General features: G+C 42.8%; 4 protein-coding genes and 1 long non-coding RNA gene across 11 annotated transcripts; 2 read left to right on the forward strand and 3 right to left on the reverse strand.

Annotated features, from left to right (window-relative positions):
* The first annotated feature begins 26,426 nt into the window (after positions 1 to 26,426).
* On the forward strand, positions 26,427 to 34,804 carry LOC132896192 (uncharacterized). 4 transcript variants are annotated; one of them, XR_009655961.1, is made up of 9 exons: positions 26,427 to 26,482; positions 26,675 to 26,960; positions 27,686 to 27,768; positions 28,216 to 28,302; positions 28,765 to 28,921; positions 29,060 to 29,212; positions 31,530 to 31,772; positions 31,871 to 31,972; positions 33,117 to 34,804. It is a non-coding gene; the product is annotated as an uncharacterized LOC132896192 (long non-coding RNA). The 4 variants fall into 4 exon arrangements; XR_009655959.1 differs by having other exon boundaries at positions 27,690 to 27,768; XR_009655960.1 differs by lacking the exon at positions 31,530 to 31,772 and having other exon boundaries at positions 27,690 to 27,768.
* Positions 34,805 to 41,567: 6,763 nt separating this feature from the next.
* Positions 41,568 to 62,412, reverse strand: trpc4apb (transient receptor potential cation channel, subfamily C, member 4 associated protein b). Its single transcript, XM_060938115.1, has 19 exons — positions 62,157 to 62,412; positions 61,305 to 61,433; positions 61,078 to 61,194; positions 58,740 to 58,797; positions 56,846 to 56,901; positions 56,606 to 56,734; positions 56,326 to 56,527; positions 55,870 to 56,058; positions 52,536 to 52,678; positions 52,263 to 52,391; positions 49,620 to 49,678; positions 48,194 to 48,295; positions 48,015 to 48,098; positions 47,804 to 47,894; positions 45,951 to 46,091; positions 44,427 to 44,538; positions 44,230 to 44,342; positions 43,760 to 43,966; positions 41,568 to 42,344 (listed from the first exon to the last, which is right to left on the reverse strand). The coding sequence occupies exons 1-19, from the start codon at positions 62,277 to 62,279 to the stop codon at positions 42,207 to 42,209; spliced, it is 2,322 nt and encodes a 773-aa protein (XP_060794098.1). The 5' UTR covers positions 62,280 to 62,412; the 3' UTR covers positions 41,568 to 42,206.
* An 8,103-nt stretch (positions 62,413 to 70,515) lies between these two features.
* On the forward strand, positions 70,516 to 79,756 carry emp3b (epithelial membrane protein 3b). 4 transcript variants are annotated; one of them, XM_060938119.1, is made up of 6 exons: positions 70,516 to 70,685; positions 71,189 to 71,269; positions 72,238 to 72,326; positions 72,478 to 72,580; positions 72,709 to 72,849; positions 79,394 to 79,756. In XM_060938119.1, exons 3-6 carry the CDS (start codon positions 72,249 to 72,251, stop codon positions 79,567 to 79,569), a joined length of 498 nt encoding a protein of 165 aa, XP_060794102.1. In that variant the 5' UTR covers positions 70,516 to 70,685; positions 71,189 to 71,269; positions 72,238 to 72,248; the 3' UTR covers positions 79,570 to 79,756. The 4 variants fall into 4 exon arrangements, with proteins under 4 accessions (XP_060794102.1, XP_060794103.1, XP_060794101.1 ...); XM_060938120.1 differs by having other exon boundaries at positions 70,516 to 70,681; XM_060938118.1 differs by lacking the exon at positions 71,189 to 71,269.
* On the reverse strand, positions 74,321 to 79,265 carry LOC132896938 (uncharacterized). The gene is made up of 2 exons (XM_060938117.1): positions 77,868 to 79,265; positions 74,321 to 74,530 (listed from the first exon to the last, which is right to left on the reverse strand). Exons 1-2 carry the CDS (start codon positions 78,918 to 78,920, stop codon positions 74,528 to 74,530), a joined length of 1,056 nt encoding a protein of 351 aa, XP_060794100.1. The 5' UTR covers positions 78,921 to 79,265; the 3' UTR covers positions 74,321 to 74,527.
* A 289-nt stretch (positions 79,757 to 80,045) lies between the features above and the next one.
* Positions 80,046 to 98,107, reverse strand: nsfl1c (NSFL1 (p97) cofactor (p47)). The gene is made up of 9 exons (XM_060938116.1): positions 97,966 to 98,107; positions 97,355 to 97,452; positions 97,089 to 97,160; positions 91,396 to 91,561; positions 86,219 to 86,314; positions 86,013 to 86,122; positions 85,752 to 85,889; positions 83,086 to 83,247; positions 80,046 to 80,976 (listed from the first exon to the last, which is right to left on the reverse strand). The coding sequence occupies exons 1-9, from the start codon at positions 98,065 to 98,067 to the stop codon at positions 80,814 to 80,816; spliced, it is 1,107 nt and encodes a 368-aa protein (XP_060794099.1). The 5' UTR covers positions 98,068 to 98,107; the 3' UTR covers positions 80,046 to 80,813.
* Positions 98,108 to 141,858: the final 43,751 nt, after the last annotated feature.

Raw genomic sequence — 141,858 nt, forward strand, 5'->3', positions numbered from 1 at the left:
GACCATAGGTGTGAATGTGAGTGTGAATGGTTGTCTGTGTCTATGTGTCAGCCAACCATTAAGGCGGCTAGAGATGAGATATCATCCATCCTTTATCTGTAGCCGCTTATCCTGTCCTACAGGGTCGCAGGCAAGCTGGAGCCTATCCCAGCTGACTATGGGTGGGCGAGAGGTGGGGTACACCCTGGACAAGTTGCCAGGTCATCGCAGGGCTGACACAGAGACAAACAACCATTCACACTCATGGTCAATTTAGAGCCACCAATTAGCCTAACCTGCATGCCTTTGGACTGTGGGGGAAACAGGAGCACCCGGAGAAAACCCACGGGGAGAACATGCAAACTCCACACAGAAAGGCCCTCATCGACCGCTGGGCTCGAACCCGGACCTTCTTGCTGTGAGGTGACAGTGCTAACCACTACACCACCGTGCCACCCTAATGAGAGATCAATTACTCATAATTTAAAATTATATTTTTATATTATATATACTACCATAGGTTTTGAATAGGCGGCACGGTGGTGCAGTGGTTAGCACTGTCGCCTCACAGCAAGAAGGTCCTGGGTTCAAGCCCAGCAGCCGGCAAGGGCCTTTCTGTGTGGAGTTTGCATCTTCTGCGTGGGTTTCCTCCACAGTCCAAAGACATGCAGGTTAGGTTAATTGGTGGCTCTAAATTAATCATGAGTGTGAATGGTTGTTTGACTGTCAACCCTGCAATAACCTGGTAACTTGTCCAGGGTGTACCCTGCTTCTCACCCATAGTCAGCTGAGATAGGCTCTTGCTTGCCTGCGACCCTGTAGAACAGGATAAGTGGCTACAGAGAACGGATGGATAGATACTGAATTTAGTAAATGCATGAAGTGTGTGTAAATCAACAATAAACATCAAAGTGCAGCCAAAAGAAGAAGAAATGATACAGTAAGAGTGATGGACAGCAGAGTTATGGGATTGTATGACTGTAGGTTTTATTTTATGACTCCAAAACTGCAGAACATGTATGAAATGTGCAATCTATACACATCATCTCACAATTCATGCCACGTACTGTGGCTGTTAAGGTTTTGCTGGGATTCGAACCTGGTTTGTGATAATCCAGCAACCCCCCACTAGGCCACCAGGAGGATGACTCAAATGTAGAGGCGTGAGGCAGAAGTAGAAAAAGTATCAAAAGGTTTATTTACAATATTTACAAAAAATCCAAAAAGTATAATCCAAAACGCTCAGAAGATCTTAAGGGAAAAAATAAAAAATCCAAAAAGTTCAAATACAAAAGCCAAAAAAACTAGAAAAGAAATACCAAACGCTCAGAAGATTCACAAAGTCAAAAAACAAAATCCACAAAGTCCAAAAGAAAGCAAAAATACAAAGAACACCAGGACATGGCCGAGGAAATCAGAACAGAGGTAACTGGAGCTTAAACATAACAGCACAAAAACTCCGTGACAAGAGGACTGAACTCAGGGGGTATAAATACACAAAATAAATTGGAAACAGGTGACACTAATGAAAACAGGCAATCAACACCAACCCAAAACACGACACAGTGGCGACCTCTAGAGGCCAAAACAAACATAGACAAAAAACAGGAAATAACAGCGGCCAAAACAGTTCCAGTCCTAACAGTGGCGAGTTGTTAACTAATCTCAGCTAGACTTACTTATGTGTTTTCTAGCACTGTATGAAATCCCAGCAACACTAGGCACAAGGTCCGAATACACGCTGGATGGGACACCAGTCCATCGCAGGACACCATGCACACACAGTCACACACTCATACCTAGGGGCAATTCACAGTAGCTGTATTTTTCATGGAAGGAAATTGGATAACCTGGACAAAGCCCACAGAGACACTCCACATGCACAGTAATGTAGAGCTCAGGGCTGAACCAGGGACCCTGCTGCACCACTATGAAAACCACTGTATGATACACTGTTATCTAAAGGTTGTGACAATTTGATTTGCAGATTTTGTTTACTATTACATATTACTGCATAATATGGTAGGTAATTATTTTATTCAGCTGTTTTTGTATAATGGAGCTACTTAACCAGTGTGTTGAGGCCAGTGTATCATTATTTACAGCAAGCCTGAGCTGGAAGCTACAAAGTTCTCCATTAGCTTTGCAACATCAGTTTAAGACTAAAGAAGCAAACTTGGGAATACCAAACCTGTCCTGCCTGACTAGCTGCAGCTATGCTTTGGGGAATATTGTATTTAAAAAAAAAAAAAAAAGGTTGGGGAGGATGCAGAAAAGCAATTTATGCATTATTTCTGATCATGTTTGTCATGTTTATTTTCTTATATTTATTCATGTATATTTTTTATTCTATTTAGCTCTTGCAGATGTATTTTGTTGCTTTTTTCTGTCATGGAGTTTGCAAAGTGACATGCATTATATCAAGAAAGGCATTATATAAATAAAACAATAGTAGTAGCAGTATTGCTGGGTTTCACGTGACATCACATTCACCTCATTAGTTATTCAAAATTTTAGCTGGTGGTCTACCAAAGCTCAGTTGATGGAGTATGAGGCCAAAAAGGGCAAGGGATTTGGGTGGAGGGTGAGGGAATGGGTACAGGAAGCGGGATTGAAAGAGGGAATGGTTGGCCCGACAATAGCTATATCACCAGTGCCACCTTGGTTATTCCCCCTACCTTTAGTGGACATGAATATATTGGAGTATGCAAAGGAAGAACAAGAGAAGCAATATGTGGTTGGTTTTGTATTAGACCATATTTTGGGTGCATATGCAAGTCATGTCCAGGTTTACACAGATGGATCGAAGGATCCTGAATCTGGGAAAACTGCAGCTGCCATGGTTGTGAAAGGGATGGGTGTTAGTGCCTCCTGGAGGCTGACAGATGAGGTGTCTGTGTACGCCACTGAGATCATTGCCATCATTAAAGCACTAGAGTGGGTTGAAGAGACTGGGCAAATGAAGATGTTAATATGCTCTGACTCTGCAGCAGTGTTGGGTAGCATACAGTCACATAGATCCTATAGACTGGATTTACTATATGAAGTGTATTTATGCCTGTATAGGCTGGAGCAGAGAGGTGCCTCTGTATGTTTCTTATGGATCCCAGCTCATGTGGGGATATGGGGCAATGAAAAAGCAGATGGCCTTGCAAAAAAAGCCCTAGAGAGACCAGATCCACAGGTCGATATTAAGCTTGGGAAGGGGGAGGTAAAAGTTTTTATTAGGAAGGCCCTGACAAGGCAATGGCAGACCCAGTGGAACATAAGTTCCAAAGGCAGGCACCTGTATAATATCCACAGAGAGGTTGGGAGAGAAGCCATAGTAGGAGGGTGCAGGAGGGATGAAGTCGTCATTGCCAGGCTTAGAATTGGTCATACACTGCTGAACAGCACCCAGTGCAGGGTTGGTAGGGCAGAGACAAGAAATTGCATGTGGTGCCCAGATCAAGAGGAGACAGTGCAACATGTATTGTTTTTATGTCCTAGGTACCAGTGGCACAGGAAGAAATGGAAAGATAAATTGCAAAGAGCTGGATGCTCAGACTTTAGTCTAACTTCAATTCTGGGATATGGAATAAGGCCAGGGGAACTGATCAGGTTCCTTAAGAGTGCAGGGCTATACGTGAGAATTTAAATGCACCTAAATGTAGGGAACTGTAGGTGGTGGTATGCGCCTGAAGGTGTAACCCGCCATTAACCGAAAGAAGAAGAAGGAGCTCAATTGACAAAGTGTTTGTACGGAGAAGGTGCACTGCTCGCCTTATGCTTGCATTGTTTTAGGTTGTTCGAATCGATGAAACCATGAAACTTAAAATTTTCTTCAGGGTTCCCCATGAACTAATTAAAAGGATGAACAAACACAGGATTTCACAAAAAGATGTCAAGAAAAATGGCTTTTGAACCTCCCACTGAAATCGAAGGGAGCTGAGTCGAAGCACGCTCGAGTTTGCAGTGATCACTTCGTGAAAGGTTTGTATATCCCTCTCAGCTATGTCCTTAGTGTTTTCCAAGTACTTTTCTTGCTATGTGTCGTTATTTTATGGTACTTTTTTTAGTCACAAAGCACTAAAGTCCCCAGCTGTTTCCTTGTTTACTCCTCACAAAGTCCAGATGCATGAAGGTCGCGACAAAATTCTTACCCAGCCATACAGTTACAATGCACCATGATCACTTCTCCATCTTGTTTAACTAAGATCCAGGTCTTTAAAGGGGTTTCTGATGATCTTTGTGAATGACTTGCCTGAGAGATAAGAGCCAACACAAGTAAGAATCAAACGAACTGTTGTTTGTTTACACTTCAAATTGCAGCGGTTCATTGTAAAGACGCGAATAAAAAGCTTTTTTTTTTTTTAAAAAAACATACTTACACGGGCAAAAACAATACAGCATTCATTCGGTAGTGACTTGATACGAGGTCTTTTACCCAGCCACATACAAAAAAGTTGTAAGCCTCCATACTCTTCCACACTTTCATCTGTTTTGCGGTGTAGAAGGACGTCTGCAACACCAGATAGTTCGAGATGTCGGGGAACTCGACTGAAGGGTAGTTTTTGAGATCGTATGACAAATCCTTCTTTCCCAGACTGTAGGGGTCGATTCCGTTGCACATAGCAATCTTCTGAATATATCTAACGTGAGCAGTGGCTTCTAGATTACGAGTGTACTCTGATAAGTTATCACTAGTTGTTTGCACTACAGCAGCCTTTAGACCACCAGCTATTTCACTTCCAGTAAAACCGCTAAGAAAAGTCACGTGACTGAAACCCAGCAATATTAGTAGTAGCAGTAGTAGTAGTAGTAGTAGTAGTAATAGTAGTAGTAGAATCCTGTTCAATTGCTTTAAATGTGTGTAAAAGAAGGTAAGCTATGTCTTTTATTTAGTATGGCCTCCTTTTGCTTTCAAAACAGACTAAATTCTTCATGGCGTGGATTCCATAAGATGTTGGAAACATTCCTTTGAGATTCTGGTTCATGTTGAAATGACTGCATCACACAATTCCAGCAGCTTTTTCAGGTGCACGTTCATGCTGTGAATCTCCTGTTCTACTCATCCCAATAATGTTCTATTGGATTCAGATCCAGTGACTGAGAAGGCCACTGAAGAACACTGAACTCATTGTCATGTTCAAGAAACCAGTTGCATTACCGGTGCATTATTATACTGGAAGAAGCCATTAAAAAAATGGTAAACTGTGGCCATGAACAGATGCACATGATCAGCAACAATCATGGGTGCAGATCCCGGGGGGGACGGGGGAAAAACATGACCCCCCTCAATTTCTGAAAAACATGAATTGTCCCCCCCCAATAAAAATCCCCTAAATTATTCAAAATTGTACAAACAAATGTATTTTCAGACAAATGATTCCCTGTGCAGTACTTTTTGAATGATGTGGCGAGCCTCTACGAAGTTGTGATTTATGGTTGCATACGGGCAAAAAAAAAAAAAATCACTTTTGTGTCGTCCCCCCAATCCTGACATCGGATCTGCACCCCTGGCAACAATACACAAATGGGTTCTGGCATTCAAGTAATAATTGATTGGTATTAACAGACCCAAAGTGTGCCAGGAAAACATTCCCCACAACATTACACCACCTCCACCAACCTGGACTGTTGACAAAGGCAAGTTGGGTCCATGGATTCATGCTGTTGGTGCCAAATTCTGGCCCTACCATCTGTGTGCCTCAGCAGAAATTGAGATTCATCAGACCAGGCTGTATTTTTTTCAGTCTTCAGCACAGTTTTGGTGAGCCTGTGCCCACTGCAGCCTCAGCATCTTGTTCTTGGCTGATAGAAGTGGAACTCAATGTGGTCTTCTGCTGTTGTAGCCCATCCGCCTCAAGGTTCGATGTGTTGTGCAATTTGAGATGCTTTTCTGTTCACCACCATTGTACAGAGTTGTTATCTGAGTTACTGTAGCCTTTCTGTCAGCTCAAACCAGTCTGGTCATTCTTTGTTGAACTCTCTCTTCAAAAAGGTGTTTCCGTCCACAGAACTGGTGCTCAATGGATGTTTTTTTTTCTTTATTGGACCATGCTGAGTAAACTCTAGAGACTGTTGTGTGTGGAAATCTCAGGAGATCAGCAGTTACAGAAATACTCAAACCAGTCCATCTGGCACCAGCAATCATGCCACAATCAAAATCACTCAGATCACATTTTTTTTTCCCTATTAGGAAAAATGTGATGTGAACAGTACCCAAATTTACTGACATTACATTACCCAAAGTTACTTTTATAATGTATAAAATCTACATGATTTTATGCATTGCCCCACTGCTACGTACATGATTGACTGATTAGATAACTGCATGATTGAATGGGTAATATTTTAAAGCAAAAAATAACATCACCTCTTCATAAGCTGTTGGGTCACAACAAGCCACCAGAACAGATGTACCGCATACAGTATGTACAATTATACATTTCCATATTTCCCCAAGAAAACGATGTCTAAGGTGTACTGGTTGCTTAAGACTGACTTACACTATATTGCAAAAAGTTTGTGGAAACCTAACCATCACAGCCATATGTGAGCTTTCCCCCAAACTGTTGCCACAAAGTTTGCAAAATCTAGTGGAAAGCCTTGCCAAACTTTGGAGGTTATTGTAACTGGAATGGGGAGACTAAATGAATGGGATGTTCAGAAATCACATACGGTAAGGGTGTGATTTTCAGGTGTCCACAAACTTTTGGCCGTATAACAGAAGTATTAGAGCAGTCGTTGTAGCATTTAAACATTTATGTGAAACATGTATCTTTTTGGAGAAGGCTTTCATGGGTTCTTTAGTCCAGGGGTTTTCAAAGTGTGGGAGAGTCAGCCCCCCCTCAGAGAGCAAATAAACAACAGCGCCCCCCCCCCCCCCCCCCCCACACACACACACACACAATTTTTGCTGTTGCTATACTTAATGTTCCATTCGTATTTTAACATTAAACATCTGTGCTTTTTAAAACATCTTTTTTGTACACATTTTAAACATCTGTGCTTTTTTTTATAAAACATCTTGTTTTACACATTTTAAACATCTCATAGCATCGTTAGCTAGCACCTCTTGGCAGACAACACACTGTGGCAGTGGAGCATCTTCAGATCCAGTCCATGAAAATCCAAACTTTAAATAATCGTGGTCATACTTCCTTCTTTTTTTGCTTGGCCCAGACTCTGTCTCCTCACTCACTGTAGTTTTAGGTACTAAAAATCGATCCATTGTTTTTTGTCTCTGGCAAAGGCTAGCTGAAGTTCGCTAAATGTCTGCAATAGGAACTTATTCTGGTTTATTTTTCCTCACGTTGCGCCCCCCCGAAGAACTCTGGCGCCCCCTAGGGGAGGCGCGCCCCACACTTTGAAAAGCCCTGCTTTAGTCAAAGATATTTATAAATGTATTTAAGTTCCACATCTGTATAATTTTAATTTCAAAGATGACTGTTGTACTTATGACACTACTCCAGTGAAAGAGGAACCACAGTTAATGACACAATGATAAATTAAGTTCTCAGTGACTGTCATGGTGAACATTTATTTATTTATTTATTTATTAGCTCATCTTGCTAACAGGCGATGAGCTTCTGCCATCACGTGTTGTCTGTCGTCTGTCGTCCAGCCGGCATCGTCCACATTTCACGAAAATCGCTTCTTCTTTCTCAATTCTTCACTGATTTTTAGTCCTTTTGGCAGGAAGGTAGGTCTGCCTGGGGTGCATATAGCTTCTATCCAAATTTGCATAATTGCAATTAATAATAAAGATATGGAGTAATTAAGCCCTAATGAGCAGTTTCCACACAAATCGCTTCTTCTCCCTCAATTCTTCACTGATTTTGATTCTTTCTGGCATGAAGGTAGGGGTACATAGGGTGCATATAACTTCTACCCAGATTTGCTTAATTACAATTATTAATGAAGTTACAGACTAATTAAGCCTTAATGAGCAGTTCAACAAAAATCACTTCTTCTCGGTCAATTCCTCACCATTTTTGATTCTTTCTGGCAAACAGGTCAGTATTCCTAGGGTGTATATAGCTTCTATATATAGCTTGTATATAGTGTATATAGCTTCTATATGTAGCTTGTATATAGTGTATATAGACCCCTTCGCATGTTTGTAAACAAACCGACCGTTGCCAGGATGCGCGCGCAGCCTGGACCCAGAAACAATGGCGTTGCCCATAGACCGGCATTATGAGCTGTCAGATTATGCCAAACAATTGTCGTTACAAGATCGAGAATGCTACATAAATAAGTTAACTCTAACAAGTGGACATCGCCTACCAGATCCGTATTTAATTAAAGAGTGGACGGACGATGTTAGTAAGTTCCCTGGTATACAATGGCCAGAAATATACTCGTACCTTATTGACAAGACTTCAGTGTACACCCACGAAAAACTTCGTGCCTACAAGTCTTTAGACGCATATGATTATGTTATGTGCGGGCATGTACAACTTGATTAACAATGGGACATTCATATTCATTTTGTTTTAATCAAATTATGCCAGTGATATGATGGCAATGTGGCTTTCGCTACAACAGCAAATCCCAACACTAAACAGCAATTTGCAGGAGGTGATGGCATGAAAGGAATGATAGTGTAAAGAGTGCAGCTAAGAGAAATCAGAGCTGCGTAAAAAGCGAGAGGCAGAGAGCAGAAATGAAACTGAACGGGGCGGGAGCTCGGTTAGAGCAGTCAACGTAAGTTGGCATTTAGAGTGAGGGCACACAATTTTACCTTTCCATCCTTGCTTTAAAATTGTGATTTTCGGCATACACAAATAATGATGGCACAAAATCTGGACTGCTCGAGTCAAGCGAGACCTCTCCTACAAACAAAATTGCATGCAAAGCTAAGTTAACATGCTAACAATATTCATTACATTGTGTAACTATGACCCAGCTAATCAGACAAACGTTACCAAAGTATTTTGCTACATCAATAAACGAAGACTAGAAAGAATAAAAAAGAAATAGCCTGATCTTACCTGTGATGAAGTGGGCACTGCAAACCTGCGCATTTTTGATAGTGCTTTCATCCCAGTCTACACATTTGATGGCTTGTAGCCATAGACATCGGCGATTTTTTTTGAATGGGTGAGCTCCTGCTGGAATTCTGAACATTTTAACCCCATCACTGCTACGATTCTGACACCTGAAAACACAACAACTAGGCATTTCTGAGTCTTTTTTGGGTCCAGGCTGCGCGCGCAATTTCCGCTTACGTATGAATGACGTTTACTGCGAAGGGGTCTATAGCTTGCAACATTTATTGTGTAAGGTGGCCCACTTTAGATTGTTCCTTCTGGACTAGACAGGGCCGGAGTGAGCTATGACATCACTGACAGTCTCGTTTGTTTGTTTGTTTGTTTGTTTGTTTGTTTGTTTGTTTGTTTGTTTGTCATATATAAAGATTTCCTCTTTCAGGAGAAAAAAATGTGTTTATGTGTTACTAGTGTAATTTTGTGGGTCTGATCATGTATGACTACAAGGAAAGGATGCAGGGGATAAATAATTGAGTTTAGAAAAGCTAAAGTATTGTTTTATGTTTTGTTACTTCATAATCACAATTAGCAATGCTACTATAACAGATCATATTGTATATGAGAGGAACCTGTTGCACAAGTTTACACTGATTATCATTACTGACATCTGTATGTCTATCTATATATCATTGTTTTACTGTAGTATTAATAAATAATCTATTTGTTTGCCTACTTGCGGTTTGACAAAATAATCTTCACGGTGTAGCCGCAAATACTTGCCTGCAGTTTTCTTATTCCCAAAACAAGCTGCTAAGTGTCAGGCCATGCAGAGTGCTGTTGAGTGGTATGTGGGCCTGCCTGGAGTGTGTGTTGTCCATCTAAGGGGTGTAGGGATACAGCAGAGAGACAGCAAGGCAGGAAACAGATGGCTGCTCAAGTGTCTGGCCTCGTGCCCCCAAGCACTTGTCAGAATTCTTGAGCAGCCTTTCAGCAGGATTGGAGGCTTGCAACATCACTATGCTATGGGCCCAGAAGAGGAAGGAGCACGTTTCACAGCCACACCCTGCTCGAAGTGAAAAATCATTTGTCTTCACGGTTCCTGTGCCAGCTGGACGTAGCTACAAGGGAAAGTCATATGCTAAGGATCAGGAAGACATTAACTGCTGAGCCTTACAGTCTGAAGCATAGCCAGCATGAGTGGGTTTTACTATGAGGACATTTCGCTTAGATATTTATGTGTCAGGATCACACACATAAAAGGGTTGATTTATTGATTTATTTTAAATGTTATTGAAGAGTGTACAATTTTATCTGGAAAGAGGATATCTAAAATATTTTGTACTGTATTTATTTGTGTGTGTGTGTGTGTGTGTGTGTGTGTGTGTGTGTGTGTGTGTGTGTGTGTGTGTTTATATCTTGACAGGGATAGGAATAACTGACTGTTTTAACAATGGTGTTTATATATATATATATATATATATATATATATATATATATATATATATATATATATATATATATATATATTTATTTATTTATTTATTATTATTATTATTATGGAGCCAAATAGTTTCCTTTTGTTTACTAAGGCAAAGGTTAAGTAGCATTAATTAGCTATGGTGATAATTATGCAAATAGAAGTTCCTCATAAGAATAGTATGACGTGTGTGTGTGTGTGTGTGTGTGTGTGTGTGTGTGTGTGGCAGCAGTTGTTGCAATAGACAGGTGTGGACCTTGTCTCTTGAGGCTTTCTGAGTGAGCCGCTTGGAGGCCTCCCCTCACTGCCAGCATTCTCTACTTCTTTGAAGCTTTGCCTTCTCTTTGAGCGGCTCTTTATGAACAGACATAATGTTTGTGCGGCCGCATGCTGACCTCTCCTCACATGTCCTCCCAACCACAATCAAGGTTCCTGCAGTGTCACACCATGTCTGTACATTTGTGTATAAAAAGTTATCTTTGTGTGTATGTACAGTTTCTACTAGTATGCTTGGGTAAATGAGTAGGTGTGGTTTATATTTATTTGCATGAAAAACAGAGAAAGAAACTCAGTGTTTATCATGACAAGTTGATCATTGAGAACTTCATTACTCAAAGAAGAAAGGAGGAAGTAAGAATGTCATTAGTCATGAGTCCTCATCCAAACAGAATAAGTACAACACACAACTTAGGGGTTTTAAACAGAATGGAAACCTGTTTGACTTTAAGGTCAAAATTAGTTCTATGATAATATATCAAAATGAGATCACAATGCTGTTGAATTCTCCGGTCTGATTGATCATAAGGCATTGATTAATTTTCTACAACAGCATGGCTTTGACAATAGTTGCAGCCGCAAGGTAAATCGTGTATATTAATGCATTTGTTAATTAATTTGTGCTGGCAGTGCTGATGCAAACTGTTACTCTTACTCAGGATCTTTCTACTTTATTCCTATTATTATTATTATTATTATTATTATTATTATTATCCCCCGTTCATAATAATTGTATCTAGATCTAAGTAACAGAACAAATATTAAAGTTTGCTTGAAGGGCAAGGCATTCTTTATATAGACCAAGGGAGGGATTGGCTGCATATATTATGTCAAGTTGACCAATTTTCTGCATCAGCCTCGACAATTCTGCCTCCCTTGTCTTCCTTTCAAATGCAGTGTATGAGATAATGCTCCCTCTGAGACACGCTTTCAATGCCTCCCATAGAGTTGATGCAGATATATCAGGAGTTTTATTAATCTCTATAAAGGTGTTGATCTGATTGGAGATGGATTGGACAAAGTCATCACTAGATAGCAGGTGAGTATTGAAGCGCCAAGGTGGGCACGTTGAATTGAGTCCATGTCATTCTCTATCTCTTATCCTTCCGGATCTATAGAGTATGGTGACCAGACATCCCGGTTTGTGACAGCTAGCACAAATTACTATGACTTTAGTCACAGTCTCTATCTAGTTCATTGTTATCATTTTTATAGTAACAACTTATGCAAGCATTTCTATGGGCAACACTCTACAAAAACAGATTTAATAAACGAGTGTAACTATTTTATCTGAGAAGACATTAATTTAGCAGTTTGGAAGGAGCATTCATTATCACTACTTTCTACCAGACATTTTGTTCTTATAAAATTGTAAAATTATAATGAATAAAATTGTTACCGTTGACAAATTGTCATGGTGTAAAAGGAATAAAACACTTCGGGACATGCTGTTACAGGAAAATAATCCACATCTGGGTAGGGTTACCAGCCCAAAGTTGATTATTTTCCGATAATAGCATACCTCATAGTGTTTTGTTTTGTACTTAAACCTCTTATAAATGTGACATTTTATTATTTAAATGAGAATCCATTACAGTGGAAGATCTCATCTCATCTCATTATCTCTAGCCGCTTTATCCTTCTACAGGGTCGCAGGCAAGCTGGAGCCTATCCCAGCTGACTACGGGCGAAAGGCGGGGTACACCCTGGACAAGTCGCCAGGTCATCACAGGGCTGACACATAGACACAGACAACCATTCACACCTACGGTCAATTTAGAGTCACCGGATAACATAACCTGCATGTCTTTGGACTGTGGGGGAAACCGGAGCACCCGGAGGAAACCCACGCGGACACGGGGAGAACATGCAAACTCCACACAGAAAGGCCCTCGCTGGCCCCGGGGCTCGAACCCAGGACCTTCTTGCTGTGAGGCGACAGCGCTAACCACTATACCACCGTGCCGCCACAGTGGAAGATAATTATTTAATTGATTATCAGACAATTAAAGAAATTTAGGGAGCAGTAATTTAGTCCATTCCATTTAACTTACTTGGTAATGCAGCAGTATGTTAAAGCAGTTGAATAGTGAGTATTTTAAAGTAGTAGTAGTAATAATAATAATAATAATAATAATAACTTCAATTTCTATAGCACCTTTCACAAGCCCAAGGTCGCTTTACAGAAGTGATGGGGGGAGGGGGACTAAGCAGGAAGAAAGGAGGAGAAATGATCATGGAAAAGATAAGGCTTCAACTGAGATTTGAAAGTAGAGAAAGAAGAGCAGTGACAGAGAGAAGAGAATTCCAGAATTTGGGGCCAACGGCACTGAAGGACCTGCCCCCTGTGGTGGAAAGTCTGGTGTGTGGGACAGCAAGTAAATTGTTACTAGAAGACCCAAGCATACACCGAGGTTACAGACATTCAAACTTTTTTGACAAATCCACACAAAGGTTCACATACACTTTGTCAGTTTTGGTGGCATTGCCTTTTAACTGCTTTTAAAATGCTTGATGTAGCCTTCCACACACTTCTCACAATAGTTTGCTGGAAATTTTGCCCATTCCTCCTGACAGAATTGATGTAACTCAATCACGTTTGGGGGCACCCATGCTCACACATGCTTTTCAGTTCAGTCCATAGATTTTCTATGGGAATCAGGTCAGGGTTTTTGCAATGATCATTCCAATTCTTTCATGTTAAGCCTTTATATATATATATATATATATATATATATATATATATATATATATATATATATATATATATATATATATATATATATGTGTCAGTCCACCAGATTCTTATACCAGATTATGGATTTTGAGTTATACCTCATTAAACTACCAAGCCTCCATATGCAGTAAATACAAACCAAAGTGAAATTGGACCAAGAGAAGTTACTGTAAATCTGACATAAAAACATGTGCACACAACCTAAAATGGTCCATTTTCCAGACACTGACTACAGATGATACAGAACCTTGTGAATCCATCAGGAGACAATCTAGACTGTAGATGATTGGCAAATTTCCCAGATTTGTGGAGCAATAGACTACAAAATGCTGCTCGGAAGGTCAAGAAAACATGTGGTGAACTATTAGCGCTGCCAATCGAATGTTGCGTGAAAACTGCGCTCACATGATCAGCGTATTTTCACTACAAATCAAAATGTCATTTGCCAATTTTTATGGCAGAAGGAAGATATTTACTTGTCTCAGTTGTGGATTATGTTAAAAGTGGTAATTGTATCCCATAGGGGGGCTATTGAGCTGATTATTCGTTGATAGTTACTGGATCAGGCAGCGAAAATGGTGCAAAATATTGCACGTTTTTCAGCACCATTTCTACTCATTCTGGAAACAGAGCATCTGGTACAAAATTCCCGTGGTGTCATACACACACACCACACACACATTTAATATATATATATATATATATATATATATATATATATATATATATATATATATATATATATATAAACTTTGGAGGTATACTTGGTATCATTGTCCTGCTGGAAGACCCAACTCCAAAAAAGTTTTAACTTTCTAACTGCTGTCATGAGGTGTTGCATCAGTATTTCAAGATTATCCTCCTATTTTCTGAAATACACCAGTCCCTTTTACAGTGAAACACTCCCACAACATGATGTTGCCACCCTTGTGCTTCATAGTTGGCATGTTTCTTCCTCTGTACAAAGCACTGACCATTATAGCCCAACTGATTAGTGGCAACTGCCCCCAAATGCTCAGTCTTCATCATAGTGATCACCAGCAAACTTTATTCTGCTTTCTTCCATGCATGACGGCCTTTCAGGCCAGGGCTGTGTCGTACCCTTTTAATAGTAGATGTACATACTTGGCACCAGAAGTCTCCTTCACCAGTTCCTTTGTTGTTGTCTTGGGGTTCACTTGAACCTTTCACACCAAAGTTCCTTCATCTCTGGGAGTTCATTTATGCCTCCTTCCTGAATGATGCCATGTCTATGTGGTCCCTACTCTTTATATTTGCATACAGTTGTACATGCAGATGCTCATGGTGCCTTCAGTTGTTTGGAAATTGATTCTTAGGAGGAACTGGGTTTGTGGAGGTCCACACTGTGGTCTTGGCTGAGTTGCTTGGCTGTAAATGTAGGCTCTTAAATACAGCCATAGAAACACTCCCATTTAACTCCTAGTTATGAAAATTGGCCAACCTGAAAGTTTTAAAAGTCATTACATCAATTTCTGGAATTTTCTAGACTGTTTTAAGAGACAGTCAACTTGGTGTATGTAAACTTTTCACCCACTGGAATTCTGATAGTGAATTAAAGCTGATATACAGTAAATCTGTCTTTAATCAATTGTTGTAAAATTACCTGATGTGAACAAAGTATCAGATCAGATATACTTTATTTGTCCTAGTGAGGGAAATTTGCTTTGAGCATTCATGTACAGTTGTGTAACAAGACAAACACATAACACTGATAACATTTATACAGTCATGTCAGTCATATTAGAGTAAAACAGTAAAGTGTATTGCCAAAAAAATTTATAGTAACACGAAATGTGTGGAGTTGTAAAAATCTGAGACTGAATATCTTTAGCTGAGGTGTATCCAAACTTTTCCTAAACTAATTCTTTGTCAAAGACAGTAAATAATTATGTACATACATTTGTTTTCTATAAATTGCAATGATCAAAATATTAGTGACTGGTTCATCTGTATGGTACTGGTAGATCATGCAGTTTATAGAAATGTGACATTACAGGTCAAACATTATAGGTATGAACCTAGCAGTCAAGGATTTGATCCTAGCTGACCCCAATGGCACAGTACCCTGAAGCAAGGCACTTGTTACTTCAGGAGCGTAAACCAATAAAGCTGTAGTTGGTTAACACAAAGCCCTGCGATGACCTGGCGACTTGTCCAGGGTGTACCCCACCTCTCGCCCATAGTCAGCTGGGATAGGCTCCAGCTTGCCTGCGACCCTGTAGGACAGGATAACCGGCTACAGATAATGGATGGATGGATGGTTAATACAAGTCACTCTGAACAAATGCATCATCTAAATACCTAACTGCAACTATCTATAGGATGGATGGATGGATGGATGGATGGACAGACTGTATGCCCCAAAGTGAAAAATTGACCACTATAGTAGCTGAAGAACATAAGACATTAAATACACCTACTGGTCTTGAATCAAAGCCTTGTTAGTGTTGTCCATCTTATTTAAGCTTACTGTATGGCAGCAGAGGGATTGTTCTGGCATGGCCATGCTATTCTGGATCCTGACTACTTACTAAGTTTTATGAGTGCTAGTGGCTATTGTCCTGGTTTAGGCATCAGACTCTGAGAGGGAGGGTGGACATGTCACTGTCAAAACAATGACTAAAATAGACAAACAGCTGCAGGTGCTCCTATCTAGGTTACATGCTAGAGTGTGTGGGTGTGAATGTGTAGTGGTAGAAGATGTTGGAGGACAGGGAGATCAGCTCTATCACAGTGGAGTTGAGCCTGGACCTGGAGCCATGAGGTGGTGGTGATGACGCATGTCCATTCTGCAAGACACTCGCTAAAAGACTGATTAGCTCACATTATTGTTAATACAGCAGGAGGGCTGGAGATTAGAGGTCCTAGATATAGTTAAAGTTAAACAGACTCAGTCTCTATATCTCTTTCACTCTCTCAGTCTCTCTCTTTCTCACACACACACACACACACACACACACACACACACACACACACACACACACACACACAGTGTGTTAATTGACTGTGGTGCGTGGACTGTCAGGGTTTTTAACCTGAGATTAATAAGAGATATTAAATGAAAACTTTAATTTGGATTTTAAAAATCAAGGAACGGAATCAAAAGCAGCCCCAGTGAACTCAAATCATGTACAGGATCAAGGGAAGAACTGCAATAAACAATTTCAATTTTGAGAAAATGACAAGTAGAGAATTGTTGTGTGTATTTCTGTGTGGGGGGTTTTTTTTCGTATAAAATAATATGTCATATAGGGCCCTCTGCCAACAATTCAGTCTTTTAAGCCCAGTTGAAATAACTGTGTATGTGATAATCTAAAACAACTGCTGAGCTCCATGTGCAGCACTCTAAACCTAGGTTCCAGGAAGTCTTTTTGAGATGAGATGAGGTTTTGATTACTTTTTTCCAGGTTTGCATAGAATGATATGAGGGCGATTGCAAATATATTTACTCTTGTTAAACATACTTGATGAATGATGCTAAATAAAATGTACATTAACTATAAGCACACCCTGTAACAAAGTCCAGTGTGCTACAGACCACAATTATATTATTTATGTTTAATAATTATTTCTTAAAAAGCTATTTTACACTATTTAATAATATAGGAAATGTATAGTCAGGTTTTCTTTAAAAAAAAAAAAGCTAATAAAAATGAACTTTGCCTCTATATTATTATGTAATATAACTTTTATTGAATTGATTGAATGAACCAAGCTAATGCCTTTATAAATAGAATGATGTATTTCAATGTGCATAACAGAACACTGTTTACCGATAATAACCAAAAAGAAGTGGCGTCTGCCTCTTTAACCACAGAGCCATGCCAGACAGCATGTCTATCTCTAAACATGTCTATCTCCGTATGGAATGGCTGCCATCAGGAATGGCAGTATTCTCTTCTATTTTCAGCCTCCACAGTGGGCTCTGCACTCTGCTAAAGGACTCTTATCTCAATTCTGGCTCTCAAGGTCGAGAGACTCTGGACCCCAACAATCAAAAAAGGAGGTTCATGTTTTATTGGTGATTAAATGTAAACACCAATCATTATATCCTGCTTTAATGGAGAATTACTATAGCATTACAGTGGCATGTAGTGAGAAATAAGTAATGCACTATTTGTCCACATTACAATTCAAGTACTAATTCAGTACTACCTCAGATCCAAAAGACTTAAAAAATAACCGGTTTAAATTAAATAGCGTGTGTGTGTGTGTGATATGTAACTACTACAAGACATAATACATAGAGAGCAACTTATACATGTAACATATACGGTACATATAAGTTCCTGAGCCAGCACGAACTAACAGAATATCATATAAATGAATAATAAATAGATAATTTCTGAAACTCTCCTGGAGGCATGAATGCCATTCTTCCAAAACATATTCTCTTCATTGGTGTTTTGATGATCGGAGTGGAAAACCCTGTCTAACACATCAGTACAAAACCTTCCTTACATATTCAGCTGGCTTGATATCTGCATGTGAGGTACAATATTTACACTCATCAACCCATTCAGTGAGCCCTTGTGTCCTGTGGATGGGAGCACCATCATCCTAGAAGAGACCACTCCCATTATGACAGATATGTTTTATTATGAGATAAAGCTGAGCAATAAAAAAAAAGACCACACCTTTGTATTGATTTGTAGTGAGCTTCCAAGTAGATATAAACAAGAACAAGTAAATACAAGGGGACAAGTAGATATAAAAGCATGCCGGCAAAATGCCTGAATAATATAGCAGCCAGTATTTATTTCCTTTAATTTGTCACCTATCTAGAAATGACCATATATATTATACTATTGAACTCCTTCTAATATGCATGATCCTGCTCAAACCATCCCAGTACTGTTTTACTGATATTTTGAAATTTGATATTAAATCTACTGTATATAAATTATAATATGCATTCAGTATGGTACAATATGGTATATAAATTACAATATGCATTCAGGGAGATAGTTAGACCCTTTTAGATTATATTAGGCTGTTACTCTATACATATCTAATGCATTTTTTAATATTGCAATTATTAATAGTACTGTTGTAGGCTACAGTTACATAAATAAATGATAACTTGTAATACACACACATACCTACATATAGGTATATATATATATATATATATATATATATCATCTCATCTCATTATCTGTAGCCGCTTTATCCTGTTCTACAGGGTCGCAGGCAAGCTGGAGCCTATCCCAGCTGACTACGGGCGAAAGGCGGGGTACACCCTGGACAAGTCACCAGGTCATCACAGGGCTGACACATAGACACAGACAACCATTCACACTCACATTCACACCTACAGTCAATTTAGAGTCACCAGTTAACGTAACCTGCATGTCTTTGTACTGTGGGGGAAACCGGAGCACCCGGAGGAAACCCACACAGACACGGGGAGAACATGCAAACTCCGCACAGAAAGGCCCTCGCCGGCCACGGGGCTCGAACCCGGACCTTCTTGCTGTGAGGCAACAGCGCTAACCACTACACCACTGTGCCGCCCCGTGTGTATATATATATATACACACACACACATTATTTGTGTTTGAGACAAGTCATGAAGTTGTGAGTCAAGAAATGCAGTTTGTTTAGAAACTTAATGATGAATGAATGCTATAATTATTGCAACTAACCAAATTTAATTGCATGACTGAATTTCTAAAATACATCCATCCATCCATTATCTGTAGCCGCTTATCCTGTTCGACAGGGTCGCAGGCAAGCTGGAGCCTATCCCAGCTGACTATGAGCGAGAGGTGGGGTACACCCTGGACAAGTCACCAGGTTATCGCAGGGCTGACACAGAGACACAAACAACCATTCACATTCACACTCACGGTCAATTTAGAGCCACCAATTAACTTAACCTGCATGTCTTTGGACTGTGGGGGAAACAGGAGCACCCGAGGAAACCCACGTGGACACGGGGAGAACATGCAAACTCCACACAGAAAGGCCCTCGCCGGCTGCTGGGCTTGAACCCAGGACCTTCTTGCTGTGAGGCGATAGCGCTAACCACTACACCACCGTGCTGCCGTTTCTAAACTACAGATTAGAAAAAAATTAAGATTTAAAAAAATTATTATAAACTCGAACATATCTTTAACATTTACCATTTTATTAGTCAAGTCAAGTCAAGTTTGTGTGTATAGCGCTTTTAACAATAGACATTGTCCCAAAGCAGCTTTACAGAATTTAAATGAGCCAGTTTTATCCCTAATCTATCCCCAATGAGCAAGCCTGTGACGACAGTGGCAAGGAAAAACTCTCCTAGACGACACGAGGAAGAAACCCCAAGAGGAACCAGACCCAAAAGGGAACCCATCCTCACCTGGACAACAACAAACAACATGACTATAACAGTTTTAACATGAAGTAAGTTTCACTGATGTTATAACTCTTCATTAATGGAAACTTGAGTGTAAAACTGTTCATGACAACCACAGTCCCAAAGTTAGCAAGCTAACTGTAGTCCTCAGCCACAAAAGCATTACTGTAAGTGTCTTCCAAGTGTGACTTTCAACTGTCCATATGGGACCGTCCTCCACAGGAGTGATGTGATGAGACTCCAACCAGACATAGGGCATCAGGATGGATCAGGCAGGTCCGAGGAGCAGAAGAGGTCAGCATCTCGATCCCAGGATTGACATGTAACTCAGAGGGACAGACTGGGGGGGGGGGGGAGAAGAGAGCGAAAACACAGGTTGTTAGGTATGCCCAGTGTCACCTGAATAAGTAGGTACAGTATACATTTTGCGCTGAGTACAAGCAGGGACTCCGGCAAAACTAACTATGACAGCATAACTAAAAGGAGAGAGCCAGAAGGTGACACAGGCATGAGAGAGCCCTGGGATATAAAGCAGCAGCCACCTGCAAAATATACAGTTAATCATTTCTCCTGCATGCACAGGATGAAGCAGTGCATTTGGGACGCAATAGATATTTAGTTGAGTAAATCTGTTCCAGTTTAGTCTTTGCCAAGTCAAGTCAAGTTTATTTGTATAGCGCTTTTAACAATAAACATTGTCACAAAGCAGTTTTACAGAATTTGAACGACTTAAAATATGAGCTAATTTTATCCCTAATCTATCCCTAATGAGCAAGCCTGTGGCGACGGTGGCAAGGAAAAACTCCCTCAGACAACACGAGGAAGAAACCTCGAGAGGAACCAGACTCAAAAGGGAACCCATCCCCATCCGGGCAACAACAGACAACATGACTATAACATTAACAGTCCTAACATAAAGTCAGCTTCGTTGATGCTATAAACCCCCCACCGACGGAAACCCGAGTGCAAAACCATTCACGATAACTGCAGTCCCAAAGTCAGCAAGTCAACTGCAGTCCCCAGCCACAAAAGCACCACTGCAAGAGTCCAGAGCGTCCTCCAGGAGCGACCCCCAACTGTCCACATGGGGCCGCCCTCCACAGGAGCGATGCGATGAGACTCCAATAAGACACAGGGCACCAGGATGGATCAGGCAGGTCCGATAAGCAGAAGCGGTCAGCATCTTGATCCCAGGACCGACATGTAACTCAGAGGGACAGATTTGGGGGGGAGAGAAAACACAGTCATTCTTTGCTATTGAAATGCTTATTTTTCTATGCAGGAAAGAAAGAAGAAAGCACAACTTTATTCATCACACACTTGTGAAATTTCCTCTCTGCATTTAGCCCATCTAAAGCAGTGAACACACACATGCACACACATGTGAGCAATGAGCACACACACATACCCAGAGCAGTGGGCAGCCATGCTAACAGCACCCGGGGAGCAGTTGGGAGTTAGGTGTCTCGCTCAAGGGCACCTCAGCCCAAGGCCGTCCCATATTAACCTAACCTGCATGTCTTTGAACTGTGGGGGAAACCGGAGGAAACCCACGCAGACACGGGGAGAACATGCAAACTCCACACAGAAAGGCCCTCGGGTTTGAACCCAGAACCTTCTTGCTGTGAGGCGACAGTGCTAACCACTTACACCACTATGCCACCTGTAAGACGCAGGTCCCTGATGTGGACATGTCAATGTGGAGAAGTAGTTGGAAACAAGTATAGTATTTTTAAGTCTGAACATTGTACAATAACAGTAGCCCAGATTACCCATCTCATTATCTCTAGCCGCTTTATCCTGTTCTACAGGGTCGCAGGCAAGCTGGAGCCTATCCCAGCTGACTACGGGCGAAAGGCGGGGTACACCCTGGACAAGTCGCCAGATCATCGCAGGGCTGACACAGAGACACAGACAACCATTCACACTCACATTCACACCTATGGTCAATTTAGAGTCACCAGTTAACCTAACCTGCATGTCTTTGGACTGTGGGGGAAACCAGAGCACCCGGAGGAAACCCACGCGGACACGGGGAGAACATGCAAACTCCGCACAGAAAGGCCCTCGCCGGCCACGGGGCTCGAACCCGGACCTTCTTGCTGTGAGGCGACAGCGCTAACCACTACACCACCATGGCGCCCTTTCTAAAATACAGATTAGAAATAAATTAAGATTTTAAAAAATTATTATAAACTCGAATGTATCTTTAACATTTACCATTTTATTAGTCAAGTCAAGTCAAGTTTGTGTGTATAGCGCTTTTAACAATAGACATTGTCCCAAAGCAGCTTTGCAGAATCTGAATGAGCCAATTTTATCCCTAATCTATCCCCAATGAGCAAGCCTATGACGATGGTGGCAAGGAAAAACTCTCCCAGACGACACAAGGAAGAAACCCAGAGAGGAACCAGACTCAAAAGGGACACCACCGTGCCACCTAGCCCAGATTACATTACTTATATTTGATAAGGGGCGGCACGGTGGTGTAGTGGTTAGCGCTGTCGCCTCACAGCAAGAAGGTCCAGGTTCAAGCCCAATGGCCAACGGGAGCCTTTCTCGCTACGTTCACACTGCAAGGCTTAATGCTCAATTCCGATTTTTTTGTGAAATCCGATTTTTTTGTGAGGTCGTTCACATTAACAAATATATGCGACTTGTATGTGATCCTCAGTATGAATGAAAAGCGACCTAAAAGTGTTCCGCATGCGTACTGCAGGATACGACGACGTGAGCATGGCCAGTGTTTACGGAAGTAAAACCGCCCGGTTGCGGTATGACTCATCCAATCTAGCTTGAATAGCTGCATCCCCCCAAATGGAAATCAGCTCCCTAACCTCTGCGTCCTTCCATTGAGAAGATTCAGAACCTTCACAGCCCGAAGCGTCCCTCGCATTGATGTCATGCGCAGGGGCGCAGATACGTTTTTTGAACTGGGGGGGGACAAAAAACTGGGGGGGACAAAGCTGCCAGCAAACCAACCCCAACATGCCTGTCAAACTTGTTGTTAGTAACCATAGCAACCAAGCTCGAGCTCGCAACCTGTGCAGTCTGCGCAGCTCAACCAACCGAATATCAGTCTTTGTTTTGTTTTATGTGAGTTGTTGCAACTATGTATACACTGCTGTGCACCTCAATAAACCGAATGGTAATTAGTCTTTTGATTTTTCCGTGAGGTTTGCCTTATGCAAAGAAAGACAGCATAGACGTTTTTTCCTCCCTATAAGTAGGGGGGACCGAACGAGGTGAATTTAAATATGACTCGTCCCACCCTCTATCTGCGCCCGTGATTATGCGCCATGTTGTTGTAACTTTTTTGAGAGACCCGCCGCCTACTTCAGCGCAGAATAGTGACGTTTGTGGCTTGTTGATGACGTGTAAGTCGGATGAATGCGACCTGGCGGTTCAGACTGAAGTCGCATATGAAAAGATCGGATAGGAATCGGAATTAGCACCACATATCCAAACGGCCTGGGTCGGATTTGAAAAAATCGGATCTGTGTCGTTCATATTGTCAATAAAAGATCGGATACAGGTCACATATGGGCGAAAAGATCGGATTTGAGTCACTTCAGCCTGCAGTGTGAACGTAGCCTCTGTGTGGAGTTTGCATGTTCTCCCCGTGTCCGCGTGGGTTTCCTCCGGGTGCTCCGGTTTCCCCAAAGACATGCAGGTTAGGTTAACTGGTGGCTCTAAATTGACCGTAGGTGTGAATGTGAGTGTGAATGGTTGTCTGTGTCTATGTGTCAGCCCTGTGATGACCTGGCGACTTGTCCAGGGTGTACCCCGCCTTTCGCCCATAGTGAGCTGGGATAGGCTCCAGCTTGCCTGCGACCCTGTAGAACAGGATAAAGCGGCTAGAGATAATGAGATGAGATGAGATCTTTCTCGTATATGATCGACCGAACGGTTCCTATACATGAAGGGACATGTGAAAACCTAAATGTGAATAAGTGAATAAATTGCTGCCATGCAGCAGGAATTGCTAACATTGTGCAAAGGGCGTCATGCCAAGGACGCAGATAGCACGGGGGACGGGGGGGACATGTCCCCCCCAGATTTATAGTGACCCCCATCTGTCCCCCCCCCACCGTCCCTACGTAAGGCGCCACACATAGGTAGAAAAAGTGAGGATTAATGTTCCGTTAGTTAGACTAACTTACACTGCAGCACAAAGTTGAAATGGCAGCAGCAGCCTTGTCAGTGATCAGTCCACATTTTCCCCTTCTTGAATCGGTGTAGGCTGGAGCAGATCCTTGCAGGGTTGGGAAAGCAAGGTGTTCATTTTCCACATAATTCTCGGTTAATAACACTGCACAGCTCATCCATTTGATAGCAGCGGTGTTTCTGCTGCGACTAATGGTGCGTTCAGTTGTACTCGTAAGTTGGAAGTTTGAAGTCGGAAAAGCATTGAAATCCAGCATCTCCCAGCATAAACGTTGGGGTTTTCGTTTCATTTCATTAACTGGCCATTTTTTTCGATTTCCATGTTCCATGATGTCCCAGTTTTTAAACTGGGAAGCGCTCAGTTCTGAGGTTATGTTGCTCGGAGCTCCAAGTTCCGACTTCCAATGTAAATGTAACGCACCATCTCGACCCCGGGGTCCTAAGGGGAGCTGGGGACTTTGCCTGTCGCGGTAACCATAGTGATCATAAACAACTGTCTAATGACCGAGCTGGTGACCTTTCTGCCACATTAAGCCAGAGAAGAGGGGGAAAAAAATCACAGCGTTTGTTTCAAGAACCAAAAGATGTAAATATCCTATGCCTGTTGCCTTTCCCAGATGTGACAAATACTTGTTTTGTAATGTTGAGTAGCTAGTCTGATAATAATAAGAAGGAATTTGGACTTACCTGAAGTAGGCTAAATGTAAAATAACAGCATTCTAGGCTGTAGGTGAATATCTTTTAATGTTGTTATTTTTATGTATAATGTTATTTTAGTAAGCAGCAACTGTTAACTGAAATTATGAGATTCAAGATGTTAATATTGTCCTCCTGGCCTGCAGGCAATCCCTGGTGGGGTCAACAATGAAAAAACAAAAAACAATTAGCTACAGCGTTTTTTCAAAAACCGAGCAATGTTGACCAGGTAGGCCTTTGTCTACCAATGTTCATTCAGTTAGAAAACTCACAATTCGAATGTATATTGAAGCTTCAGTACACACACACATTATATATATATATATATATATATATATATATATATATATATATATATATTAGGGCTGTAACAATATGCGTATCGAAATCGAAATCGCGATACGCAGAGCCACGATCCGTATCGCGATACAAGAAGGCAGAATCGCGGTACACCCTTTCAAACTTCTCCTCAGCCCAAAAACAGAGGCGCTTCCAAACTTCAATTTATGAATACTTTTTATTTAAATTACATTTTAAACTTACTTAAATTACTTTTTTTTATATATCTATTAGTAAGTCGTTTTTTCGCCGATCTGCGACAATCTTCTGCGAGTCACGCAACGTCCACACTCGCCACTGGCAGAGCATTCATTTCTTTTAAGCGGTCGCCATTCTGGTTGCGACGCGGGGAGCGAATCCGTAAACAAGCAGCTCATTGGCTGGCTAGGTGTGCCACAAGCCAATCACAATCACTTGACCGGAAAGGCATGCAGTGTTGCCAGATTGGGCAGGTTTAGGTGCTTTTTGGCTGGTTTTGAACATATTTTGGGGTGGAAAACGTTAGCAATATCTGGCAACACTGAAGGCATGTCCTGCTTGGGCGGAAGCCTTCTGCGGCAGTTACATTTTGACACGCGAGCAATGTTTCACTATAAAAATTCCGTAATTTCCATCTGTTTTCCGCGATCACAGAAAATCATTGGCCCTATGAGAGTGAGACAGTGAGAGAGCCACCCCCCAAAAAAAAAATCTTAACGGATTTACACGATTTGGAAAAATGACTTTTTCAGAACCGAAAAAAACAGAGCTTCCGGCTCAACAGTATTATTTTGAGAAATAAAACAATCTTTGGATATACATTTGTTCATTTTTGCATACATATTACTCATTCTCTGCAGTGGTCTGAATTATTTGTTATTAAATAGTTAATGTAAGTAAGTAAATGTTAATAAGTCAAATTTACTACTTTAAAAAAACATTTTAAAAAAAATCGTGGGCGTATCGAATCGGTGGGTCAAAAATCGCGATACGAATCGAATCGTGAGTTGGGTGTATCGTTACAGCCCTAATATATATATATATATATATATATATATATATATATATATATATATATATATATATATATGCATTTACACAAAATGGAATCATTTGCTGACAGCTCAGTCCCCCCCCCAGTTCAAAAATCCTATCTGCGCCCCTGCGTTGTGCTAATTGATGGCTGCTTTCATGTTAGCGTGTTTTGTCAGGGTCTCGGTTTAACCTTGATTGCAATGTGTAGAAATGCGCACCACACGGCGAACATCAGTCGGCTTTTAAAAATAGTCGGCGGTACAGTAGAGAGCGGAGCGCAGATAAAAATGCCGCTGGCCTTTTGTGCGCGCGCACAGCCAATGAGCGCGGAGCTGGCGGGTCAGAGCGCGCGCGCGCGTCTCCCCTTTCTGCCCCGCTCTGACCTTGAGGGAGACAATAAAAGAGGGTCAGAGCGCGCGCCTGGGGCAAGCCGAGCCACCGGGAGCCTAACGCAGGTCAGTACCCACGTGCACTCCACTGCGCAATTAGCTACCCTCACACACACACACACACACACAGGGGATGTGGTTTTGAGACTCGAACGTTCATATCAATTACAATATCTTTATTTTAAGGCTGTTCCTGCAGGAGATGCGACATTCTTTCCGAAGTGTTATATTTGCTCTCTGACTTGGACATGTGTGCAGGTGTGTCTGAGGACATCAGGAGTGTTTACTGTGTCCCGCTTTGTGGAGCAGAGTGAGAAGGAGTGCGGCGCGGCCTGGAGCTGTGCACACTGCAGGGTTTGGACGGTACTGTCTCATCAACCTGAGACTCAGGCAGCGTTTGGAAGCACAGAGATCTTCGACCTTTTAGAATGAACAATAAAATGACGTGCGGCTTGCACGTTTGCGTTTTTCAAATAAAGATAAAAATTAAATGTTTTCTTCAATACTATATAGGCCAATCATGGAGCCCGACAGCCCTGAAAAGGTTTGTTTTGTTTTAATATTGTGTGCACATGTTATTATTTTGTTATTACATGATAATAACACGTACACGAGGTTTTTTTTGGGGGGGTTAACCACCTTCTGGGACTTTAGGGGCTCTGTAGCCTATAGACCTACCACAATAGGTTACTGCTTTATACTTTTCCGATAGCAATACCGATTTTGTGCGTCATCCGATATCGATCCATGACACACGGAACTGCAGCTTTTTAAATTTAATTTCACACAAAAATCACGTAGATTGCACATATGAAAAAAAATAAAATTATTAAATATAAATATAATTTACTTCTTTTTTTTTTTTACATAAGCTACGTTAACATTGGTCAGTGTGTCGTTATCATGTGACCTACTTTAACCTGCTTTAGTTTCTCTGATATTTCAGGATAGATTTGTAGGATCAGATCAGCTTAGTTCTTTTCTCCCCTCCAGTATCCGATCTGCCGTTTCGCTGATATTGACCCGGTCATGTTCAATGGATCGGCACCGTCTCTAATTGAATTTAAATTTAATATTAACCATTTTGTTAGTTTTCTGTGCAAAATATAAAAATGTGTTTTTATCATTTACCATTTTGATATACATGCGCAGGATGTAACAGTATAGCCTATTTGTTATATCGTGTTATCTAATGATGTAAAACCATAAATAATGGAAATCTTTCTCAGTGTTGTTTTAGCTACTGACATTTTGCTCTCTGTTTGCAAGAAAGGTACAAGTCTGGACCCCTGATCAGATGGAGGCCTCATTGTGGAGATTAAAACAAAGGAAACGGATGGAAAGATGGAAGGGTTAGTAGGCTAAATTATATCATTTTAAGATTGAACACATAATACGACAAAGTAAACATAAACATGGTAAAAGTATACCACATAACTGCCAAATGTCAATGAACTGGAATTGGGAACTGATAAGTAAAAATATGCTATGATATAAATACTGTAGTATGACACTATTGGTGTAGCAATTTTTTAAAGCCCTATTACTGTAATAGGTTTGCATGGATGATTTGTGTGAGTTAGATTCACACTGGCTTAAGACAGAAATGAAATACTGAAATAAGTTTAATTGTTAAACAGCTCTTGAAGCCTAATAAAATGGAGATCATCTGACACATCAGAATATATACAAATACCAACTAGTGCTTTTTCATATCACTGTTCATTTATTAGCTTTTCTTCTCTGAACAATTTCGTCTTCATGTCTATGTGGTCCCCTTCTTCGTGCATCCTCCCTAGGGACCTCCTCACGGCTGTTCTGTGTGACAGAGAACCCTAACAAATGGTGACCAGTCTACACTACTGATGTCATCTCTGATTATAAGAGTGAGCTCAGATGCTTGACCTTATATCTATTCCATAGCTGACAGTGCACAAAATGACATGCTAAAACGTAAACCAATGTCCACTTTTTTATTTCACGCTAATCCCGGTGTATAATTAACAAGAACTGGTGAGGGGGTTGGGGGGGGGGGGGTGAATGTATTGGAAGAACTGGTGTGTGTGTGTTGTTTTTTTTGTAGTGTGTAAATGTGTTTTTGATTGTATGTCTATGTATGGGTGAGGGTTTTTTTGTAGTGTGTAAATGTGTTTTTTGATTTTATGTGTATTCATGTCAGACTCTCATTTGCCCAAGATGAATGGAGACAAAGGCTTATCTTATAATTACGTGTGAGGTTAATAATAAATTGCATCATGACTGTAGGTCTCTCCTTTTCTTCTCACCTTTTATCTCTCTGTGCAGGGCAAGTTCATAAAATATATTTTTTTTAAATTCTGTATTTACAGGTTACCTACACTGATGACACACTGAACAAAGCTACTGATGAACGCATGTTTCAATAGTTTGTACGCAGAACCAGTAAGTCACTCCACACATCCCTCCTTCACCAATTCATAGACCACCATCGGACTTCTCAACATTGCCGGATTTGAGCTCCTTGAGGTGAGTGCTTTCTTTTGTTATTGTTTAGGAAAATCCTATAGGGAGTTCACCAACACATTCTGTAGGATCTAATAAAAGGAATACACTATTTGTGCATGATGTACTGTATATTATTTTTTAGCTTGTTTCTCTTTACAGTTTTGAGCAGTTGTGCATCAATTTCACAACTGACAAACTCCAGCCATTTTTAAACCAGCACATATTCATCTTAGAAAAGGAGGAATATAACAGATGGGATTGAATGGACTTTTATTGACTTTGGCTTTGGACTACATTGACTTCATTGAGTAGGTGAGCTCATTCTGTATACACTACCGTTCAAAAGTTTGGGGTCACTTTGAAATTTCCTTATTTTTGAAAGAAAAGCACTGTTCTTTTCAATGAAGATCACTTTAAACTAATCAGAAATACACTCTATACATTGCTAGTGTGGTAAATGACTATTCTAGCTGCAAATGTCTGGTTTTTGGTGCAATATCTCCATAGGTGTATAGAGGCCCATTTCCAGCAACTCTCACTCCAGTGTTCTAATGGTACAATGTGTTTGCTCATTGCCTCAGAAGGCTAATGGATGATTAGAAAACCCTTGTACAATCATGTTAGCACAGCTGAAAACAGTTTAGCTCTTTAGAGAAGCTATAAAACTGACCTTCCTTTGAGCAGATTGAGTTTCTGGAGCATCACATTTGTGGGGTCGATTAAATGCTCAAAATGGCCAGAAAAATGTCTTGACTATATTTTCTATTTATTTTACAACTTATGGTGGTAAATAAAAGTGTGACTTTTTTCATGGAAAACACAAAATTGTCTGGGTGACCCCAAACTTTTGAACGGTAGTGTAAGTGAGATTAAATCATGATAACTGCTAAAGATTTTGATCTCCAGGGATGTATTTTTATTGTGCTGATGGAAGCCTCTGGGAATAATATCTATAACAGAGGAGGTGTGCATATTCTCAAAGGCCACAAAACAACAAAACTATCAACTGCCAACTCTACAGGTACCTGAGCAAAGTGTACCAGTTTTAGACCAAAATGTGAAAAGAAATGCAATTACAAGACCTAGCTTGAGCTGGTTTACTATGCTGAGACGAAGACCTCTAAATGAGACTATTGTGGAAATCTTCCAAACATCGTCTTGCAAGTTAATAAGACTGTTCAAGAATGGAGCTGATGTATTAATTTCACAATAAGTTCAATATACATCTAAATAATTATGTCCTATTGTATCTAAAGAAACAGTAAACTTTCTGTTAAAGACATTTGATACAAGGTTCATAGTATATTTAATACATATCCTATAGCTGGAGTGGAGCTTAGAGGGAAGCAAAAGAAGAAGAAAGGGGCTTCATCCTGAATAAGCAATTCATCACAGTTGGGTTCGAATACAAAAATTGGAAAGACAAAATTGATTTGCGGATTAAATCAGATGCAAAATGGCAAAGCAACATTAAAGTGTAGCTGTATGTTGAATAGGTGTATTACATTGGTATGTATATATGAATATAAATTCATATTTAATTGAGAACATTTTCATGGATCCATAATGCCCACATTATTGTTGGAGAGCGAGGCAGTTAAGACTTGCAGTGATGTTTAGGTAACGTCACCCATGAACATCACTTTAAGTCTGTGCTGGCTCCACTCTCATCAGCAGCACCAAAGTTCAGCAAGGTAAGAGTCTATAGACCATCACTTTGGTTCAGCAGAACTATAACGCGAGTGCTTCTTCTTGTGGTCCTAACAGTGTTGGTTGATCACCTCTTTGCTGATTGGATAATGATGAACTTTTCACACATTTTCCCAGGAGAATCTTAGGAGCAGTCAGTCTCACTTTGAATGCTGCAGCATTTCTGTAATGCAGACCTACAAGAAACACTTGGAACTACTGCTAGTGCCAACAAAACATCACATCTGTATTTAGACATTTAAGTGGGTACCTTGTAACCTACTGCTCCTTAGGTATGATGGACGTGTCTCCGGTCCTTCACCAGTGGCGTTCTGGAGGACCTTTGCATCTACAGGATGGGATTTTATACCCAAATTATGTGTACCAAGTTTAAACAGTGGTGAGGTTTAAGTTTTCCTGCTATTTTAATTTAAAGGACATGTTGAGTTAAAAACAAACAGGAAAAATCAAGTTTTAATTGATTTCATTTTCAGAAGGGGGCAGCACAGTGGTGTAGTGGTTAGTGCTGTCGCCTCACAGCAAGAAGGTCCGGGTTCGAGCCCCGTGGCCAGCGAGGGCCTTTCTGTGTGGAGTTTGCATGTTCTCCCCATGTCCGCGTGGGTTTCCTCCGGGTGCTCCGGTTTCCCCCGCAGTCCAAAGACATGCAGGTTAGGTTAACTGGTGACTCTAAATTGACCGTAGGTGTGAATGTGAATGGTTGTCTGTGTCTATGTGTCAGCCCTGTGATGACCTGGCGACTTGTCCAGGGTGTACCCCGCCTTTCGCTTGTAGTCAGCTGGGATAGGCTCCAGCTTGCCTGCGACCCTGTAGAACAGGATAAAGTGGCTAGAGATAATGAGATAAGATGAGATTTTCAGAAGGTTCATAAACCAGTTTAGCTCACACTAATCTCACACTGGGCCTTCGTTTTTTGGCACAGGTTTTACACCAGATGCCCTTCCTGACACAACCCTCCCCAATCTATCCGGGCTTGGGACCAGCGCTAAGTATGCACTGTCTTGTACAACCCCAGTCGCTGGGTATTTTACTCAATCTGCATGTCTTTGAACTGTGGAGGGAAACCAGAGCACCCAGAGGAAACCCACACAGACACGGAGAATATGCAAACTCCACCCAGAAAGGCCCCATCAGCCATGGGGTTCGAACCTGAAACCTCCTTGCTGTAAGGCAACAGTGTAACCACTGCACCACCCAAATCTTGTATCATTTTATCCCTTATAAACCTTAAGGTTTGATTCAAACTTTGTTCTGTTTTTCCAGCTAATGAATCTTGAACCCTTCTACCATTCTGAAGGACAAATAAGACAATGAGGCTGCAGAGAAACTTCTAAGCTTTCTGGATAATGAACACATGCAATACAGGTTAGCCAACCCAAAAGTTAAATAATCTTTGATCTCTTTTTCTTTGTCTCTCTACTCTTGCACTGACTATAGTGTCTTGACCCTGAGATCATGACTTCTTTCATGCTGGTCTGCTTGGTCACCTGGAAGATATGAGTGATAAGCAGATAATGATCACCACCATGCTGTAGATATTCTGCAGGGCCAAACTCATGAGGAAAATAATAATAAACCTTCGGGTATTTGATTAAGGCAAGATGAATAACTAGCAACATTTTCAGTTGAGGCAGGAAAGAAAACGTTTAGTGTAGCATCCTACAATTTGTATATTTGGGTGTTTCTGAGTTAGTTCTAAGCCAGGTGCTGAACAGTTGAACGTGTATTTGTATGTATGCCAGTTTAAAGAGCTATGTAAAGAATGCCTGAGGTACATCTAGCCTGTTGTGTGGCGTGTGTCCAACGTGTGTCCACAAACACAGCCGTGATTTTGTGTGTGGCCCCTTTGAAATAAGCCTGTTAAACCCTTTCTACCCCAAATAGCATTGACAAAAGCAGGTGTGGTGTTGGGTCGTGTGGTGTTGGGTCATGTGGTGGCTCAAAGGAACCCCATACCAGTTGTTCGGTATTCTTTCCCAGTATAGCTCCCATCCCCCCATTATAAATAACCTCCATCTATCCACCTCCTCCCTCCCTCACCGCTTTGTTAGGAATGGTTGCTGTCAAGAGCATATGCATCGCTGAGATGCCAGCCCAGGTGATTGAGGATTAAGTCCTCTTGTTTCACCAGAGAGTTGGGTTGCAGTTAATCAACGACCTCTGTCCAACCTCTGACTGAGTGTCCCTGGTTGTAATGCCATGCCAGCAATGCGGAATTGATTTACTTTCCAGGCATGTCCAGTGTCACCATGGGCTTACTGATATAGAACACAAGACACAATGGCGTGTGCTGGTCTGACCCTATTTGGTGCTGGCCTCGCTGAGCTAATTTAGAACAATGGGGGAGGAGAGTTTGAGTTCCACCATCAAAATGGAGGCCATCACTCTCAAATTTGTACCCAAACGAAAAATCAAAAATACTCACTGTCCATTATTACATTTATAGAACTACTGATTTCGGACTTGTAAAAAAAAAAATTAATGATCCTTTCTGTTTTCTCTTTAACAGAGGAAAGTACTGTCCTGAGTGAGTGGCTTGGTTAAGCAGGCAAGACAGTCCATTAGAGCAAATGTAAAAGTCTCTGGATTAAGAGTGACTTCCAGGCAGCACTGGAGGAACCTTTTGGGTTACAGAGGTCACTGGAGGAAGATGATGTACAAGAGACCTAAATGAGAGCACAAAAACTAGTTCACCACCTACAAAGTAGCCATTTCTCTCCCTTCAACACTAATGTGACATCAGCTTCAATATGTCATCAAAACTATATTATCTGAAATGAAGGGATCAATCCAGTATCAACATATATCTATCTTCTTATCTATAAATAAGCAAGACACATGAAGGCCAGGTAGCATGAACAAATGAAGAGAATGGAGTTTGAGGAGTCTCTACATCTGTGTGAAGACCTGAAGAAACAAGTAGCAGGAACAGATCATCAGAACATCTTGCTGGCTCCTGAACTGGAAAAGCTCGAAAAAGTAATTGAACAAATCGGGCAAATGTTCAAAGCCTGATGAGAAACAAAGCTAGCACACAAATACCACACAGGGAAGTAATAAAACCAATACTGATCTGTCTGAGCGCTGATGGTTGATCGTGTGCCGAACCAGAAAAAGAAGGTGAAAAGTGATATCCCAGTGCTTGCAGTGATGCAAGGATGTCTGCAATGGTCAGGAGAAGGCCAAGAAGCCCTACAAGCTGAAGAGTTAGTGTGTAGTGTCTCATCTGAAAGCATTCTGTCTTGCAAGCATTAAATATCACAACTTCTAGGAAAGCACAGACAGTGTTCATTAGTGTTTACATCAGCGTGCAAATGCAGGCTGCTTTAATTGTGTATAAGGTCGAAGTAAAGGACAAGATCAACGTGACCCGCTTCAGAAAGATCCACCACAGTGCAGAGGAGAGCAGACATGGACGAGTCTCGAGCCCACCAACTGTGCCTTAGCACAACAGAGACACATCAAGCTACAAGTGCTCCTATATTTAGAGCAGGTGACTTCAGACAGTGATGAAGCCTGGTCCTGATTAAATTTTTGGTTTACACATTGCTGTGGACAAGCATTCTTAATATGGAGTTTACTTGTTAGCAGTGGGAGACAGAAAAAGATCATAGCATTTGTGGTGCACAGTAGAAATTTCATATACAGTACCAGTCACAATTGACAGTTTGTAATTCAATGCTGTTTTTTTAAATGATTAATTTAAAGGCACTTCATGTCTTAAAATAATGGACTGTTGTTTCTCTTTACTTAGTTGAGCGGTTCTTGACACAATATGGATTACTGCAGTTATGGAATAGGGCTATTTACTGTATGTTTATTATTTATTATATACTGTTTGATCTCAAAGACATTAAGAAGGCAAGAAATTGCACTAATTAACTTTTGACAAGGCAACCTGTTAATTGAAAAGCGTTCCAGGTGACTACCTCATGAAGCTGGTTAAGATAATGCCAAGTGTGCAGAGCGTCATGAAGGTAAACAGTGGCTACTTTGAAGAATCTACAATATGAAGCATATTGTTGTTGCTGTTTTTAACAATTTTTTTTGTTTCACACACAATTCCATATGTCATTTCATAGTTTTGATGTCTTCAGTATTGTTGTACAACGTAGAACATAGTCAAAATAAAGAAAAAACCCATGACTGGGTCGGTGTGTCCTAATTTTTGACTGGTACTGTAGTAACACAATGTTTTTCAAAACGAGATGTGGTTGGTAGAAGAGAGCAACTGGACTTGCTTGAAAAGTCTTGAAGACGTTTCGCCTCTCGTCCGAAAGGCATCATCAGTTCTGTCTGTCTAATAGGGAGTATCAAGTATTTATCCTCTCATGGATCATAATAGAATCCAAATCAGAATGCTGATGGCTGCATTGAAGGTGGCTGATAGATGTCATAGACACCCACCTCTGTTCAGTGATGGTCGTTCCAGGCTGACAAAATTGAACGATCCTCTCTGGCTAAGATGTCTGCCAGTTTTCTGGAAGTCCTCTCATACTCCCGCACTAGTCGAAGGGAACTCATCCCAAAGTGTGTAGAAACATATCTGTGAAGATGGTGGGTGTCTATGACATCTATCAGCCACCTTCAATGCAGCCATCAGCATTCTGATTTGGATTCTATTATGATCCATGAGAGGATAAATACTTGATACTCCCTATTAGACAGACAGAACTGATGATGCCTTTCGGACGAGAGGCGAAACGTCTTCAAGACTTTTCAAGCAAGTCCAGTTGCTCTCTTCTACCAACCACAGATTACTATGTACCTGGACGACTGAGTATCTTCACAGATATGTTCAAAACGAGATGTTTCAATGCCCAAGTCCAGAAATGACTAGAAATTATAAAGCAAAATAAAGATAATTATTGGCTTGATCAATAAGTGCAATACTTAGTAAATGAAACAATACGAATGTGTAGCTTTTGATTTTAAACTAAGGGGCTACATGCTTGTGGTAATCAGATGGTACATTTTTATCATGTTCTGTCCGTTGCAATAAGATACCTCCTAGGCGTTAATCAGCATAACGTCCACTGGAATCTTACATAACAGTGAGGACCATCTGTTACCTGGAACACACGCATGCCTCACACTGTCACACCATCATCCCCTCCACATGAACACCACATAATTTCCTGTTATGATCTGTCTCAATTAGTTTAACCAAGAACGAGGCATGTAATTAGTTACAAGTCCAACAGTCTCCAAGTATCTGTTGCCAAATTATGCCAACAATCAACTTGACAATGTTTATTGTTAAAAGCGCTATACAAATAAACTTGACTTGACTAACTTGCATGACAACAGTGGGTTTAAGGTAACTTGTGTCTTGGGCTCACGTGCATAATCTAGGTTGTGTCAGTCAACCTGACTTCATGGCAGAAAATACATCAGTGGACCAGATCAGAAAATACAGAAGTACCTGCCTAGATACTGATACTTAATAAATGTCATTATCTGGATACGTCCCTTGCCCCAATTTAAAAGTGACTTGCATAGAATTAGCTGTAGATTTTTTTCTATGCTATCAAAATCTTACATTTCTTGCAATTTTGCTTTTAAGTTACCATCTTTGAAAGGCGGGGCGGCATGGTGGTGTAGTGGTTAGCGCTGTCGCCTCACAGCAAGAAGGTCCTGGGTTCGAGCCCCGGGGCCGGCGAGGGCCTTTCTGTGTGGAGTTTGCATGTTCTCCCCGTGTCCGCGTGGGTTTCCTCCGGGTGGTCCGGTTTCCCCCACAGTCCAAAGACATGCAGGTTAGGTTAACTGGTGACTCTAAATTGACCATAGGTGTGAATGTGAGTGTGAATGGTTGTCTGTGTCTATGTGTCAGCCCTGTGATGACCTGGCGACTTGTCCAGGGTGTACCCCGCCTTCGCCCGTAGTCAGCTGGGATAGGCTCCAGCTTGCCTGTGACCCTGTAGAAGGATAAAGCGGCTTGAGATAATGAGATGAGATGAGATCTTTGAAAGGCCCCCGAGACCTGTAGCTTGTGGTCCCACAATGAACACCTAGTCCTACATTCATTAATCTTCAGTGGCATCTTTATCCACATGAAACTCATGGATCCAGAGTTTATATTGGGAACTGTGGGTGCAAGACAGGAATACACCCTGGATAAGAGGCAAACACATCACAGGGCATCATACAACCATACAATCATACAGTGATTCACATTTCTGGGCATTTTTTGGGGGGGGCAGGAAACACGCGCACACACAACCCTGCTGCAAACTCATACCACTATGTAAGTGCCGAAGGCAGAAAGTGTGCCCAGCTTTCCTAATAGTTAAATAAATTCCTCAACAGTAAAATTACAACTGTGTTGAGCAGAAAAACATCTCAGAAAGCACAACACATCAGACCTTGAGGGACAGATTCCTGTTCTTGACAAACAGGAGTAGAACTTAATGTGGTTGTTTTCCATTGTAACCCATCCATCTCGGTGTTGTGTCTTCCGAGTTTCTCTCATGTTCACCATGATTGTAGAGCAGTTATTCGAATGACCAGTGCTGCTGTGAGCACAAACCAGTTGTTCTCACTTAACCTTTCACATCAACGAGGTGTTTCTGCCCACAGCTTATTTTTGTACCATACTGTGTAAACTGTAGATAACAATATGCATGAAAATCGCAGGACATCAGCAGCTTCCACAAATATTCAAACTAGCCTGTCCAGCACCAACAACCATGATACAGTCCAAGTCACCAAGATCAAATGCCCCTCTTCTTGTTTTATATATTTAACCTTTACCACACTCACATTTATTTCCTGTTTTCCCAGCATAGCCTATCACTGCATAATTGTGAAATGTTTTCTGATTTACACAACTGCTTTTGAGTTGTGACTGTGGATGCTAAGACACCTCCAACATGAAAACTACATCTTAAATGACCTCACTAGTTTAATGACACATTTACACTAATCACTATTCCACTTCCATGTTCTGGCTTTTCTGTGCAACCAGAAAAGAAAAATATTTAAAGCTTGATCTATTACAGTGGTGCTTGAAAGTTTGTGAACCCTTTAGAATTTTCTACAGTGAGAGTAAAAAGTATTTGATCCCTTGCTGATTTTGTTGGTTTGCCCACTAATAAAGACATGATCATTCTATACTTTTAAAGGAACAGTCCACCGTATTTCCATAATGAAATATGCTCTTACCTGAATTGAGACGAGCTGCTCCGTACCTATCCGAACTTTGCGCGACCTCCCAGTTAGTCAGACGCAGTCCGACGCGCTGTCACTCCTGTGAGCAATGTAGCTAGGCTCAGTATGGCCAATGGTATTTTTTGGGGGCTGTAGTTAGATGCGACCAAACTCTTCCGCGTTTTTCCTGTTTACATAGGTTTATATGACCAGTGATATGAAACAAGTTCAGTTGCACAAATTGAAACGTAGCGATTTTCTATGCTATGGAAAGTCCGCACTATAATGACAGGCGTACTAACACCTTCTGCGCGCTTCGACAGCGCATTGATACGGAGCTCAGATATCAATGCGCTGCTGAAGCGCGCAGAAGGTGTTAGTACGCCTGTCATTATAGTGCGGACTTTCCATAGCATAGAAAATCGCTACGTTTCAATTTGTGCAACTGAACTTGTTTCATATCACTGGTCATATAAACCTATGTAAACAGGAAAAACGCGGAAGAGTTTGGTCGCATCTAACTACAGCCCCCAAAAAATACCATTGGCCATACTGAGCCTAGCTACATTGCTCACAGGAGTGACAGCGCGTCGGACTGCGTCTGACTAACTGGGAGGTCGCGCAAAGCTTGGATAGGTATGGAGCAGCTCGTCTCAATTCAGGTAAGAGCATATTTCATTATGGAAATACGGTGGACTGTTCCTTTAACGGTAGATGTATTCTAACATGGAGAGACAGAATATCAAAACGAAAATCCAGAAAATAACTTGAAAGAATATATTTTAATTGATTTCTATTTCATTGAGGGAAATAAGTATTTGATCCCTCTAGCCAAAAGCACTTAATACTTGGTGGCAAAGCCTTTGTTTGCAAGCACAGCGGACAGACGTTTGTTGTAGTTAACCACAAGGTTAGCACACATATCAGGGGGAATTTTGGCCCACTCTTCTTTGCAGATCCTCTCTAAATCATTAAGGTTGGTGGGCTGTCGCTTGGCAACTCGGACCTTCAGCTCCCTCCATAGATTTTCGATTGGATTGAGGTCCGGAGACTGGCTGGGCCACTCCATGACCTTAATGTGGTTCTTCTTGAGCCACTCCTTTGTTGCCTTTGCTGTATGCTTCGGGTCGTTGTCATGTTGGAAGACCCAACCACGGCCCATTTTCAACTTCCTGGCAGAGGGGAGGAGGTTGTCCCTCAGGACTGCACGGTACATGGCTCCATCCATCTTCCCACTGATGCGGTGAAGTAGCCCTGTGCCCTTGGCAGAGAAACACCCCCAAAACATAATGCTTCCACCTCCATGCTTGACGGTGGGCACAGTGTTCCTGGGGTCATAGGCAGCATTTTTCTTCCTCCACACATGACGAGTAGAGTTTAGGCCAAATAGTTCAATTTTGGTCTCGTCTGACCACAGAACCTTCTCCCAATCACTTTGTACATCTTTGAGGTGATCATTGGCATACTTTAGGCGGGCCTCCACATGTGCCTTCTTAAGCAGGGGTACCTTTCGGGCACTGCAGGATTTTAATCCATTGCGGAGCAAAGTGTTGTCAATTGTTTTCCTGGTGACTGTGGTCCCAGCTGCCTTGAGGTCATTCACTAACTCCCGCTGTGTGGTTGCAGGCCGATTTCTCACAGTTCTCATGATCATTGCCACCCCACGAGGTGAAATCTTCTGTGGAGCACCAGACCGAGGTCTATTGATGGTCATGTTATACTTCTTAAATTTTCTCACAATTGCACCAATGGTTGTTACTTTAATACCCAGCATCTTGCTAATGTTTTTGTAGCCCATTCCAGATTTGTGCAGGTCAACAATCCTGTCTCTGAGGTCCTGAGAGAGTTGGTTTGGTCTTACCCATGTTGGAGAGTTTGGAATCTGTCTGATTCTGTGAACAGGTGTCTTTCATACAGGTGATTAGTTAGAACAGGTGTCTTCAATTCAGGTAACAAGTTGATTGGGAGTGTCTGGTCTGTGAAAGTCAGAACTCCTAATGCATACTAGGGGATCAAATACTTATTTCCCTCAATGAAATACAAATCAATTAATATATATTCTTTAAAGTTATTTTCTGGATTTTATTTTTGATATTCTGTCTCTCCATGTTAGAATACATTTACCATTAAAAGTATAGAATGATCATGTCTTTATTAGTGGGCAAACCAACAAAATCAGCAAGGAATCAAATACTTTTTACTCTCACTGTATATTCCTGCATAAATATGACCTAAAACATCATCAGATTTTCACACAAGTCTTAAAAGTAGATCAAGAGAACCCAGTTAAACAAATAAGACAAATATTATACTTGGTCATTTATTTATTGAGGAAAATGATCCAATATTACATATCTGTGAGTGGCGAAAGTATGTGAACCTCTAGGATTGGCAGTTAATTTGAAGGTGAAATTAGAGTCAGGTGTTTTCAATCAATGGGATGACAATCGGGTGTGAGTGGGCACCCTGTTTTATTTAAAGAACAGGGATCTATCAAAGTCTGATCTTCACAACATGTTTGTGGAAGTGTATTGTGGCACGAACAAAGGAGATTTCTGAGGACCTCAGAAATAGCGTTGTTGACGCTCATCAGGCTGGAAAAGGTTACAAAACCATCTCTAAAGAGTTTGGACTCCACCAATCCACAATCAGACAGATTGTGTACAAATGGAGGAAATTCAAGACCATTGTTACCCTCCCCAGGAGTGGTCAACCACTAAAGATCACTCCAAGAGCAAGGCGTGTAATAGTCAGCGAGGTCACAAAGGACCCCAGGGTAACTTCTAAGCAACTGAAGGCCTCTCTCACATTAGCTAATGTTGATGTTCATGATTCCACCATCAGGAGAACACTGAACAACAATGGTGTGCATGGCAGGGTTGCAAGGAGAAAGCCACTGCTCTCCAAAAAGAACATTGCTGCTCGTCTGCAGTTTGCTAAAGATCACATGGACAAGCCAGAAGGCTATTGGAAAAATGTTTTGTGGACAGATGAGACCAAAATAGAACTTTTTGGTTTAAATGAGAAGTGTTATGTTTGGAGAAAGGAAAAACACTGCATTCTAGCATAAGAACCTTATCCCATCTGTGAAACATGGTAGCGGTAGTATCATGGTTTGGGCTGGTTTTGCCGCATCAGGGCCAGGACGGCTTGCCATCATTGATGGAGCAATGAATTCTGAATACCAGCGAATTCTAAAGGAAAATGTCAGGACATCTGTCCATGAACTGAATCTCAAAAGAAGGTGGGTCATGCAGCAAGACAACGACCCTAAGCACACAAGTCATTCTACCAAAGAATGGTTAAAGAAGAATAAAGCTAATGTTTTGGAATAGCCAAGTCAAAGTCCTGACCTTAATCCAATCAAAATGTTGTGGAAGGACCTGAAGTGAGCAGTTCATGTGAGGAAACCCACCAACATCCCAGAGTTGAGGCTGTTCTGTACAGAGGAATGGACTAAAATTCCTCCAAGCCGGCATGCAGGACTGATCAACAGTTACCAGAAACGTTTAGTTGCAGTTATTGCTGCACAAGGGGGTCACACCAGATACTGAAAGCAAAAGGTTCACATACTTTTGCCACTCACAGATATGTAATATTGGATCATTTTCCTCAATAAATAAACGACCAAGTATAATATTTTTGTCTCATCTGTTTAACTGCGTTCTCTTTATCTACTTTTAGGACTTGTGTGAAAATCTGATGTTTTAGGTCATATTTATTCAGAAATACAGAAAATTCAAGGGTTCACAAACTTTCAAGCACCACTGTAAATGTATTGACCCCACATATAGACACACAAGCGCTGCACTTGGGAACAATATTGTTTATGTAATCATAAGACATGTGATAAAACATGTTACATCTTTATTTTCAGTTACTGTCCTTTGTCACGGGACTGAAAAGTTAGACTTTCAAGACTGAGCTACACATTATCCATAAATATAGAGGAAGTATTTAAACTAAGCAAACCATCGACATTAAATTGCATTGGCCCTGAATTTTGTAAAATTTGTTTGCTGATGAAATAGGCTCTTTTCATGGGCATTTCCATGTTTTTTTTTTTTTTTTTAATTCAGGTTACAACATTCCCATACATCTAAAAAGGAGAAAGAGCCCTTAGACTACAGCTGAAGTAAGTGTGCCTCTGTAGGCCTGAACAATGTCCAGTGTCTACTGCAACACACATGCGTGCTAACACACACACGCACGCGTGTGCACACACAGCACTATATAAGATTTAGAATCACTGGTTCATTAGAAGCAGTACACCCGAACACACTTGTAAAAACATATGCACATCCACACCACACTTTCTCAAGCACACTCACTCTCTCTCATACATACACCCTATATAGCAGTCCTGTTTAATGAGCACTGCATGTTCCTCTGTAGAAGTGCAAAACAGCAGCTCATTAACAACCTTCTATTGCTTCCACAGCCACCATGATCACATCTCCAGAAAGTCTCTGTCCAGGTCCCTGTAGGCCTCATCTATGTAGGTGGCTATGGCACAGAGGGAGCTTCTATCTGAACTCAGCAACACCGTTACCGTCTCCTTCCAGTAGGTGAAAGGAATACAGGAACTCTGTACAGGGAGGGACAAAGTCATTTATTCTGGGTTTAGTAAAAAGGAGAAAGAAAAAAAAAAAAAAGTGCCACTATGAGCTTAGTTCATCAAGATTAAGCTCAGACAGATCCTTATCACCTTATCTCCTATTCAAATAAATTTCAAGTATGGCCATTAGGGCTGTAACTATATGCGTATCGAAATCGAAATCGCGATACGCAGAGCCACGATCCGTATCGCGATACAAGAAGGCAGAATCGCGGTACACCCTTTCAAACTTCTCAGCCCAAAAACAGAGGCGCTTCCAAACCTCAATTTATGAATACTTTACTTTTTATTTAAATTACATTTTAAACTTACTTAAATTACTTTTATTTTTTTTTATATCTATTAGTAAGTCGTTTTTTCGCCGACCTGCGACAATCTTCTGCGAGTCACGCAACGTCCACACTCGCCACTGGCAGAGCATTCATTTCTTTTAAGCGGTCGCCATTCTGGTTGCGACGCGGGGAGCGAATCTGTAAACAAGCAGCTCATTGGCTGGCTAGGTGTGCCACAAGCCAATCACAATCACTTGACCGGAAAGGCATGCAGTGTTGCCAGATTGGGCAGGTTTAGGTGCTTTTTGGCTGGTTTTGAACATATTTTGGGGTGGAAAACGTTAGCAATATCTGGCAACACTGAAGGCATGTCTGCTTGGGCGGAAGCCTTCTGCGGCAGTTACATTTTGACACGCGAGCAATGTTTCACCATAAAAATTCCGTAATTTCCATCTGTTTTCCGCGATCACAGAAAATCATTGGCCCTATGAGAGTGAGACAGTGAGAGAGCCACCCCCCCAAAAAAAATCTTAACGGATTTACACGATTTGGAAAAATGACTTTTTCAGAACCGAAAAAAACAGAGCTTCCGGCTCAACAGTATTATTTTGAGAAATAAAACAGTCTTTGGATATACATTTGTTCATTTTTGCATACATATTACTCATTCTCTGCAGTGGTCTGAATTATTTGTTATTAAATAGTTAATGTAAGTAAGTAAATGTTAAGTCAAATTTACTACTTTAAAAAAACATTTAAAAAAAAAATCGTGGGCATATCGAATCGTGGGTCAAAAATCGCGATACGAATCGAATCGTGAGTTGGGTGTATCGTTACAGCCCTAATGGCCATGGCATCTCCTCTTCTCATCTCAGCGACAAATCACATTACTACAAATAGCAAAATTGTTGCTGTCAAGTGAGCAAGGTGCAGTCGATGGTAAGGATCTAGCTCTGACCTGGATACACTGAGCTGGCAACAACGAAATCACTTTTTTACATTAATTTCTAGAATCCAGAACATTCATTTCCCATCTAGATTTTTTTCTCCTCAGGTCAACATCAGAGTGAGGACATGTTAGTCTTCAACTGCATGAAGATGTGGTCTGCTTACATTCTCCAGACAGGTGCTGTCCTTGTCTTTGTTGAGGTAGTGATGTTGCCAGAAGCGCAGCAGGTGGTGGAAGTTGTTGAGCAAGCAGCCGGGGTATTTCTCAGCATACTCCTTCTCCTTAAGAGCTCTTAGGTAGAATGGCAGCTTGCCCCGCCACCGTGCCAGCATCAGCACTACCAAACTTGTGTTCAGGCAGCTCACATTCTCCTGGGATTGGACAATAAGTACACAAATTAAAAAAAAAAAAGCCTGGATTACTGTAATGTACTGAGAGGTGACAAAGGGAAAAAAAAAAAAATCATCATCAAGGACTACTAAGGTGTTTGGCCACTATATACACTCTGGCATAGAGTCTGGAAGTCTCTGGAACAGTACAGGAAGGATGAACACCTTCCAAAAGACAATCCCTCAATATTAGAGATTATTCTTACAACTACTGACATGGCAAAGAAAACAAAGTACAGTCTTGCCTGAGTTAGAGTCTGCACATTGATGATGTTGATCAGCCTGAAGAGGAAGGAGAGTCTATTCTCGACTTGAGCCATGTAGGACAACAGGCGGCATTCCGACAGCACCTCAATCACTGAGAGAGGAATACAGTTTGGAAAGCTGCATTATGCTATGCACATGTGCAATAAATCAACTCCGTTCATTTTCTCATTAGCACCTTTCATATCCTCCGTCTGCCCTTCAAAGCGGTCCAGGGACAGAACAATGCAGCGTACCAGCATGTTGGAATCCACGAGGGAGCTGTTGATCTGGTTCAGAAACATCTCAAACTGAAATAATACAAAGGACATGCAACAAATCATGCGGACAGCATTTACCTGAGCACATTCTAGACGAAGGATTTTTTTTTTCATTAAAAAGTAGCAATATTCCCATAATTACGTATCTGTGCATTATATCAAATACATTTTGAAGGAAAGCTTTTTCAGTGAGCTTGGTAGTTAAAATCCAAATTATAGTGATGTGATTAGGAACTGACAAAATTCAAGATAATTTTTTTTCTCTTTTATCATCTATAAACCGACAACAGCTGGTTAGTTAAAAAAAACATACAGTACCAGTCAGTAGTTTGGACACAACTACTCATTCATAGGCGTTTCGGCATTTTGACCATTTTCTACATTATAGAACAATATTGAAGACATCAAAACTATGAAATAACATATGGAACACATATGGAATTATGTGGTACACAAAATTTTTGGGCGGCACGGTGGTGCAAGTGGCTAGCACGGTCACCTCACAGCAAGAAGGTTCTGGGTTCGACCCTAGCGGCGGTCTTTCTGTGTGGAGTTTGCATGTTCTCCCCATGTCTGCGTGGGTTTCCTCCGGTTTCCCCCACAGTTCAAAGGTTAATATGGGACAGCCTTGGGCTGAGGTGCCCTTGAGCGAGCCACCTAACTCCCAACTGCTCCCCAGGCGCTGTTAGCGTAGCTGCCCATTGCTGTGTGCGCGCACTCATTACTCATGCGTATGCGTGCGCGCACGCATGTGTGTGTTCACTGCTTCAGATGGGTTAAATGCAGAGAGGAATTTCACAAGCGTGTGATGAATAAAGTTGTTCTTCTTCTTCTTAAAACATTAAAAAAAAGTTTCATATTTTAGATTCTTCAAAGTAGCCAGCTTTTACCTTGATGACGCTTTGCGCACTATTGGCATTATCTTAACCAGCTTCATGAGGTAGTCACCTGGAATGCTATTTAATTAACAGGTGTCTCTCGTCAATAGTTACTGTAATTTCATGCCTTCTTAATGCATTTGAGAGCAAACCGTAAAAGTAAATAATAAAAATACAGTAAATAGCCCTATTTTACGTCAAGGACTGCTCAACTAAGCAAAGAGAAATGACATCAATCATTACTTTAAGACATGAAGTGTCTTAAAAATAAAAACCATTGAATTAAGGTGTGTCCAAATATTTGACTTGTACTGCAAGTCAATTTAAATAAATAAACAAATAAATAAATAAATAAACAACTCCTATGTATCCATGTTGTCAGGACTACAAGGATTTCAGATTTTATTCACAGATGTTTTCCTCAAATGCAGACACATTTTCAAATCTAATCCAGTGGGAAACAGCTAAACATTGGCAAACTGAAGCTGCTTTAAAAAAAAAAAAAAATGGTGGAAAAATGGCTACTAACGCCAAGCAGTTTGCAACTCAAGAGGCAACACTAACCTTTTCTTCTGTGTTCACATATTTGTTAAATCTCTTGAAAGCATCAATGTTGAACTTCATGAGTTCACCGAGCAGATCAAAATAGCTCTGAAGGACATCACGTGATTTGCAGCCACTGTCAATGATGCAGAAGAGGATGTGCTGCAGAGACACAGAGGTTTCAATAAAGAAATATTTTTACACACACACACACACAATGCCTTGAAAAAGTATTCATACCCCTTGAACTTTTTCACATTTTTCCACCTTACAACCACGAACTTAAGTTTTTTATTGAGATTTTATGTGATAGACCAACACAGTAGCACATAATTGTGAAGTGAAACGAAAATGATAAATGGTGTTCAAAATTTTAAACAAATAAAAATCTGAAAAATGCGGCGTGCATTAGTATTCAGCCCCCTGTCCTCTGATACCTCTAAATACAATCCAGTGCAATCAATTGCCTTCAGAAGTCATCTAATTAGTTAAATTCCTACTGTGTGTAATTTACTCTCAGCATAAATACACTTGTCCTGTGAAAGCCTCAGTGGTTTGTTGGAGAACACTGAAGAACAAACAACTCACCAGACAGGTCAGGGATAAAGTTCTGGAGAAGTTTAAAGCAGGGTTAGGTTATAAAAAAAAAAAATATCCCAAGCTCTGAACATCTCAAGAAGCACTGTTCAATCCATCATTCAAAAATGTAAAAAGTATGGCACAACTGCAAACCTACCAAGACATGGCCGTCCACCTAAACTGACAGAGCAAGCAAGGAGAGTACTGGTCAGAGAAGCAGCCAAGAGGCCCATGATCACTCTGGAGGAGCTGCAGAAATCCACAGCTCAGGTGGGAGAATCTGTGCACAGGACAACTATAAGTCGTACACTCCACAAATCTGGCCTTTTTGGAAAAGTGGCAAGAAGAAAGCCATTGTTGAAAGACAGGCATAAGAAGTCCCGTTTGCAGTTTGCCAGAAGCCATGTAGGGGACACAGCTTTGGTCAGATGAGACCAAAGTTGAATGTTTTGGCCTAAATGCAAAGCGCTACATGTGGCGGAAAACTAACACTGCATCACCCTGCACACACCATCCCCACTGTGTAACATGGTGGTGGCAGTATCATGCTATGGGGATGCTTTTCTTCAGCAGGGACAAGGAAGCTGGTCAGAGTTGATGGGAAGATGGATGGAGCTAAATACAGGGCAATCCTGGAAGAAAACCTGTTGGAGGCTGCAAAAGACTTGAGACTGGGAAGGAGAGTCACCTTCCAGCAAGACAATGACCCTAAAAATACAGCCAGAGCTACAATGGAATGGTTTAGATCAAAGAATATTCATGTGTTAGAATGGCCCAGTCAAAGTCCAGACCTAAATCCCACTGAGCATCTGTGGCAAGACTTGAAAATTGCTGTTCACAGACGCTCTCCATCCAATCTGGCTGAGCTTGAGCTATTTTGCAAAGAAGAATGGGCAAAACTTTCAGTGTCTAGATGTGCAAAGCTGGTAGAGACATACCACAAAAGACTTGCAGCTGTAATTGCAGCAAAAGGTGGCTCTACAAAGTATTGACACAAGGGGGCTGAATACTAATGCACACCACATTTTTCAGATTTTTGTTTAAAATTTTGAAGACCATTTATCATTTTCGTTTCACTTCACAATTATGTGCTACTCTCTGTTGGTCCATCACATAAAATCTCAATTAAAAAAAAAACTTTTAAGTTCGTGGTTGTAAGGTGGAAAAATGTGGAAAAAGTTCAAGGGGTATGAATACTTTTTCAAGGCACTGTGTGATATAATGACGTACACAGATATGAACGTGCAATGAATAAAGTGACAACAAACAGTATACAGAACATCAAGGTCACTCACCTCCAACAACCCCCTCTTCAGCAGGAACATCTGGTCTGCATAGGATGTGGCTCCTCTTAGAAAACTCTCTACTGCTCTAGCCTGCCAAAACCTACAGAGCAGATTAAGAGTGGCAAAATTTAATGCACGGGGGTGGAAGGAATATTCGATCAGTCAGGTCATTTTTAGTGTGAAAGATAAGACCTGTGAAGTGCTTAACTAGAGCCCTCACCTGAATGAAGAATCCACTGGCTCTTTCTTCATGACTGAAATCAGCCGTGTCAGGAGGCCCTTCTTCCCATCACATGCTAGATTCCTGCATTAAGCATGTTCAGACAACGGGAGATTGTACAAAACTTAATGGTTATAATGAGCTAATGAAAATAGCCAAGAGTATATTTTCCTCAGTACCTGTCTGTGTTAACCAACGCCTCCACTTCAGGAATATTTGCTTTCAGAGAGATGGCACTGAGCTCATTCAGCTCCTGCCCATTCAGAAGAAGATACTTGTTCCTAAGGCCAAATATAAGAATATTCAAATTAGAGATGTCCGATATTATCGGCCGACAGATATTATCGGCCCGATATTAACATAAAAATGTAATATCTGTTAATATCGTTATCGGATTTTTTTTGCCTCAAAACCGATAAAATAATGCTTGCGTTACACCCAAATAGTGCCTCTGCGCTCCTGAAGCGTTTACCGGCGCAAAGATGATGACCTCATCAAGCTGCGTCTTGAAGCGTACAAACAAGCGTGGATGGCTGCAGTGACAAACTTGCTCGCTCTGTTTCAACATTAAGGAGGACTTTGTTTACTACTCTGGAAGGTCTGGACTGAAACTTTGTGCCTTCCTTGTTCTTATTGCACACTACCTTAATGTTGCATATCTTTGTTGTTGCTCATGTAGAGCAGTGCTGATTGAGCCCAGTTTATAATTTCAATGATTGCATTAGCCCAAGTAATGGGCTAGGGACACAGGCTGCTTACACCTTAAAATGTTTCATTTTTTGTACTTCACCTCAAGCCTGAAGTATTTTTTGTAGCTCAAACAAATGTGCAGTTTTCAAAATTGTGCAGTATAGTTGCCACATTGTAATTGACTCATATTTGTGCATTCATTCAATTAAGGTGATTGAGTTTTAGTTAAAGAAACAGTTCATGAGGCATCCTACAAACGCAGGCTCATTTAACACAGAAAAAAAGAGTAGCCTGTCATACACTATGCCTGTTATTTTAGTTGACTTTAGATGCTGCTATGTTGCACATAGTTGTTCAGGTACAATGTTTTATCATTTGTGAAGAAGTCAAATTTGCCCTATTTGTTGTGGGCATTGTCAAGATTATCTCAGGGAGAGTGTAATCCAAACTGTTGTTTGAGACAATTTAAAAAAAAATAAACATGGCACTTTTTCCCTAAATTAAGTTGAAGTATTTCTTATTTTGCACAGACAATGTTAACATTTGGAAAGCCTTGTTGCATTCAAGAATGCATCCAGTGGGGCATCACAATAACATTAAGCATGTTGTGTTAATTCCACAACAGGAGATATGTGATGTTACCTAAATTAGTTCTGAGGAAAAATAACCCACATATCGACATCGGTATCGGCTGATATCGGAATCGAAAATTGAGAGTTGGACAATATCGGCATATCGGATATCGGCAAAAAAGCCAATATCGGACATCCCTAATTCAAATGCATTAGCTTTTTAAAAAATTTTTTAAATACATTTTAACTGAAGCCTTCAAACACACAAAACAAAACTGACTATATAATGAAGCACAGGATAGATATTTAGAAAGATATGGTGCACATTCTCAGATGTACTCACTCATGGTGGTCACTGAAGCTCTGTAGCAGCCTGAGGAACTGGATCTTGAATGAGATCTCCTGTAGACCGAACAAAATGTGGCCTGTGTAAGCCTTCACACATTTTCTGTGAGCCTTGTGTACACCTACAGTTGTGCTTGAAAGTTTGTGAACCCTTTAGAATTTTCTATATTTCTGCATAAATATGAGCTAAAACATCATCAGATTTTCACCCAAGTCCTAAAAGTAGAGAAAGAGAACCCAGTTAAACAAATGACAAAAATATTATACTTGGTCATTTGTTTATTGAGGAAAATGATCCAATATTACATATTGGTGAGTGGCAAAAGTATGTGAACCTCTAGGTTTAGCAGTTAATTTGAAGGTGAAATTAGAGTCCGGTGTTTGTCATCCCATTGATTGAAATCAGGTGTGAGTGGGCACCCTGTTTTATTTAAAGAACAGGGATCTATCAAAGTCTGATCTTCACAACACAAGTGTACCATGGCACGAACAAAGGAGATTTCTGAGGACCTCAGAAAAAGCGTTGTTGATGCTCATCAGGCTAGAAAAGGTTACAAAACCATCTCTAAAGAGTTTGGACTCCACCAATCCACAGTCAGACAGATTGTATACAAATGGAGGAAATTCAAGACCATTGTTACCCTCCCCAGGAGTGGCCGACCAACAAAGATCACTCCAAGAGCAAGGCGTGTAATAGTCGGCGAGGTCACAAAGAACCCCAGAGTAACTTCTAAGCAACTGAAGGCCTCTCTCACATTGGCTAATGTTAATGTTCATGAGTCCACCATCAGGAGAACACTGAACAACAATGGTGTGCATGGCAGGGTTGCAAGGAGAAAGCCACTGCTCTCCAAAAAGAACATTGCTGCTCATCTGCAGTTTGCTAAAGATCACGTGGACAAGCCAGAAGGCTACTGGAAAAATGTTTTGTGGCTGGATGAGACCAAAATAGAACTTTTTGGTTTAAATGAGAAGTGTTATGTTTGGAGAAAGGAAAACACTGCATTCTAGCATAAGAACCTTATCCCATCTGTGAAACATGGTGGTAGTATCATCATGGTTTGGGCCTGTTTTGCTGCATCTGGGCCAGGACAGCTTGCCATCATTGATGGAACAATGAATTCTGAATTATACCAGCGAATTCTAAAGGAAAATGTCAGGACATCTGTCCATGAACTGAATCTCAAGAGAAAGTGGGTCATGCAGCAAGACAATGACCCTAAGCACACAAGTTGTTCTACCAAAGAATGGTTAAAGAAGAATAAAGTTAATGTTTTGGAATGGCCAAGTCCAAGTCCTGACCTTAATCCAATCGAAATGTTGTGGAAGGACCTGAAGCGAGCAGTTCATGTGAGGAAATCCACCAACATCCCAGAGTTGAAGCTCTTCTGTACGGAGGAATGGACTAAAATTCCTCCAAGCCGGTGTGCAGGACTGATCAACAGTTACCGGAAACATTTAGTTGCAGTTATTGCTGCACAAGGGGGTCACACCAGATACTGAAAGCAAAGGTTCACATACTTTTGCCACTCACAGATATGTAATATTGGATCATTTTCCTCAATAAATAAATGACCAAGTATAATATTTTTGTCTCATTTGTTTAACTGGGTTCTCTCTCTCTCTCTTTTAGGACTTGTGTGAAAATCTGATGATGTTTTAGATCATATTTATGCAGAAATATAGAAAATTCTGAAGGGTTCACTAACTTTCAAGCACCACTGAATCACTATGAACACCTTTACACCTGGTCATTTCATGCATCTTGAGCAACAGGAACTGAGTATCAGTAACACTGTTCTGGACCTGTTCTTGTACTGCAAATTGACAACATTAATCGGGATTGTGCAATTTATTTATCGTGTAATTGAAACTGGAACATGCACTTCCATGCCTGGCTGTACAGTAACAGACTAAGCTATAACATATGACTTCTTTTATTTACGCCATTAAAAATTTAAATGGCTTAAGTCTTTTTGCACTGTGTGTACTTGCCTTACTCCCATTATTGTAGCGTGTCCTGTTTTACACCATTACTCACAAGCTTGCATTACCTTTAGTACTGAATTTTCACCGTCCTGCGTCTTACAACGTACTACTGCGGTTCTTTTAAGGTTTGCTACACCAGAGAGAATAGTGAGACGATTTTCTGTTATGCTGTACTATGACGACGATTAGGCTGAATTTAATTGAATGACTAAATAGGAATTTTGTTATTGGGTGTAAACGTAGATGTTTTAATCCGATCAATCACATCATTTCAGTCAGGCCGATGCGCAATTCACCCGTCTCCCCAAGCCACATGTCAATCTTCCATTATACAGAATTATGTAATCCAAAACTGCAAAAAGTGGTGCACTTTAGTAAATTTAAAATGGCAAACGAAGAGTGATTCCTTTATGCAGCAACCACATTTTGTATAAAAAAAAAAATTGGAATGATGTACAACACAGGACATCGATGGTCAAGTCTTATGAACCGATTTGCATATTACATGGGACTTAGCAATCAGCTAACCAGGGACTCAGTTGAGTCGTAAATGCATGTGTATTTATCAAGACCCATTCCAGTTACAAGAAACAAACAGGTGTAAATGTGGTTCTATTTATAATATGTGCAAGCTCATGAACTTGAATCTTACTGGACTGCAGTCACAATTCTGGTTCTGTCTGTGTAAGACATGACTAGATGGATGTCTCCTCCATATCAGCTTGTCAAACAAGTTGTTGAGTCCAGGAATCAATCGGAACTCTGCTAGCATCCTATGAACCTGTGTGAAAGGGAGTTACCATGAAACGTCACAATTACAGTATGTTGTGCATCAAACAACTTATTTAAAATGCACACTGTCAGTTTTATTAAATTATACTGAAAGTTCAGTGGAATCTAAATTAAGCTTGAGTAAACGTTCTACCTGATTTCTCTGTCGGCCCATGAGCAGTACACACAGCACGTAGAGAACCTCCACTTTGTACATGATCTCATGCACTATCTTCATGGACTGAGGCAACGTATGCCTAAGAGGACTTGATGAAAGTGAGCCTTCATCAGATGACTCTGGAAAACAGGTGGATGTGAAGAGGAGGAGGAGGTTTATTCAAAAGCAAATAAAGGGTTAGCAATTTAAACATAAGGAATACCCTAGATATTACAGCTCAGCCGATTGAAGGATGATTTATTCTGTCACAATACAGGTGTGCAAATGCAGAGAAGTGGATTATGGGTAAACAACTTCAGCTATACATCAAATCTGCAGCACTGTGCATCAGACTAATGTTGGCTAGTTAAGCAAGAGTGCTTTGAGAGCACAATATCCCCCGCTACAATATATTGCAAAATGCATATTACTGTCCTATAACAAAGTCTTTTGCCAAGTTTCGTGAAATTCCTCCAAAATTTGAGAGAAGTTGACTTTAGAAGGTGAGAACCCATTCTGGGACAGACAGACGAATGGACTTTGCCACGACATAATCCCCCTTCAGGCCTTTCGGCCAGCAGGGATAAAAAGGGAGGTGTCTAATAGTATTGGGACTGGCATCTGAACCTTGTAAGCTCATTTCCAACCCACAGAAGCTCAACTACTCCTGTGGTTAGCTTTGTAACCAATTGCAGTAATTTCTAATGAACTCAGTTGGTCAGTTTCACAAAGTACAGACAAATAAGTCAGTGGAACATTTTATTGAACACAAACAGACCAATAGAATACAGTTAGGTCCATATATATTTGGACACTGACACAAATTTTTTTTTTTTTTTTACCTGTTTACTGAAACATATTCAAGTTATAGTTATATAATGGACATGGACATAAAGTCCAGACTTTCAGCTTTCATTTGAGGGTATCCACATTAAAACTGGATGAAGGGTTTAGGAGTTTCAGCTCCTTAACATGTGCCACCCTGTTTTTAAAGGGACCAAAAGTAATTGGAAAATTGACTCAAAGGCTATTTCATGGGCAGGTGTGGGAAATTCCTTCGTTATGTCATTCTCAATTAAGCAGATAAAAGGCCTGGAGTTGATTTGAGGTGTGGTGCTTGCATTTGGAAGATTTTGCTGTGAAGAAAACATGCAGTCAAAGGAGCTCTCCATGCAGGTGAAACAAGCCATCCTTAAACTGCGAAAACAGGAAAAAAAAAACCATCCGAGAAATTGCTACAATATTAGGAGTGGCAAAATCTACAGTTTGGTACATCCTGAGAAAGAAAGAAAGCACTGGTGAACTCATCAATGCAAAAAGACCTGGACGCCCACAGACGACAACAGTGGTGGATGATCGCAGAATAATTTCCATGGTGAAGAGAAACCCCTTCATAACAGCCAACCAAGTGAACAACACTCTCCAGGAGGTAGGCGTATCAATATCCAAATCTACCATAAAGAGAAGACTGCATGAAAGTAAATACAGAGGGTTCAGTGCACGGTGCAAGCCACTCCTAAGCCTCAAGAATAAAAAGGGTAGATTGGACTTTGCTAAAAAACATCTAAACAAGCCAGCACAGTTCTGGAAGAACACATTCTTTGGACAGATGAAACCAAGATCAACCTCTACCAGAATGATGGAAAGAAAAAAGTATGGCGAAGGTGTGGTACAGCTCATGATCCAAAGCATACCACATCATCTGTAAAACATGGCGGAGGCAGTGTGATGGCTTGGGCATGCATGGCTGCTAGTGGCACTGGGTCACTAGTGTTTATTGATGATGTGACACAGGACAGAAGCAGCCGGATGAATTCTGAGGTATTCAGAGACATACTGTGTGCTCAAATCCAGCCAAACTGATTGGTCGGCGTTTCATAATACAGATGGACAATGACCCAGAACATAAAGCCAAAGCAACCCAGGAGTTTATTAAAGCAAAGAAGTGGAATATTCTTGAATGGCCAAGTCAGTCACCTGATCTCAACCCAATTGAGCATGCATTTCACTTGTTAAAAACTAAACTTCAGACAGAAAGGCCCACAAACAAACAGCAACTGAAAACCGCTGCAGTAAAGGCCTGGCAGAGCATTAAAAAGGAGGAAACACAGCGTCTGGTGATGTCCATGAGTTCAAGACTTCAGGCAGTCATTGCCAACAAAGGGTTTTCAACCAAGTATTAGAAATGAACATTTTATTTACAATTATTTAATTTGTCCAATTACTTTTGAGCCCCTGAAATGAAGGGATTGTGTTTAAAAAATGCTTTAGTTCCTCACATTTTTATGCAATCATTTTGTTCAACCCACTGAATTAAAGCTGAAAGTCTGAACTTCAACTGCATCTGAATTGTTTTGTTCAAAATTCATTGTGGTAATGTACAGAACCAAAATTAGAAAAATGTTGTCTCTGTCCAAATATTTATAGACCCAACTGTATATCTTTGAATATCTGTGCAGACCAAACCCAAATAATTCACGCCTGGTGAAAAGATCTGATTAAAGGAAGGATGCAATATTGCAAGGTCACCAAACTCATGTCGAGTTCATCTATGTGTAGATTAACACAAATCCATATGACGGTGCAAGAGCTATTTCAGGACAGTGTGAATTGTTCTTTATCACAGTCCTTTACTCCATCCTCCCTACTACACGGAAATGTTAAACATACATTCTGGTTTGTTTAACTGGAGCACAGTTTATGAGACAGTACGTGTGCAGACGTTCACATGTCTGCCAACAACGGCCATGCATGCTCATGGAACTACAAATCAGGACTAATGGTGATGATACACGGGGCAACTTCTTGGGCAATGCTGCCAAGCAATGTTGCCAAGCAATGTCGCTGGCAACGGGCAACTAGGTGAGACACAGGGCAACTTTTCAGGGCAACTAACAATGGGCAACAACAGTTAGCAACGGCAGTTTACAGTTAGCTTAAAAAAAAAAAAAAACGATGTCTTAATTTTTGCTGTGACCATTTAATCAAGCTGTCTGTTGTTTTTTAGAGCTTTGGTGAGGTAAATTCCTCCATATAGAATATTAAAACAACTTACCGGCGTAAAAACAGATGAGGAGTCTCTCCATCTCTTCACTCCACTGACACTGAGCGGCCGCCATATTTGTTTGAAATTTCTGATCTGAACCTCACCGGAGGTCACATGACTCGATACTCGCGTTCTGATTGGCTTATCTCAAAAAGTTGCCAGAGATTATCAAAACCATTCAGAAAGAAACAATGTTGCCCAATCTCAATAGAAAAGAGTCAAAACGCAATTGCCCAGCAACATTGCCCAAAAAGTTGCCCCGTGTATCATCACCATAACTCTCACCTGTGCTGCTCTGCTCAGCCTCCTCGATAGCCATCTGCATGAGAGCGTCCAACACCAGGGCGTTGTCCAGCCAGCTGTGCCAGTCCTCCAGCTCCTGCAGCAGTGCAGCTGTGCCTGAAGCTTCCGACACCTTCCTTGTAGCCAGCTTGCACAGTCGCTCAATGAAACCCGGGATGTTTAGTAGAGCAACTGCAGAAACAGCAGCCAGCCATGAAACTCTAGTTGTATACATTAATCTTATTCTAATTCTCACACTTAGTGGTTCTATGTATTTATTGTTTTGTTTGTGGATCCATACTCCTGCAGGTCCAATAAAATAAAATAAAAATTGATGTGACTTCCTGACACTTTATACCTCATTCAAAAGACACAATTTCAAAACTCTGATTACTGATAGACAAAGCAAAGAAGATAATTGAACAAAATTGCTTTTGTTGTTAAGTGTGTGGCTCTGACCTTGGTTGCTCTCTGCACGTGAAGGCGACGTGGTTGTCTTCTGTTGAGCGTTGCGGGCCAAAAGGGTGTGTTTGTCATCCATGCCTGCATCCGGCTCCGATATGGTGACAGACAGGATACGGCAGAAGTTGGCAAGCTGTTGCTGGTTAAAGCTCTGCACCAGACTGGCCAAGTTGGGAATATCCTCCAGTCGGATCACCTCCTAAGAAAATAGTTTTGAATAAAAGGTTTAGCGCTCTTATCTTACTTCTTAACTTAAATAAATAACTTAATTCTTTACCTTTCTGACTCCCATTATGTCTTCTATAAGTGTGGCAGTCTGTAGGAAAGTCTTTTTGTTTGACATTAGCGTGAAAAGGAACATGACAAAATCATCCCTTGCGGCAAGACTTTTGGTAACACCCTCTGTCTGCAATAAAGGAAAAAAAAGAAACTTCTGCATTCTGAAAGCTGATCAGAAATGTAAAGAATTTAAAAGATCATGTTCATATCCTAATGAAACGGTCATAAAAATACCTACACATATACAGCAGTTGTAAAGAACACTTAAACAGTCCTTGATGAGATCATCACCCACTGCAAATATAGAGGAAAAAAAAAAGCGTCAAAGTTGCTACATGGTCATTGTTTTTTCTAAACATTACCAGCAGGAATAAAACAAAATTATTTGTTAACCAGCAAATAAATTGTTTGATAACGTTGTAGGTTGAACAATAAACTATATCTACTAAACCTACAGCTTTCAATTGCATTCAACTTATGAGCCGTTTCTGAGTCGTACACGAGGAAGTTAAGGCCAGTATTTCCGCTCACATTCATGACAGACGATTTTTTTTTTTTTAAAGTGTATTGCATCATCATCGCCTTCCTAGTGGGTTTTCTTGTCACTTACTACATGGACATCTGAATATGTCAGTCTCAGCATGTTGATCTTTCACAATAAAATGATTATTTTGCCTGTCACAACCTGACAGCAGGTTATTGAGAGCAGCTCATATTATGAAGCTAATGTTTTCACTACCTAAGATACTTCACCATAATGTCTGTCCGTTAGCTAAATTTAAATAAGCCCCATGAATCAACAAAGAAAAAAACTTGATGTAAGGTACCTTCTCATTGTTAACGTGCATCACTAACTGCATTAGCTTGCAACTGAAGGCCATATCCCCATCTTTGAAACACTGTGGCTGCATTTAGTCTGTTATTTTAACCTTGTTATTAGCAAACGGTAAGAAAATGTTAAGAAATGGGGCCAGAGATGTAACTGAACGACTTTATTAGTTGTTTAAAAGTCTGACCAATTCCAACTTGCTTGCGATTTTCAGGAGTTAAAAATTTAAAGCAATTAGTAATTAGTAAACCACCGTGACCCCGAGCAGGATAAAGCGCTTACTACTTATGAATCATCATCATCATCTTCTTTTGGCTGCTCCCAATTAGGGGCCACCACAACGGATCTTTCTTCTCCATTGCTCCCTGTCTTCCGTATCCTTCTCTACCACACCTGCCACTTTCATGTCCTCTCTCACCACATCCATGTATCTCCTCTTTGGCCTTCCTCGTTTTCGTTTGCCTGGCAGCTCCATCCTCAACATTCTCCTTCCCACATGCTCTGCATCTCTTCTCAGGATGTGCCCGTACCATCTCAATCTCATCTCTCTTAGCTTAATTCCCAAGCTCTCCCTCCACGTGCTGTCCCTCTGATGTGCTCGTTCCTTATCCTGTCCAACCTCCCATCGCAAACCTTAACATCCTCAACTCTGCCACCTCCAACTTTGCCTCCTGTCTCTTCGTTAAGGGTACGGTCTCCAATCCATACATCACAGCTGGTCTCACTACTGCCTTATACATCTTACCTTTCACTTTTACTGGGACTTTCCGATCACAAATGACTCCTGAAATCCTTCTCCAATTGCTCCACCCTGCCTGCACTCTCTTTCTCACCTCACTATCGCAGCCCCCATTTTCCTGCACAGTTGACCCCAGGTACTTGAATTCACCAGCTTTCTTTACATCTACTCTTTGCATCTTTGAATGAAAGCAGTAAATGTGTCAAACACCCAATACACTCTTAGGTTAATGAGCATGGCCTTTCTTTGTCTAGCAATCTTCACAGCCCACTCCTGCCCACAAGAGAGTGTTTTAAAAAAAAAAAAAAAAAAAAAAAAAAAAAACACTCCCAGGACTTATTGTTGGGATGCCAGTCTCGATGCGTACCTCTAAGTGACACACACATTTGTTTGATTGATTTCAGTCTAACAGTTGAGCAAAGACATGCATCCCAGCTATAAACGCTTTACATAACACTATAAACTGTTACAAAGATCACTGGCAAGGCTGTAACAAGAACTCATTATTTACAGGTATACACACCCACCACTTTCCATAAAACAGCTTAAATTAAGAGTACTTACTAATAGGGACATTCCCCTGTATTGAGAGTGTGGGCCGCATCAAAATCTCTATAAACAACTGTAGGGGGGGAAAAAAAAAAGTGTTGACAACACTGAAGATAAAAAGCCATGCTTGCTTCACCACCATCCATGTACAGTGGAGTAAATAATTATTTGATCCCTTGCTGATTTTGTAAGTTTGTCCACTGACAAAGAAATGAACATTCTATAATTTTAATGGTAGGTTTATTTTAACTGTGAGAGACAAAACATCAAAAAGAAAATCCAGAAAATAACTTCATATAAAAAGATATAAACTAATTTGCATTTCTTTGGGTGAAATAAGTATTTGAACCCTCTAGCAAACAAGACTTAGTATTTGGTGGCAAAACCCTTGTTCGCAAGCACAGCGGTCAGACATTTCTTGTAGGTGATGACCAGGTTTGCGCACATGTCAGGAGGAATTTTGGTCCACTCCTCTTTGCAGATCATCTCTAGATCATTAAGGTTTTGAGGCTGTCGCTTCGCAACTCGGAGCTTCAGCTCCCTCCATAGGTTTTCTATGGGATTAAGGTCCGGAGACTGGCTAGGCCACTCCATGACCTTAACGTGCTTCTTCTTGAGCCACTCCTTTGTTGCCTTGGCTGTATGTTTTGAGTCACTGTCATGCTGGAAGACCCATCCACGACCCATTTTCAGTGTCCTGGCAGAGGGAAGGAAAGGAGGTTGTCACTCAGGATTTTATGGTACATGGCCACGTCCATTCTTCCGTTGATGCGGTGAAGTAGTCGTGTGCCCTTAGCAGAGAAACACCCCCAAAGCATAATGTTTCCACCTCCATGCTTGACAGTGGGGACGGTGTTCTTCGGGTCATAGTCAGCATTTTTCTTCCTCCAAACATGGCGAGTTGAGTTAATGCCAAAGAGCTCGATTTTGGTCTCATCTGACCACAGCACCTTCTCCCAGTCACTCTCAGAATCATTCAGGTGTTCATTGGCAAACTTCAGACGGGCCTGCACATGTGCCTTCTTGAGCAGGGGGACCTTGCGGGCACTGCAGGATTTTAATCCATTACGGTGTAACGCGTTACCAATGGTTTTCTTGGTGACTGTGGTCCCAGCTGCCTTAAGATCATTCACAAGCTTCTCCCTTGTAGTTCTAGGCTGATCTCTCACCTTTCTCGTAATCCTTGATACCCCACGAGGTGAGATCTTGCGTGGGGCCCCAGACCGGGGTCGATTGATGGTCATTTTGTATTTCTTCCATTTTCGAACTACTGCACCAACACAGGGCTGGAAATTGATCCGTACGCCAATGGCGTCAGAATTTTGCCTCGGGCGTCGGAAAACACAAAGCACAAGCCCTGATGGCTTGTAACTGCAAGTGTCATAAATCACTCAAAATCACGGAAAATCAGCTTACTGTGTATGTATAGCGAGGGCGGTGCCATTTTTGTTGTTTCTCGCGAAACGTGAGTGAGACGCGTGATTCGGAGTGATTCTGCAATTTTCCACCAGATGGCGTGATTTCCGTAATTACTGGGATTTGATGTCAAATCTTACCACTTACTAAATCTAATCACTATTAAATACATTGCAACTGTGTGTGTGAACAGTTACACCATTACAATATCTGAACTACTACTACCAAGTAAACATTAATAAAAAAAAAAAATCACATAAAATGTAAAGTAAGATAAATTAATTTTTTTTAATATTTGCTATAAAAATTTTGATTTTTTTTTATTTGTTAAAAATTAAACTCAAAATGTGTCGGGCTAGTGAATTCAGAGTCGGGCTAGTAACTTTGCAAAGTTACAAGCCCCACTGGCTTGTTGGCAAAAAAGTTAATTTCCAGGCCTGCAACAGTTGTCTCCTTCTCACCCAGCATCTTGCTTATGGTTTTGTAGCCCAGTCCAGCTCTACAATCTTGTCCCTGACATCCTTAGACAGCTCTTTGGTCTTGCCCATGTTGGAAAGGTTGGAGTCTGATTGACTGATTGATTCTGTGGACAAGTGTCTTTTATACAGGTGTCAATTTAAGACAGCTGTCTTTAATGCAGGTAACGAGTTGATTAGGAGTGTCTAACTGGTCTGTGGGAGCCAGAACTCTTAATGGTTGGTAAGGGATCAAATACTTATTTCACTCAACGAAATGCAAATCAATTTATATAGTTTATAAAATGTGATTTTCTTTTTGATATTCTCTCTCTCACTGTTAAAATAAACCTACCCTTAAAATTATAGACCGCTCATATCTTTGCCATTGGGCAAACTTACAAAATCAGCAAGGGATCAAATAATTATTTCCTCCACTGTAAAACATAACAGCACAGATTTTCATGTAAAGCATCACTCACATCAACTCCTCCAAAAAGGTCAAAGGTGTACGTGTTCGGTGACACAGACTCCTGCGGTGTCTTTCTGTCTTCTGTCACAAACGACATCGCCTCCATGGACAGCAGAGACGACAGCTCCTGGATTACCACAAAACAACGTTTGCTTACAAACATGAGAAACATAAGCATACAACACGTACAAGTATTTACACGGATTTGTTTTAATCATGATTTTTTTTTTTAGATACCTTAACCACACTGTGGCTCTTGGAAAGATCGCTGTTTATGTGGCTGCTGTTGTGAAGTTTCCTCAACAGCAGTGGTATTCCCTGCCACCTCGCTTTCTTATCTCTTTCCTCAAGAAGACCCACTGGGATCTAATTACACACGGTGATGAACAAGCAATCAAGCATAATACAGTTAATGACATTTACATACAAGTAAATCACACGGCAATTCATTTCACGAGGTGGTGGTCTCATTCTTTCTCAACGTAGCTTGATGTTCACGAACAAGACAGCTCTAATAAACACAAATGCGTATAGTGAAACCACTGAATTTAAAAAAAAAAAAGTTAATACTTGAAGTAAACAGCAGACCCGGAACTAGCCAGTTAGCTTTAGGGCGTTAGCTTGCTATGTTAAGAAGTTTTCTTACAGTAACCGGTAGCTAAGTATCAAGTTAAATAGCTGTTTATAAGTAATTTTAGCGAAGCACAATCAATCAGTTCCAATATATTTCTTATAAGACTTATCACCTAACAAGCTTAATGAGACTGTAATACTGGACTGGTCAAGAATGTTAGCAAAACAGCTAACTAGGTAACGAAGGCTGAATTACAATCTGACAACTGCGTTCTAATTCAATAATCTAAAGTTATCTAACAAATACACAGCGCATTTGATTTAATCGGTTATATAATCTAGCTAAAAGTCAATATCACGTCGTAAATGTAAACAGTGACGTGATTTAAATGTTGACGTGAATAAAATAGCTGTTAGCTAAGCAATAACTTCAGGTCGGGGCTCTTGCGGCCTGCTAGTCTGTAATCTGCTGCACAGTCGCTTAACTTCAACATACAGAAAACCTGTCCTTCCTACCTGTGTGCCGTGGGTCATCCCCAAACCTGTTATCTGTCCATATTTGATCTTATGTAATATGTTTTTGCTTCGATTTCTCCGTCTTGTTTGAGTTCGAGACGACTGCTGCCCATTAGCCGCCATTGTTTTTCCTTTGACGTCGCAACGTTTTTCTTTTTCTTCAATAAAGTCTTTGCTATATGACCCAAACAGACAGTTTACTGACCCCTACCGAACCGGAGCGCGGATGACCCACGCCCTGATTTCATACAGTACAGTATAATATGACATGTCATGGGAATTTCAGGTTCTTTTCAGTGAGTCAGATCACTCGACTCAGTAAGAACCGACTCCTTCCGCTCCCAAACTAATGTCAAAACACCAACTAATGCACAGGGGTGGAAAACACTGTTATTATACTTAAGTATTATTTAGGTGTAATTATACTTGACTTGGGGGCGGCACGGTGGTGTAATGGTTAGCATTGTTGCCTCTAGGTCTTGGGTTCGAGCCCAGCAGCCAGCGAGGGCCTTTCTGCGTGGAGTTTGCATGTTCTCCGCATGTCTGCGTGGGTTTCCTCTGGATGCTCCCCCACAGTCCAAAGACATGCAGGTTAGGCTAATTGGTGGCTCTAAATTGACCGTAGGTGTGAATGTGAGTGTGAATGGTTGTCTGTGTGTCAGCCCTGTGATGACCTGGCGACTTGTCCAGGGTGTACCCCGCCTCTCGCCCGTAGTCAGCTGGGATGGGCTCCAGTTTGCCTGTGACCCTGTAGGACAGGATAAGCGGCTACAGATAATGCAGACATGACATCCCAAGTCTCCCGGAAGTTCTGGGAGTCTCCCGCATATTGATAGCGGCTCCCTGATGCCCGCAAATTACATACAATCTCACGGAATCTAGAGCAAGCTTCATCCCGAACCTATCGACCAATCAGCCAGTGTATAGAGCATGAAGAAGAGCAGCAGCTGCTCCAATCATTTTCTGGAACCCAGGAAATTAATACATGATACAAATAATTGGGGTTTTTTTAAACTGATTTGGTGTTCAGCTTTCAAAGTTATGATAAAGCAGTGTCTCTTTGTAATTGTCATCTTTGTATCCTCACTTGCTCGGCACAAGGCTAAATAATGACAAATTACTTTCACTTTACAGTGCTGGAGCTGCAGGAGCAGGTGTCGCGCAACAGGCAGGAATTTGTTCGGATTCACCTCCAAAAGTAAAACTACAACCTTTTCTGGTTCAAACAGAACCAATTAGGACCAAGTACACCCTTTCTATTTTGTGCTGTAACGTTAAGGGGGGTCAGCGCGTCTCATCTCATTATCTGTAGCCGCTTTATCCTGTTCTACAGGGTCGCAGGCGAGCTGGAGCCTATCCCAGCTGACTACGGGCGAAAGGCGGGGTACACCCTGGACAAGTCGCCAGGTCATCACAGGGCTGACACACAGACAACCATTCACACCTACAGTCAATTTAGAGTCACCAGTTAACCTAACCTGCATGTCTTTGGACTGTGGGAGAAACCGGAGCACCCGGAGGAAACCCACGCGGACACAGCAAATTCCTCAGTGTTGAATTAACACTTTCAGAGTTAATTTGTGTCCAATTGGACCTATATAAACACAGTAGGGTGTTAAATCAACACTGGGGATTTTGCTGTGCACGGGGAGAACATGCAAACTCCACACAGAAGGCTCTCGCCGGCCACGGGGGCTCGAACCCGGACCTTCTTGCTGTGAGGCGACAGTGCTAACCACTACACCACCGTGCCGCCGGTCAGCGTGTAATCACCTTTATTTATTTATTTATTTATACTAAAACAGGGGTTTTCAAAGTGTGGGAGAGTCGCCCCCCCCAGAGAGCAAATAAACAACAGCGCCCCCCACACAATTTTTGTCGTTGCTATACTTAAATGTTCCATTCGTATTTTAAAAAAATGGTTGTTGTACACATTTTTATTTTTTTCTTTTACACATTTTAAACATCTGTGCTTTTTGAAAACATCTTTTTTTACACATTTAAAACATGAGCTTTTTTAAAACCTCTTTTTTTTTTACACATTTTAAACATCTGTGCTTTTTAAAACATCTTTTTACACATTTTAAACATCTGTGCTTTTTAAAAAAAAACATCTTGTTTAACACATTTTAAACATCTCATAGCATCGTTAAGCACCTCTTGGCAGACAACACACTGTGGCAGTGGAGCATCTTCAGGTCCATGAAAATCCAAACTTTAAATAATCGTGGTCATACTTCCTTCTTTTTTTGCTTGGCCCAGACTCTGTCTCCTCACTCACTGTAGCTTTAGGTACTAAAAATCGATCCATTTTGTCTCTGGCAAAGGCTAGCTGAAGTTCGCTAAATGTCCACAATAGTAACTTATTCTGGTTTATTTTTCCTCACGTTGCACCCCCCTGAAGAACTCTAGCGCCCCCTAGGGGAGGCACGCCCCACACTTTGAAAAGCCCTGTACAAAATCATTGTATCTCTGCAACCATACAAGATTTTTTTTTCCCAAATTCCAGAACCTATGATCTTCTTGCAGTGTCCCTTTACAGAGAGCTGATTTTAAGGTCCCTACAATAATCACAGAATTGGTGTGAAGGAAAAGGCCACTGCAAGATTAATTTATAATCTATAATTTCTCACTCTGTGATAAACTTCCCTGTGTATTTCCGAATCTTGTCGTTACCTTTTTGTCCACTGAAACACGTGCGACGTTATATTGCATCTAAAAACATGATTTCAATATCAAATGAATGGAGATGCCATCCTGCTCTCTCTCTCTCTCTCTCTCTCTCTCTCTCAACTAACTCATCAGGTTTTTCTGTATTTATAGGATCTGAAAGAGATTCTCTCACAACCTGAGCAAAATGTACGCTGTTCAAATAATACTGTATCTTCAGGTACTATTAACACATCATATCCATCTTCCGTCAAATATGTGATTTTCTGATGTGAAAATCAGCACTCTCCAGTCACAAGACAAAGCAATTCTACAGAGATGCCGAGAGCATTCTACATCAGAAGCTTTCGAAAAATTTAAAAAAAAAGGAAAAATTCCCAGTGAGAGATCAAATCTTGACGAATCTGTCAGTGGTCAATCCTGAGAACCATGATGATGTGAAACCAGAGCAGATTTTGACTTTGGCAGAGAGATTTCCAAATGTAATGAAGGCAGATGCCAGAAAACAACTCCATTTAGAAGTCCTGGTTTATGTCTCATCTAACCTGGAAGCACTGGTGCCAAATTATAAGAATTTACCAGTTGATGAGTTCTGGGGGAAGCTGTCCAAAGTCACATCTGTGAGCTCAGGGCACTTAAGATTCAGGGAGCTCTGTCAGCTGATGAAGCTGCTATTGGTGCTGCCAAATTCTAACTGTGATGTGGAAAGGGCATTCAGCATGGTGCGTTACATCAAGACCGAATTTATGAGTCAGATGTCTCACCAAACACTTGTGAATCTGATGTCTTACAAAATTAACAAGTTTATTGACACAGAGTGCTACAAGGTGGAAGTGTCTGGAAAATTGCTCAAATCTGCAAAGCAAGCAGCTTCGAAATACAATGAAAGCTTGCAAAAGGAACAGGCAGAGAACATAAGAAAGGAAAGAGCCCTTTAGGCCTAGGCCTACATGTCCAGTTACATTCACTGTCATTCATGCAATTCATTCATTGTTCTGTTACAGTCATCTGTGTTTCGGTATCTAAGTAAAGCAATGTTCTGTGGTGAAATATCTATCTATCCTGGTCATCCTTCCTTATTTATGGGGGGTGGGATGTCCACATTCAGTCAGTAAGGAGCTTAATATATGGCACATTGTAGTTATCATAGTTTATGGGTTGGGGGCAGCTAAGTCTCCAAGTCAGGCCATCCTAGTGGAACACGTCACTTCCTCTGGTGGGAAATTTCGGAAAGGCAGTGAGGTGAGGAAAGGACTCTCCAAACATTTTACTTAATGTATATATGCATAACGTAAGTATTTGTATATATGATTTGATTTGGTCGATATTATACCATGTTGGTATGTCTTGGTATGTTGGTATGTTTTTTTTTTGTTGATTTTGCTTTCTTTTGTATATATAGTTTATTATGGTGGAAAGTGACGTTTGATTAACGGTGGTATAAAGGGTTAGGATTTGATAAGTTATTTACTTCTTCCTAATCCTTTCCGAACATCATTATGTTATTGCTTTGTGGCTACGCTATTCTGTTTGTTTATGATGATGTTTTGATGATTGCATTTTTTATTTTTATTTTTTTGTTGTTTTTTTTTGTTTGTTTTTATATCTTCTTTACTGTTCGGAATCAATCAATCAATCAATCAATCAATCAATCAATCAATCAATCAATCAGGGTGTCAGCTATGAATCTGAGTGAACTGATTGAATTCAGGTATTGTTCATCTCCAAAAGGTCACCCCAAAATCCACCAGAATGCAGGAAATCACATCAACCAAATCCAAAATTTTCTGGGGGAGTACCCCTCCCCCGCCACAAAAAAAATCCCCAAGGGGGTGGAACCTCCCTGAAATTCATTTTGTCAGTTTGGGATGTCTGGATAATGGATGGATATACTTGACTTGGGGGCGGCACGATAGTGTAATGGTAGCACTGTCACCTCACAGCAAGAAGGTCCTGGGTTTGAGCCCAATGGCTGGCGAGGGTCTTTCTGTGTGGAGTTTGCATGTTGTCTGCATGGGTTTCCTCTGGTTTCCCCCACAGTCCAAAGACATGCAGGTTAGGCTAATTGTTGGCTCTAAATTGACCGTAGGTGTGAATGTGAGTGTGAATGGCTGTTTGTCTCTGTGTCAGCCCTGCGATGACCTGGCGACTTGTCCAGGGTGTACCCCGCCTCTTGCCCATAGTCAGCTGGGATAGGCTCCAGCTTGCCTGCGAACCTGTAGAACAGATAAGTGGCTACAGATGATGGATGGATGAATATACTTGACTTGACTTATACTTTATTTATTATGTTTCCAGGATTTAGAAAACAAACTTTTTTCTTTATGTTTTTATTTAGACCTTCAAAGTACAAATCTCGAAGAGCTCTTCTCTCACCCAGCCAATGAATGTACACCAATTAGCCATAACATTATGACCACTGACAGGTGAAGTGAATAACACTGACTATCTCATTACAGTGGCATCTGTCAAGGGGTGGGATATATTAGACAGCAAGAGAACTATCAGTTCTTGAAGTTGACGTGTTGGAAGCAGGAAAAATGGGCAAACTTAAGGATCTGAGCGACTTTGACAAGGGCCAAATTGTGATGGCTAGATGACTGGGTCTGAGCATCTCCAAAACAACATTACAGGCATTTAGCAGACACTCTTATCCAGAGCGACGTACAACATACCCAGAGCAACCTGGGGAGCAGTCGGAGGTTAGGTGCCTTGCTCAAGGGCACTTCAGCCATTCCTACTGGTCCAGGGAATCAAACCGGTGACCTTTTGGTCTCCAAGCTGCTTCTCTAAACATTAGGCAATGGTACATCTTGTGGGGTTTTCCCAGTATGCAGTGGTTAGTACCTACCAAAAGTGGTCCAAGGAAGGACAACCGGTGAACAGGGTCATGGGTGTCAAGGGCTCTTTGATTCGCATGGGGTATGAAGGCTAGCCCATATGATCCAATCCCACAGAAGAGCCCAAACTGCTGAAAAAGTTAGTGCTGAATAAAACAGAAAGGTGTCAGCATTAACTTTTTGGGTGGCATGGTGGTGTAGTGGTTAGCACGGTCACCTCAGAGCAAGAAGGTTCTAGGTTCGAACCCAGTGTCCAGCAAGGGCCTTTCTGTGTGGAGTTTGCATGTTCTCCCCGTGTCTGCATGGGTTTCCTCTGGGTGCTCCGGTTTTCCCCACAATCCAAAGACGTGCAGGTTAGGTTGATATGGAACAGCCTTGGGCTGAGGTGCCCTTGAGTGAGGCACCTAACTCCCAACTGCTCCCCGGGTGCTGTTAGCATGGCTGCCCACTGCTCTGGGTATGTGTGTGTGCACGTGTGTGTTCTAGGGTGCATCAGTTGCCCCCTAAAAATGAAAGTTCCTCCGATCATGATGCATTTTTGTTTTTATGTTCCTTTTGGTAAGAAAACACACCGGGTGAAATATTTTGACAAAATTCAAAAGTTTCATGGTGGCACCAGGAGCTCAAAGTTATGGAAAAAGCTGCTATTTTATGATTTTTATGACAAAATTTCAGTCACTTTTCATGAAACATTATGGCACCATAGAATATACCAAATATCTTAGATACACATTTTTAGTAAATATTCTAAATATATTATCAAGCACAGTTGGAGTTTTAGCTGTTCATTGAATCATTGTTCAACTACTTTTAAACAATACAAAATGTATTATGAATCACATTAATGCTTCTCAATCCCTTGCAAAGGTTCTTAACATGATCTCTGGGTCACAAGGAATCAATAAATGGAGTCCAACATTGTGATTCAAACCTTACGCGAACACATACTGTAAAATAAGCGTTTTTTGGCACAAAAAAAAATGAACCTCATGGTGCCACCATTAGACTTTTGAATATGGTCAAAAAATTTTACAGGATGTCTTTATTGGTGAAAAGGAACACCCAAACAAAAATGCATCAGATTTTATGAAAGTGAAGGCAACTGATGCACCCTAGTGTGTTCACTACTTCAGATGGGTTAAATGCAGAGAGGAAATTTCACAAGTGTGTGATGAATAAAGTTGTGCTTTCTTTCTTTCTTTCTTTCTTTCTTTCTTTCTTTCTTTTCAGATTAACTGATTGGTGTATATCTTCACAATGTTGAAATAAAAATAAAATAAAGGTTTTATAAAAAAAACTGAATAAAATTCTACAATTCACATGACAGACTGCATTGCATGGGTGTCTAAGTCGGCTGATGTAGGGCACAGCTTCTGTACACTACATTTTGGTGTGCCTTGCGACGATTTTGAAGTGCACTATATAGTGAATTAAACTTACAGTTGAGAATTTTTAATACTGGAGAGGATTTAAAAGTGGCCATTTTTATACTTGAATACATCTTTGGCTAAGAGTGGCGCAGTGGTTAGTGCTGTTGTCTCACAGCAAGAAGGTTCTGGGTTCGAGCCCAGTAGCTGACAGGGCCTTTCTGTGTGGAGTTTATATGTTTTCTCTGTGTCTACGTGGGTCCCCTCCGGGTGCTCTGGTTTCCCCCAAAAGACATGTAGTAAGGTTAACTGGCTACTCTAAATTGCCCATAGGTATGAGTGTGCAGAAAGGAACTGGCCGTCCTACTGCTGCAATTCTGGCCAAGTCAACCAAACATGGTTTGCCTCAAGCCTGGATTGGGTTCAGCAATGATGATAATGACATCTTTGGCTGGATAATTCCACTTTTTTCACTTTTAAGATTTTGACACATTATCTATACTTTTACTAATATTTTTCACCCCTTCTTATACAGTAATACCTTCTGCTATCTGTGCTTTGTCAATTAAAGACTCGTATCCATCCATTCTTATATTTGCTATCCAATACACTACACTATAGACACAAACAGCAGTGCAGTTGTCTCATGCTTCATCAGTTACACAGAGATTCAAACGTTCATCTCGTTCTGGTTCTACAGTGTTATACTATGCCAAACTACTCAAATGTGAAAATCTTTGGTTACACCGTTTGGTTGCACTGTACGCAATTAATGACAGGGAGAATCATGAATACAGAATACTCATCTACGTTTGGTCAAAGCATCACATTTGTCTTGTCCTCCTCGTAAAAAAAATGGCTCTCTAAAAATGTAAGCCAGCTCCCATTGGTCACCAAAAATAGCTGGTTAAAAGAGTTGCTTTGTTTTTGAACCTTTGAGCCTTTATCAGATACACCTACCAATTGTTTACTACTTTGTGTTAAATAATAATAACAAACAATTACTGACTGCATCCTGTCTGTCGCTGTGCACTATTTGGCATCCCCTCTACTCCACCCTTCAGTTGACAGGGAACTCTTTAGGACCAATGCTGATCTGATCTGATATTTTTGGACAGTGGATCATTCTCATTCACAGCAATGACACTGATATGGTAGTGTGATTGCAGCTTTTAGAGGGTATCAGGCACTGCTGAACAGCTGTCACTGTCGGATCCTCAGTCATTTTAGGTGCAACTGCAATGAATTTGAATGTTCAGATTCAAATCTGGTGTTTTGTAAAACATACAAACACAGTTATTCCTGTAATTTGCCTCATGAAGGTGTTTCCCCTTTCCTGCTCAATTTGAACATGATGAAAGCCACCCCTTAGCTCCGGGTATAATACACAGCAGAGGAAATCTGGTGGGCTGAAACGACGTGTGGATGCTCTCGTGTGTCTGGGTGGGCCTGCTTAAAGACGTGTCTATTTCTGTAGATGTGAGAGAGTGCAGGGAAGTAAAGGGAGTGTTGTTCCTGCAAAATAGGAAACAAGCCCAAAATAAATATAAAGTGCAGATTAAAAGGAGAACAGTAGGGACAGAGGAAAAGTGGACTCAGTAGATATCCCCCTTGAAGCTGGTGAAACGTCTTGTTGGTTGTCATCATTGTAGGTGAGCCAGCATTTCTTTTCATCATTGACATTAAATAAGGAGCTAAATTTCACAAATGTGGCAACATTTTGCTAATATAGGCCTATAAATTATATTAAACAGTCAGACTACTAATTCATGTTTATTATATTTGAACTGTAGTGTTAGCTTCACAGTTATATGATAAATGTGTGATGCTCTCTCTCTCTCTCTCTCTCTATATATATATATATATATATATATATATATATATATATATATATATATGAATGAATAGGTTTTATATATTTTATATTAATGTTGCCATTTAGTCTGCTCTTATCTTTTGATAAACAGTAAGCATTTGTAATGTACAATTAATACTTTAAAACAAGTAAGAGAATTTTCAAATTGATGGAACAGACATTAATTTATGTGAATATGAGTAAAAAGCAAAAATAACAAGAAGACAGTCATCTATATCCCCTGTCCTATATAGCAACTATATACCAAGTTTCAAGATATTATTTGTCACATTTTTCAAGTTCTGCTGCAGGAAACCAACCCTACCTCTTTACACTGACCTCAGCAGCCCATGACATAAGCCCACCGGACCTTTGGTCCAGGTGAGCTGAAAATTAAAATTTCTCACATTTCCTAGTATCAAAAGGCACATACAGTATACATTAATTAATCAACACATATACCAACTTCCAAGACCATACCACTCATAGTTTTCAAGTTCTGCTCTGGAAACAAAACCTACCCCTAAGACTAACCTGAGAGACTGAGTCTGAAATTGTTTCCATGGAAACATGAAAAATTAAAATTTTTCAAATTTCTTAGCATGAAAAGGCACATCTAAATCACCTTGTTAACATGTATACCAAGTTTCAAATCTGTACCATGAATATACGCTCCAGAAATGAACGTTGCTCTTAGAAACTAAGTCAAAATCAATTTCTATGTAAAAATTTGAAAAAAAATTTTCAAAAATCCAAAATAGCAAAAGGCACCAGTTCGCATGTTGCTTGATATGTATACAAAGTTTCATGAAGATATCTTCAGTAGGTTTAAAGATATGGCCCGGAAACGAAAACGTGACCAGATGGACAAACGGACGGACAGAACCCGTTTCTATATCCCCCACCAAACTTCGTTTGAGTGGGGGATTAAAAAAAACAACGTTAAGTGTAATTACAATGTGACTCTGATAAACTGTTTCCTCTCCCTCTAATTAAAATGGGAGGTAACACAATCTGGATGCTCCAGAGACTGGAACATACTTGGGAGTGCCTTATAGTTTACTCTGCCAAATGTTTTTTTATTACTTGCCCACTTTTCACTTCTGGTTTTGAGAACAGAAGGGTTCAGGACACCAGCCACACAATATATGAGTGTTTTGTTTTATTAGTAGCAAGCACATGTTGTGAGAATGGTTTAAAACCAATTTAATCCCTTCAGATACAAGAAAAAATCCTATGGAAATTCACGCATACACTTGTACACATTATAGCCGAAGGGGTTAAAGAACTATATCCTATGTTCCAGCATCCAGATTTGGTAAACCGAATATTTCTTTTTTTTTTTTCAGAGAGAGGGACCATGGCCTTCCTGCTGATTTTTATCACCCTGCTACATCTCTTCACACTGGCAATTCTGTTCATTGCCACCATGGACAAGGTAATAAACCAGTTTTGCTTGCCTCATATATACATCTTGTGATAATACACCTAATTCCACATTTCAGAAAATATGACAGAGTATATATTGCTATAGTATTATGATCCTCAGTCACCAGTTCCAGTTTGTCTGTTTCTTTTGCTTGATTCAGTCCTGGTGGGTGTGGAACAGCACTGAGAGGTCAGACCTATGGTACAACTGCAGATTTGACAATGAAACCGAGATGTGGCTTTGTGAGTCATCAAAAGAGACAGGTAGTGCCCCCTACCCACATAATATATCCTAACTGTTCAGTGTTAGACTTCAGTGCAAACTGAGATGCTTTTTTCTTTCACTTCTTTATTGACTGAAAGCACAGTTAGTGTTGAAATTTACCTTTCAGAGTGGCTTCAAGCTGTCCAAGTCCTGATGATCATATCTGCTGTCTTTTGCTCCATCTCATTTCTCGTTTTCCTTGGTCAGCTCTTTATTATGTCTAAAGGAGGCCTCTTCTACCTTACAGGAGTCTGCCAAGCATTCGCAGGTAACATTGGTCACATTTAGAAGTTGTGGTCCTGCCTATAGCTGAGTGTGAATTACAAAAGTACAGTAAAAGCTTTGTTATATATACAGTGGTGCTTGAAAGGTTGTGAACCCTTTAGAATTGTCTATATTTCTGCATAAATATGACCTAAAAACATCACCAGATTTTCACACAAGTCCTAAAAGTAGATAAAGAGAACCCAGTTAAACAAATGAGACAAAAATATTATACTTGGTCATTTATTTATTGAGGTAAATGATCCAATATTACATATCTGTGAGTGGCAAAAGTATGTGAACCTTTGCTTTCAGTATCTGATGTGACCCCCTTGTGCAGCAATAACTGCAACTAAACGTTTGCGGTAACCGTTGATCAGTCCTGCACACCGGCTTGGAGGAATTTTAGCCCATTCCTCCGTACAGAACAGCTTCAACTCTGGGATGTTGGTGGGTTTCCTCACATGAACTGCTCGCTTCAGGTCCTTCCACAACATTTCGATTGGATTAAGGTCAGGACTTTGACTTGGCCATTCCAAAACATTTAACTTTAACTTTATGCACAACACCCACCCTCTCCCTCAATGCCTTTCACATTACATTTATCAACACAAACTCTTGACAGATCTTCACTAAATTTGGCACGTAGGTACAGGAGATAGCCACAATTTGGCAGAACTCAAAAATTCCATATTTGGGCCCTAAGGGGTCCCTGGTGGGCCTCTGGGTGGTGGACATTTGGATTTTTGTTTGTCTTGGGTTAACATATTGTATATCACATACTAAAAAAAATTACGTCCGAGCTTAAAAAAAAATTATATATATAATTTTTGACTTTACAAAATGTTTCATTACGTGCAGGATACAAACAGTTCCAAACTTTACAAAAGGTATATTTAGCTGGCTTAACATGCCATAAGAGATATTTAAATTTAAAAAAAAAGTATATTAGTATTTGGTATGTATTAGGTATATCCCCTTTTGCCTTAATGGCAGTGTGCACTACAGCTGGTGTCCACAAGTTTCTGTGAAACTTGATGACCCATTTTAGAGCAAATCCATCAAATACACATTTTGGTGTGTCTTACGACATGAACATATTTTCTGAATATGGCTTCAGTGGAAATGAAAAGACTCAAGTCATTTTTTTGGTCATTTTTTTTCCTTATTTTATAGGATAATGTATTGTAACACATATTTTAGACTATATAATCATGCCATGTAATTTTTCATGAATAAAACTTAATTGAAACAACTTTGATGCAGTTGACCTTTTGTACATAGGTGTTAACATGGTCAATGTCACAAATGTGCTTAAATTTAAATAGTGACCTCGACATATATTGACAAAATATTGAATATTCAAAATATTTAACTTTTTCCTCTCTTTTTTTGTTTTAAATTATGTTTATTTTCAGTTTTAAAATGAAAAAAAGCACAGATTTTCAGTGCAGTTACAGATGTTTGGATCACACCATTTTTTCCAAATAAGTGTGTAAATGTTCGCTGGATGTGGGTGGAGCACAGAGGACGGCAGGACAAAGACTGAGTTCGCAAAACAGTTTTATTCTCACTTTTCAGCGGAAGCGGTTTTCTCTCTCAGACACACACACACACACACATTCCGGTGCTCGGGTTGTAGAGCCCCTCTGCTCTCGCTCTCCCTCCTTAAATAGCCCGGTTTACTGGGGAGAACACACACAAAACATAGATTAATCACACTCAGGTGAAGCGATTCTGCCACTTACCTTCCCCAACTCCGCCCTCCTGTCACAGACCGGTGCTTGACCACGCCCCCGCTGCCACATACCCCCACCGCCCGACTCAGGCCGGGCGCCCGTCCGGCCCGCAGCCGACTCCCCCCCCCCCTTGACGGGAGAGGAAGTCCGCAACGACCATCTGCGCCCCCGGCCTGTGGACCACCTTGAAGTTGAAAGGTTGGAGCGCTAGATACCAACGGGTGATCCGCGCGTTGGCATCCTTCATGCGGTGGAGCCACTGGAGGGGCGCGTGGTCCGAACAGAGGGTGAAAGAGCGCCCCAGCAGGTAGTAACGGAGGGCGAGGACCGCCCACTTGATCGCCAGACACTCTTTTTCGATAGTGCTGTAGCGCCCCTCACGCACCGACAGCTTCCGGCTGATGTATAACACTGGGCGATCCTCTCCCCCCACCTGCTGGGACAAAACGGCCCCCAGCCCTCTGTCCGACGCATCCGTCTGTAACAAAAAAGGGAGAGAGAAGTCAGGGGAGTGTAACAGTGGCCCCCCACACAGTGCAGCCTTTACCTCAGAGAAAGCCCGCTGGCACTGCTCCGTCCACTGGACCGGATCTGGCGCCCCCTTTTTAGTGAGGTCAGTCAGCGGGCTGGTGACGTCCGAATAATTAGGTATAAACCTACGATAATAGCCAGCCAGCCCCAGGAACTGTCTCACCCCCTTTTTGGTCTTGGGCCTCGGGCAGGCCGCAATTGCTGCGGTCTTATTAATTTGGGGACGCACCTGCCCGTTACCCAAGTGGAAGCCCAGATACCGTACTTCCACCCGCCCAATCGCACACTTCTTCGGGTTGGCAGTGAGCCCCGCCCGCCTCAGCGACCTAAGGACGGCCCTCAGGTGTTGCAGGTGCCGCTGCCAGTCATTACTATAAATGATGATGTCATCCAAGTAAGCGGCCGCATAGGTGGCGTGGGGCCGGAGGACCCGGTCCATCAGCCGCTGAAACGTAGCGGGCGCCCCAAACAGCCCAAATGGAAGTGTGACGAACTGGTGTAAGCCGAACGGTGTGGAAAAGGCCGTTTTTTCCCGGGATAATGGAGTCAAGGGGATCTGCCAATATCCCTTCGTCAAATCCAGTGTCGAGTAAAAGCGAGCCGTGCCTAGTCGATCGAGCAGCTCATCAATACGAGGCATTGGGTACGCGTCAAATTTAGACACCGCGTTGACTTTTCTATAGTCCACACAGAACCGGACCGAGCCGTCGGCCTTGGGAACCAAGACCACCGGGCTGCTCCAGTCACTGTGGGACTCCTCGACAATGCCCATTTCGAGCATGGCCTGAAGTTCTTCCCGAACCACCTTTTTTTTGTGTTCGGGTAATCTATAAGGACGGCTACGCACTACCACCCCCGGGGGCGTCTCTATGTGGTGTTCTATGAGATTGGTGCGACCGGGCAGGGGCGAGAACACATCCGAAAACTCGGCCTGCAACTGGGCGACCTCCGTGAGTTGGGTCGGGGAGAGGTGGTCTCCACAGGGGACCGGAGAGGTGCGAGATGCCAATGACCTTTTTTGGACCTCCGGCCCCAGCTCCGCCTTCTCCGGAACTACCGACACCAACGCCACGGGGACCTCCTCGTTCCAGAGCTTCAGCAGATTGAGGTGGTAGATCTGTAGCGCCCCCTCCCTGTCCGTTCGCCTAACCTCATAGTCGACGTCCCCGACTCGCCGTGTGACCTCGAAGGGCCCTTGCCACTTGGCGATTAATTTGGAGCTCGACGTGGGCAGCAGGACGAGTACCTTATCTCCCGGAGTGAACTCTCTAAGGCGCGTGCCCTTGTTGTACAGGCGGGTTTGCCGTTCCTGGGCCCGCCGCAAATTCTCCTGAGTTAAGTGGGTGAGTGTGTGGAGTTTTGCGCGCAGATCCATAACGTATTGAATTTCATTTTTGCTCTGCGAAGGTCCCTCCTCCCAATTTTCCCGCAGTACATCTAAGATGCCGCGCGGCTTACGCCCATATAATAATTCAAACGGGGAGAACCCCGTGGAGGCTTGGGGGACCTCTCGCACTGCAAACAACAAGGGTTCGAGCCACTTATCCCAGTTACGTGCGTCCTCACTTACGAATTTTTTGATAATATTCTTGAGGGTGCGGTTGAACCGTTCGACTAAACCGTCCGTCTGTGGGTGATACACGCTGGTGCGGATCGGCTTAATACCCAGTAGCCCATACAGTTCGGCCAGTGTTCGTGACATAAACGAGGTGCCTTGATCAGTCAGAATCTCTTTCGGGATTCCGACCCGGGAGATGACGTGGAAGAGGGCCTCTGCAATACTACGTGCGGAGATATTGCGAAGAGGCACCGCTTCCGGGTATCGCGTTGCATAGTCCACCAGAACCAATATAAAGCGGTACCCTCGTGTTGACCGATCTAATGGCCCGACGAGATCCATCCCAATTCTTTCAAACGGGGTCTCGATTAATGGTAGGGGGCGCAAAGGCGCTTTTGGAATGGCCGCGGGATTAACTAACTGGCATTCGCGGCACGCCGTACACCACTTACGGACGTCGCCGCGAATCCCCGGCCAATAGAACCGGGCCATTATCCGGGCGAGTGTTTTATCCTGCCCGAGGTGTCCCGCCATGGGATTAAAGTGAGCCGCCTGGAATACCAATTCCCGGCGGCTCCTTGGAATTAACAACTGGGTGACACGCTCCTTCGTCTGAGTGTCCTGCGTCACTCGGTACAACCTATCCTTTAAAATGGAAAAATAGGGGAAGGTCGGGGTGGCGTTCGGCTGGAGCGTTTGACCATCGATTACTCTCACTTGGTCAAACGCGTGTCGCAGAGTTTCGTCTCGCGATTGTTCCAGTGGGAAATCCGCGAGGGATTCCCCAATAGAAAGAGGAGGGGCCGGGGGCTCCTCACTCTGTCGCGGAGATGACGTAGACGGCTCTGCGACCGCAGCTCCAGCCAAAACGACACCGGGACCCCCACCCGCTAACCGGCAGGACCCACTCTTTACTAGGTGTGCCATCAACCCCCGGAATCCCGGCCAATCAGTCCCCAAGATCAAAGAGTGGGTAAGGCGAGGATTAACCGCCGCCTTTACTATGGATTTGTCCCCTCTGAAATATATGTGGACCGACACCAACGGGTAGCAGTGAACATCCCCGTGCACACACAACACCTTCACCCCTTGTGCTCCCCCCAATGCCTCGTCTTGCACCAGGCTTTGGCGGATCGAGGTCTGGTTGCAACCCGAATCCACCAACGCCTGATATGTCGCCCCTTGTACACTTACCGGTATGCGATATGCTCCGGCCTGATCGAGGGCAGCCTCTGGCGCGTCGGGGATCCGCACCACCGCCCCCACCTCCATCGCGACACACTGTTGCTGCAGGTGGCCCGGTTCCCCGCAGCGCCAGCAAACCGGCCCGGGCCTCCCCTCTGCAGCTGTGGTTTGAGGGTCACTCACCTGAGGGGGGGGAGAGACAGACACAGAAGGGAGAAACGGGAGGGCACCACGGGTGCGGTGGGCCGGCTGGGGTGGAGCCGGCCCCCGCCTCCGTGGTGGGGGAATGGGGCGAGGACGGGACACGGGAGGAGGGGGAAGAGAGAGAGAGAGAGAAGAGGAGAGAGAAGATGACAGCCGTTGTCCTGCCGCCGGGACAGCCGCCAGATGATCCTCCGCCAGTCCTACGGCCTGATCCAGCGACGCCGGGCGGTGGCACTGGACCCACTCCGCGGTTCCGGCGGGTAGGCGGGCGATGAATTGTTCCAGCGCCACCTGGTCGATGATCCCCTCGGCGTCGCGATCTTCGGCCCTCAGCCACCGCCAGCAGGCGTCCCGGAGCTGCTGGCCGAACGCGAATGGGCTGCCGACTTCCTCCATTCGCAGCGCGCGGAAGCGCTGGCGCTGCTGCTCCGGCGTGCGCCCCACGCGCTGGAGGACAGCCCGGCGAAGGTCGGCGTAGGCCAGCCGGTGGTCGGCGGGGAGCTGTAGTGCGGCTAACTGCGCCTCTCCCGTCAGGAGGGGGAGGAGGCGCGCCGCGCGCTGCTCCACCGGCCACCCCGAGGCTTCGGCGACCTGTTCGAACAACGCGATGAATGCCTCGGGGTCGTCCTGCGGGCCCATCTTAGTCAAGGTGATGGGAGACGGGCCCGCGGCCGGTGCGCTGGTGGACCCCGCCGACGCGAGGAGGCGCCGGAACGCCTCTCGGTCTTCCTGTTGAGCCAGCACCAGGGCTTCGAAGCGCTGCTCCTGCTCCTTCCGGAGCGTGACGAGAGCCTGGTGCTGGCTCTGCTGAGCCGTGGCGAGGGCGTGGATCAAGTCCGCGAACGGGGAGGATTCCATGGGGCTGCAGGACAGGTGCTCCACGATCCCGGGTTTCGGCACCACTGTAAATGTTCGCTGGATGTGGGTGGAGCACAGAGGACGGCAGGACAAAGACTGAGTTCGCAAAACAGTTTTATTCTCACTTTTCAGCGGAAGCGGTTTTCTCTCTCAGACACACACACACACACACATTCCGGTGCTCGGGTTGTAGAGCCCCTCTGCTCTCGCTCTCCCTCCTTAAATAGCCCGGTTTACTGGGGAGAACACACACAAAACATAGATTAATCACACTCAGGTGAAGCGATTCTGCCACTTACCTTCCCCAACTCCGCCCTCCTGTCACAGACCGGTGCTTGACCACGCCCCCGCTGCCACAAAGTGCAATTATAATTACATAATTATTACTTCATAATTTCATCCAACTTGAAGTCTCCTTATTGAAATCTTGGTGCTGTAATACTGTAGCTTCTCTCTTTACTTTTCTCCCACAGGTCTCACAACCTTCACTGCAGTACTCATCTACACCTTACACAACAAAGAAATCCTTCAGGACTCTAGAAAGTTGAGCTTGGGACACTTTGGTTACTGTTTTATTTTGGCATGGGTGTGTGTGCCTTTGCTAATGTGGAGTGGACTCATGTACATTTATTTGCGCAAAAGGAAGTAATGGCATGGTTTGCTTCTGATCAACTTAAATATAAAACAGGCACAGTAATATGTATATATACACACATTGCATCACTTTTATATGGTCATTTTTTTCCTTATTTTATAGGATAATGTATTGTAACACATATTTTAGACTATATAATCATGCCATGTAATTTTTCATGAATAAAACTTAATTGAAACAACTTTGATGCAGTAATCATCTAAAATGCCCATACATTAGATAATTATCTCAGCAATATGTGGACTTTATGATGATGCAGTTAGCCCTACTGGTGACAGTTTTTTTCCAAAGATGTTGGGATTCCTTGTGAATGCATGACTGGTTCTGCACGAATAGCTTCCATGACATTGTACAATAAGCATGAAATTCCTGCAAGCACAGGCCTCATAATCTCTTCTTTGAGATCAATAGTTAGAACTACTGTACAGTCCTCTGTAAATCCAGTAAAAATGAAGAAAAGCCCTCTCCAATGGTAGACAGAGACTTTAATCACAGAATTACCACATCTCCACACAACCACGCACTGGCTCCAGTTCTACAAGTGGCTGCATAGAATACAACATAGCTGCCAATGTGTAGCAGCAGAGCAAGTGGTCGACTCTCAACCAGCTATTTTGTTATCTTGCTAGCATATAATCAGGCAACAAAATGAATAAGGTGCAGTTGTCAATTCAAAATAAACCATTTTAGTGTTAACAACCATCAGATTTCTTATTGAAAGGAAAAAGCAATAGAAAAAATATTTGAAACTTTTTCTGAGTAGCTGCAATTAAATTTGAAGTTCACCGGAGTGGGTGTTGGGGTATAAGGCGAAAGGCATTATGAGTTTGGTGAGAGAGATGATAGATTGCCTTGAGAAGAGGTACAAGAAAAACAGTAGAACTACTTAAGAAATACTGAGGTAAAAATATCGAGGTGAAAACTCTTTAGAAAGCTCTTTATTTTCAATTTGGAAGTGTTTCCTAGTATGTTTAAATGGTAAATTTTGTTGGGAAACATGAACTCCATTCTTCTCTCCTTCCATTAAAGCAGCTCACAGGCATTATTATTATTTTTTTTATTTTTCCTCAACTCCATTCTGTCAAATCCAAAAAGGTACACATCACAAAACTGCCAAAAGAGGAAAAATGTCACTAAGGAAAAAAAAAATTAAGTAATGAGAAGTCCTCAAGTCCATGCGTCTCCTGTTGAGTAGGAAACTCCGAGTGCTGTGATAAAACAACCACTAAAAGGCACCATCACTTTAACCGTTGCACAATGACCGCGTTCAGCAGGTTTGCCTCCTTCAGTGTCTGACTCTCGTCTGTCAGCTCCTTGTTGGGGAAAGTCGTCATGAGGACAAACTCCACTGCAGCCATGGCTGGCCGAGCGTTCACCACAAACTGGCGTATATCAGAGACCCTGAGGGGAACGAAACAGGCAATAATGGATTTGACAGTGGATCCAACTATAATTCAAAGCACAGATTTATGTTAATATTCTCACTCGAATACACCGTTTCAATAATAAAACTAATTCACTTGTATGGTGGACACTCCACACAATCCAAGTCTAATTTTTATTATTAAAAGGATAGTTCGGGATTTTTGACATGAATCTGTATGGCATCCCCATCAACAGTGTCGTGCAAACACACTGACTTACCCCTGACAGCATCCTGCGAGTCCAGTTCTTGTCCAGTTTTGGTCCAGACGAAAGTAGTCCGGCAAGTTTGTTGGGGTCATGAAAGTAAAACGTTTTTCGTCTCAAAACAGTATGTGTTCAAAAGAGTGATATATTTGCATCACAAAACCGTTGCCAAATAAAAAGTCAGACCTCGAAATCGCTTGGCACTATTTTCTCTCCCTCGGTATCACTGCGCGCTGCCGCCAGGTGACAGCCACGGCTGTTTCATTCATTGTTTACTAGTGATGGGAATTTCGGCTCTTTTTCGGGAGCCGGCTCTTTTGGCTCTTCTTACTATAAGGAGCCGGCTCTTTCAGCTCCTGAGATTTTATTTTTGATTTAAAGGAGTACGCCACCCCCAGATGAAATTGAGTCAGTCCCTGCAGTCCCTAGAGTTGGATGAGTGAGCCAAAGCGTTTTGTAGCCGACCCAGCCATTGTCCTGATCTATAAACGCCCCGGTTAGCTTAGTCACTGTAATCAGGCGTGTCCAGCTAGCATTGTCGTTACAAAAGTGAATTAAATAACTCAAGATTGTTTATAATTATTTCTCATGACTTGTACAGTCACATTGAGTACACATATCAATGCAAATTAACACGAAGGGATTTACTAGACCAATTTATATCTGGAACTATTTTCAGCCACAGCACAGGCAAAGCACCGCTGCAGGCGCAAAGACACCGCGCAGCGCCTGAAAACGGGTGCGCAGCGCCTGAAAACCCGTTTTCAGGCGCTGCGCGGTGTCTTTGCGCCTTCCTTTTCCTACCTATTCCTTTAATTGCTGCAATTAACTAGTTAATTCTTATTCTATTTCTCCTCTGTTATAATCTGTCCTGCTTTTGAAAAGATCCTCTCTGGGGGGACAGATGCTGCCACTATACACATCCTCCGTGCCATCACGTGTGTAAGCCGTGGCAGCCTTGGTCTCCCACCAGCTTAGTGGGTCTGCGTTTCGCTGTCACCTGGCGGCAGCGCGCAGTGATAAGAAGGGAGAGAAAATAGTGCCAAGCGATTTCGAGGTCTGACTTTTTATTTGACAACGTTTTTGTGATGCAAATATATCACTCTTTTGAACACATACTGTTTTGAGACGAAAAACGTTTTACTTTCGTGACCCCAACAAACTTGCCGGACTACTTTCGTCTGGACCAAAACTGGACAAGAACTGGACTCGCAGGATGCTGTCAGGGGTAAGTCAGTGTGTTTGCACGACACTATTGATGGGGATGCCATACAGATTCATGTCAAAAATCCCGAACTATCCCTTTAAAATAGTTTTCTCAATATGGGAAACACACCATCATTATTACTGAGGCTGCTGTAAGGACATGTTTCTTTAACATTCAGGGAAGACATCTCGTTTGTCAGCATTTTGTAACGCTTCAGTAAATTTCCCACCATGAGAGAGATAGAAGCCCTGGTACTTTCCACTCTCTCTGCAATATTACAAGCTTTTCGTTTAGTCTTAAAAGAGAAACTTAAAAAAAAAAAAAGGTTCTAAAGAAAGGCTTCACATGTTTCTTCAGTGTTACACTGAATTAAGGTCAAATCCAATAGCATCCTTGTGGCTACACAAGTTTGGGGAACCTGGATCACTGCGAGTCTCATAACTATTGTACATACCACTGAATCAACCCAGAAGCCACACTGTAATCAATTTTAATTGTTCTTTTCTTGCTTTTGGCATCGTTTTGTCTCTCTGGTTTCAATTACTATTTTATGCACCACTGTAAATGAAGACAATTGTGCTGCAGATCTCTAGAACACAAGTCTGACTACTTATGGAAGTGAAAGCCAGTAAGTCTGGCTGCCATTATCGAGGCAGTATGTTTTAATTCTGTACCTGTGGGTGTGGTTAAACTTCTGCACCAGTCGTCCTCCATCAGCCAGTCTGATCTGAATGTTGGTGACGGGCTGAGACTCATCCACACTGATAGATGCACAGGCCTGGGCCTCACTCGCAACCTGGTCCATTCTTGGGACAGATACCAACTCTGGAGTGGCACTGAGAGAGGGATTTAAAGAGAAAATGAAGGGAGGAGAAACGCACATGCCCCCTCGTGATTAAATGCTAAACTCTAGAACTGTTGGCACCCTTACCCCACACACAATTTTTTTTAAGCCCTGCAAAAGGTTATATAATTGGTATCCAAAAAAACAAATCAGTTAAAAAGAACTTTAAGGAAATGGTCGGCAACCATCCTCCTCACTGTTGGAAGTCAGTACAATTAGAGAACTGCACAGTATGTCTGGCTTTTAGTTTTCAAAATGAGACAGTACCTCCATAACAATAAGCTTTTCGGGGAAGAGGACTTTTTTGCTTGCAACCCACGAAATAGCGTCTAGGCTTCAGCAATCTACACTACATTTGGAGCAAGATGTTCTCTTCAAAAGTGACCAAAATAAAACTTTGGTCTTCGAGATCCCTACCAGTCTTTTATTAACCTTGTGAGACATTACCAGAAGAGTGCTGTTTCTCTTACCAGAAGAGACTTCACATAATGTTAAAAGGTACCAAAACCCATAAATAATTAAAGCCAATCAGTACACTACTTGAGAAAATGTTACAAGTCTAAAACGTTAGTGTCCCTATATGTTCAGCTCAAAATATCACTCATTGCATTGCTTGTGATCCAGCTTTATACAATCAAAGTGCTGATTAAGTGGCAACTGACCTTTGAACTGAAAGAGGAATGTACAGTGTCTTGCAAAAGTATTCATCCCCCTTTGTGTTTGTCCTGTTTTATCAAATTACAAGCTGGAATTAAAATGGATTTTTGGGGATTTAGCACCATTTGATTTACACAACACACCTACCACTTTAAAGGTGCACATTGTTTTATTGTGACACGAACAATAAAGATGAAAAAAACAGAAATCTGGACTGTGCATTTTTTTTATATATATATATATATATATATATATATATATATATATATATATATATATATACACACTTTTTTTTCACCTCCTTTTGTATCTCATCTCATCTCATTATCTCTAGCCGCTTTATCCTTCTACAGGGTTGCAGGCAAGCTGGAGCCTATCCCAGCTGACTACGGGCGAAAGGCGGGGTACACCCTGGACAAGTCGCCAGGTCATCACAGGGCTCCTCCTTTTGTATGAAACCCCTAAATAAGAGCTGGTCCAACCAATTCACTTCATAAGTCACATAATTAGTTGATTAAGATCCACCTGTGTGCAATCAAAGTGTCACATGATCTGTCACATGATGTCTGTATAAATCAACCTGCTCTGGAAGGACCCTGACTCTGCAACACTACTAAGCAAGCAACATGAGAACCAAGGAGCACTCCAGACAGGTCAGAGACAAAGCTGTGCAGAAGTATGGACCAGGGTTGGGTTATAAAAAATATCCCAAACTTTGAATATCCCAGGGAGCACCATTAAATCCATCATAGCAAAATGGAAAGAATATTGCACCACAACCTGACAAGAGAAGGCCGCCCACCAAAACTCACAGACCGGGCAAGGAGGGCATTAATTAGAGATGCAACAAAGACACCAAAGATAACACTAAAGGAGCTGCAAAGGTCCACAGTTGAGATGGGAGTATCTGTACATAGGACCACTTTAAGCCATACACTCCACAGAGTGGGGCTTTGTGGAAGAGTGGCCAGAAGAACGTCATTGCTTAAGAAAACACGTTCGGAGTTTGCCCAATAGCATGTGGCAGACTCCCCAAACGCATAGAAGATGATTCTCTGGTCAAATGAGACTAAAACTGAACTTTTTGGCCATCATGGGAAATGCCACATGTGGCACAAACCCTGAGAACACCATTCCTACAGTGAAGCATGGTGGTGACAGCATCATGCTGTGGGGATGTTTTTCATCTGCAAGGACAGGAAAGCTGGTCAGGACTGAAGGAAAGATGGATGGCACTAAATACAGGGCAATTCTGGAGGAAAACCTGTCTGAGTCAGCCAGAGGTTTGAGACTGGGATGAAGGTTCACGTTCCAGCAGGACAATGACCCTAAACATACTGCTAAAGCTACACTGGAGTGGTTTAAATGGAAACATATAAATGTCTTGAAATGACCTAGTCAAAGCCCAGACCTCAATCCAATTGAGAATCTGTGGCTTAACTTGAAGATTGCTGTACACCAACGCAACCCATCTAACTTGGAATTGGAGCAGTTTTGCTTTGAGGAATGGGCAAAAATCCCAGTGGCTAGATGTGCTAAGCTAATAGAGACATACCCCAAGAGACTTGCAGCTGTAATTGCAGCAAACCGTAGCTCTACAAAGTATTGACTTTGGGGAGGTGAATACTTATGTACATTCCAGATTTCTGTTTTTTCATCTTAATAATTGCTTGTATCACAATAAAACAACAATTTGCACCTTTAAAGTGGTAGGTATGTTGTATAAATCAAATGGTGCTAACCCCCCAAAAATCCATTTTATTTCCAGCTTGTAACGCGACAAAACACCAAGGGGGATGAATACTTTTGCAAGACACTGTACATGCAGCACTTGCTCACCTGCCCAGTTTCTGTCCCTCTCCAGTAAAAGCCTTGAAGGTAGGCTTGGGTTTGGTGAAGTCTTCATCCCGGTGGTCTTCCATATCCAGATTCACCTGCCCACCACGAGTGCGCTGCCTCAGCTCCAGAGGAATCTCCCTGAGACACAAAGCAAGTTTCCATGGTGTGAGGAGTCAGCTCTAACTGGAGATGAACTTGAAGAAAAAGTAACGGTGAATGTATTTTGGTCAAAAAAAATTCCAACATCAATCCCACACTCACCCCCTGCGGATGGACTCCAAGAAGAGAGCATTCCCAGGATCACTATAGTTTCTGAGCTCTCCGTCATCAAGGCTGAATCCTGTCTTCCACAGCTTCAGAACCACATGTACCTGCATCACAGCAACAGTCACGAAGCATACATCAGACAGAGCCCCGATTAAACCTACTCACAAGCTGGACTGTAGTTCAGGAGCTTGCTAACTCACATCTTGCGTACTGTTAGACGATCTCCTCTCTCCAGCCACGTAGGCAGACTCTTCTTCTGGTGCTGCACCCAGACGATAACCACCTCCTACAAATGCCTGCAGGAGAGGCACAAAATTACAAGACACTGTCAGGCAGAAGACAGAAAGTCTGAATCGGAAACTAAGTGAAGAGGTATCAAGAGTAGAATTCTTTGCAACAAAGAATTATTAGTTGGGCTGCATTTTGAAGCATGGAGCAACAGAAGACATCACTTTGTTTAGAATAAAAACACATTTGAAGGAAACAGCAGAGCATGTTATATTTACACTACATTATTGACTTTGTGACATCTTGGCATTACTTGAGTAATATTTTGATTTATAGTCATTCATATGTGGTCAATAATTTCTATTATTACTCTATCAATTTCTTGTTTATAGAACTGTTGTAAAAAAAGCAATATCACATTCATGCTGAGTGATTAACAGTGAGATGTAACAGTGCTGTTATACTAAATATCAGCACTCTTGGGTGACTACAACCCCGATTCCAAAAAAGTTGGGGCAAAGTACAAATTGTAAATAAAAACGGAATGCAAATGATGTGGAAGTTTCAAAATTCCATATTTTATTCAGAATAGAACATAGATGACATATCAAATGTTTAAACTGAGAAAATGTATCATTTAAAGAGAAAAATTAGGTGATTTTAAATTTCATGACAACAACACGTCTCAAAGTTGGGACAAGGCCATGTTTACCACTGTGAGACATCCCCTTTTCTCTTTACAACAGTCTGTAAACGTCTGGGGACTGAGGAGACAAGTTGCTCAAGTTTAGGGATAGGAATGTTAACCCGTTCTTGTCTAATGTAGGATTCTAGTTGCTCAACTGTCTTAGGTCTTTTTTGTCGTATCTTCCGTTTTATGATGCGCCAAATGTTTTCTATGGGTGAAAGATCTGGACTGCAGGCTGGCCAGTTCAGTACCCGGACCCTTCTTCTACGCAGCCATGATGCTGTAATTGATGCAGTATGTGGTTTGGCATTGTCATGTTGGAAAATGCAAGGTCTTCCCTGAAAGAGACGTCGTCTGGATGGGAGCATATGTTGCTCTAGAACCTGGATATACCTTTCAGTATTGATGGTGTCTTTCCAGATGTGTAAGCTGCCCATGCCACACACACTAATGCAACCCCATACCATCAGAGATGCAGGCTTCTGAACTGAGCGCTGATAACAACTTGGGTCGTCCTTCTCCTCTTTAGTCCGAATGACACGGCGTCCCTGATTTCCATAAAGAACTTCAAATTTTGATTCGTCTGACCACAGAACAGTTTTCTACTTTGCCACAGTCCATTTTAAATGAGCCTTGGCCCAGAGAAGACGTCTGCGCTTCTGGATCATGTTTAGATACGGCTTCTTCTTTGAACTATAGAGTTTTAGCTGACAACGGTGGATGGCACGGTGAATTGTGTTCACAGATAATGTTCTCTGGAAATATTCCTGAGCCCATTTTGCGATCTCCAATACAGAAGCATGCCTGTATGTGATGCAGTGCCGTCTAAGGGCCCAAAGATCACGGGCACCCAGTATGGTTTTCCAGCCTTGACCCTTACGCACAGAGATTCTTCCAGATTCTCTGACTTGTTTAATGATATTATGCACTGTAGATGATATGTTCAAACTCTTTGCAATTTTACACTGTCGAACTCCTTTCTGATATTGCTCCACTATTTGTCGGCGCAGAATTAGGGGGATTGGTGATCCTCTTCCCATCTTTACTTCTGAGAGCCGCTGCCACTCCAAGATGCTCTTTTTATACCCAGTCATGTTAATGACCTATTGCCAATTGACCTAATGAGTTGCAATTTGGTCCTCCAGCTGTTCCTTTTTTGTACCTTTAACTTTTCCAGCCTCTTATTGCCCCTGTCCCAACTTTGAGATGTGTTGCTGTCATGAAATTTCAAATGAGCCAATATTTGCCATGAAACTTCAAAATGTCTCACTTTCGACATTTGATATGTTGTCTATGTTCTATTGTGAATACAATATCAGTTTTTGAGATTTGTAAATTATTGCATTCCGTTTTTATTTACAATTTGTACTTTGTCCCAACTTTTTTGGAATCGGGGTTGTACTTGGTCAATCAAATAAGTGGACCAGGACTAAATGTTGGATAATAAAATATTACTTCATGCTACTTTTGGCCAAAGGCCTGAAATTTGAAATCAATGGGCTAAAAACAAAACAGGGTTATAAATGAATGATTAGTCTACAACACAAATGTTTTCACACTCTAAAACTCATGTCATGATGCATGTGCAGTGCTAGACCATGCACATTTAAAAAAAAAAAAAAAAACTATTTGAATATTGAATTAATATTTTTCATTTTGGTTTTTTTTTTAAGACTATTTTGCAAGTTACTGAACAGAGCAAACACACTAATTTCCGTTCTGATGAAAATACACGTAGTTCTACAAGGAAACATAACCTTAAAAAAAAACCCAACCGACGACACATTCCTGTCGGTCTTGCCTTTGCATGCCTTGTAAACAACTGTGGTTTGTGATTTGTCATGTCTGCCAGCAGGTCCATATTCTAAGCTCCTCCATGTTGCAACCTCTGCTGCAGTGTTGCCAAGTTAAATAATAAGTAAGTAAATAAATAAAAAGTAAAGTAAAATAAAAACCCCCAAGGAGGACTTATAAACTAAGGAACTGCTTATTCTTGGTTATTACTGATGTGTTTGTGTCCCCGTCAGGAAGCTCCAATCAACTGGTTCTTGCTCTGCCTTCAAAATGGTGCATTATTTATCTTGGGTGTGAACAAATGCTACCTGTTAAATAGTACACGGTGAGTTTTTTTTTTTTAAGTGTTCATGAAGATGCCGTCACTATGCGTTAAAGAATACTCACCAGCCACTTTATGAGATACACCCATACACCTATTTTATGCAGTTCTCATCAGCCGATCCCTTGACAGCAGCACAATGCATAAAATCATGCAGATACAAATTAAGAGCTTCAATTAACGTTCACTTCAAACATCTCATTATCTCTAGCCTCTTTATCCTGTTCTACAGGGTCGCAGGCAAGCTGGAGCCTATCCCAGCTGACTACGGGCAAAAGGCGGGGTACACCCTGGACAAGTCGCCAGGTCATCACAGGGCTGACACATAGACACAGACAACCATTCACACTCACATTCACACCTACGGTCAATTTAGAGTCACCAGTTAACCTAACCTGCATGTCTTTGGACTGTGGGGGAAACCGGAACACCCGGACACGGGGAGAACATGCAAACTCCACACAGAAAGGCCCTCGCCGGCCACGGGGCTCGAACCCGGACCTTCTTGCTGTGAGGCGACAGCGCTAACCACTACACCACCGTGCCGCCCCACTTCAAACATCAGAATGGGAAAAAAATTATGATCTCTGCGACTTTCACTGTGGCATGGGTGTTGGTGCCAGATGGAATGGTTTGAGTATTTCAGAAACCGCTGATCTCCTGGGGTTTTCTCACACACACACACACACACACACCAGTCTCTAGAGTTTACACAGAATGGTGCGAAAAACAAAACACACTGAGTGAGCGACAGTTCTGTGGGTGGAAACGCCTTGCTGATAAGAGAGGTCAGAGGAAAATGGCCAGATTAGTTCGAGCTGTCAGGAAGGATATTCATTCATTCATTCATTATCTCTAGCCGCTTTATCCTTCTACAGGGTCGCAGGCAAGCTGGAGCCTATCCCAGCTGACTACGGGCGAAAGGCGGGGTACACCCTGGACAAGTCGCCAGGTCATCACAGGGATGACACATAGACACAGACAACCATTCACACTCACATTCACACCTACGGTCAATTTAGAGTCACCAGTTAACCTAACCTGCATGTCTTTGGACTGTGGGGGAAACCGGAGCACCCGGAGGAAACCCACGCGGACACGGGGAGAACATGCAAACTCCACACAGAAAGGCCCTCGCCGGCCACGGGGCTCGAACCCGGACCTTCTTGCTGTGAGGCGACAGCGCTAACCACTACACCACCGTGCCGCCCCACTTCAAACATCAGAATGGGAAAAAAATTATGATCTCTGCGACTTTCACTGTGGCATGGGTGTTGGTGCCAGATGGAATGGTTTGAGTATTTCAGAAACCGCTGATCTCCTGGGGTTTTCTCACACACACACACACACACCAGTCTCTAGAGTTTACACAGAATGGTGCGAAAAACAAAACACACTGAGTGAGCGACAGTTCTGTGGGTGGAAACGCCTTGCTGATAAGAGAGGTCAGAGGAAAATGGCCAGATTAGTTCGAGCTGTCAGGAAGGATATAGCAAGTCATAAAATCACTCTTTACAACTGTGGTGAGCAGAAAAGCATCTCAGCATGCAACAGCAGAAAACCACATTGGGTTCCACTCCTGCCAGCCAAGAACAGGAATCTTAGAATCAAGAACAAGTTCCTATTAAAGTGGCCAGTGAGTGAATATTGCTGTTTGTCGTCACTGGCCTAGTGTTAATAACACACACCCAATATATCCCCTTTTACACAGTCTGTTCAAGGCAGGAATGTTGTACCTTTATTCCACCTCACCATTCTGTGTAAAAAGTCCAAATATGGAATGGAGGGTCTGTTTAATTCCACCTCTGAGCCAGAATCAATGTCTGTGTAAAAGGGACAAACTGGCATAGCAGGACAGGGGTGTTATATTTTTGACATTGGCAGTCTTCTTTCCAAGACCAGCATGATTTCAAATGTCTCCGTCTATGGTGTCTAAGGTCCGCGTGTCTTTCTGCCTCAAATCTCTTCAATTTCTCTTCCAACATATTTCTGATCACACAAAATCACATTGTTCAGCAACTTTGCTCATGTTTGAAGCATGGTATAAATGTGGTATAATGGCTAGCAAAAAGCATCTTAACACACAGTTCACCTGCCATTACTGTTTTGAAAGCAACATTGGTATGCTCGGGGTATTCGTATTTCCAACATGTGGTGTGCTATACGGCACATTAGATGCTGATGCCTGAGGCACACATCACGTCTCTGGAACGATGTATAAAAACACACATCGGTACAGCTTTATACCAGCTTTGTTTGGTTCAGTGTAAACAACCAAAGCTAGCATAAGGGGTCTTCTTAACAGCAATACTGCAGGATATCCATGTAAAAGCAGCTTATGATACCCTCGCTTTGCTAGACTCTCCAAGCCCTTTGCCCACTCTGTCAACTGGAACGGCCCCGTGCTCCTTAGCACCCTTGAACAAGTCCTCAACCACCTCATTTGTGCTCTTCTTCTTGGGTGGACCAACAATCTGCTGACCACTGCGTTCTGAACCACCAGCAAAGAACCTGCAGAAAAAGAAATTAATCATCAGGGATGAATAACACTGACAGCACACTGGAGTAAACTCTCCACCAAGTTTCTCGCTGGACACAATGCAGAGTGTTTCAGTAGCAGGTCTCCAGAGATTATCATCTTGCAGAATGTGCTTATATGGGATTTTAAAAAAATGATTTTTTATATATATATATATATATATATATATATATATATATATATATATATATATATATGCGCGCGCTAGAGGTCTGCGCGGGACAGAATTTTCAGTCCCGATCCCGCAAAGAATTATGATTTTCAGTCCCGCCCGCTCCCGCCATAGTTTGTCCCACTCCCGCCCGAAAATCCCGCATGATGCAGACGTTCGCGTTATTTCTCACGAAAGTTCTTGTCATTGGCTTGGGGAATTAAACATGCTGATCTTAGCTGAGCTCTCCACTGACCGATCCTTCATTTATTGTAAGTTTATTGTTTAGACTCTGACATTCTGCTGACACATTCCAAGTTGAGCGCTGCATGCGCTCATGATTGACAGCTCTCGCTTTGATTGACAGCTCTCGCTTTGATTGACAGCTCTCGCTTTGCGCACTCGCACTCCCACTTCCGAGTCTGTGGCGTTATGATTCCAACCGCGATTTCATTCTCCTCTCATGTGAAGTGCTGCGCAACCACAACCAGCTCCTCAGATTGAAAACTATCTATTTCTAGCTTTAAATTGAACAATCTGTGCGATACACAGTCCTTTTTAATACTAGTTAATACTTTTTAATACTTTTTTTTAATACTTTTTAATACTTAGGACTAATACTCTTGACTTTTTAACGGTAAATGTACCTCTTTTTAAAGCAGCACTTACTTCTGAAGCACTGTGAGCTTCACTAGAGGAGCTCTGCTCTTCTGCCATGATCGGAGATCTCAAACACGGAAGAGCGGAAAGGAATCGGAAACGTACGCGAGATTAGACCACATCCGCAAATTTAGGCATCTTAAAATGTTTTTATTAATGCCAAATAAAATATCCAGCACAAATTATATACGATAGACATAAATTAAGAATTTATAAATTTTATTTTAAACACGTTTTTAGTTAGCGGGACTGCAGCTTATCACCTCTTCCGCCCGCATTGTGCACTCCCCCTCCCGCCCGCAATGAGCTTTCAAAATTTGTCCCGCACCGCACTGCTTTGCGTCGGGTCCCGCGGGACTCCCACGGGAGTGCAGGGTTCTAATGCGTGCATCCATATATATATATATATATATATATATATATATATATATGCGCATCCATCCATCTGCCAGGGTGTTCCCCCCCACTGTTAAACTGTAGAACAGTTTTGAGAATTAAATTTATTTTTCACTGGCACTATTATTAAACCCCTGGTTTTGGAGTTGATTTTAATACCAAAACACAGTGGCTTACATACTGGACTTGCCACAAGCCACATGTGCAAATGTTTAAAGCATATACGCAGAACCATGGCCTCACTTTCATTTATAAATGCCTTGAGACCTCAAGAATGGCACAGGAATAGTTTTAAGCGTTAACAATAAATCTAATATAGTAATTTTTAAGATTAAAGCAATTTATATAGGTAGCGGTCTGAGTGAATGGCCTTGACATCCGTAACGTCACAGCAGGAAGTCTATCGGTCTCATCGCCATTTCCGCTATACTAAAACACAGAGCTGACTGCAACTCCGATCCTCCACTTTGAGCCAATTTATCGCCATGCCACGTCGATGTGTTGCTGACGAAGGTGGATTTACATTGCGTTCAAGGCCCAAGAATGTTCAAACTGCAAAGATTTGGATGCGTTTTGCGAGAAGTTCACGGGCACATTGGGCACTTAAGAAGTTGTCTCTCCTCTGCTCTGCACATTTTACTGAAGACTTGTACAAAACCTCTGATCTATTGAGGAGCGTTGGCTATAAGCCCGTATTGAAAGAGGGTGCAGTACCAATAATTAAAGGAAAAGTATTTGTTTTATTTAATTTTTTTAAAAGGAAAGTTCAGTTGCACCAGTCCTCCCGGAGTGAGCCAAGGGTTGTTGCTAAAACCCAGGATGGAACAGGACGTGACATATCGATCAGGCAGTGACCTCCCCACGGTTGTTGCTAAAACCGGTGACGTCCCATTCCGTCCCAGGTTTTAGTAATTGCCTGAGCTGAGCAGTAATGGTGGAGTACTCAGTATGGACAAAATAGAGAAAGAGTGGAGCAGTCGTCTGATTTCTAAACTGGATATTGCTGCCATCTCGCTCTTACGTGGAAGAAGTGAATGAGCGGAGAACTGAACGAACAACTGAAAGTCAGATTGTTTCAAAACAATCGGCCACAAGGTCGGCCTTCAAGAAGCGAGAACGCAGACTTGTAAGATGCGACTCTCATTTGGATACAAAACAACAAAACTTGTTGTTTACCTGCATTTAGATTAATACATGTAACTTGTATTGTGTGTTTAAGTTACCGGTATAAGATTATTTAATTTGCTTCAGAATGTGATTGTCTCAATTCATCTGATTATTTAATTCGCCTTTTACATTTTATCAGTGAAAATGCATGCATGTACATGTATGTTGCATAAGTTATAACACCTATCCTGTTTTAATGACAGTCAACCCACCATCAATTAAGTCAAATCAGTCTTAGTTGAGCAAGTCGGTAACGGTATTTCTTACTTTCACCATAAATTTTTATTTATATGACTTTGGTCTACAGCTGTCAAAGGCCTCGGCCTTAAAACCGGTTATCGCAGTGACATCACGTACTCAGGGCTGGCTGGCTCAGCTCAAATGCCAACTTTGCGGTCAATTTTAACTCTCAGAAATATATATTTTTTAAATTCCCATTTATGCAGCATACAAGAGTCAAGAATGGAGATATTATCCACTCAGAAACTTATTCAAAAATAAAAGGTTCTGCATATCTGCTTTAACTAAGGGGTCATCCATAATTTTCATCATTATCATGAGCATACAAACCATACGCGGGGGGGAGGGGGTTAATGACCAGGAATACACTTTTTAAAAATGATGATCCGTCAATGTGCGACTCGGCGGCCGCCATGTTAAAAATTTCGCGCCACATCGGTGTTGCCAGCTAGCTCTACACGCTTTCTTTCTTCAATACAACAATGGCTGACCCAGATTTTGACCGCATTTACAAATTTGTGAATAGCAGAAATACCGCTATTCACAAGATTCCTTCAAATGAGTACGAGCAGTTTTTAAACGTTTGTTTCCTGCATTCACCTGAGAAGCGGCAGGAGGCAGTTTGGGCAGGACAGGCTGCTTGGAAAGAATCAAAAACGAACGTTTCAAAGCCAAAAGGCAACAGCTCCCCTTAAAGACAGTCCCTAATTTTCAAAAATGAATCACCTGCTTTTTATGAAAACTTCTGGACCCATCTTGTGTCTTCTTTTCAGTGCTTGGCAAGTTACTTCAAAACTGTTTTGCGTTATTTATTACTTGTTACTGTCACTTTAAAGTAATTCGTTACATTACAATATTACTGTATTTAAAATGTAAGGCATTACACTACTATTGCATTACTTTTAAGTTACTCTCACCAAAATAACTGGAAGTACAGTATGGATTTGACAATCTAAATGTAGCTCAAGACGCTCAATTAGCTCATCACACATCCAGTGGAAGGTGATGTGGTATCTGACTGAGCTAGGCTTATGGTTAAAAACAGCAGAATATAATAGCCACAGTGATGGTTCATGGCACAATACAAGGAACAATCATCGCAAGAACAGACAAAAGGTCAAAGTCTGGCAAATTGTGATAGAAATACTGTAACTTTAGGCCTATTCATATTAACATTAATGGAACTGTATTGTAATGTCTAAAGATATGACAGGATACAAAATTAGCATTTCTATGCCTTTATTGTTTTCAAGTTTACAGCATTAAGCATAGTTTATGCTTCGTTAAAAAAATAAATAAATAAGTTAGCCCTAGGGGCGGCACGGTGGCGTAGTGGTTAGCGCTGTCGCCTCACAGCAAGAAGGTCCTGGGTTCGAGCCCCGGGGCCGGCGAGGGCCTTTCTGTGTGGAGTTTGCATGTTCTCCCCGTGTCCGCGTGGGTTTCCTCCGGGTGCTCCGGTTTCCCCCACAGTCCAAAGACATGCAGGTTAGGTTAACTGGTGACTCTAAATTGACCGTAGGTGTGAATGTGAATGGTTGTCTGTGTCTATGTGTCAGCCCTGCGATGACCTGGCGACTTGTCCAGGGTGTACCCCGCCTTTCGCCCGTAGTCAGCTGGGATAGGCTCCAGCTTGCCTGCGACCCTGTAGAAGGATAAAGCGGCTAGAGATAATGAGATGAGATGAAATTAGCCCTAAGGGATATGACTCCATTTCAGAAACTTAACAAAAATGAACATATTATGGCAAATCGTAGCCTACAATAAAACTGGCCTGGAAAAAAAAAACCAAGCCTTTTAAATCACAGCTAGACAATGACTATTAGCTATATGAAGCTACCCAGTCACATTTCGAAAAACAGAATTAGAAATAAAATCAAAGTGCTTTTAATGATATTGAAGTGCTTAGGCATATTAGCCCTCGAAGGAAAGGCAGCTCAATCACTTTAGTCTGACTTCCGACCAGAAAAAAAACAAAAAAACAAAAAAAAACAAAACCTGTTATACAGGACAAAAATGTAAACAAACGGTCAGCATATCTTCAACAACATACTCCGCCACAAGTCTCCTAACCTCTTGAGTGGGAGAACGTTAATTTTGGCTGCTTTGTGATTTTATCGCCACTCTCATCCTCCGCTTGCTTCCTTGCTACCTTCATGTTACTATGGCACCTCTGTAAATGTTTAGTTAAATTACTGGTGCTATTTTGGGAAGTGGACAGTTCTTTAGGTTTAGCACACAAAGTGCATTTGACTATGATGTTCTTCACATCCTTATTTTTCACAAACTTAAAATAATGGGCGTATGCCCATCTGGAGAATGTGCTATCTGACGTTAGATCAGCTGCAGGTTCACTCATCTCTCTCTTCTGTCTGACTAGCCTAAAGGAAAAGGAAGAGAAACATTTTGCGCGGACGTTTCGCCTCTGCTGATCTCGCGGTGATTTTGGTGAATTTGCATGAAGGAAAAAGACCCACCACTTCATTCCAGGTTAAAAATGCATTGTAACGCGCGTTACTGACATTTGTACCGAGTAAAATATTACCAAACTTTTTTCTGTAATGCCTTTCATTACCGCGTTACCGCAAAAAGCAATGCATTACAGTAATTCGTTACTTTTGTAACGCGTTACTCCCAACACTGCTTCTTTTCTTCTCTTGTGAATTTGTATTGTCCTGTCATCCAAATTTAATTAAAAGTAATACAAGACATGGTTTTATTTTGAATTCCTATCCCATGTAGATCCATCATTTTTTTGTCCGCTCATGTACACTTTTTTTTGGGGGGGGGGGGGGGGGGGGTGCTCAAAATTCTACTCTTTGTAGACTCATGATAATGATGAAAATTATGGATGACCCCCCAACAATGGTTCGTATACACATACTGACCTCTGGCCCTCTTCATCACTCTCCTCTTCATCTTCATGCATCAAGTCTCTGAAGGAAGTCACTCGGTGTTCACTAAATAAGAACACACATCAAACAAGCATATTAAAATACTCAGACAATTAAGGCTTGCATTTTGCAGAGGGTTGCAAAATGACTCTGGTATCACTGGATCAGGTAGCAGGGGACAGATTAAAGGAACAGCAGAACTGCAAACCCCCCAAAGATGAATAACAAATATTATATAAGCAACTCTGCTGCTGCTTTACCTTGGTCCTGTGGATCGAGGGCCCAGGCCACTTTTTGACTGAGGAAGGGTAACGATATCATCATCTCCTCCATCCTCAAAGAAACTGGCAAGGGCAAGCTGAGGAGACATGAAGATCAGGGACACAGACGCTTCATAAGTAACGCGTAAACATTGTTGTTCAATCTGACGTCAGACATTCACAACACAACTGATTACAAATCGTATAAAAGTAAAGCTTGCTCGCGCTGGCTTCAGTATTCTACAATATCATTCAAGCGTGAACATTTCTTGTACGTCATAAACTTAAGACGAATAATGCACGCTTAGCGACTCGTCTGTCCGACACTGCTGTAGCTAAACCAGCTAGCAATCTACAGGGCCTGCGATGTAGTTAACGGAGTTACCGCGATAACGTGAACACGTCTGGGGTAGATTTAATTTAATCACTCTTAACAGGCTAATTATAATGACAAAATGCTCAGACTCGGGTGTTTTCCATCAACAGTGACTTGCACAATTCGCGAGCCGGTTAGTTAGCTTACGCTAGCTAATTAGCTAGCTACAGAGCGTACCAGCTTCTAATTTACAGTCAGATATAATATATACGAAGCAACTTTAAGCCTCCCTCACCTGCAAATCCCAGCCAGCTGATTCGAGGAAAAACCGGGCTCTCTCATCTTCAACACCAGTAATTGCAACAAACTCCCTCACCGATTCATCCCGCGACGCCATTTTGGTTTGTGGAACTGCAGCTCGGTCCGACTGCTCGACGAGAAACAGTGGACTGAAAACTTAGGTTCCGAGTTAGGTAGAAAAACCTTCCAGCCCAGAATAGCTGAACTACAAGATATCTATTTTGAATCAGAATAAATGCAAGTTCATACTATTTTGTATGAGTAAAGCCTGGGTTCTCAAAGGGGTTTTGTTTGTTTGTGGCCAGGAACCCCTTTAACTCTAAAATAAATTCTACACCACCCCAGGACAGGTTTATTTAATGTACTTTATTTTAAACGTGTGCAACAAATTGGGGGGAGTTTATTTATTATAAGATGTGAGATGTGTATTCCTGAGCTTTCCACCCACAGAACACTCGAGGCTCAATTTGTATAGGTAATCGTATGGGGCCGAGTAAAATTAAGGATCAATTTCATGAGTGATTTCAAAGTTTTGAAAATTGAAATCAATTTTCAAAACTTTGAAATCACGAGGGCGGCACGGTGGTGTAGTGGTTAGCGCTGTCGCCTCACAGCAAGAAGGTCCTGGGTTCGAGCCCTGAGGCCGGCGAGGGCCTTTCTGTGTGGAGTTTGCATGTTCTCCCCGTGTCCGCGTGGGTTTCCTCCGGGTGCTCCGGTTTCCCCCACAGTCCAAAGACATGCAGGTTAGGTTAACTGGTGACTCTAAATTGACCGTAGGTGTGAATGTGAGTGTGAATGGTTGTCTGTGTCTATGTGTCAGCCCTGTGATGACCTGGCGACTTGTCCAGGGTGTACCCCGCCTTTCGCCCCTAGTCAGCTGGGATAGGCTCCAGCTTGCCTGTGACCCTGTAGAAGGATAAAGCGGCTAGAGATAATGAATGAATGAATGAATGAAATCACGAGTGAAATTGAGCCTTAATTTTACGAGGAACCATACGATTACTTGTTTAGGGCCGGGTGGCACGGTGGTGTAGTGGTTAGCACTGTCACCTCACAGCAAGAAGGTCCGGGTTCGAGCCCCGTGGCCGGCGAGGGCCTTTCGGTGTGGAGTTTGCATGTTCTCCCCGTGTCTGCGTGGGTTTGCTCCGGTTTCGCCCACAGTCCAAAGACATGCGGTTTTATTTATTTATTTTGAGGATAACCCCTTGAGATGTGGCATCTCATTTTCAAGGGGGTCCTAATGACAATACAAAAAAAGAAAAACAGGACTTGAATACACACACTAAACATATACACAATAGACATATACACAAACACACCAACGTTGCTCTCCAAACTACCCCACTACCCCCACCCAGCATACTACAATAATGTCATTTATATACGGTATCATACAGTATCAGCACAACTAATCCAAGAAAGAGAGGAAAAACAAAAACAAACAAACAAAAAACATTCAGAAACAGGAGCAGGATGTTTGAAAATGAGTGATTAGAGATGATCTGAAAATATGAAAGGAAGAAATGGACCTGAGTATTGAAGGAAGACTGTTCCAGTCTGATGGTGCTTTAAACTTAAATGCACGACGACCAATTTCTTTGCGAATTCTAGGTGTAACTAGAAACAAATGGTCAATGTGCCGTAAACTGTAATGAGAGCTTAGAGGAGTTAATAACTGTTTCAAGTAAGGAGGAGCCTTTAAGTGAATACATTTGAAAATTAGGGTTGACCAATGGTTAACTGGTGACTCTAAATTGACCGTAGGTGTGAATGTGAGTGTGAATGTTTGTCTGTGTCAGCCTTGTGATGACCTGGCGACTTGTCCAGGGTGTACCCCGCCTTTCACCCGTAGTCAGCTGGGATAGGCTCCAGCTTGCCTGCGACCCTGTAGAACAGGATAAAGCGGCTAGAGATAATGAGATATAGGGCCAAATTCATACTCCGGAAGCCATTCAAGCTCACAACATTTGTCATTCCCGTTTTCTGAACCAACCAGAGCGCAAGGCTATCTTGCACATTTGAATCAGTTTCTAAAGCATCTTTCATCATGACACGGCGACACGACACGAGGATTTACATCTTTCTGGATTGATCCCGGTTATTTCTCTGGTCTCAGATGCCGATCCAATGCTGCCTGCATTACTTTAAGAGAGTCTGGTTCGTAGTTTTCCCCATTTTCTTTCCTCACTTCTGCATAAAACTGCGATAGCACCTTGTCTAACTCACAGCATTCATATGCCACTAGAGAGTCGTTTATTTGTCTTTCTGCGGCCCATTTCTTAAACACGGAAAGCCAATAATTCGTACTTCTTTTGGTATTTTCATTTTCGCTTGCAGCTTTCAATTGGTTTATCATTTTTTCGTCAAATATAGTGAAACGCGGCATTGCTGGGTCAGCCATTTTGTTGACAAAATTTGCTAATTTTTGTAACCGTAACCAAGCAATGAACTAGTCAGTAGCATTTCAGAAATCCGGCCCCGTGTTAAGGGAAAAAAAAAGCCCTCCTTGATTGACCAATCAGAATTGAGTAATTTGGCCCTATGTATTAAAAGACATTCCTTTAAACAGTCTTATAATACATAGGGCCAAATTACTCAATTTGGCCGTATGTATTTGTTTTTTAATTATTGAGGTTTACTTCAGTAATACCCCTCAACACGCCCACCACCTGGGCAACATGGTGGTGTAGTGGTTAGCACGGTCGCCTCACAACAAGAAGGTTCTGAGTTTGAACCCAGCAGCCGTTGAGGGCCTTTCTGTGTGGAGTTTGCATGTTCTCCCCATGTCTGCGTGGGTTTCCTCCGGGTTCTCCGGTTTCCCCCACAGTCCAAAGACATGCGGTTAGGTTAATATGGGACGGCCTTGGGCTGAGGTGCCCTTGAGCGAGGCACCTAACTCCCAACTGCTCCCTGGGTGCTGTTAGCATGGCTGCCCACTGCTCTGTGTGTGTGTGTGTGTTCACTGCTTCAGATGGGTTAAATGCAGAGAGGAAATTTCACAAGTGTGTGATGAATAAAGTTGTGCTTTCTTTCTTGTTCAATAGAGATCAGTAAAACAGCTTAATAAGTATAAGAACTCTGTGACAAATATTAATCATGTTGAACTGTGATTTTTCACCACTGTAAATATATAGGGTTTTTTTTAAACGATAGATTTGCGTCATAGACCTTGGGGTTGATCTTTGGACCTCATTTGATATTCCCTAATAAAAATAAACCAAGATGACCCAGTTGATTACTGAGGAAACTAATTTTGTGTTTGTCCTGTCAGTTCTGTCTCATCTCATTATCTCTAGCCGCTTTATCCTGTCCTACAGGGTCGCAGGCAAGCTGGAGCCTATCCCAGCTGACTACAGGCGAAAAGCGGGGTACACCCTGGACAAGTCACCAGGTCATCACAGGGCTGACACAGACAACTATTCACACCTACGGTCAATTTAGAGTCACCAGTTAACCTAACCTGCATGTCTTTGGACTGTGGGGAAAACCAGAGCACCCAGAGGAAACCCACGCGGACACGGGGAGAACATGCATGCAAACTCCACACAGAAAGGCCCTCGCCGGCCACGGGGCTCGAACCCGGACCTTCTTGCTGTGAGGCGACAGCGCTAACCACTACACCACCGTGCCGCCCCTCAGGTCTATGTAAGACAGATATTAAAAATGTATAAAGTGTGTCCCTGCTGAAAGTGTGAATGTATAAATTAGTATAAAAGTAGAGCTTAAACTGTATGAATTTTGTGGGTTGTTTTAATTTTGTCCCGTGTTTGTGTTCATGCCGTATGTGTGGAATAATGTCTAGTTGCAGTATTCCGCTACACCACTAGATGTCAGTGTGAGTTCGAAATAAAAATGGACAAGCGACCAGAAACCTCTTGGGCCAATCTCACAGTCAAACTGCGAATAGTACTTTTATACAAGTCCTTGCTCCATTGAACAGAGAATAAAGTGCATCCATTTTGTCAATAAAAGTTTTGGGAACGTCTTTTTGAACACGTATTGCATTCTTTTAGCATGTTGTTGAGAAATGGTTTGCAAAGAGAACACTACACCAGATCATAATCTTCCCTCTTCCGTGTGGGGTCGATAAGGGTAGGACTCAGGACCTTCCCCAAGGGTCCAACAGTAGTAGCTTGGCGGTGCAGGAGCTCGAACCCCAACCCTCTGATCACTAACCTGCTGAGTTATTACCTGCTGAGGCTGCTGTTTAAAATTTTGCTGCAGTAAGGTGCCAAAGGCCAAATTATGTCAGCTTCTTTACAGGAAATACCTGTTTTACGACTATGGATCTTTGTAATTAACATATGGTCTTCAATGGCATGCAATATTTATTGGGTAATTAAAGTCTGAGGTGACGTTTTTATTTGTACTTCCTTTCATCAAAATTTCTGTCTGTTTTCATTTAGAATAATGGTTTCTTACATGCCTTTTGCCTACCTGCTAATAGCGGTGCCAGTGCGATTTAGTTTTCCCTAAAGAGATCAATGCAGCAGCGCTTTAATCTTTTAGTCTTTCCAGCTCTCTCAGCTCTTCATCTCACTCTGCTCAAACAGATAAACAGTGCCATTACGTGGCTCATCATCTTGTAGATGGCTGACTAGCCAAGTTGAGTCTCTCATGTAATTCAGCACAACTGCTATGTACAACTGAATTACATTCCGTAACTTTCAGTTCAATATTTCCTGTCTCCTCAAATTTAGGTTGCATTTGCTGTTAATATGATATTGAAAGTTGCTGGAAAATGGTAGGTGTGCCCTTTTGCTTTTTTGGGAGCCAACAGCAAAACCTCTGAAAATGTTGACAGTGTTTCTCCTATGAAAGTCCTCTTGTGACAGGGAGTGCAGCACACAACTGCTAGCATCTCATGAGAATAATTAAAAATATAGCACCCACCAACAAGGTAGCACCAGAATCACTAAATACATCACAATTATTTCAATATACAGTGGTGCTTGAAAGTTTGTGAACCCTTTAGAATTTTCTAGATTTCTGTATAAATATGACCTAAAACAACATCAGATTTTCACACAAGTCCTAAAAGTAGATAAAGAGAACCCAGTTAAACAACTGAGACAAAAATATTATACTTGGTCATTTATTTATTGAGGAAAATGATCCAATATTACATATCTGTGAGTGGCAAAAGTATGTGAACCTCTAGGATTAGCAGTTAATTTGAAGGTGAAATTAAAGTCAGGTGTTTTCAATCAGTGGGATGACAATCAGGTGTGAGTGGGCACCCTGTTTTATTTAAAGAACAGGGATCTGTCTGTAATGGCTCTAACATAGGGCGGAGCACAGAGTACGGCAGGACAGAGATCAGGTTTGTGCACAGGGGTTTTTATTGCCACACTTTTCAGTGAACAACGAGAAACTAACACAGACACACACACACACAACCGGCGTCTGGTTCGGGGATGAGCTCCTCTGCTCTCGCTCTCCCTCCTTAAATAGGGCGCGGTCACTGGGAAGACACAGACAAACACAGGTTAATTGCCGTCAGGTGTAGTGATTCTGCCACTTACCTTCCTTGACTCCGCCCTCCTGTCACAGACTGGCGCTTGACCACGCCCCTGCTGCCACATACCCCCACTGCCCGACTCAGGCCGGGCGGCCGTCCGGCCCGCAGCCGACTCTCCCCCCCCCCCCCCCCCCCCCCCCTTGACGGGAGAGGAAGTCTGCCACGACCATCTGCGCCCCCGGCCTGTGGACCACCTTAAAGTTGAAGGGTTGGAGTGCCAGATACCAATGGGTGATCCGCGCGTTGGCATCTTTCATGCGGTGGAGCCACTGGAGGGGCGCGTGGTCCGAACAGAGGGTGAACAGGCGCCCCAGCAGGTAGTAACGGAGGGCGAGGACCGCCCACTTGATCGCCAGACACGCCTTTTCAATGGTGCTGTAGCGCCCCTCACGCACTGACAGCTTCCTACTGATGTAGAGGACGGGGCGGTCCTCCCCCTCCACCTCCTGGGACAAAACAGCCCTCTGTCCGACGCATCGGTCTGCAACACAAAGGGGAGAGAAAAGTCAGGGGAGTGTAGAAGTGGCCCCCCACACAGTGCAGCCTTTACCTCTGAAAAAGCCCGCTGGCATTGCTCCGTCCACTGGACTGGATCTGGGGCCCCCTTTTTAGTGAGATCAGTCAGCGGGCTGGTGACGTCCGAATAATTAGGTATAAACCTACGGTAATAGCCAGCCAGCCCCAGGAACTGTCTCACCCCATTTTTGGTCTTGGGCCTCGGGCAGGCCGCAATCGCTGCCGTCTTATTAATTTGGGGACGCACCTGCCCGTTGCCCAAGTGGAAGCCCAGATACCGTACTTCCACCCGCCCAATCACACACTTCTTTGGGTTGGCTGTGAGCCCCGCTCGCCTCAGCGACCTAAGGACGGCCCTCAGATGTTCAAGGTGCCGCGGCCAGTCATTACTATAGATGATGATATCATCTAGATACATGGCGTGGGGGCGGAGGACTCTATCCATCAGCTGCTGAAACGTAGCGGGTGCCCCAAACAGCCCAAACGGAAGGGTGACGAATTGGTGTAAACCAAACGGTGTGGAAAAGGCCATTTTTTCTCGGGATAGGGGAGTCAAGGGGATCTGCCAATATCCCTTTGTCAAATCCAGTGTCGAATAAAAGCGAGCAGTGCCGAGTCGATCAAGCAACTCATCAATACGAGGCATTGGGTAAGCATCGAATTTAGACACCACGTTGACTTTTCTGTAGTCCACACAGAACTGGACCGACCCGTCGGCCTTGGGTACCAAGACCACCGGGCTGCTCCAGTCACTGTGGGACTCCTCGACGATGCCCATTTCGAGCATGGTCTCAAGTTCTTCCTGAACCACCTTTTTTTTGTGTTTGGGTAGTCTGTAAGGGCGGCTACGCACTACTACCCCCGGGGGCGTCTCTATATGGTGCTCTATGAGGTTAGTGCGACCGGGCAGGGGCGAGAACACATCCGAAAACTCGGTCTGCAACTGGGCGACTTCCGTGAGTTGGGTCAGGGAGAGGTGGTCTCCACAGGGGACCGGAGAGGTACGTGATGTCAATGCCCCTTTTTGAACCTCCGGCCCCAGCTCTGCCTTCTTCGGAACCACCGACACCAACGCCACGGGGACCTCCTCATTCCAGAGTTTAAGCAGATTGAGGTGGTAAATCTGTAGCGCCCCACCCCTGTCCGTTCGCCTTACCTCATAGTCGATGTCCCCGACTCGCCGTGTGACCTCAAAGGGTCCTTGCCACTTGGCGATCAATTTGGAGCTCGACGTGGGCAACAGTATGAGTACCTTATCTCCCGGTGTGAACTCTCTAAGGCGCGTACCCTTGTTGTACAGGTGGGCTTGCCGTTCTTGGGCCTGCTACAAATTCTCCTGGGTTAGGTGGGTGAGCGTGTGGAGTTTTGCGCGCAGGTCCATAACGTATTGAATTTCGTTCTTACTTTGTGAAGGTCCCTCCTCCCAATTTTCCCGCAGCACATCTAGAATGTCACGCGGCTTACGCCCATATAATAATTCGAATGGGGAGAACCCCGTGGAGGCTTGGGGAACCTCTCGCACTGAAAACAACAAGGGCTCGAGCCACTTATCCCAATTACGTGCGTCCTCACTTACGAATTTTTTAATGATATTTTTGAGGGTGCGATTGAACCGTTCCACTAAACCGTCCGTTTGTGGGTGATACACGCTGGTGCGGATCGGCTTAATCCCCAATAACCCATACAGTTCGCGCAGTGTCTGTGACATAAATGTGGTGCCTTGATCAGTTAGAATCTCTTTCGGGATTCCAACTCGGGAGATAATGCGGAAGAGCGCCTCCGCAATACTGCGTGCTGAGATATTGCGCAGAGGCACTGCTTCCGGGTATCGCGTTGCATAGTCCACCAGAACTAATATAAAGTGGTACCCTCGTGCTGACCGATCTAATGGCCCGACGAGATCCATCCCAATCCTTTCGAACAGGGTCTCGATTAATGGTAGAGGGCGCAAAGGCGCTTTTGGAATGGCTGCTGGATTTACTAACTGGCATTCGCGACACGCCGTACACCACCTATGGATATCGCCGCGAATCCCCGGCCAATAGAATCGGGCCATTATTCGGGCTAGTGTCTTATCCTGCCCTAAGTGTCCAGCCATGGGATTAAAGTGAGCCGCCTGGAATACCAATTCCCGGCGGCTCTTTGGAATTAAAAGTTGCGTGACTCGCTCTTTAGTTTGAGTGTCCTGCGTCACTCGGTATAACCTATCCTTCATAATCGCGAAGTAGGGGAAGGACGGGGTGGCGTTGGGCTGGAGCGTTTGACCATCGATTACTCTCACTTGGTCAAACGCATGTCGCAGAGTCTCGTCTCGCGATTGTTTTAATGGGAAATCCGCGAGGGATTCCCCAATAGAGAGAGGAGGAGCCGGCGGCTCCTCACTCTGACGCGGAGATGACGTGGACGGCTCTGTGACAGCTGCTCCCGCCAGAGCGACACCGGGACCTCCCCCTGTCAAATGGCAGGACCCACTCTTTACTAAGCATCTCATTAAATCCCGAAATCCTGTCCAATCAGTCCCCAAAATTACAGAGTGGGTAAGGTGAGGATTAACCGCCGCCTTCACTATAAATTTTTCCCCTCGGGAAAAAATGTGGACCGACACCAAAGGGTAGCTGTGAACGTCCCCATGCACACATAACACCTTCACCCCCTGTGCCGCCCCAATGCCTCGTTTTGAACCAGGCTTTGGTGAATTGAGGTCTGGTTACAACCAGAATCCACCAACGCCTGATATGTATCCCCTTGGATACTCACCGGTATGCGATACGCTCCGGCCCGATCGAGGGTGGCCTCTGGCGTGTCGGGGATCCGAACCACAGTGCCCACTTCCATCACCGTGCACTGCTGTTGAAGGTGGCCCGGCTCCCCACAGCGCCAGCAGACTGGCCCGGGCTTTCCCTCTGCACCGGTGTTCTGGGGCTCACTTACCTGAGGTAGGGGAGAGACAGACACAGAAGGGAGAAACAGGAGGGCACCGTGGGTGCGGCGGGCCGGCTGGGGAGGTGCCGGCCCCCACCTCCGTGGTGGGGGAATGGGGCAAGGACGGGACACAGGAGGAGGGGGAGAGAGAGAGAGAGAGAGAAGAGGAGAGAAGAGAAGATGCCGTCTGCTGTCCTGCCGCCGGGACAGCCACCAAATGGTCCTCCGCCAGCTCGACTGCCTGATCCAGTGACGCCGGGCGGTGGCACTGGACCCACTCCGTGGTTCCTGCTGGCAAGCGAGCGATGAACTGTTCCAGCACCACCTGGTCGATGATTTCCTCGGCATCGCGGTTGTCGGCCCTCAACCACCGCCAGCAGGCGTCCCTGAGCTGCTGGCCAAACGCGAACGGCCGGCCGACTTCCTCCAAGTGCAATGTGCAGAAGCGCTGGCGCTGCTGTTCTGGGGTGCGCCCCACTTGCTGGAGGACGGTCCAGCGGAGTTCCACGTAGGCCAGCCGGTGGTCGGCGGGGAGCTGTAGCGCAGCCAGCTGTGCCTCTCCCGTTAGCAGGGGGAGGAGGCGCCCCGCGCGCTGCTCCATCGGCCACCCCGAGGCTTCGGCGACTTGCTCGAAGAGCGTGATGAACGCCTTGGGGTCGTCCTGCGGGCCCATCTTGGTGATGGTGAGGGGAGACAGGCCCGCGGTAGGAGCGCTGGTGGACCCCGCCAACGCGAGGAGGTGCCGGAACGCCTCTCGATCTTCTTGTTGGGCCAGCACCAGGGCCTTGAAGCATCGCTCTTGCTTCTTCCGGAGGGTGACGACCGCCTGGTGCTGGCTTTGCTGAGCCATGGCGAGGGCGTGGACCAGGTCGGCGAACGGGGAGGACTCCATGGGGCTGCTCGGCTGGTGCTCCACGTCTCCCGGGTTTCAGCACCACTGTAACGGTTCTAACGTAGGGCGGAGCACAGAGGACGGCAGGACAGAGATCAGGTTTGTGCACAGGGGTTTTTATTGCTACACTTTTCAGTGAACAACGAGAAACTAACACAGACACACACACACACAACCGGTGTCTGGTTCAGGGATGAGCTCCTCTGCTCTCGCTCTCCCTCCTTAAATAGGGTGCGGTCACTGGGAAGACACAGACAAACGCAGGTTAATTGCCATCAGGTGTAGTGATTCTGCCACTTACCTTCTCTGACTCCGCCCTCCTGTCACAGACCGGCACTTGACCACGCCCCCGCTCCCACACTGTCAAAGTCTGATCTTCACAACACATGTTTGTTGAAGTGTATCATGGCATGAACAAAGGAGATTTCTGAGGACCTCAGAAAAAGCGTTGTTGATGCTCATCAGGCTGGAAAAGGTTACAAAACCATCTTTAAAGAGTTTGGACTCCATCAATTCACAGTCAGACAGATTGTGTACAAATGGAGGAAATTCAAGACCATTGTTACCCTCCCCAGGAGTGGTCAACCAACAAAGATCACTCCAAGAGCAAGGCATGTAATAGTCGGCGAGGTCACAAAAGACCCCAGGGTAACTTCTACGGTAAGCAACTGAAGGCCTCTCTCACATTGGCTAATGTTAATGTTCATGAGTCTACCATCAGGAGAACACTGAACAACAATGGTGTGCATGGCAGGGTTGCAAGGAGAAAGCCACTGCTCTCCAAAAAGAACACTGCTGCTCGTCTGCAGTTTGCTAAAGATCACGCGAACAAGCCAGAAGGCTATTGGAAAAATGTTTTGTGGACGGATGAGACCAAAATAGAACTTTGTGGTTTAAATGAGAAGCGTTATGTTTGGAGAAAGGAAAACACTGCATTCCAGCATAAGAACCTTATCCTATCTGTGAAACATGGTGGTGGTAGTATCATGGTTTGGGCCTGTTTTGCTGCATCTGGGCCAGGATGGCTTGCCATCATTGATGGAGCAATCAGAGATGCCAACCACTATGAAATTTTCGTATTTTATACGATTTTCTGCCACTTTTGCACCACTACGACCAGTTAATTCGAAACTACGAATTTCGCAGTGATCGGAAAAAAAATCAGTTCGTTCCGCATTTTTGTTTGGTACGTTGAACTCCGCCATGATCGAAGAAAATTCAGTCCGTTCCGCATTTTCGGAAGGATGAAATCCGCGGGAATCATTCAAAGCTTTCATGATACTTTGTCGCTGATTGGTTGATATTCGTTTCCGGGTTTGAACTCGACCAATCAAAATTCGTGATAGTGCCGTCCGACAATGGAGAAGCCAAGCAAGAATAACCAGAAATTTAATGATAAATATACAGCAACATGGCCGTGTATTGTTCCTTTGCGAAAGGGGATGTATTTCGCACAATGCACGGTTGTATATGGTTAGTTATAAAGTAAAAAAGGACAGATCTGAATTTTATTTTATTGAAATTGTTATAACCATTGCTACAAACCATACAAGCAGGTTTAATGATAATATGTAATATGCTTTAGATTAACAAAATCATGACATATGATAATATTAACAGTAGTTGTAAGTCCTCAGAAATGGTTCCGGTGCCAAAGCTAGATAAGGTTTGGGTTCAAACTTTCAGTTGACATATTCTTAAAACTACTTTGAATGAAATAAGTTTTCATGACTGTGATTCTAGAATCAACTTAATAAAAAAATTCAAAGTCTGCAGTTGGAACCAAGAAAAAAATGTGATTTGGCATGAAATGACCTATTAAGAAATATATCTGTGAATAAAACACATTTCATAAGGATTGACTTGTCTAAGCTTCATTTTTTTATTTTGCAAAGTAACAAATGTACTCTTTCACTGTGCATTCTACACTCATGAAAACATTACAATATATCATATTGTGTGCATATATATGCATACAGTTTGCAACTGAAAACTACAGATTCTTCGGCCCCGGACTACAGATCTGTTTATTGAAAGGTTGGCATCTCTGAGCAATGAATTCTGAATGATACCAGCGAATTCTAAAGGAAAATGTCAGGACATCTGTCCATGAACTGAATCTCAAGAGAAGGTGGGTCATGCAGCAAGACAACGACCTTCAGCACACAAGTCGTTCTACCAAAGAATGGTTAAAGAAGAATAAAGTTAATGTTTTGGAATGGCCAAATCAAAGTCCTGACCTTAATCTAATCGAAATGTTGTGGAAGGACCTGAAGCGAGCAGTTCATGTGAGGAAACCCACCAACATCCCAGAGTTGAAGCTGTTCTGTATGGAGGAATGGGCTAAAATTCCTCCAAGCCGGTGTGCAGGACTGATCAACAGTTACCGGAAATGTTTAGTTGCAGTTATTGCTGCACAAGGGGGTCACACCAGATACTGAAAGCAAAGGTTCACATACTTTTGCCACTCACAGATATGTAATATTGGATCATTTTCCTCAATAAATAAATGGCAGAGTATAATATTTTTGTCTCATTTGTTTAACTGGGTTCTCTTTATCTACTTTTAGGACTTGTGTGAAAATCTGATGATGTTTTAGGTCATATTTATGCAGAAATATAGAAAATTCTAAAGGGTTCACAAACTTTCAAGCACCATTGTAAACCCAGTGTGCCCTGGTATGAGTCTGAGTAAGTAATCTTTACGGCATTGTTTTGGCCTTTGGATGAAGGTCTAGAGTTGGATGCAAAAAAAAAAAAAAAAAACCACACAATGCAGATGAGCAGAGGCCTGTGAGGATTTGCAACTAATGCAGGAAATGCTGCCAGACAGAGAAGCTCAGGTCCCAAAATACCATGCAAGTCTGTCTAAATGAAGAAGTCTGAGAAACTTACAGTGAAATAACAGAACATTTGACCACAATGAGCTGAATAATGAAGTCTCTGGTTGATCTGAAACACTCTACAGCTACGCTATTGTAAAACACAATGAAGTTACTATGTGTATACTGTGGTTTGGGCAACCGGAATTTTAACTATTTTTAAATTATATGCTGTATGTATATTCTCACAGGAAACGGAGCTCTGTAGAGATTGTTAATGTGGCATGTACGATCAAAATATAGTTTCCATTTATGTGAGGTATCACAAGTTTAAAAATGTACTTAGATTTTCAGTATGTCATTTGCAATGACTTTGAAACAGCTTGATGCATGAGTGGTGAAAGGCAGTGAGGAGGACTGAGTGGCTTTGATTAATCTGACAGACAGAAAGGAAGACGGAGAAGTAGACCAGTCAATCCAGACCTACCTGTCAGATCTAAAGCCAAACAAGCACAATGGATTCCATCACACGCTCTCATACATCTCAAGGACATGCAAATGCCCACAGAATGGAGGTAAACGTGACTGCAGACTGGTAAAGCACGACAACACACACATAAACATCCACCAAATTACAGAACTTTCATCTCATTTAGATAGTAAGGCTGCGATTCTCTAAACAGGAAATCATAAAACGTGCAAGAGAGAAGAGGGAAGCGTAATTAGTGAGTAGTTATATCTATTACTAAGATGTCATACACATCCCCCAGTCCCTGTTGGGGTATGTTTTTATGGTGGATGGCCCAGAGGATAAGGCTGTATCTCATCTGTATCTCAACCATTCTCATCTGAATATAATTAATGTCTTATAGACAACATTGCACACCCAAACTCTTGGCTATATTCTGCAGAGATACCAGGGAAAAAAATGAGGTTTGATATGTTATCATTACTAACAGACACTCCTTGGGGGTCAAGGTGAGAAACAAGTCGGGAAACCAGATCTCCATAATAATGGTACATCCGTTCAAAAGGCAGTAAATTTCAAATATGAACCGTTAAGCTTCAACCATCAGGTCTTATCTCTGTAACTATGATCATTATTGTTTATTTAGAAGAACCATGCTCTCGTGGGCTTTACTGTTTCAGAAGCTTGATGTCTGTGGGGGGCTCAGTGAATAGGTTGGGCCTGGATCAACAGGAAGAAGCCTGTGTATGTCCTGAAACAGCCCTGGTTTTATCTCTCCTCTTCTGCCTTTCATCTTATCTTTGCCACTACTGTCCTCCTTTTCTGCCACTATCTCCGTGTTGAAGAACCAGCACTCTAGTTAATACTATTCTCTCTCTCTCTCTCTCCCTTAATTTATGACTCCAAATCCTTTTCTTTATATTTATCTTTACTGATATTCAAAATTCAAGTGACCATGAAACAAAACGGCTAAAACACAGCATAATTCAAGATCACATCTCATCTCCTCTAGCTGCTTTATCCTGTTCTACAGGGTTGCAGGCAAGCTGGAGCCTATCCCAGCTGACTACGGGCGAAAGGTGGGGTACACCCTGGACAAGTTGCCAGGTCATCACAGGGCTGACACATAGACAACCATTCACACTCACACCTACAGTCAATTTAGAGTCACCAGTTAACCTAACCTGCATGTCTTTGGACTGTGGGGGAAACTGGAGCACCCGGAGGAAACCCACGCGGGCACGGGGAGAACATGCAAACTCCGCACAGAAAGGCCCTCGCCGGCCACGGGGCTCGAACCCGGACCTTCTTGCTGTGAGGCGACAGCGCTAACCACTACACCACCATGCCGCCCCAAGATCACATTATACAAGTAATTTATCTACAAGTAAAAGTAAGCCCACTGGTTTTTATCTTCGTATAATATCATTATTGTCCTCTGTCTAGTGAAAGTGCTTTTAAAAACTATTTCGCATTAGATAAATGGCTCGCTAATGGTCATTTTAATTGTTGTTTTTTCACAATTTCGATTTAACAACATTGTTAAAATATAGCTGGTTTTCCTTTTGTGTGGTCTGTTCTTCAAAAATACCATAAAATTGTGACTTCAAATTCATTTTCATTTTAAAATCAAGCCTATATTGCTTTCAACATATAAAAACCTAAAGTTTGAGTGTTTCTTCATTATTGAAGCTTGGCATTAGAGACTATTTTTTTCAATGAGACCACTTTATCAGACCACAGCCTTATAAATATCTGTATATTGAGGGTCTTACACATTATGTTTGTAATACATTCTTTACTCTCTTCCAGTTTCCAGTTATATTCAGTACAATTGCATCAATTATTGAAAGATCCATTTAATATCTAACACTCTCAACACAAGAAGTTATAATATTCCTGCTCTAGTTTTACCCCCATTTAGTTTTCCATTTATGACATTTCCAGTCATCAATCCTCAGTTTTATTTGTGTGCTAGGTTTGTGTGTATCTCTCCTGACCCCCTCACTCTGACCTGGGAGTCCATGGTGTTTTTCACTCTGACACTTTAATCAGAAGGTTTAACCGAAGACCGTCTGAAGCTCCGCTCTGTCTCACTCCTGACTACATAAATTAGCTTTCATCTCTGTCTCTGGATAATTTTCCTCCTGTATTTGTGCTAAAAGAAACACACTGCCTTTTCTCTAATACTTAATCACATCTAAATGTGTAGTGTACAACCTTCAACTGAGTTTCACAGTACAGTTATTAGGATTAGTTGGTGTGCTTACATTTACATCCTTCAGTACTCTTGAAGAAAGGATAACAACAGCTTGGATAACAATTTTCTCAGCACAGGAAAAGTTCTTTGACCCTTGGTGTATTTTTTTTTCAAATGTTTTCTGAGATAGGAGAGAGAGTTGGTTTCTTGTTTGGTTCTTGTGGACCCATAAACCATGAGCTAGAACCAATGGGACAACAAGGGCAGATTAATCTCTCCCTTGACAGAGTGAGAGCTGTAAATCTGCAACTGGGAGAGCAAAGATAACAGCCACTCGGCGTGTTTTACAGTGAGCTTCACCCAGCAGCAGGCCACCTGCCGCCACCCCCTCCTCATTCTAAAGAACAAGCTGGCTTTCATTTAAACAGACTGACTGAGAGAGTGAGAGTGCTTACAGGTCTTACTCTGATACCAATGTTGATTATGGGGGATATACTAAGAGGAAAGGCTTGTTTGAATGAATACATTGACAATAGAACTGTAGTGCCTAATGAAACGCAAAAGACGTTTGCTCTGGCTAACCCTGGATACAATGGATATGCGAACAGATAAGGCTCAGCCCTTCAGAGACAGCGTGTCACATCAAGGGCAACCATGCATGTGTGTAAACAATACAACAGTGGCTTGCTGATCCCTTGTTAACAACAACTTTCTTTGTGATTAGATAAAACCCAGCAGCCTTAATGCAATTACCAGCACAAAAGACCTAATAAAAGTAAGTGAGTTCTGTCCAAAACAAATGGCTATAAAACCACGAGGAGCAAAACACAGAGCCTTATGTCTCAATTTAAGGCCTGGTGCCACTTGCCCTGTTACCTTTTATATTTAACCTTGCTCCTATATATTTGGATATTAAGGGTGATTCAGTGTGACATTCCACTTGCAGTCTCCAGGGCAATTGCTCTTCTGCCCCTTAAATGTGCTATAATGACTGAAGGGGCAGCAGGGTCTCTGTGGCAACCACAGAGAACCTCATCTGCTCTGCCAGGCACATGGACTATTTGAACGTAAATGAGGTAGACCTCAGCTGACATTTGCAACCTTAATGCAGCAGCTTTGATAGTGACCTAGAAGCAGCTTTGGAACCAAAAGGGTGCCGGTTTGATTCCCTGGACTAGCAGGAATGGCTGAAGTGCCCTTGAACAAGGCACCTAATCCCTCAACTGCTCCCCAGGCTGATCTATGTTGTACTTTGCTCTGGATAAGAGCATCTGCTAAATGCCTGTAATATGTGTATAATGCTTTTATGTTACTGTGTGTGTGTGTGTGTGTGTGTGTGTGTGTGTGTGTGTGTGGAGGGGGTCGGGGGGTGCTTCATGGCCCTGGTGAGGTTAACCCTTTGGTGACTGACCTCTTGAAAATAGTTCCTCCAGGAACGATGACGTTTCAGTTGTCAAGACAACGGAAAAACTAAAATACAAGAGCATTTTGTTTTGTGCACAAGAGCATTGTGACATATCTTTCTGTTTTTGTATTTTAGTTTTTCCGTTATCTTGACAACTGAAAAGTCATCGTTCCTGGAGGAACCATTTTCAAGGGGTCAGTCACCAAAGGGTTGTTTTGTATGCACAATGTTCAACTTAAATTAAGTTTTAATTGAACTCACATCCACACTGAGCTGACTGGGTTTGGCTGACTGGGTCAAATATTGTCAGCTCCATTATTATGGGCACCCTTTAATAGTATGGACAAAAAAAATCATTCATTTGTTTTAAGTAACCACCTTATCCAGGATTGCAGTGGATCCAAAGCCTTTCCCAGCCTCTCTGGGACACCAGCCAATCGCAGGGCACAATGTGTGCACACACACACTTGTACCTAGGAATAATTTAGATTAGCCAAAAGACCTATGTGCATGTTTTTGAGCAGTGAGTGGAAACTGGAAAACCCACCTGGAGCCTCAGGATTGAACCAGGGACTCTGGAGCTGTAAGGTAGCAATGCTGCTTGCTGCTCCACTGTGCCATCCACAGACAAAAATGATTGTATATAACAAAAATTACACTCCCTGATTCAATTCCATGACCGACATTAGATGACACCAAAGGGAAAACATTTTGGTGAGTAAAAATACCCAAACTGGGTGGCACAGTGGTGTAGTGGTTAGCACTGTCGCCTCACAGCAAGAAGGTGCTGGGTTCGAGCCCAATGGCCGGCGAGGGCCTTTCTGTGTGGAGTTTGCATGTTCTCCCCGTGTCTGCGTGGGTTTCCTCCGGGTGCTCTGGTTTCCCCCACAGTCTAAAGACATGCAAGTTAGATTAATTAGTGGCTCTAAATTGACCGTAGGTGTGAATGTGAGTGTGAATGGTTGTTTGTCTCTATGTGTCAGCCCTGTGATGATCTGGTGACTTGTCCAGGGTGTACCCCGCCTCTCGCCCATAGTCAGCTGGGATAGGCTTCAGCTTGCCCGCAACCATGCACAGGATAAGCGGTTACGGATAATGGATGGATGGATGGATGGAAAAATACCCAAACCTACTATAAAATATAACGGTGGATCAATGCTTTGGGGCTGGTGTGCAGTTGGTGGCTGAAGGCTGAAGGAAAACAAAATCAATATTTGGCAGCTGCTATCTTAGGCTCCAGATATAAACCCTGTTGAAATCCTGTGGTCAGAATTGCAGAGGGCTGTCTGAATGCACAAATCTAAGAATAAGAATAGGAAATTGCTTGAAATGTTGTGCATAGTGTAGTGGTCCAACATCCCTCTAAAGTGTCTCCAGTGTTATTAGACATTGCATGAAAAGGCTCATATTCTCTAACTCTCTGAAAGGGAGTGCTCACCAAATAAGGTGTTTTTTTTTTTTTTTTAGAAATTGTACTACTTAATAGAACAGTTTTATGTTTAAAAACTATTGTGTTAACAGGCAAGTTTAAAATATCACTAATTGTATGTGCAATTATTTTCCCCCTCATTTCTTTCTCAAAAGGTGCCAATAATTTGACAGTATATCATTTCCTTTTGTTTATGAACTAGTGAAATAAGTTGTTCGTTGGTTGTTTCCACTATCAGAAGCCCTAGATCGACTGGAGTTGAGTGATACTCACCTTTCATGTAAATGAAAACGGCACGAACCCAGACTCATCAGATAATATTTGACCCAGTCACTGATCAGCTGTCTGAAAGAAAAGGCTTGTTGAAATGTTATGTGTTTGCCAATGATAGTGTGCCTGTGAATGATTTTATATATCATATATGGGACGCACAGCTGCCTGTTGGCTCTGAGGCTGGGGGCAGGGAATGCATGACTGTTTTTGTGTTCACGCAGCAGTGAGAGAAAAGGTTCGAGTCAGAAAAAGCAGCTGTTCTTTGGGAATGATCACTGTTACAATCGGCAGTTATATTATAACAGTCGTACAACTGCTCATCACATACAGTGTATTAACAGTGGTCAGAAACAGCCAGAACAGTGTTTAACACACACATACACATTCAGAAACAAGCACAGTTAACTGACAGTATCTCTCTCCTCTGCATACACCTGTTGATTTTGCATTGCTGCAGTCCAGCTGTTGCAACAGAAGACTCACTTCAGGACCATGTAGACTTTGGAGACAATGATCCTCATAATCATCAGCCTTTCTTCATGTACGTTGGTCTAGGAAGATCCTTCACATGGTCACATTTTGACATTTTCTACTACTGAATATACTGTGTTTTTCTTTTGCATCTATTTCAACCAGAAGTTAAAGCATTTTAAAGTCTGGTTACTGAAAAGTGAAACAGAAAATGGCATTTCATGATTTAATTCTAAATCTACTAAAAGATTTCCTATCTGTCTTTATATGAACAAAAACAACTTTATTTATCACACGTACACTTAAGTACAGTGAAATTCCTCTCTGCATTTAACCCATCTGAAGCAGTGAACACACACATGAGCAATGAGCACACACACATACCCAGAGCAGTGGGCAGCTATGCTACAGTGCCCAGGGAGCAGTTGGGGGTTAGGTGCCCTTGCTCAAGGGCACTTCAGCCCAAGATTGCCCCATGTTAACCTAACTGCATATCTTTGGACTGTGGGGGAAACCGGAGCACCCAGAGGAAACCCACACAGACACGGGGAGAACATGCAAACTCCACACAGAAAGGCCCCTGTTGGCTGTTGGGCTTGAACCCAGAACCTTCTTGCTGTGAGGCAACAGTGCTAACCACTACATCACCATAGATTATACCCTAATCTACTTTTGGAAAAAGAATACTTCCTAATTAAAGAACTATCAGTTTATAATGGGAAATGTCAAAAGTCAAGGTCCTTCCCACACCATGTGGTGCATCAATCTCCATTCCCATAGCCCTTGGCTTCTTGCCTATTACCGTATTGGCCCGAATATAAGACGACCCCGAATATAAGACGACCCCCCCTTTCCAGGCTCATGTTTTGGGGAAAAAAAATGACACCAAATTTCATATAGAAAACTTATTTATTTGAAAATCAATCAGTTTTGTCTGTTTATAATTCATTGAGGTAGAGGATTTATTTTTCACATTTACCACAAGATATTGCACAGTAGCCATAGTATGAACACTTTGCTTAAATGCCAAAAAACACTTTGAGGCTGAACTACAGCAAGCTTTAATTAAAACAGAATATTGCTACCATCTCCTATTCAATTCATCAGATTTAGGCCTAAATGGATCCCATGCCAATGGAGCAAACCATTGCCCAAGAAAGCAGCAAAAAATACAAAGAAGAATGAACTATTGCTTAAAACAGCAAAACATGAAAACAAACAACCACTAAGCACAAAGATCTTCTGCATCGCTATCACTCTCACTATCGTCGTCACTTTGATGTTGCTGCACCAGTCCCTCCCACAGGATGTCGTCATCGGATCCATCTAATGCATTCGATATGCAGCACTTCTTGAACCCATGAGCGATGCTCTCTGGCGAAATGGCATGCCATGCCTGCAGGATCCACTCACAAAGCAGGCGCACCGCAGGCTTCTGAATTTTCCCCGTTGGTGTGAGTGTGTGGTTACCTGACAGGAGCCACTCCGTGTACTTCTTGCGTAGATTATCTTTAAAGGGCTTGTTGACGACAACATCCAGCACCTGCAGTTGGCTCGTCATTCCGCCTGGGATGATCACAAGATCCCCGTTCATTTTCTACACTTGCGCTTTCACTTGCTCCGTTAGGTGGCCACGGAAAGCATCCAGAACGAGCATGTTCCGCTTTTTTGAAAGCGCACCAGGTCGCCTACCCCACACAACTTTCAGCCAGTCTACCACCAGCTCAGTGTCCATCCAGCCCCTCTCCTGTGCACGCACAATAATGCCAGCTGGCATGGCCTCCTTAGGGATAGTCTTTCGCTTCAAAATCATGTAGGGAGGAAGTTTAGTGCCGTCCGCAAGACATGTCAACATGACAGTGACCCTGCTTTTTTCATTTCCCGTCGAGCGCACAAGGACTGATTTGTCACCTCGCTTTGCCACGGTCACCGAAGATGGCATATCAAAAAAAAAGGGGTCTGATCGGCATTGCCGATTTGGTCGAGGGGATAGGAGTGCGTTTTCCTTAATTTAATGATATGCCACTGAAAACTCAGCAGCTTGTCCTCGAAGTCTGAGGGCAGGCGCTGGGCCAGGCTTGTTCGGCGCCTCAGTGATAGTCCGTTGCGCCTCATCATTCTTTTGACCTACTCCAGGCTCGCCTTGAACTCAGCTGGGGGGATATTCAGCTCCTTGGCTATCTCCAAAGCCTTAAGCTGTATTATTGCTCGGGTTACGGGCATTCCGTCTTGACGTTTTTCCGTCACATATTGACAGACTCGTCTGTCAATTTCCTCGAAACGACCGCTTTGAGGTCCACGGAAAGCTTTTCTTTGACTGTTAGCATTCCGAAGACGGTCTTTTTGTGCTCGCCACCGACGAACATTGCACTCCGTGACCCCAAATTTTCTGGCAGCCTGACAATTATTGGACGATTCCGCCGCATTCACTACCATCATTTTAAAATTGGCGTCATAATTCCGTCTAAGCATTTGATTAATTTGTCCTGACTTTGAACCACTTCGTTCAAGACAGTCTCGTGTCTTCTCCATTTTTATTTTTTGTTGTGATAATGCGTGAGGGACGGTGGCCGATTCATTGTGTGTTGTTATTACAAGTCAAAACACTCGTTGTAAAATGTTGTTTTCGATGGCATTTTGTCTAGTCCGCGAATGTAAGACGACCCCCCCCCCTTTTTAGATCTATTTTTAGAGCAAAAAACCTCGTCTTATATTCAGGCCAATACGGTACATAGCTAGGGTTACAGTGGGGGGCTAGTCCTCTGGTAACCGCAAGAGTTTGACTCCCCACTCACATCTGTATTGCAGCATGCCTTGCCAGACAGCAGGTGGTACCATTTTTATGATGTTCTTTGGTATGACCCTACCATGAGTAGAACTCGCGATCAAGAGGCGGGCACGCTAACCACTAGGCCAACTCGCAGTATAATGGGAAATGAGTTATCACTTATTACATTGTAAGATGAGATGAGCATTATCCACATCTGTCTCTGTATATGTGTATATGTACATGTTGAGATGGCAAAACATATAATTGACCTTATTGCTCAAAACCAGATTTTGGATCATTTTTGGCCGTTTTCAGCCACAATGACAAACAGGTTTTTCCAGGCTACCTCATAAAATCTTGTATCTATTTTTCAGTCACAGATGATGTGCTGATTTATGATGTATGGCTGATCCTGTCCTAGATCCATACTGAGTGATGAGAGCAAAAGAGAAAAAAAACCAAAATGTTTTTCTAATGAAATATTCAAAGATACTAGGAAGGGCTCATTCCCACACACATTCAATATTTTATAAAGCTTTTTACAGTACTAGCAAATTGTGCCACGCCTTTTCTTCTGCACAAAACATCCTCTCAACTGTTTAAGGCACTATTATTTGTAGTTAAAGCTGACTTTTAGTCCATTTTCTGTACCTCTGCAATGAACAAAGCTTTGATTTTCATTAATATGGGATCACGAGGACATTTTTATTTCTGCTATGAATGCAATCTTTGCTCTAGAATATCACTGTCTGGACAGTACAGCCACACAGGCATGCGGGATATTCATAGCTGTAGCCACACACACAGGCCCATGCAACACAGGAATCTGAGAGGAATTTTATTCTTACCCATTACACAGTCTCATCTCATTATCTCTAGCCGCTTTATCCTGTTCTACAGGGTCGCAGGCAAGCTGGAGCCTATCCCAGCTGACTCTGGGCAAAAGGCGGGGTACACCCTGGACAAGTCGCCAGGTCATCACAGGGCTGACACATAGACACAGTCAACCATTCACACCTATGGTCAATTTAGAGTCACCAGTTAACCTAACCTGCATGTCTTTGGAGGAAACCGGAGCACCCGGAGGAAACCCACGCGGACAACATGCAAACTCCGTACAGAAAGGCCCTCGTCGGTCACAGGGCTCGAACCCGGACCGTCTTGCTTTGAGGCGACAGCACTAACCACTACACCACCATGTCGCCCACATGATATAGTGATAAAAAAAAGTTTTTAAAGCTTAAAACATATGAGCCCAAGAGAAGAGCCAGAACATTATAAATGCTCTGTAACACATCATCTTTTCACTTTTCTTCCACTAAGCTGATTTTAAACCTTCAACATACAGTACCTCATTAACATAATTGCACCTGCATTGTGAGAACCTTGTTTTCTCTCTCTCTCTCTCCAATTTTGTCACCTGCCAATTCCCACCCACCAGCCAGCCAGTTCTTCCCTGTCATACTACACATACAACAGCTACCAACTAGGGAAGGTGAAGGCTGACAAAGCAACATCATGTTTTCAAACTGCTGCTTGTGCTACATCACAGGACAGCGCTATCTAACCTCTTCTGAATACATGAGCTCATAGAGGACCTCCCATCCAGAGAGTATGACCCATTTTGTTCTCTTGGACTTTGTGGATGGCTGTGGCATGCTCCTGGATCAAACTTACAAACTCTTGTTGACAGGGAGGAGAACCTTGTTTGTTTAGTGAATGGGATGAGTCAGTGAGAGGACGTGGCTGGAGAGGTGTGGAGACAAACTGGAATAGTCATTATCAGCACCCCAGAAATGTATCACCTTCAGCATGAAAGAATCACCTGGAGCAGGATGTGGTCTGGCTTCACTTTACACAGGTTCAAAGTAACTTGATCCAAAGATGAGATCACCTCTACGTCACACTGACGAATGTTTTTGGTAAAGCAGCAGGCAGATCAACTGTGTCATGTAACAGGAATATGTGCGTGGATTGAACTAGTAAGAGCTAGTACTGTTTACTGAGGTATATTGTTAAATATTACGAAACAAAATGCTCATGGTGAAAAAATCCTTTGTCATTAGTTTATTACAGTAAATGAGCAATGCTAGACTCATCCTCATCCTCTCTCACACACACACACACACACACACACACACACACACACACACACACACACACACACACACACACACACATCTCCCTGGTGAAATTCCACACCGCTACTGTTCTGCCTCAGTTTACATGGTTGCTGTAGGCCCAGTCTCTTTTTTTCTCTGGCAGTTCATGAATAACAACAAAAACGCATGGCACAAAGCCAAGATCACTGAACCATATTGAGCTACAGCTTAAGAGTTACTCTTCAGGCTATTATAGTAAATTATATCTAAATGACTGTGTTTACAGTTCTAGACGACAGAAAATTATAATAAAATAACAAGTACAAGAAACAAATTTAGGCTTTATTGGGCCCCGTATAACTCGCCTCTTTTAAAACAGTGATGAATAGCTCTCATGTCTCACTCCCACTGACCTATACACACACACAGACACACAGAGCAGACTCAACATGCTGTGTTATGACATCAGTAAAACTGAGGGTCAGATGGAGACCATGACAGAAGGAAAGCTGACCTTAAACCCTCACACACACACACACACAGAGTTAGGCCTGAAGCCAAGGTGTGCGCGCACACAGACTGTTATTTCAGTCTCTTCCTGCTTTGTAACCATGTGCTCTTCACTACTGAGCCAAAATGCCATCAGGCTGTCTATGTACTTCTGTAACTCTCTATTAAAAAGGTCAATTGTGTGTGTTAAGATAAAAGTCCTCTTATGTGCATGCCACACCTTCTTTTGTTCCACCTGAATATCTACAGGATTTGAGTCAGCCATCATGAATGAGTCCCTTCTTAAAGCAGAACTTTCTGAAAGAAGCTTCGAGGGCACTTTAAAGTATACAAGTAAGCCTCACCTAGCACTCAGGAGAGTAACAGAACACTTTTTCTTAAACGCACATTATATCTACAGTGGTGCTTGAAAGTTTGTGATGCCTTTAAAGTTTTCTGTATTTCTGCCTAAATATGACATAAAACATCATCAGATTTTCACACAAGTCCTAAAAGTAGATAAAGAGAACCCAGTTAAACAAATGAGACAAAAATATTATACTTGGTCATTTATTTATTGAGGAAAATGATCCAACACATCTGTGAGTTCACATACTTATACAGTACTTCACATACTTCACATACTTATGTGAACCTTTGCTTTCAGTATCTGGTGTGACCCCCTTGTGCAGCAATAACTGCAACTAAAAGTTTCCGGTAACTGTTGATCAGTCCTGCACACCGACTTGGAGGAATTTTAGCCCATTCAGTTCATGGACAGATGTCCCGACATTTTCCTTTAGAATTCGCTGGTATCATTCAGAATTCATTGTTCCATCAATGATGGCAAGCCGTCCTGGCCCAGATGCAGCAAAACAGGCCCAAACCACGATACTAACACCACCATGTTTCGCAGATGGGATAAGGTTCTTATGCTGGAATGCAGTGTTTTCCTTTCTCCAAAAATAACGCTTCTCATTTAAGCCAAAAAAGTTATTTTTTTGTCTCATCCATCCACAAAACATTTTTCCAATAGCCTTCTGGCTTGTTCACGTGATCTTTAGCAAACTGCACACAAGCAGCAATGTTCTTTTTGGAGAGCAGTGGCTTTCTCCTTGCAACCCTGCCATGCACACCATTGTTGTTCAGTGTTCTCCTGATGGTGGACTCATGAACGTTAACATTAGCCAATGTGAGAGAGGACTTCAGTTGCTTAGAAGTTACCCTGGGATCCTTTGTGACCTCGCCAACTATTGCACGCCTTCTATATTTCTGCATAAATATGACCTAAAATATCATCAGATTTTCACACAAGTCCTAAAAGTACATAAAGAGAACCCAGTTAAACAAATAAAACAAAAATATTATACATGGTCATTTATTTATTGAGGAAAATGATCCAATATTACATATCTGTGAGTGGCAAAAGTATGTGAACCTCTAGGATGAGCAGTTTAATTTGAAGGTGAAATTTGCATAATCAGGTGTTTTCAATCAATGGGATGACAATCAGGTGTGAGCAGGCACCCTGTTTTATTTAAAGAACAGTTATCTATCAAAGTCTGATCTTCACGACACGTTTGTGGAAGTGTATCATGGCACGAACTAAGGAGATTTCTGAGGACCTCAGAAAAAAACGTTGTTGATGCTCATCAGGCTGGAAAAGGTTACAAAACCATCTCTAAAGAGTTTGGACTCCACCAATCCACAGTCAGACAGATTGTGTACTGTGGCAGTGGGGGTGTGGTCAAGCGTCAGTCTGTGAACGGAGGGCGGAGTCAGGGAAGGTAAGTGGCAGAATCATTGCACCTGATGTGAGTTAACCTGTGTTTGTGTGTCTTCCCCAGTGACCGCGTCCTATAAAAGGAGAGAGAGAGCAGAGGAAGGTAGCTCTCTCCCCAACCAGACGACTTATGTGTGTGTGCGTGTATGTGTGGCTGGGAGATTGTGAAATCACTGAAAAGTGCAAAAATAAAGAGTTTTGGGAAACTCAGTTCTGGCCTGCCGTACTTCTGTGCTCCACCCACTCACTCGAAGATCTACAGTGGTGCCGAAACCCGGGATCGGAGCACAGAGGAGAACAGCCCCATGGAGTACTCCCCCTTCATGGACCTGATCCACGCCCTCGCCACAGCCCAACAAAGCCAGCACCAGGCGCTGGTCACCCTCCAAAAGGAGGAAGAGCAAAGGTTCGAGGCCCTGGTGCTGGCGCAACAGGAACATAGTCAGGCGTTCCAGAACCTCCTCGCGTCGGCAGGGTCCACCACCGCGGGCCCTCCCCACCTCACCCTAACGAAGATGGGCCCGCACGATGACCCCGTGGCCTTCCTCGTACTCTTCGAGCAAGCAGCAGAGGCCTGGGGCTGGCCGGTGGAACAGCGCGTGGCGTGCCTCCTCCCCCTGCTAACGGGCGAGGTGCAGCTGGCTGCGCTACAGCTCCCTGCCGACAGCCGGCTGGTCTACGCAGACCTGCACCGGGCCATCCTCCAGAGTGTGGGGCGCACTCCAGAACAACAACGCCAGTGCTTTCGCGCTCTGCACCTAGAGGAGGTCGGCCGGCCGTTTGCGTTTGGCCAGCAACTCCGGGACACCTGCCGGTGGTGGCTGAGGGCTGACAACCGCGACGCCGAGGGAATCGTCGATCTGGTGGTACTGGAGCAGTTCATCGCCCGACTACCTGAAGGGACCGTGGAGTGGGTCCAGTGCCATCGCCCGGCGTTGCTGGATCAGGCCATCGAGCTGGCGGAGGACCATTTGGCGGCTGTTCTAATGGCAGGACAGCAGATCTCCTCTTCTCCTCTCTCTCTCCCCCTCCCCTTCTGTTCCTCGTCCTTGCCCTGTTCCCCCACCATGGAGGCAGGGGCCGGCTGCACCCCAGCTGGCCCACCGCACCCGCGGTCTCCTCCCATTTCCCACTTCCGTGTCTGTCTCCCCCCCCAGGTGAGTGAGCCCCAGAACACTGGTGCAGAGAGAGAGAGAGCCTGGGCCGGTTTGCTGGCGCTGCGGGGAGCCGGGGCACCTCCAGCATCAGTGCTCGGTAATGGAGGTGGACATGGTGGTCTGGATCCCCGACGCGCCAGGGACTGCCCTCGATCGGGCCGGAGCGTATCGCATACCAGTGAGTATCCAAGGGGATACGTATCAGGTTTTGGTGGATTCCGGCTGTAATCAGACCTCAATCCACCAAAGCCTGGTGCAAGATGAGGCATTGGGGAGAGCACAATTGGTGAAGGTGTTGTGTGTGCACGGGGATGTTCACAACTACCCTTTAGTGTCGGTCCACATTCTATTTCGATGGAAGAAATTTAGTGTAAAGGCAGCGGTTAATCCTTGCCTTACCCACTCGATAATTTTGGGGACTGATTGGCCGGGATTTTGGGAATTAATGACTCATTTAGTGAAGAGTGGGGCCTGCCATAGTTCAGCAGGGGGAGGTCCCAGAGTGGCATTGGCGGGAGCAGCTGTCACAGAGCCGTCTACGTCATCACCGTGTCAGAGTGAGGAGCAGCAGGCTCCTCCTCCTTCTCTAGGGGAATCCCTCTTGGATTTCCCATTAGAACAGTTGTGAGACGAGACTCTGCGGCATGCATTTGACCAAGTGAGAGTAATTGATGGTCAAACGCTCCAGCCAAACGCCACCCTGTCCTTCCCCTATTTTTCCATTATGAAGGATAGATTATACTGAGTGACGCAGGACACTCAGACTGAGGAGCCGATCACACAACTTTTAATCCCAAAGAGCCGCCGGGAATTAGTATTCCAGGTGGCTCACTTTAATCCCATGGCTGGATACTTGGGGCAGGGTAAGACACTAGCCTGAATAATGGCCCGGTTCTATTGGCCAGGGATTCGCGGCGATGTCCGTAGGTGGTGTACAGCGTGCCGCAAATGCCAGTTAGTAAATCCAGCGGCCATCCCAAAAGTGCCTTTGCGCCCTCTGCCATTAATCGAGACCCCATTCGAAAGAATTGGGATGGATCTCATCGGGCCATTAGATCAGTCAACATGAGGGTATCGCTTTATTTTAGTTCTGGTGGACTATGCAACGCGATACCCAGAAGCAGTGCCTCTTCGCAATATCTCAGCACGTAGTATTGCAGAAGCACTCTTCCATGTCATCTCCCGAGTTGGAATCCCCAAAGAGATTCTGACTGATCAAGGCACTACGTTTATGTCACGCACACTGCGCGAACTGTATGGGTTACTGGGAATTAAGCCGATCCGCACCAGCTTTTATCACCCACAAATGGATGGTTTAGTCGAACGGTTCAATCGCACCCTCAAGAACATAATTTTAAAAAGTTTGTACGCGAGGACACATGCAATTGGGATAAATGGCTCAAACCCCTGTTATTCGCAGTGCAAGAGGTCCCACAAGCCTCCACGGGGTTCTCCCCATTCGAATTATTATATGGGTGTAAGCCGCGTGGCATCCTAGATGTACTGCGGGAAAATTAGGAGGAGGGACCTTCAACAAGCAAAAATGAAATTCAATACGTTATCGACCTGCACTCAAAACTCCACACACTCACACACCTAACCCAGGAGAATTTGCGGCAGGCCCAAGAACGGCAAATCCGCCTGTACAACAGGGGTACGCGCCTTAGGGAGTTCGCACTGGGAGATAAAGTACGTCGAGCTCCAAATTGATCGCCAAGTGGTAAGGACCCTTTGAGGTCATACGGCGAGCCGGGGATGTCGACTATGAGGTGAGGCAAACGGACAGGGGTGGGGCGCTACAGATTTACCACCTCAATCTGCTCAAACTTTGGAATGAAGAGGTCCCGGTGGCGTTGGTGTCGTTGGTTCCAGAGAAGGCAGAGCTGGGGCCGGAGGTTCAAAAGGGAACATTGACATAGCTTACCTCTCCGGTCCCCTGTGGAGACCACCTCTCCCCGACCCAACTCATGGAGGTTGCCCAGTTGCAGACCAAATTTGCGGACGTGTTCTCGCCCCTGCCCGGCCACACCCACCTCATAGAACACTACATTGAGACGCCCCCGGGGGTGGTAGTGCTCAGCCGCCCTTACAGGCTGCCCGAACACAAGAAAAAGGTGGTTCGGGAAGAACTCAGGGCCATGCTCGACATGGGCATCGTCAAGGAGTCCCACAGTGACTGGAGCACCCCAGTGGTCTTGGTTCCCAAGGCCGACAGGTCGGTCCGGTTCTGTGTGGACTATAGAAAAGTCAACATGGTGTCTAAATTCGATGCGTACCCAATGCCTCGTATTGACGAGTTGCTGGATCGACTAGGCACGGCTCGCTTTTATTCGACACTGGATTTGACAAAGGGTTATTGGCAGATCCCCTTGACTCCATTATCCCGAGAAAAAACGGCCTTTTCCACACCGTTTGGCTTACACCAATTTGTCACATTTCCTTTTGGGCTGTTTGGGGCGCCCGCTACGTTCCAGCGGCTTATGGACAGGGTCCTTCGCCCCCACGCCACCTATGCGGCTCCATACTTAGACGACATTATAATCTATAGTAATGACTGGCTGCGGCATCTGCAACACCTGAAGGGCGTCCTTGGGTCACTGAGGCGAGCAGGTCTCACAGCCAACCTGAAGAAGTGTGCAATTGGGCGGGTGGAAGTATGGTATCTGGGCTTCCACTTGGGCAATGGGCAGGTGCGTCCCCAAATTAATAAGACAGCAGCGATTGCGGTCTGCCCGAGGCCCAAGACCAAAAAGGGGGTGAGACAGTTCCTGGGGCTGGCTGGCTACTATCATAGGTTTATACCTAATTATTCGGACGTCACCAGCCTGCTAACTGATCTCACTAAAAAGGGGGCTCCAGATCCGGTCCAGTGGACAGAGCAATGCCAGCAGGCTTTCTCTGAGGTGAAGGCTGCACTGTGTGTGGGGCCACTGTTATACTCCCGTGACTTTTCTCTCCCCTTTATGTTGCAGACGGATGCATTGGACAGAGGGCTGGGGGCTGTTCTGTCCCAGGAGGTGGAGGGGGAGGATCGCCCAGTGCTGTATATCAGCAGAAAGCTGTCGGTGCATGAAGGATGCTACAGCACGATAGAGAAGGAGTGCCTAGCCATCAAGTGGGCGGTCCTCGCACTCCGCTACTACCTGCTGGGACGCCCTTTCACCCTCTGTTCGGACCATGCGCCCCTCCAGTGGCTCCACCGCATGAAGGATGCCAACGCGCGGATCACCCGTTGGTATCTGGTACTCCAGCCCTTTAACTTCAAGGTGGTCCACAGGCCAGGGGCGCAGATGGTTGTGATGGACTTCCTCTCCCGTCAAGGGGGGGGGGTCGGCTGCAGGCCAGATGGCTGCCCGGCCTGAGTCGGGCGGTGGGCATGTGGCAGCGGGGGCATGGTCAAGCATCAGTCTGTGGATGGAGGGTGGAGTCAGAGAAGGTAAGTGGCAGAATCATTGCACCTGATGTCAGTTAACCTGTGTTTGTGTGTCTTCCCCAGTGACCGTGCCCTATAAAAGGAGAGAGAGAGCAGAGGAAGGTAGCTCTCTCCCCAACCAGATGACTTATGTGTGTGTGCGTGTATGTGTGGCTGGGAGATTGTGAAATCACTGAAAAGTGCAAAAATAAAGAGTTTTGGGAAAATCAGTTCTGGCCTGCCATACTTCTGTGCTCCACCCACTCGCTCGAAGATCTACATGTACAAACGGAGGAAATTCAAGACCATTGTTACCCTCCCCAGGTGTAGTCGACCAACAAAAATCACTCCAAGAGCAAGGCATGTAATAGACGGTGAGGTCACAAAGGACCCCAGGGTAACTTCTAAGCAACTGAAGTCCTCTCTCACATTGGCTAATGTTAACGTTCATGAGTCCACCATCAGGAGAACACTGAACAACAATGGTGTGCATGGTAGGGTTGCAAGGAGAAAGCCACTGCTCTCCAAAAAGAACATTGCTGCTTGTCTGCAGTTCGCTAAAGATCACGTGAACAAGCCAGAAGGCTATTGGAAAAATGTTTTGTGGACGGATGAGACAAAAAAAACTTTTTTGGCTTAAATGAGAAGCATTATTTTTGGAGAAAGGAAAACACTGCATTCCAGCATAAGAACCTTATCCCATCTGTGAAACATGGTGGTGGTAGTATCATGGTTTGGGCCTGTTTTGCTGCATCTAGGCCAGGATGGCTTGCCATCATTGATGGAACAATGAATTCTGAATGATACCAGCGAATTCTAAAGGAAAATGTCGGGACATCTGTCCATGACCTGAATCTCAAGAGAAGGTGGGTCATGCAGCAAGACAACGACCTTAAGCACACAAGTCGTTCTACCAAAGAATAGTTAAAGAAGAATAAAAAGTTAATGTTTTGGAATGGCCAAGTCAAAGTCCTGACCTTAATCCAATCGAAATGTTGTGGAAGGACCTGAAGTGAGCAGTTCATGTGAGGAAACCCACCAACATCCCAGAGTTGAAGCTGTTCTGCACGGAGGAATGGGCTAAAATTCCTCCAAGCCGGTGTGCAGGACTGATCAACAGTTACCACAAACGTTTAGTTGCAGTTATTGCTGCACAAGGGGGTCACACCAGATACTGAAAGCAAAGGTTCACATACTTTTGCCACTCACAGATATGTAATATTGGATAATTTTCCTCAATAAATAAATGACCGAGTATAATATTTTTGTCTCATTTGTTTAACTGGGTTTTCTTTATCTACTTTTAGGACTTGTGGGAAAATCTGATGATGTTTTAGGTCATATTTATGCAGAAATATAGACAATTCGAAAGGGTTCACAAACTTTCAAGCACCACTGTATAATAAGTTAACACACACACACACACACACACACACACACACACACACACACAAAGATAAGAGGTCTTTTCCTGCACTTGATGGCTGTTTATTTTACAGGAAATAATCGCTATGAAGTAAATATCACTCCATTCTTTCTTGTGTTTTCAGAAAGGTGTTCACATGCAGATCAAACATAATGAAGAAAAGAAATACAAACTGCATATCAATAAACTGTCATTCAGAATATGTCCACATTGCAATTCAAACATTAAACATTTAAGAAGAAAGAATAATTATATAAATGTGCCACTTAAAAAAAAAGAATATTCCATTCTTATGTTTTGTTGTTTTGAAAACTCTCTTTTTTATTTTCACTGCATTGCTTTAATCCATTTTACCATTAACCTCCATTACACATCTTTATTTAGTTATTATTTTTCAAACATATTTAGTGTACTATTATAACTGCATTATTTAGTCAGTGCATTGACACTAATAAAAGTATGTTGCTAAGACAGTGAGGAGTAAGACTTGAGAGATTAAATGGTTAAAATCATACAACACAGATTTAAATGATCTTAACGATCTTATAATGATTCAATTAAGTAAATTAATCTTATGATTGGCCACAAATATCTTTAAAAAGCCTTCTTCATATACAAAAGCCACATTGGGTACTCCTTTAGTAATTTAAAAGAAACCCTCTCCAAGACTATACTGTACTTGCACCTGTAAATTCTGACCTTGTGAACTTATGTCAGAAGTTTTCTGAGCTCTTAATTGTTTCTAGTGTAGCAGCAATGGATATCGACACCTATTCAGTCCCCCAGTGCCTTCCATGGTGGGACTCCTTGCATAGAACTAAACTAAAAAGCAAGCTTTCAGTGAGCCACTGGACAAACTGGGCAGTTCAATTATCAGAAGCAAAAAGCCTTGGACAGATAAAGCTTAGTTTTCCAAGTAATCTGCTCTCCAGTTCTTACTGATTCATTCTGGAATCTTCTTGTAGTCCTGGAGGATAAAACACAGAGGCAGGGTGGTCAGCCATGCATGTGCAATTCATGCAGTATCTTATAGCAAGATACTGCACTACACAAACATACAAGAGGTTCAGGGCTGTGTCTGAGAGGATATCCAAATATAATGAATAAACACTTTTTAAAAAATATAAAAAATAAAAATTTGCCATTTCATGTCTTCTGAACATCTATGTTCTTTCACTGGGAATCTTTATTGTCATTGCAGAAGTATGATGAAACTGGGTCTGCAACTTCCTTACAATAAGAAATATAAGAAGGCTATAAGAAATAATAAATAAAGAATACAATATACAAAGACTATACGGCTCTGGAAAAAATTAAGAGACCCCTGAAAAATGATCAGTTTCTCTGGTTTTATTATTTATAAGTATGTTTTTGAGAAACATGAACATTTTTGTTTTATCCCATAAACTACTGACATTTCCCCCAAATTCCACAAAAAATATTGTCACATAGAGCATTTGATGGCAGAAAATGACAACTGGTCAAAATAACAAAAAAGTTGACATGTTCTCAGACCTTGAATAATGCATAAAATCAAGATCATATTCAATTTTAACATGATACTAATGTTTGAACTTAAGATTAGTTCAGAAATCAACATTTGGTGGAATAACGCTGACATTTAATCACAGCTTTCATACGTCTTGGCATGCTCTCCACCAGTCTTTCATGTTGCTCCTGGGTGACTTTATGGCCACTCCTGGTGCAAAAATTCAATCAGCTCAGTTTTGTTTGACCATCCATCTTCCTCTTAATCATGTTCCAGAGGTTTTCAGTAGGGTTCAGGTCTGGAGATTGGTCTGGCCATGACATGGTCTTGATCTTGTGGTCCTCCATCCACACCTTGATTGACCTGGTATAGAGCATTGTCCTGCTGGAAAACCCAATCCTCAGAGTTGGGGAAAATTGTCAACTTGCTTCCTTCTGCTCTTTCTTCCAGGATAACCTTTTACATGGCTCGATTTCAAAAATCTGCCCCATTCTAGCCTTGCTGAAGCACCCCCAGATCATCACTGAGCCTCCACCAAATTTCACAATGGGTGCAAGACACTGTGGCTTCTAGACCTCTCCAGGTCTCCGGGAAAAGCTCAAACTTGGACTCCTCAGAGAAGATGACCTTACTCTAGTCATCTACAGTCCAATCCTTATGGTCTTTAGCAAACCTCAGCCTGGCTCTTCTTTGCTTCTCATTGATGAAGGGCTTTTTTCTAACTATGCATGATTTCAACCCCACCCTGAGGAGCCTGTTTCGAAATGTCCTTGCCATGCACTTACCCCAGCTGCCATTTGCCATTCTTTTTGTTGGTCACTTGATGTCATCCTATGGTTGTTGAGTGACATTTGAAGGATTTGATGATCATCCCGGTCAGTGGAGAGTCATTTTCACCCTCTGCCAGTCTGTAACTTTGTTGTCCCCAATGTCTGCTGCTTGACCTTGTTCTTATGAACTGCTGTCTTTGAAACTTTGATGGAAGTTATGTGACGCTCACTGTATCCCTCTGCCAGTAAAGCCAGAATTGAACCCTTCTTTTTCTCACTCAAAACTTTTTTTTAACTCTTTTGGCATGACAAATATATATTTTTTGTATTTCAATTAAATTTAAGGTACTACTAGCACTGTTTTTGCCATCCAAACTGGTCCTATTGCAAGAGGATAGTGATGACCACAGCAGTGGTTTTTATACAACGTTTCCTTGTTAAATAAGATTTGGTTTAGGTGATGGCCTAATCAGTACCTCATTAAGTAAAATGAGGTGTGCTTGTGTTGGAATTCAAGCACAGACACTGGAATTAAATGGCTGACATGCATAGAGATGCTGATTTAAGAAAAAAATTGAAGTGGTCTCTTAATTTTTTCCAGAGCTGTATATATCCTATGAGTGAAAATGTAGCAATAAAGTAAAACTAGACTGCATTTCCGCAGAGAAAATGCAAAGTGTGCTTGCTGAGCTGTAGCAGAACAGTTATCATGCTAGCATGCTAAAAGCTAGCATGCCAACATACTAATGCCAACATGCTAATGTCAACATGCTAACAACTAGCATGCTAACAGTTAGCATACTAAAATGCTAACAGCATATTAACATGCTAAAAGCTAGAATGTTAACATGTTAATGCTAACATGCTAATAGATAACATGCTAATAGATAACATGCTAACAGCTAGCATTCTAACATGCTAATGATTAACATGCTATTTGTTAAAATTCTAACACTTTAAGGCTAATATGCTGATGGCTATCATGCTAATAGCTAACAGGCTAACATGCTAATGGCTAGTATGTTAACTTTTAGCATGCTAACATGCTGAGGGTGACATGCTAACAGCTAACAGTTAGCATGCTAACATGCTCAGGCGAACTCGCTAACAGCAAACATGCGAACTCTGCATGCTACCATGCTAATCCTAACATGTTAACAGCTCTCATGATAACATGCTAATGGTGAACATGCTAACAACTCGCGAGCTAACAGCAGGCATGATATCGTAATGGGTAACATGCTAACAGCTAGCATGGTAACACGTGAATGCTTGCTAATTGCTATCATGTGTGTGTAAGTATTCCTAATAAAGTGGCCATTGAGTTGAAGTTGATTTGCTGTCAAAGTCTCAAATGAGCAGATCCTTGCCAAATGCATCATCACCTATGGGGGAAGGGAGGAATGACTCAGTCAAGCTTCCATTGATTAGTGGCAAAATGGAGAAAAAATGGACGGATGAAAGGCAAGACAAAGATGAGTGCGGGTCAGAACCGATATCATGTGTGTGATGGGTGATTTGGCCTGAGGTGCCGTATGAAGTTTGGTGGATGTGTGGTGAAGTGTTACTGAGCAAAACTCCATTCATTTGAATGGGGCCAAAAATGAATGGAAGCCTATGGAGGTAAAAAGAGATGCGTGAAAACCAAGGAAAAGATGAGTGCAGGTCTCAGATGAGGGGATGGATCTGTGCAGGGACTTGGCCTGAGGCATCAAGTGAAGTTTCTTGAAGTTTGGTCACTTGATTAAAAAAACTGATGGAGAGTGAAAGTTTTTCTCCTGAAACACCATTCATTTTCAGTGGGGCCAAAAATCAATGCAAGCCTATGGAGGAAAACGGGATGAGCAAAAAGAAAGGAAAAATATGAGTGTGGGTCAGAACCGATTGTATGTATGTGTCGGGGGAGTTGGCCTGAAGTATCACATGAGGTTTGGTGCATCTGCGATGGAGCGTGTCCGAGTAGGACGATTCGATTCATGAGCCCTATTCATTCTCTATGGGAAAAAAACAAAAGAAAAACGACAAGAACAAGAGAACGGGCGCGTTGATCCAAAAGCTGTATACAAACACACTACACCACTTCGGTCCAGACATCTCAGAGTTGGAACGGTGTCTCTATCTCGAACGCCCTAGGAGGAGTAGTGGATCCAAAAAACGTGTCGGAATAAGGCAGAATAAGTAAACTTAAGAAGAACAATAGTGTGCTTGCCTTTGGCAAGCACACTAATTATAAATAGTATAAACATTTTAAACAATGCTTGGCAGTAATAGTGCATCAGCTTAGTTGTACAAAGCAGCAACAGAACCAGTACAGTATGGGAATGTAGATATCTCATCTCATTATCTCTAGCCGCTTTATCCTGTTCTACAGGGTCGCAGGCAAGCTGGAGCCTATCCCAGCTGACTACGGGCGAAAGGCAGGGTACACCCTGGACAAGTCGCCAGGTCATCACAGGGCTGACACATAGACACAGACAACCATTCACACCTACAGTCAATTTAGAGCCACCAGTTAACCTAACCTGCATGTCTTTGGACTGTGGGGGAAACCGGAGCACCCGGAGGAAACCCACGCGGACACGGGGAGAACATGCAAACTCCACACAGAAAGGCCCTCACCGGCCACGGGGCTCGAACCCGGACCTTCTTGCTGTGAGGCGACAGCGCTAACCACTACACCACCGTGCCGCCGGAATGTAGATATGGACTCTTCATAAATAACACAATGTGGAAAAATGTATTATTTCCTGACAACTAAGGGTATTAACTATAGCAGCTGTTGTAATGAAACCTTTAGCTGTGACAGTGACAGGTAAGTTTCTTATCCATATGAGTGATTCAAAATGCAAAGTACAAATGTATTCATTTCTGTAAATAGCATATGATTATAGATATGGGACACAAGCAGCAGTAGCAGTCCAGACAGTACTCACAGTGAATGGAAAGTGAGCCTCTGTGTTACTGTATAGCTTAATGGTGCCATAGTGAAATGTATATGTGCAAGTCAAGTGTGGCAGACAGTAGTGATGAGCAGCTCAGACAGTTTATGCGGGATTCTTAGTGGACTGATTCAGAGCTGTTATGGCTCTGAGGAAGAAGCAATTTCTCAGTCTGGAGGTGCGGGCGTAGATGGCCTTGTACTGCTGAGGATGGTCCCATATACCTGTAGATACCCTAATGGTTGCACTGATTAAAAATAGTTTATGCCCAAGTCTCACCCATTCTTGATAGCTTCATTTGGATATTGAATACTCGTACCGAAAACCTTCTGCTGAAACTGAAAAGCCAAAAACCATTGGGTGGCACAATGGTGTAGTGGTTAGCACTGTCACCTCACAGCAAGAAGGTTCTGGGTTCAAGCCCAGTGGCTGACTGGGGCCTTTCTGTCTGGAGTTTGTGTTTTCTCCCTGTGTCTGCATGGGTTTGCTCTGGTTTCCTCCATAGTTCAAAGACATGCAGTTTGGTTAACATGGGGTGGCCTTGGGCTAAAGTGCCCTTGAGTAAGGAACCTAACCCCCAGGTGCTGTAGCATAGCTGCCCACTGCTCTGGGTGTGTGTGTGTGTGTGTGTGTGTGTGTTCCCTGCTTCAGATGGGTTAAATGCAGAGGATGAATTTCACTGTGCTTGAGTATGCATGTGACAAATAAAGGCTTCTTTAGGTTCTAAAGAACCTGATACTTGTGCTGAAGATCCTTTCAATACATGCTGTTGTACTGTTTCACTTTACAGTGTACTGCTGTGGAGAAGTAATGATTTATAATCACACAATCCACTGTCACCCAGAAGAGCATGGTTTCCTTTTTGATTGCAGTTCCTCTCAAGATTTCTACATCATGTCATCTCAGGGAGTTTTTCCTTGCCACTGTTGACTCTGGTATGATCATCTTAATCTATATCCAGATTTCTGTGAAGCTCCTTTGTAAAAATGTATATTGCTAAAAGTGATACATAATTAAATTCCCAATTTTTAATCTTGGTTATTGATTCATCCTCCATCTTAAAACATAATTTACATAATGTTCCCCAGTGTTAATAAAGTCCATATGCTGGTCCAGTCCCTCTAGCATTCAGTGATTCTCCAGACAGAAGCACTCCTCTATAATTCATCCACAAAGTGCTTATGGTAGGGTTAGAGCTAACACCTATGACTGGCTCTCTAATAAACATGTGAAGCTGAACACACATTCGGTGTCAGGCCTTTTATATGAACCTGTTTCAAGGCATCAATGACCAATGTATACAAATATCAGCCAAGCTCGTATCACATATAGGGATGTGTGCCTGCAAACTTGTGCAACGTACAGTGGTGCTTGAAAGTTTGTGAACCCTTTAGAATTTTCTACATTTCTGCATAAATATGACCTAAATCATCATCAGATTTTCACACAAGTCCTAAAAGTAGATAAAGAGAACCCAGTTAAACAAGTGAGACAAAAATATTATACTTGGTCATTTATTTATTGAGGAAAATGATCCAATATTACATATCTGTGAGTGGCAAAAGTATGTGAACCTCTAGGATTAGCAGTTAATTTGAAGGTGAAATTCGAGTCAGGTGTTTTCAATCAATGGGATGACAATCAGGTGTGAGTGGGCACCCTGTTTTATTTAAAGAACAGGGATCTATCAAAGTCTGAGCTTCACAACACATGTTTGTGGAAGTGTATCATGGCACGAACAAAGGAGATTTCTGAGGACCTCAGAAAAAGCGTTGTTGATGCGCATCAGGCTGGAAAAGATTACAAAACCATCTCTAAAGGGTTTGGACTCCACCAATCCACAGTCAGACAGATTATGTACAAATGGAGGAAATTCAAGACCATTGTTACCCTCCCCAGGAGTGGTCGACCAACAAAGATCACTCCAAGAGCAAGGCGTGTAATAGTCGGCGAGGTCACAAAGGACCCCAGGGTAACTTCTAAGCAACTGAGGGCTTCTCTCACATTGGCTAATGTTAATGTTCATGAGCCCACCATCAGGAGAACACTGAACAACAATGGTGTGCATGGCAGGGTTGCAAGGAGAAAGCCAGTGCTCTCCAAAAAGAACATTGCTGCTCATCTGCAGTTTGCTAAAGATCACGTGGCAAGCCAGAAAGCTATTGGAAAAATGTTTTGTTGATGGATGAAACCAAAACAGAACTTTTTGGTTTAAATGAGAAGTGTTATGTTTGGAGAAAGTGAAACACTGCATTCTAGCATAAGAATCTTATCCCACCTGTGAAACATGGTGGTGGTAGTATCATGGTTTGGGCCTGTTTTGCTGCATCTAGGCCAGGACGGCTTGCCATCATTGATGGAACAATGAATTCTGAATTATACCAGTGAATTTTAAAGGAAAATTTCAGACATCTGTCCATGAACTGAATCTCAAGAGAAGGTGAGTCTTGCAGCAAGACAACGACCCTAAGCACACAAGTCGTTCTACCAAAGAATGATTAAAGAAGAATAAAGTTAATGTTTTGGAATGGCCAAGTCCTGACCTTAATCCAATCAAAATGTTGTGGAAGGACCTGAAGCGAGCAGTTCATGTGAGGAAACCCACCAACATCCCAGAGTTGAAGCTGTTCTTTATGGAGGAATGGGCTAAAATTCCTTCAAGCTGGTGTGCAGGACTGATCAACAGTTACCGGAAATGTTTAGTTGCAGTTATTGCTGCACAAGGGGGTCACACCAGATACTGAAAGCAAAGGTTCACATACTTTTGCCACTCACAGATATGTAATATTGGATCATTTTCCTCAATAAATAAATGACCAAGTATAATATTTTTGTCTAATTTGTTTAACTGGGTTCTCTTTATCTATTTTTAGGACTTGTATGAAAATCTGATTATGTTTTAGGTCATATTTATGCAGAAATATAGAAAATTCTAAAGGGTTCACAAACTTTCAAGCACCACTGTACATGTACATGCATGCATTTTCACTGATAAAACATAAAAGGCTAATTAAATAATCGGATGAACTGAGACAATCACATTCTGAAGCAAATTAAATAATCTTATACCGGTAACTTAAATACACAATATAATTTCATTCTCATGTCATTATCTCCAGCCACTTTATCCCTCTACAGGGTCGCAGGCAAGCTGGAGCCTATCCCAGCTGACTACGGGCGAAAGGCAGGGTACACCCTGGACAAGTCACCAGGTCATCACAGGGCTGACACATAGACACAGACAACCATTCACACCTACGGTCAATTTAGAGTCACCAGTTAACCTAACCTGCATGTCTTTGGACTGTGGGGGAAACCGGAGCACCTGGAGGAAACCCACGCGGACACGGGGAGAACATGCAAACTCCGCACAGAAAGGCCCTCGCCGGCCATGGGGCTTGAACCCAGGACCTTCTTGCTGTGAGGCGACAGCGCTAACCACTACACCACCGTGCCACCACAATATAAGTTAAGTGTATTAATCTAAATGCAGGTAAACAGCAAGTTTTGTTGTTTTGTATCCAAATGAGAGTCGGAGCTTACCTGTCTGTGTTCTCGCTCCTTGAAGGCTGATCTTGTGGCTGATTGTTTCAAAACAATCTGACTTTCAGTTGTTCGTTCAGTTCTCCGTTCATTCGCTTCTTCCACATAAGGGCGAGATATTGCTGCTGAGGCAAGCATATCCAGCGGAGAAATCAGACAGCTGGTCCACTCATTCTCCATTGTCTCCATACTGAGTATTCCGCCGTTACTGCTTAGCTCAGGCAATTACTAAAACCTGGGACGGAATGGAACGTCACCGGTTTTAGCAACAACCACGAGGAGATCACTGCCCGAGCAATAATATGTCCCGTTCCATCCCAGGTTTTAGCAACAATCATTGGCTCACACTCCGGGAGAACTGGTGCAACTGAACTTACTTTCCTTTTCTTATAGTTTTATTTTCCTTGGTACTGCACCCTCTTTCAATATGGGCTTATACCCAACGCTCCTCAACAGACCAGAGGTTTCGTACGAGTCTTTAGTAAAATGTACAGAGCAGAGGAGAGACCACTTCATAGGCACCCAATGTGCCCGTGAACTTCTCGCAAAATGCCTCCAAATCTTTACAGTTTGAACATTCTTGGGTCATGAATGCAACGTAAATCCACCTTCTGTTGTGTTGCTGCAGCGGCTAGCAACACATCTACGTGGCATGGTGATTAAATTAGCTCAAAATGGAGGATCGGAGTTGCAGTCAGCTCTGTGTTTTAGTATAGCGGAAATGGCGATGAGACCAATAGACTTCCTGCTGTGACGTCATGGACATAAAGGTCATTCACTCAGACTGCTACCTATATGAATCACTTTAATCGTAAAAATTACTATATTAGATTTATTGTTAACACTTAAAACTATTCCTGTGCCATTCTTGAGGTCTCAAGGCATTTATAAACAAAAAGTGAGGCCATGGCTCTGCGTATATGCTTTAAGCAAGCTGATCAAAGGATTTACATCCTCGACTATTTCTCAGTTCTGACAGTTGTCTTGCTATTTAGGGCTTGATAGGAAAAGACACATGCAGTGCTTCAGAAATGCTGCAGTTACGTTATGGCTCAGTTTCCCTCAAGGGAAACTTCACCTGCCAGACCAATGGCAGACTTAAACACTCAAATAGCATGCACCAGTCTGACTCACTGTGTTGTTTCATTCCCTGGCCAGTCTCTTCTTCATGTTAAATCCCTTGCATGGTGGAGCGACCCAGTTTGGAAGCATTGCCTCTGAGACATTAATGTTTCCTTTTGAAGATATTCACAGCATGACGTCCCCATTACAACGTCAGTGAGAGAGGAAATGTTTGGTGAAAACTGGGGAGAGATGAACAACAAATGTGCAGGAATATACAGTACACGTGTGTGTTTATGGTGTATGGACACCATGAGTATGTTGCCATGTTTGCCAGATTTATGTCAGATGTCAGTGAAAACATAAATGTAGCTATGAAGTTTAAAATAGGTTGATGGGTGTCTGAGAAAATAGCATGAAAAAGCAGGCACATGATGTAATATTAATCCTGTTACAACAATAATGAGCAAGAAATTGGCAAGAAATGGATCAGTACGAACTGCTCAGTACATTCATTTGAATTTGACCAGAATCCTGGGAGAAATGAAGAACAAACATATGAACACACTGTATACGCTATATGCAGTAGCAACTGGTGGTAATTTTTTGGGAGGTAGTGGTGGCACAGTGAATAATACAGTGTGTGTGTGTGTGTGTGTGTGTGTGTGTAATATATGTTTAACTTATAACGTGAAAGTAAGGTTAATAATATAACTTAGATTACACATTTTTTCAGTTTTACTCAAATTAGGGTGGTGCAAAAATGAGTACACCCCACAACAAAAACTATTACATCTAGTACTTTGTATGGCCTCCATGATTTTTAATGACCACACCAAGTCTTCTAGGCATGGAACGAACAAGTTGGCGACATTTTGCAACATCAATCTTTTTCCATTCTTCAACGATGACCTCTTTTAGTGACTGAATGCTGGATGAAGAGTGATGCTCAACTTGTCTCTTCAGAATTCCCCATAGGTGTTCGATTGGGTTCAGATCAGGAGACATACTTGGCCACTGAATCACTTTCACCCTGTTCTTCTTCAGAAATCCAACAGTGGCCTTAGATGTGTGTTTAGTCATGTTGGAAAAGTGCACGACAACCAAGGGCACAGAGTGATGGCAGCATCTTCTCTTTCAGTATAGAGCAATACATCTGTGAATTAATGATGCCATCAATGAAATGCAGCTCCCTGACACCAGCAGTGCTCATGCAGCCCCACATAAGGACACTGCCACCACCATGTTTCACTGGAGGCACCATGCATTTTTCTTTGTATTCTTCACCTTTGCGACACCATACAGTTTTGAAGCCATCAGTTCCAAAAACATTTATCTTGGTCTCGTCACTCCAGAGTATAGAGTCCCAGTAGTCTTCATCTTTGTCAGCATGGGCCCTGGCAAACTCTAGGTGGGCTTTTTTGTGCCTGGGCTTTAGGAGAGGCTTCTTTTGTGGACGGCATCCATGCATGCCATTCCTCTGCAGTGTACGCCGTATTGTGTCACGGGAAATAGTTTGGCTTTCTACTTCTTTAGATAACTGCAGTGAACCTGCATGCCGATTTTCTTCAACCCTTCTCATCAGAAGATGCTCCTGTCGAGGTGTTAACTTCCGTGGGAGACCTGGATGTCTCTGTGAGATGGTTGCAGTTCCATCTTTCTTAAATTTTTGTACCACTTTTGCTACAGTATTCTGACTGATAAGTAAAGCTTTCCTGATCTTCTTGTAGTCTTCACCTTTGTGGTGTAAAGAAATTATTTTCTTTGGGGAATTCTGAACAGACAAGTTGAGCATCACTCTCCATCCAGCATCCAGTCACTAAAAGAGGTCATCGTTGAAGAATGGAAAAAGATTGATGTTGCAAAATGTTGCCAACTTGTTCATTCCATGCCTAGAAGACTTGGTGCTGTCATTAAAAATCACGGAGGCCATACAAAGTACTAGATGTAGTAGTTTTTGTTGTGGGGTGTACTCATTTTTGCACCACCCTAATTTGAGTAAAACTGAAAAATGTGTAATCTAAGT

Source organism: Neoarius graeffei, chromosome 13 (genome assembly GCF_027579695.1).
Source record: "Neoarius graeffei isolate fNeoGra1 chromosome 13, fNeoGra1.pri, whole genome shotgun sequence".
NCBI classification, from domain to species: Eukaryota; Metazoa; Chordata; class Actinopteri; order Siluriformes; family Ariidae; genus Neoarius; species Neoarius graeffei.

Bases quoted from the DNA above. Each gene is read 5' to 3' on its own strand.
- trpc4apb (XM_060938115.1), bottom strand. From the start codon at position 62,279: ATGGCGGCTAATGGGCAGCAGTCGTCTCGAACTCAAACAAGACGGAGA. The intron at 61,434-62,156 runs GTAGGAAGGACA...GTGTGTAATTAG, and splicing joins GGATGACCCACGGCACACAG to ATCCCAGTGGGTCTTCTTGA. The intron at 61,195-61,304 runs GTATCTAAAAAA...GTGGTAATCCAG, and splicing joins AGAGCCACAGTGTGGTTAAG to GAGCTGTCGTCTCTGCTGTC.
- nsfl1c (XM_060938116.1), bottom strand. From the start codon at position 98,067: ATGGCGTCGCGGGATGAATCGGTGAGGGAGTTTGTTGCAATTACTGGT. The intron at 97,453-97,965 runs GTGAGGGAGGCT...ATGTCTCCTCAG, and splicing joins CAGCTGGCTGGGATTTGCAG to CTTGCCCTTGCCAGTTTCTT. The intron at 83,248-85,751 runs GTGAGCAAGTGC...TCCCTCTCTCAG, and splicing joins GAGGGACAGAAACTGGGCAG to TGCCACTCCAGAGTTGGTAT.
- LOC132896938 (XM_060938117.1), bottom strand. From the start codon at position 78,920: ATGGAATCCTCCCCGTTCGCGGACTTGATCCACGCCCTCGCCACGGCT.
- emp3b (XM_060938119.1), top strand. From the start codon at position 72,249: ATGGCCTTCCTGCTGATTTTTATCACCCTGCTACATCTCTTCACACTG. The intron at 72,327-72,477 runs GTAATAAACCAG...TGCTTGATTCAG, and splicing joins TCATTGCCACCATGGACAAG to TCCTGGTGGGTGTGGAACAG. The intron at 72,850-79,393 runs GTAACATTGGTC...TTTCTCCCACAG, and splicing joins AGTCTGCCAAGCATTCGCAG to GTCTCACAACCTTCACTGCA.